General features: G+C 43.8%; 5 protein-coding genes across 8 annotated transcripts; 2 read left to right on the top strand and 3 right to left on the bottom strand.

Annotated features, from left to right (window-relative positions):
* Positions 1–6152: 6152 nt before the first annotated feature.
* On the bottom strand, positions 6153–29794 carry MTHFS (methenyltetrahydrofolate synthetase; the record flags this gene model as incomplete). Its single annotated transcript, XM_082489040.1, has 3 exons — positions 6153–7071; positions 25959–26223; positions 29654–29794. The coding sequence occupies 3 exons, from the start codon at positions 29792–29794 to the stop codon at positions 6848–6850; spliced, it is 630 nt and encodes a 209-aa protein (XP_082345166.1). The 3' UTR covers positions 6153–6847.
* Positions 29795–32804: 3010 nt separating this feature from the next.
* On the bottom strand, positions 32805–34905 carry BCL2A1 (BCL2 related protein A1; the record flags this gene model as incomplete). The annotated part of the gene is made up of 2 exons (XM_082488866.1): positions 32805–33005; positions 34486–34905. 2 exons carry the CDS (start codon positions 34903–34905, stop codon positions 32901–32903), a joined length of 525 nt encoding a protein of 174 aa, XP_082344992.1. The 3' UTR covers positions 32805–32900.
* A 27444-nt stretch (positions 34906–62349) lies between these two features.
* On the top strand, positions 62350–100856 carry ZFAND6 (zinc finger AN1-type containing 6). Of its 4 annotated transcripts, XM_082489053.1 has the most exons (7): positions 62350–62418; positions 65333–65425; positions 88198–88367; positions 89661–89772; positions 91938–92038; positions 99144–99257; positions 99874–100856. In XM_082489053.1, the coding sequence occupies exons 3-7, from the start codon at positions 88217–88219 to the stop codon at positions 100020–100022; spliced, it is 627 nt and encodes a 208-aa protein (XP_082345179.1). In that variant the 5' UTR covers positions 62350–62418; positions 65333–65425; positions 88198–88216; the 3' UTR covers positions 100023–100856. The 4 variants fall into 4 exon arrangements, with proteins under 4 accessions (XP_082345179.1, XP_082345180.1, XP_082345182.1 ...); XM_082489054.1 differs by lacking the exon at positions 65333–65425 and having other exon boundaries at positions 62359–62418; XM_082489056.1 differs by lacking the exons at positions 62350–62418; positions 65333–65425 and adding an exon at positions 65440–65723.
* A 3608-nt stretch (positions 100857–104464) lies between these two features.
* On the top strand, positions 104465–121270 carry FAH (fumarylacetoacetate hydrolase; the record flags this gene model as incomplete). The annotated part of the gene is made up of 14 exons (XM_082489005.1): positions 104465–104545; positions 107006–107116; positions 107745–107866; positions 108829–108878; positions 110359–110449; positions 110988–111085; positions 111341–111393; positions 112794–112893; positions 113591–113721; positions 114491–114566; positions 115158–115204; positions 116184–116285; positions 117316–117433; positions 121191–121270. The coding sequence occupies 14 exons, from the start codon at positions 104465–104467 to the stop codon at positions 121268–121270; spliced, it is 1260 nt and encodes a 419-aa protein (XP_082345131.1).
* A 10795-nt stretch (positions 121271–132065) lies between these two features.
* Positions 132066–132245, bottom strand: CTXND1 (cortexin domain containing 1; the record flags this gene model as incomplete). The annotated part of the gene is made up of 1 exon (XM_082489039.1): positions 132066–132245. One exon carries the CDS (start codon positions 132243–132245, stop codon positions 132066–132068), a length of 180 nt encoding a protein of 59 aa, XP_082345165.1.
* Positions 132246–143336: the final 11091 nt, after the last annotated feature.

The following is a 143336-nucleotide window of genomic DNA, read 5'->3' as shown; positions in this document are numbered from 1 at the left end:
TTTACGCCAGCAGAGAGTTTTTGACTGATGGTCCTGCGCGTATCAAATCTCAGCTCTGCCGTGGCGGAGACCCGAGTAACAACATCCACAGCAACGCGCTGCCTCGCACCTCCTCAACATCTTTATTAATGACGTACAGCCCAGCCCTTGCTGCTCGCTGGCGCTTACCGCCAGATTTATGGCTAACTTCCCGGGCCTTTCCCACCACTCTTCGTTTATTATAACAACAGCGTTCATACGTGAGCGTTCCGTGTCAGGGAGACAGCAGCGCGTCTGGTAGCGTTACAGCAGACGAAGTCTATTAAAGCCCTACCGGTTCAGGCAGCCAAAAATCTCAGGGAGGCGACCCTCTCCCAGCTAACAAGCTGCAAAGTTGCTTTTTTAGCCCTTGTAAAGTGGAAGTTGCATTTTTTTTAGCCTTTGCAAAGTGTTTATCGCAGGTGGTCAGAGAGCAGTTTGGAACTGGCCGCCGGCTCCTGCGCGGTGGCCCCGGGAGGGTGGCTGCAAAACGCTCTCTTCTGCTGAAGTCTGAGCTGAGCCCTTTCGCCTCCCACCAAGTCGCCGCAATTCAGCTTGGGGAGGGTAATCTCTTTTTCCCTTTTTCCAGCATGCTTTGATTGAATCTAAACCTCCCTGAATTCCCACCTCAGCTCCTGCCTCCTGTTAAAATCCAACTGCTTTCTTTTGAGATTTTTTTTTTTTTACTCTTGCCCTAAACTGTGTTAAAGGGCTGGCGGGCTCCAAGAGGGATGTCCCCAGTGGACTTCAGACCATCCCCACAACAGAAATGATGTGAAAACCTCAAGATTGAAGGGCAAAGTCCGGCCGCTGGCTTTCAAAGCCTCTGCACAGCCTGATCCGACTACAAACCTTAAAGAGAGAAAATGGAGCAGCTTTCTTCTCTCTTGGCATCCCTGCCTGATTTACCACACAGAGCCGCACGAGCCTCAGGGGCTTCCTGGAGAAGAGATTCCCACTGCTCTCCAAAAGGGCTGGAGGGAGTGAGCTGCTCTCCGGGGCCAGAGGTGGGGAAACAAAGTCCTCACAGCTGCTAAGGGTTGGCAGCCTTGTTCTTCACCATCAGTGCACCTGAAGCACGGGTTTGCAATCAGCTAGCGTCACTTGAAGGTAATTTGCTCTGTCAGCTAAGACTTTTGGACTGCTTCCCTTGACCAGCATGGTCAGAGATGGTACCTGCCTCCCCTACCCTTGTTATACCCCGTGGTATAAGATACTCCAGCCAAAGTGGAGACCATCTCATCCCTGCCTTGTCCCACCTGGGTCAGTCTCAGGCGGTCCCTACCTCCCCTCCGACTTACCCTGGGCGTGCAGGACGGCAGCGATAGGAAACGGCCCAGGGAATCTCGCTCACGGGCCAGGCAACAATAGCAAAGGCCCTTCATAGTTTATCTGTAATTACATTTTCCGGCTGTATCCAGAATGAAAAAGTCAGATACGTTTTCATATGGTCTAATAACAATCACCCTACGAACCTAAACTATTTAATAGTAATTTATCCTTTCCAGTGATTTTTTTAGCCATTCTAATAGAATTTATTAGTGAATTTTTATTAAAATTGACAAGGTGATAACAAAAGGCTATAGAAAAGTATTCGGCTTTATTATAGTCTATAGTACTTTTCCATAAAGGTTAATATGGACTCACCACTCCTAATAATTAAGCGGCAATACTTCTGCTGAGACTATTCAGACCTTATAGTTCTGCCCTTTTAAGAACAGTCCTTCATTTTGCATTTATGTTCTACTCCACTCTTCTTCCGTGGTTTTCCCCATCAATAAGCTACATTTGCAGAAATTTAGGGACATCTTCTCTTTCCTCCCCAAGTACTACTGGATACGCTATAGTACAATACGAAATAAAATCTACTGATCAAGACAATTCTAAAGCTGTCAACATATTTTGTTCCCTAACTATATATCCAAATCATCTCAAAAGTATTGTAGTCTTCTCTTGGAGCTGATAAGCCATTTAATGTATTATTCTGGTGACAGACAAGCTGGGATTTGCTACAAGCATTTTTATGATTCGATAGTTTTCAGAGAGACTAGAAAACTAAGCAGCAGATTTACGCTATAACAAAATAAAAGCAGAGATCTCATCTGCTTGATGAATGACTAAAGCAGCTTTCATCTGCGGATTTCCAGCTAGTTTGCCTGAAGGTGGAGAACGTATTGTTTAGGACTTGCTAAGGGTACCCTCAGGCTATAACCAAAAGCCACGTGTTGAAGACTGTGCACACGCAGGGGGTAGAGAGACTGTTCACTCTGCGGCAGTTTCCATCTAAGCAAGACATGTAAATGCAATCCATTTGAAAGAAAAAGGAAAACGAGAAATGCTATGCGCCTGTGTACAGGCTAACAAGCACGCACGCCCCAGCAGCCGTGCCTGGCTGGCTGCTTTGCTCAGCCGGTTGGCCCTTTGGTCAGGGCGCCACAGCAGATGGGGGCTTTTTCAGAAAGAAATAAACGCAAGGACGACGGCATAGAATTTGGCGCGGGCAGGCAGATATAGTATTACTGGCTGCCCTATTCCTTAGCAAACTGATATTAGATAACGCCTCCCTCTCTGCCAAGCAGTGAGTCAGTTGTTGAGATGAGGGGATTGCTTTGGCCTCTTGACTTCCATTCTCCACGTCTGACCAGGGGTCGGGCCAGCTGTCTTCCAGCAAAGGCCAACTCCAGGGGCCAACTCTGCTCACAAATGCTCAAGCCATGTTCGACGTGGGAGGGCCCGCAAGTCAGGTTTCACCCATGCATTCGAAAAGGACACGACCGCTGATAGCATTGGTACCCGTCTCTTGGCACCAAGGGCCGCGTTCAGCCCACCCGCCACTGAGGGTTAACCGGCTTGTTTTGAGGTAATATGCCATAGGTGGTGTGAGAGTGATGGAAAGAAAATTCACGCCGTCCCAGCACCTTCTTGTTCTGCCTCTCCATCGCCTCTAATCTTTCATCCCCCTCCGCCAGGACTTCAGCTGTACTCATCAAAAAGCCCGCAAAAGTCAGTTCCCCTCCCCACGAAGCAAACGGCTGCAAGGACATGAGGCACCGTCAGATCTGAGCCCGTGGACTACGTGCACCGTCTTCCGAGGCCACCGAGAATGCTGGAGAAAACCAGTGATTGCATTTTCTAGGCACGGACATTTTGGTGCTTTCCATACGATTTTTAAACCATGACTAATGGCAACTTCCAAAGATTTGTCCTATATTTGAACCTTGTTCACAGTCTTCCACTTGCTTAGCTGTGAACATGATTTTAACAAAGCCATTTCAACCTCTTAGTTAATTTGTTTCCGAGGCCTTTCTCTTTCAGATTGTGTAATTAAACTAAAAGAGCCTGGAAAAGCCCCTTACAGTAAATAATTTACAAGTTCCTCCCTGGGGACATTTTTTAATTATAACTCCACTGGTCAGATCTTACTGAATACTCCGAGATAGCATTCCCTGCTGAGATCCTGAAATATAATTAACTTATTCCTTCGGTAATGGTATTTTTCCTCAGCCTATCCATTTCTTATGCAGGGCAGGCAGATTTGTTTATAAACAAAGTAGAGATTGATAGACTCTTTGTCATGAGAATAGCAATAATGGCATTCGCTGCAACAGACGGGGGCACGTCCAGTTGAGGAAAGATGATAGTGTTTTGAAGCAATTTTTATAAATCCTACCCTGACAACCCAGTATGGAGAGAGATACAAGAGAGCAACCAGACAGCCCCGATTCCTCTCCTTCTTGGCAGCCTGCCTTGCTCCCCAAGTGCCATTTTATGCATAGCAAACGTAAATAATTCTGACGCACCTACCAACCCCCTAACCTTTGTGCTTCAGAAACACTGCTATATACCATCAAACTGACAGTGATTTCATGTTATGTGGCAAAAAGAAAAACCCTGAGCGACAGCAGCAAGGTTGGGGATGTCAAATGGAAGCTGTCACATTTATTTAGCCCCGTGATTCTCAAGACAATCTACATAAATATTGCTTTCCTATCCCCACCAGGCAAATGTTAAGAGCCCTCTGCATCCGGCAGGGTCCCGCGCCTCCCCCAGCCTGGCCGATGAGCCTGTGCTCCGCTCCTCCTGACCCAGGAGGGGCTGGCAAGAAACAAAACGCCAGCTCCTCTTGTTCCCAATGATACAGTCCATTAAATAGTTTCCTCATCCTTTCCCGCTGCAGTTGTAGCCAAAAGGGCAGTTTGGAGCGAAAGCGGGAGGGAATGGCTCCACCATGTATTGAAATGTGATCTGCGAGATACGAAGTTCGGGGGCACGTGTTGCCTCAAGCCCCGAAAGCCTCCAAAGCTCGCTTGCTTTTCCTATACCAATTAGTTCCAGCAACTCCAGTGAGCCCACAAGGACCAAGCTTGGTGCGTATTGGCGGCTTTGCTGGAAGCGGCTTTTTGGCTTTTGCTCAAAAAAATAGTATTCAGCTTTAAAACCAAACATCATGGCTTTCCCTCAGCTTGAATGTAGCAGCAAGAGGTCATTAGCCTCTGATTATGTTCTGTTACACTGACATGGCCTCTTAATTTTGTGCCTAAAGTAGAACTGGAGCAACACTCCTGCAGTCACGCTAACCAAAGACATGTAAAGATGTCTCAGGATCCCAGGCAAAGCACCATGGTTAAGCCTCGAGGCAGGACACCGCTAGAAGCTCCCACTGGTTTTGGTGGGGCGGAGGCAGGTAGCGTGTTGAACGGGGCTGGACTTAATATATGCATTTAAAACATCTGTCAGATTTGGGATCCAGGTTTCCACTGTGAAAAATACTGGCTTCAGCGCAGCTTTGTTGATGTCCGTGGCAGGCCGTGCCATACGGCAGAGCGCTGAGCCTAACGTGACTGGCGAACTCAAAGAGCCTCACAGACAAACCTAGAAATAGGTCTGCCACACGCAAAGCCTGCCCCATCTTTTTTGTTGTTGTTGTTGTCGCTCTCCATATGTCAACAGAAGTTCAGAAATGAAGAATGGATTACAATACTGTCAGGACAGGTCCAATTTTCTCATCACGTTTATTCCCCAACAGTCGTGAATGGTAAGAACCCGTCTCCCTCCTGTAAGGCAGGACAGCTGGCAGCACAGCAGAGCTCAGGGGAGCTGCAGGATGCTCCGCCACATGCAGCAGCACCGATACGGTCATCTCAACTTCTGCTTGCACAACCCTGTGTGAGACGCAAACACATCTTACTCTGCATCTTTCATTTGGTGGCATGAAAGAGTTTGATAAAGAATTGATGGAAGGCCAAGTCTGATCACCATCATTTTACGGAATCATGGAATCATGGAATCATTTAGGTTGGAAAAGACCTTTAAGATCATCAAGTCCAACCGATTACTAACTAGCCCATATTGCAAACTGCTACCAGCTGTCTTGCTCAGGTTGCAACTTTTCTGTACACTCTGGCGGGAAGCCCAGCCGGCCAATACTGAAGGTACCTTCACCCCAGCCAGGTGGACCTTTGCTAACATAGGGTGGAGAAGCACCTCGGAGCACAGGCCAGAGACTTGAGTTGCTGATCTTATGTTCGCCCCAGAGCAAGAGGGTTAAATTAATTACTGTATTGGCAAAATAGAAATAAAACCGAATACAAGCATTTTAAGATGAAAAGGTTCATATGTACTGCAGGCATGGTTTCGTTCACAAAACCAGTTTTCGCTGAGGAAGCCTTAAGCTGCTCCGCAGCTGGTCCTTGAGAATTCCTGGAATTTTAAATGATGACACAGAGTAGCTTGGTGAAAATAAATGCAATCATTTATTGATTGATGGAGAAGTTAAACATGTAGGAAAAGTGAAGTTGCGTTCAAGAAGGAACACAGAATTTTGACAATTTGCTTGATCGTGATTGGAAATATTGTGTCCTATTACTATGAGGACAGTGTGCCGAGGAAAATTCACTATCTTCTTCCTGATTTCCAGGATGGTCTGGAGAACTGGAGAGCAAACAGCCTTCCACCCAAAAACTTACTCCATCCATAAAACCTGTTCTCTGTTATTCTTAGCATCTCTTTATTGTTTAACACACGGTATCCGTACTTCACACAATATTTGGGACATTATGAATGGCCCATGTACAAAATTATAGAACTTAAAGTAATTTTTAATAATATTTTACAAAAAAAAAAAGAGCTGTTTTTCTCCAGATGGAGAAATCATTGACCGCATTTTAGACTACATTACAATCTTGTATTCAGATAAAGGAAAGAACCGTATACCAAAGCTATGGACATGAACCTTTTTTTACTAACAGATACTCCTTTTATTTTAATACAACTTCAAGGAGCTATGTAAAGAGTAAAATTATTGTATACACTAAAATCAATCAATTATACACTAAAATCAATTTTCCAATAACCATTTTTTGCCCAGTTTACTGTAGGACTTATCTGGCATTTTCTTGTTTTGCTCATGGATGCACATAATATTTAAGTACTAAGAACTTTTACCATAACAAGTATCTAATTCCAGAATGGATCAAGAACTGCATTAGCAGACAGTTCACTGGAATAATAAAACTGTTAAGTATCAAGTAGCTCATTCCTCAAAAGTATGATGATAAGAAATGGTCCTTACTGTTATAAACAGTCACACATTCTTGTTTCTATTGATTCTAGAATAAGAATTCAAATCAGACATTTGCTAATTAGAAGCAAATCAATGCAATCCTCACCACTATCACCACATTTACACTGTTTTGGTTTTTTTTTTGTTCAAAGACAAATACTGTATTTTATTGCTCCCAAAGTCATATATGACTATTAAAAAGTCATGATTGATGGATCCGATGTCTTTGGTTGGTCACTCTGAAGGTGGGTTCGTATCAGGATACTTTCAGCAGCCTTCATAAAGAATTTCATCTACTTGGACATCGTTTTCTGCCACAGGCACTGATTCACAAATCTGTTCCCTAAAAGCCAAGGCAATCGTGTAAGGCTTTCCACTGGGATGTTTCATACATCTTTCAAGATAGGTATCATAATATCCTTTCCCTCTTCCCAGTCTGTTGCCTTTTTTGTCAAACCCAAGGCCTGGCATGAAGATAAGGTCAAGACCCCCTGTAGAGAAATGAAATAAACATTAGTGGATGCACCATGTATTTCCTGATGGCTTGACTACATCCATAGAACTTCAGACATTTGCAAAAATGCAAGCTTTGTGTTTTGCAAAATGCTTCTCTCTCTTTGATCAGATGAAAAAATACTTTGAATACTAAACCTGTAAATTTACATTTTCATCTTAACAATTGCATACTAGATCAGCCACAAAATAATTAGACCTTGAAAAGCTAGAAGGAAAAAGACCTACCTTATAACAAATTTATTTTATCATTTTAACCCCACACTTCCAAATACTAATGATTATGACTCTAAATCCAGGCAGAGATTGAACTCAGGGAAATGAAATGCAGGAGGAATCAGAAAATCAAATGAACTTCAACATCAGACACAAAAATAGAAAAGGAAAAAAGAATGTGCGTACGAGAAAGAGAGCATCTTCTTGACACAACTGTAAGATGTCATGAACCTTCATTCAACCTCCCAAAACCAAAGAGCCTTGAACACAATATATTCTGAAAGTGGGTATTTGCCCTCTTCTATCAAGATCGAGATTTGAAGGCTTGTCTTTTCATGATGTTGGGTTCCTCTTCTCCCAAAGGACTTTCCTCCTGGGCCTCCAGCAATTTTCACTGCTGTTCCAGCAGCACACACAGGCATTCTGCTTGCCTTCCCTTCTGCAGGGATGTATGGGCTCTCCAAGACTCTTCTGAGATTGCACTTGATTGGAACTCAAAAATCAGTTAAAAAACTGACACAAGCTGCATAAGCTGCTGATGGACAAAACAGACCTGACCTGCGGGTGAAACCCTGATAAAAGGCCCCACCAACCACCTCCTGTGGTGGAGGGCAAGGTCAGCTGAGCTCTTTCTCTTGCTTTGTTCATACTCTGTGAACGGATGTGGAATGGCACCATGCCAGGTAGCCAGCTACAATTTACACTCGGCTGCCCACTTGTTTCGGGGGTTGATTCACGTCGCTGCCAGGTAGGCAAAGGAAACCGGCTGCCACGCTGAGCGACCGCCAGGCACGGAGGCAGCCAGTGTGCAGATTCCCATTACTTATGCAAGGCTTGTTCGTTTAGTGTGAGAAGTCTTGCAAGGACATCCTCTAAACAAATGAGCTTGGCTGGCCTGGAACTGACCGCTGAACCCAGGAACATCCCACTTACTCGTTTCACAATGCAAAGAAAGTCTTTCATTACTTGCTGCTGCAGCAGAGAGACACTTAAGGAGAGAAGGGCAGGAAGGGTAGTGGAAAGCCAGAGCAGACTAAAACACAGCTGACACGAGTCTGGAAAGAAAGCAAATGCTGCGTCTCAGTCCACTGCTTCTTCCTTCTTACAGGAGCGGTACTTAGCCTTGAACAGCATTTCTACAACTAGCTTCTGCTCCTTCACCAGGGCTCGCTACATGTAGCTGGGGAAGGATGCCCAACGTTCAAGGAGATGTGTGTGAGCAGGTACTGGAAGAGCCAGAGCTAAGCAGTTTTTTTCAGTTTCTAGGGAATCTGAGATCACGTATCAACTCCAAACTCAATTTGGAAGAGCACATTAAAAGTTCACATAAGACCAACTCATTTGCACACACTTCCCAGGCTCCCGGAGATTTCCTTCCACTGTTCGTCGTTCAGAAAAGAGTCACTGATGTGAACACCCATCCATCATGACCTGATGGCTTAATTAGAACATAGATATAAGATATGCAAGGCAACACAGTGTGAGACGCTTAGAGAAGATCAGTCTTGCAAATCTGGCACCACACAGTTAAAAACCGTGTTTTTTTCAAAGAGGTCAGAGGAGTAAGAGGAGGGAATTAGCCAAAGGGCAGACCACAGAACATTACCAATCGAAATAAAAGGGAGTCTGAGTGTTTTACCACACTGCAGTCAACTTTTGACTCATAGGACAGAAAAATGGCAAATGGCAAAGAAAGAGGAAAAGAGGCACGAGGGCAGAAGTATGGTCTCACTTGAAACAAGATGCCCTTTTTATGGTATCGCTATGTACATCATGTTGGACATACCATGCCACATCTCCTCAGCCTGTAAGTAAAAACACATATTTGCCAATTGTCCAGCCTATGGACTAGGACCTAGAAACTGGCTGATCTTCTCCCCGTTAGCACGCTCAGTAAAGGATTCTGCAGGTCAAATCCTCCCCAAGTTACTCTTGTGCTCACTACTTACCCTGTCCATGATTTGCCTCACATCAGCTTTGCACAGCTATTCAGGTGGCCCAGAAACTGATATGTACCAAACACTATTGATGCGCAGAAAGAAACACACTCTGCCTTACAGTTTTTTAAGCTGTTTTAACTTTGTGTGGCAAAAAGCAGGACACATTTGCAGCCGCTACTGTTGGTAGGTAAGAATGCACACAAGGGGCAAACCTGCAGAGTAAAAAGGTGCCATTTCTCTTTACATCTGTATTACAGGCAGGAAGAAGACAAGTCAGGGGAAGCACTAAGGAAAGAGGGAATTGGCAGGAACACTGCAGGGAAGAAAGATATTTTCTATGTAGTTTAACTGATAGCACAGGGCACACTCGAGTGAATTGAGATGTATTAAAGCACTGTGTTTTATTCTGGGTACTCTAGAGAAACAGGGTCTGTTTTAATGAGTCAGCTCCTCTATAATCATGGATTTTTTTATGCTGAATAACTCAAACAAGCTTGTGCAAATCTCAATATGAAAAATGATGCTGTAAATACTGTAACAGTTACCCTTTATATTTTTCTTCCACTGGAGCACTGTGATACTGAATGCTTTTGCTCTGACTCACAACACTGATATCAATGCAGCTCACACCACACAAGATTTAAGTAAAATGCCAAGCGAGACTTTCAGTAGAAAAAATGACAGAGCTACCCTGCAAGGAGCCCGAGGGCAGTTCAAACAGCATTAGCCCCTAATCCTACCCCAGGAGCTAGAATGAACGGCAGAGAGCTGCATGGAGAAAACTCTTCCCCACCGCATAACTTGGGGAGCAACAAAACCTCTTGTGGTGCCTGCGGCAGCGTGGGGGGAAGAACTGTCAGAGGATGAGAGGTGACACACAGATGAGACCAAGATTGTAGACACAGATGAGACCAAGATTGCAGACACATAAGATTACTATCAGCAGTGAGCATACATCAACAGGATGGCAGCTGAGTGTAAGAACATCTTACCCCTCTCGGCATGAGGCCCTCATGCTCCCAGGCCCTTCTAGCCCTGCAGGACCACTGGTTGCCACTCAGGATGCCCTGCAGGCTTGCTCCTTTCTCACACCCTACTCCCCTCGCTCCCACAGACCACTATGTGAAATGGCATCCTTGTCCCTGAGAAGACAGAGCAAGTACTTGGGTATCAAACACCACATCAGTTTTTAGTGTCTCATAAAACACACACTAAGAGAGGTCTCACATTCACCACCTACTTCTATCCCTCTCCTTGTAATGTCCACTGTCCCCCGTGTGTCTGTAGTTGTTAACTGGTGGTTCTTGGATCCCAGAGGGACCTGTGACTACATGCCAGGAGCCCAGGAAAGCACACCCACAGTCAAGAGGCGTTTGCTATAGGTAATCTGTGCTTCTCCTGGAATACTTGCATGTGGTTTGCAAATTCCTAAAGGCTGAAAACGCTGTCCCAAGCAAGAATGTATGTAGCCTCTACGTAGAGAATATCAATACTTCTGAGCTCTTGTGGCCACAGCTCCTTCAACTGTGTAGCACCGTGTGTGAAATAATATACCCTGACTTATTTATCAATGTGGGCATACAGCCATGCTGACACGGCCACACAGGTTTCATTTATATTGCTAAATACAGCAGGGACAGAAAACAAATTGATTTACAGGATCACAGGTGGTCAATACTGTTTAATTGTCAGCACACTGCCTGGCACTACCAGTCCAAGTGACACCCATGCCCGCTCCAGGGGACAGGATTCCCATGGGCAGGAAAGACAGAAGAGTACAGGTCTGTCTCCTTCCACCCTCCGCAGTTTTCCTACACCAACAAAACTGGTTTTGCTCCTCCAGACACACACAGAGGCTTTCCTGCCACTTGTCAGAATATGCAACGCAAATCCTCAGACTGATGCTACAGAAATACTGCTCTGATGGTTTGCCATGAGGCCTCGTATTATTAAAGACACTACGGGCTGGGGAAAAGATAAAAAAACCAGTATTGCCTTCGGGCCACAGAGGCACCACATGAGACCAAAAAAAAAAAAAAGACAAAGCAAATTCTGTGTAGTGTGGAAAGGACTAGTCTGTGCCACTTAGCCCTGTGCTATTTAGCAGTATAGATACAGTCATAGCTTCAGAACCTGCCATGTGGGTGTACAGGCACACCCGATTTGCACTGACTTGCATACATCTATGTAGACATACCTTATGTCACAGAGAAGTGAAATGACTTGCCCAAGGACTCAGGAAACGCGTGGCAAAATTACATGCAAAAGGCAGGTGTGCAAGCTGTACGTCCCCTGACTTAACCAGCAGACCAAAACGTTAGCATCCCCTCTCTGGTGTTTTAAATAGGAATACACGGTTTCGCTTCCTCTAGGCAGCTGCGATGAATCTCCTCAGTTCGGCAATGCATTTCTCATTACCCTTCATGATGATATCAGGTTTGATTTGTTCCCCAGGGAAGGATTTTCTCCTTGCACCTCATTACCTCTCTTCTCCTTAATCTGATGTTCCTATTTGAAATGCCAGCCGGCATTTTCAGAAGTGTTCTTGACAATGGTTAATTATAGAAGAGTCCATCAAACAGCACAGATACAGGTCATGTAAAGACTGCTGGGGACTTGTTCTGCCCTCAGAAGGAGCAGTCAGCATGACCCCTCTCCTCCCAGGCTTGAAGAGGCTCCACCAGCCCACTGCCACCCGCCGTGTGGGGTCATTCATCTCCCCCTGCACATTCCGAACGGAACACAAAACCAAAATACTCCGTCATCGCTCGCCACCACTTGCTTTGTGGACACAGTAAAGTGCCTGGGACCCATCAAAGAGGGAGCCAGGACTCTTTTGATCCTCACCTCCAAAGCACTTACAAGAGGATGAGGCAGAGGCCGAGCTGCAGCACCTCCTGTGTCCCTGTACAGAATGGCAATGTGCTCATAAAAATCATGCTCGCAGCACGGATGCCTTCTGAGCTCGAGCCTGCAAGAGGTCGACAGCAATCAGCTCTGTGTGCTACCACTGCTGCTCCTCACAGCAGTTTGAGTTTCTCCCTGAAGCACAGAAGTTCATGCGTCGTTTATGCTGTCCCCACAAGGATGGTTTGATCCTCCCAGCCTGGTACCTTGGGCAGGAACGCGCTCTTCAACGGTTGGGTTTTCTCCCTGCACAGCTCGCTCTGCGGCGGTGGTCAGGGACTCCCCTTGCTCTCCTTAAATGTAAATTCTTACATGAGGTGCAAGCCAGAGCAACTAGGACAAGAACAGCTTTCTGTTTAAAGGAAAGGAGTGTTTATGGTGTTATGCACGCCATAAACACTGCCAGATCAGTGTAGGCACAACCTCTGTGGAGCTGACAAATATCTGAAAGCGGTTCATTTACAGGGAATGAAAGCCTACTTTGGTCCTTTTCTGATCTAGCAAGGACCACAATGGAGACAAGAAATAAACCATTTGGCAGTAAAACCTTACTTTTCAGAACGAAAAGGGTGCAGTAACCATCTGCTGCCTCTGTATCTGCTACTGTGGCACAGAAGAAAAATGGAACTTATGTCATTAGATCCTAACATTGAAAGTACCAGTCTTGGTAACATGCAGGGTATGGGCCAATGAGTTGGAATAACTCAAAAATTTCTAATTAATGACAGAGTTGTAACTGTAACTTTAATTACTGTCAGCATCAGCATAGCTAGGCCTCTTGGGTAGGCGTTAGCTTCTCAACGTATACTCTATAGGGCACAGATCATCATCTTCTTGTCTCTACACAGCACCTAACACTGTGGTCTGGGTTAATCACCAGACCTCAGAGAAAACAACTCCACAGAAGTAAATATTTCAATTATGCTGGAGCAAAACAAATCCCTTCCCCTTTATAACAAGTATTAAGCCTTCTCCGTAGAATGCCCTGGGTGCCCCTCGCACCGCTACTGAGGTTGCTATTTCCTTCCAGAGAAAAGTTTTCTGCCCTTTGGAAAAAACCTGCCCTTGGTTTCAGGGGCAGCATTTCTGCTATTACACACTGGCCTTGGTATAAGGTCAAAAAGGGAAATGCCAGATCTCTTCACTACAGGCCTAATGCAGACCCTGTGCGGATCCTGGAAGGGATGGGGTTGCTCCCAGAGCAAACCAGCTTGTTATCCCAACTAAGCTCCAGAGAAACCAGATACTGTTATATCCCAAAGCAAACGAGCAAAGAGACAAAAACATTACCTTTTGCTGCAACTGATAAGCATTTGAAAAAAAGTCATTCAAAACAATGATGCTGACTTCTTCCAGTAGCACAGTGGATTGCAGACATAAATAGTTATGTTCTTAACTTTGCCCCAGCCGGTCTGCTAAAATGTAAATACAATCCCTTAAACAGAAAGGGAACTCTGATCTGCTAATTCCTATTTGCTCACATGATCCAGCCTTTGCAAATCAGTATCAGAAACTCAGCATGAATCCTCATCTCCTCGGAAACCTAAGTTACAACACAAAGGATCAGATCCTCAGTTACTGTAAATCAGCATTGTCCTACCAATCCCATCTGCACCAGCCTTGGGAACTACGGGAAAAATACCCCGAGTTACTGACACGAGTTCAAGAAAAATCAATTATTTTCTCTTGTAGGTATTTGTTGTTGGTTGTTCATAAACAGTTCTCTAGCACTTACTCTGTATCCTTGTGATCCCAAACAGCTACCTACCAGGACTAAAAGTTGTGTTCCATATTAGACTGAAAAAACAGCTCATTTTAAACCGCAGTCAGTAGCTTTTCCTCCAGGTGTTTCCCCTGTGCGAAAACCTTTAATTGTGCAGTACCACAGCACTTCAGCAGGACTCACTGTTTTCTACCTATTCACAGACATCTGTTGCTTTAGAAGGAAAGCCAGAGAGATGCTCACTTCTTGCCGAGCACGCACTAGCCAGGCACAGGAATCAAAAATCAAAGTATCACAGCCAAATCCTACAGGCTCCATCCATGGTGTCCTGCTCACGGTGAGGCCCTCAAGGCTAATGCTCACCTCATCAAGGGAGAAATGCTTTAAACACCAGGGGCAATCACTTGCTTTATTTTCCTTCCTATTTGTGTATGGGAATTGCAGGCACTGGGAACCTTTTGTGTCCTTTTGTCTTCTAAAAAACTTTTTACCCACATCCACGCACACCTACAACCCCCCAATCTACCTTTTTCATACATACAGATGCCAAACAGACTATCTCCTCTGCAATCCACACCCCCAGGTAATTGGCCCACTAGCATGACTGAGACAGCTTCTGTTATTACTTCAATAAAATATTTTGCAGAAAATAGAACCATCAGCAGAATCTACAAACAAGCACGGAGCAACTCAGCGTTTATCTGTCTACTCATCCATGTCAGTGCTTTGTGTCAGCATGAAACATTGGTCTCCACAGTTCACACTTGCCCTTCTGAACTACAGCATAATAAAATATTTACACTTCTCCCTGAGAAGCTACATGATAGCCATCAGTCATACAGGTTTAAAACAATGGATTGGCAGCAGCTCTCTCGTTATTAAACCTGCAAAACACACTAATAAAGCTGTTTGATCAGCTCCTGTGCCACTAAGCTGCCATCAACCAAACGCCCTCCTATTTTGAATTCCTTTAAAAAAAATCTTATCAATTTAGTACCAATGCATTTGAAAGGTAAAGCGCACCACACAGCATCAGCTGTAGTACATCAGCCCTGCACAAGCCTATCCTGCTCTGCAAATAAATATCCTTTCATGTGTCATCAGGGAAGCTACTGTATAAGGCTAAGACTTGCGTTCAAATTCTACCTGGTTTCACAACGTGGGAAGACTGTGCGAGGCTATAACCATCACACTGACTTCCCCCGAGGTTTAACTCGCAGTTATAGCTGAGCTCTAGTGTCTCATTTTCAGAATTTGCTAAATGTCTAACTAAAAGAAAATCTGAACTTTTCTATTTCACTATTATTCATCAAGTCTGCGTAAGCCCCGTAAATAAACCATAACCACTTAATGCCACCTACAAAAATGTCTGGTTTTGCAAATTCAGAGTAAAGGAAATAATTGCTTAGAAATGCTTTAGCTATCAGTCTGTGAAAAATTACTTATCTAGTCCTGATATTCAGATATGCGAGCAGAGTTAGAACAGCTTGATTGGGAAAATATGGGCAATGAAAAATGTTTGGTTCAAAGGCAGCTGGGTTCTCCTGTGATTTTAAAGCACCAAAATACCCTGAAACAAGACGTACCAAAGAGCAATTCCAAAGAGAGGACAAACGGCATTAGAGCCACTTTACAGCACATCAACGCATCTTGTTAAATCAGGAAATGCTGACTGCAAATCTGCTCCTTTGGGGAAACTCACAAGGCACTGGTGCTTGAACTGTTTATATTGGGACTGTCATAACACTGCTGCAGCCTAAAATACAGGGATCTTTGTGTATCTTTAGGTGTTTTTACGCAAAATTCTTTAAGATCTTATCAGCTATGCTTCCCACAGTGTTTACCTGAGCATTTATTTAAATACTTCCACTCGATACATGTGCATGCGCACGACTTCATTTCTTCACCCTTGCTCCTCTTTTGCATGCTGCTGTCTGGGTATTTTTAAATCAAAATATGACAGAAGTGAATCATTTGGGGATTTTTTCAATACATCACGCATCACTATCAATATTTCCAACGCCCTTTGACTCACTCAGCAGATAGCCGGTGGTAAAATGCACAGAAGTGCTGGTGAAACATCAACAGTTAAGACATCAACTTCTTTGTCAGTGCATAAACCTGACTCCCGTAAGGAGTTACACCACTTGATGGGAACATTAGGCATGCTGACAGGCAGGGTTTATCGAACATGTAGAGTCAGCTGGTTTGGAGGTGATGGCACCCTCACTGTTGGTGTCAAACGTGTTACCATCACAACAGCTGAGAAACCCTGCTTCTTCCATCACCAGATTTTCTTTTATCTTTTTAAGCTTGCATAGCTTAAAAAACCCAACTGTCTCTGGAATCCTCCACCTCCCTCACTCCAGCCCCTGATTTTTTGGAGACATTAGGCTGGAGCACTTTTCTCCTGTGTGTGAGACTACAATGCCTGGATGAGATTTTAATTATAGGAAAACAGCCTAAATGACACCAATGCTCCACAGTAAATCTATGGAATACTGACACCTGCCGGCAAAGGGCTTCATGTCACTCCTGGACTGGAATTTGCCCTCTGTCCACACCCCAAAAGCTGATTCCCATCTCACAGGCACAGCAGCCAGCTCAAGCAGGAACTGAGTGCAGTTATGATGCCAAACATGAAGACCAAGAGCTATCCTTACACTGCAAAGAGCAGCATGACTCTCCTGCTCCCTGAGAGCCAGTGGCTCTCAGCCAGATCTAAGGAATTTTCCACTGTACAGGGGAAATGACACTGTATTTTGAATCTCAGCAAAGACAGTGGGGATTAACCATGCCAGGAAGCCAAATTTTTTTGTAGCTGGAAAAGTGCTGACCTGATTTAATAGCCCGCTAAGCTGGCAGAAGACCAATCCTAGGAAAATGAAAGAAAAAAAAAGTAGTAATTTTATATCAGATTCATGAGCTGAATCTGCTCGGCAGCGAGTACTGGAGGTGGCACCGGGGGTTGCGAGGACGAGGGGAACACAGAGCTGGAAGCAAGAAAAAGGCAGCAGGACTGCCCCTTCTGGCACCAGCCAGCTGCTGGCAGGGCTCAGCTCTCTCACCAAACCCCATCTTCAGTCCGCGTTACCGTGGAACGGGCAGCAGGAAAAAGTTCCCTCTCCTGTTCTCCAGACTGTCCAGCTTACGTGCACCAAGGCACTGAGATGAGCTTGGTGCTGGCTCTTACTTCCCAAAAATGAAAATAAAGCGAGACAAAAAAGTTTGTTTGGATGAATTACCGCAGCCAGCGATACTTGTGTGTTTGCATTTCCCCCGTACGAGTTTGCTGTACAGACTCAGGCCACACTCCAGAAATGAACCTAACCTCTTATTTGCTTTTGAGAGACTCCTGTCTCTAGGAAACAGTATGAAGAAAATGACAATGCTACTGTTCACCCACAGTGTAGCAAAATTAGCCCTCTTTGAAACAAAACACTTGAGAGTCACTTGCAGTGAATTTCAAGCCCTTGCCTATGTTGCTTTCACTTCTCTTTAAACTTTAATTGATTAGAGCAGAAGTAATCTTTTTAGTTGTTTTGCTGAGCGCAAGGAGAATGTTTTCTGCAAGAAGGCAAACATGGATGTGACACCTAAGATGATTACAAGGAAAAGCACTCTTTTAAAGCCTTAATGAACTTTATGAAAGCAAAAGGCTGTAGTGTTCCAGAGCGCTCAACCCTCCAGGTTCACTGCAGGATGCCCTGGCACAGGCGGTATTAAAATTAAACCCCACAGTGTTCACGGTTTAGTCTGCACCAAGGAAATTCAGGACATAAGGACACCAAAGGGCATTACAAAGCGATGCCACATAAACACATCGACTTTTGCATTTCAGAGCACATTTTCAAAAGCCTTTCAAAGAAAAAGACTCCTTGTAATCATGCCATACCCGTTTCTGAACAGAAGCACGGGGAGATGCTCAGCTAAAAGTTGGGTGCTGATTGTTATTAAGCTGTTTCAGAGAGCTGTGGAAGCTGGTGCAGACATCAAGGGGAAGGCCAGACACCAGCTGCAGGGGAGAGCAATCCCAGCGCTGGGGATGGAGTTCCACATCTTTCAACTGAAGGCTGGGATGCAGAAAAACTCTGAGGGAAACAGTTGCTATCACAGCTGGGTCCAACACCTGAAATGCTTTATTTCCAAGCAAGTATTTTCCTAGCTCTACCTGTTACAGAACATGCTACACAGGATAATGTAAAGTTATCTTATGTCTCTTTAATACTGGAACAGGTATTTTTGTAATGACACATCATTGTGGGATACCTGTGTGGAATCCAGTAAAAAAGATCTGCTCAGTGAAAAGCAGTTTTATGGTATATACAGAAAAATAATAAGCTCTACAGTGCCATCACATATATTTCATAGTATGTCTTTACCTGGGCATAAAATGTTCTCTCAGGCATCTTTTCTCCAAAATAACATCAGAGAGATTGCAAAGGTTGAAAGAGCAATGGCTAAAACTCTTAGAGGTCTAGAAAAGCTTCTATATGAGAATAAGAAAATGGACAAAGTCTCATAGAAAAAAACCACAATTGAAATAATACAGGTTTAACCAAACAATGAATAATAAAAAGAAAGTAAATCAAACATCCTTATTTACTTCTCATCATAGAAGAATGAGGTATCACTTGAACTGAAAGCAGCAAATTTAAAATGAATACAAGGAACATAATATTTCACATAGCGTAGGAACATAATATAATATTAACATAATAAGGAACACAGTATTTCACATTACAACTAACCAACCAGTACAACTCACAGCTGTCAAAAGGCAGCAGAGCTAAGGGCTTAACACAAATAAAATTAGATGCTTAGAGGAACACTTTGAATGCCCACAGGTATAGAAAAACCAGAACCTGTTTGTAAGGGGATATGCCAGGGACTGCAGCTGCAGAGGTAGGAAGACATTTCACTTATTGCCACATAGCTACAAGTTGTGAGATTTCCTGACTCTTGTAAAACACATGATGCTGGACTGTCCGTCCAGCACTCTGCTCCTGCACTGGGTGAGGGGAAGCATCCTCCCTCCACAAGAAGACTCATCACCAGAATGTTAATGCCTCACTTGCGCTGAATTTGTTCTCCTTATGCATATCAAAATACTATGGCTCATTGTCTCCAAGCAGAAGTTCATTCCAAACTTTAAATCATTTCATTAAAAAATAAATTGCATTAAGAGCTAAGCCTTGATTTTCAATTTTTTTTTTCGTGCCATGCTCTCAGGTTTTCTTTTTTATGACCAGTGTAAAAAGATTTTAAATTATAATCTATCCCTTGACATATATTGTACTGTAAGTTTTAATCAAGTCTCCCAGAGGAAAAGAAAATCTAATACTACCCTCAATCACTTTGCAATCTTGTTTGGGATATTTTTTGTTGGTTTTTTTTTTTTTTCCTAAGCAGTAATATTTAACATCTCAGCTTTTCATATACCCATATTTCATTTGTTCCAGATACATTCCAATCTGCATATATCTCATTTAAGTATTCACAGTTACCCCTGAGCATTATTTACTACACGTCTTTTTTCAGAATGATTAGCATCATTTTGTATGTTCCCATTATGCCTTCATGTACAGCTATACAACATCTAATGGAGCTGAAGTAGCATATTAGACCTTCCCTGTGCTTCAAGACATAGCATTTTCTCCTCACACCATTTTTTATTTCTAAACTCTAATGTGCCTCGTATTTCAAAATCCTCCCTTTGGGGGGGGGCGGGGAGGAGGGGGGCTGTCCAACCCATTATCTTTTTTTTACATCCCATTTTATTTCGCAGCTGTAAGTTGAACCTATTCTTCTTAAGACTGTATTGCCACCACTTCAGTCACACTTCTAAAGAATGTGCTAAAATTTGGAATATCTAAGAATACTGATGGCATCCCAAGGCCATCAGTCCTGGCAGCAAATGCAGCCTTTTTTTGAATGTATGAATAAATAGCAGGAGTTTAGAGACAGGTGAAAAAGAGTTTCTGCAAACTAAAATGTTTCTGCAGGGCAGATCCCAACGGCAAAGTTTAAAATAGGGCAAATAATCACTCAGGAAGAATTTCAAACTACTTGAAGTTGTGTGGAACTGTAGCCTTGAGGTAGCCAGCATCTTCCTTGCAAGAGGGTCCCACTTCCCGGCATTATTAGCCGTCGTAAACCAAATACAATCCACGCAGGTAAGCTGTCTCTGTCTGTTTCCACTACCAACGTGTTATTGTAATTTACGCAACAGCAAGTCTCAAAGTGTTCTGGAAGTTATTAAGGGCAGAACGATACAACTACCCAAACCTCAAAAGCCAACATCCAAAGGGTTACATGAAAATGAAGCAGAAAGAAGTTGCTGCTAGACGTATGTTAGTATCGCCTCACTTTGTTTGAAAGTGGGATCTTTCCTTATTATTAATAATAAATACACTGTCATTTAAAGCACAGATTATCTAATTAACATTTCACTAATTATCTTGAAGGTACAACACCAATATTGTGATCAGTAGGCAAGTTTCCAGTACTGAAAATGCCAGAAGTCTCCAAACTAAATTACAAAATACAAGTCCAGTTCTTAATACCTTCATTTCTGGGAGCAAGAACATGTTCTGCTTTAGCAGAGTAGTAGCAGACTATTCAGCATTCCCCATTACATATAAGATGCTGTATTTTCAAGTGCTGCCATTTTTCATCCTGGGTATTTACGCCAAACTGAGGCGGGGAGTTATGTTTCTTTTTGTTTCAGGCAAAACGGTTCGCTGGTTTCTAAGACCAAAGCCAGCAAAAAACATTGATGGGGAAGGCTCTGTTGCTCCACGCTTCGAGGCAAGAACTTGAAACCTTGCTTGAAGTACCCACTGTGTCAACAATGTGGCTTTAGCCTTGTTCAAATCCATTTGAGATGGGCTTATACAATGTTGTAAATGTTTGAAAACCTGCCGCTTGCACAGGCTTAGGAAAGACATGTCAGGGCAAACGCTGGGACTCTCTGAAGATGCCACCCTCTCCGTACCACTGCTGGAGTTACAGCGGCATGGGTGGCCCCACAACTCTCTCTAGGAGCCAGTGCCAGTTTCCAGGGGACGTTCCCTTCATCCTGGCTGCTCGTTCCCACCCCACAGACCTTGTGCTGATACAGCCACACAGTAAACTGGATCTGCTCATCTGGGTTAAAAAAAAAAAAAACAAACAGCAAAAACAGGGTGGAGGAGAGGAGGAAAATACCCTTCATCCAGAGCAGCAGGCTGATCCAGCCTGGAGAGGCAGGAATATGCTGAAAACATGAGGAGCGAAAACTCCTTAAGCCAGTATTGCTGCAAAGACAGAGCACACGGAGCTGCAGGCTCAGCTCCTCCTGCCAGCCCCAACCGCAAGGACTCCGAAGGACTTTCATTTCTGTGGCTGCTCCTAGTCCCACTGACTGGGGCAAGACTGGGAACTGAAACATGGAAGGAAATGAGGACTGAAGTTTCGCTAAGATTTTTTTTGGCATGCCACCCGTTTACACAATCCCTCATCACCAGCTTCCTACCAGCCCTTCAGTTGCATCAGTCCAGATCTGTCTGGTGGCCCTGTTTGAGAGAAGAAGAGCCTTTTATTGGCACTGAGTTACTTCTAACCAAGACTGGTTTCCCAGTAATGTGGCTGCAGGGGCATCTGTGGTGGCACAGGAGAGGAGGGGTAGGGACCAAGAGGAGGACAGAGGGCAGTAGCTTATTTAATCAGGCACTGTCCAGAAGAAACAATCACAAAACTATGTATTTTGTACTGTTTAGTACAGAAAGTACTATTTAACGGATTTTTTCTAACCCAATGAAAAACAGAAAGATGTCAGCCCAGTGGGGAAGGAAATGAGTAAATTGGGACGGGGAATCTTGTGTGTCTGGAAGAGGACAAGTGAAAGAAGACAAAGCACATGATCTCCTCCTCCCTTTTGGCAGGGGCAAGCTATTTCTGTTGGCCCAGCTGCCCCTGAAATGACAGGCTAGGGCTGAGAGCAGAAGGAAACGGGCAATATGGTGAGAAAGGCCAGAGGACACTTGGAGAGGGAGATTCACATAGGCTGGGCAAAGAGCGGAAGGATGGAAAGGCGTATTATGGTGGCAGAGAAATTAAAGCTTGGAAAGGGGGTCTAGCCCAAGGATGAGACAAGTCTGGGAAATCATTTTGGAGGGAAAAGAGAAGAAACCATAATGTTTGGAAAAGCAAACAAAAGAGTCAGTGTTCACTGGTGGCAGCTCCTCTGCACAACCCGGGCTGGAACCAGGATCCTGAGCCTCTGCTGCCTCTCCATCAGCAAATACCAGTTAATATCTTCAAGTCACTGAACCCTGTAGTGATGAAGAGCCCATACAGAAAAGAAGACTCCACATTAAAGTTTGAATAATGCAGAGTAAAAAAGGCCTGCAGCTCTAACCTGAAAAACAGGGAGAAAACAAATGACTGAGCGCATACTCGTCAGCGGCATTCATTAAGACCAAGCAGTGTTCATCTTTTGCATCTTTCAAAGAGCCCCGATCACTGCATCTGGGTTCATCTTTGAACGAACCCAGATCCAATAGGCAAGGACTATGTAATAACGTACTTAAAGACCAAGGCAGAATTTACACAGATAAATAGGCCGAAGTAAGTTTGTACGCATAAACCCATTTCTTGCATTTCTTAGGAGAGTTCCTCACAATCCATTAGAGTAAGCAGATTCAGAGCCATCATTTCTAATAACTCTTCATTTTTTTGGCCAAAGAAAAATATCTAGGCCAAAACCCCTCTCACCATCACCCAGGTGAATGTTTTAAAAGCTGTCTATAATTTATTGTACACCTTCAACTACTAGTCAGTAGTTCAGTTCAGTGATGAACATTTAAGCATAACATTTCCTCAGGTCCAAGACTTCCAGCTGAGATTCCTCAGTCCAAAGTTGGCCACCTGCCTCCCTCCAAAGAAGCCACCTCCAAGAATTTTACCATATGGAGGTACTCAACCCAGTCAATTTTTTTTTGAGTCCCAGTAAGAATAATCTCTTTTTCGGAGGAATAACTTATCTTTTCACCCATAGTTCTCAGAGCAGGTTTAAGTAATAATAAATAACATTATAAATGAGGAAACCCATGTCCAGCCCGCTGAATCACACCGCCTCCCTAAACCACATTGAAATTAGAGCTGCTGGTGAAGTGTCGTTTAAATTTCTGTAGGAGTCATGATAAAAAGCAAACAGGGAGCATGGTTTTATCTGATTTACTCCTTCCGAAGTTGTGCAAGGTATCCACACTCCTGTAAACAATTACTGCAACCCACCTGAACTTTCACCAAAATATTACCTTGGGCAAAACCTGATACCAGTGCACCTTTATACTTCTGATGGGCAAGGATACAAATGGGAATTGGTACCTATTAAGAAAATGTACCATTGGCTTGCTCCAAGAGTTGTTTATACCTTTCAGTCATGCACCTACATACACCCCTACTCCAAACAAAATATCTGAATATTCTTCCACCTTTCTTCTTTCTGTTGCTCTGTCCATTTAGCCTAAAGAAATCAACTTTTCAAACGACAATTACTGTCACCCATGCATGGTCGAGAAGACGACAGACTTTCTCCTACCAAAACGGCAGTGATCTTTGTTTATGCCAACAAGGTGTAATGTGGTATACTGCCACGATCAAAATGGGTAAACCCCGATCCAACAGAAAAAGGACTGCCTCCAAAAGGAGAGGTCCCCGTCTATTCAAGTAGCTTGTGAGTGCCACCAAAGACTTGGAAACTCTATGCAAAAATTATACCTAGTCCTATATTTGAGCTATTCCTCACAATAACCATGCCTGAACTTTTAAGGACAGTGTGAATTTAAGCTTTTTGTCATGCAAAATGAATACACTCAGAAGTGACATAACTTATTTATGTACCTGCAGGGTATTTCTTGGAAATTACATAGCAACTTATGCCAGCAATGGGAACATTACTAATATAACACCATGTTATCTCCTTATAACAATGTAAATGCCTCAGATCACCACAGTATTTGATAACATCACAGAGATAAATGTTTCATCCATGCATAATTCCAACAATGGAGGATGGATGTAGTAGCGAGGCAATTTGCATTCCTGCAAATGTACCAAAGTTCAAAAAACACAGTAGCTGAAACAGAAAATAGAGCAAAAGGAATGTAAAGACACACTGAGATGCAGTGTGTGTTTCCGTGGGGACAAATTGGGAGGGGGTCTGATTATACAATAGTGAAAAAAAACCCTAAACTTATTCTCTAATCTACAAAAACTGTCCAAGGATAAAGGACCAAGGTCCCACTTCCAATCCAAACCAAATTAATTCCAAGTTACTGAGTACAAACAGACTAAAACCAAGCTTCAGGCTGAACAGGTCTGACATGGACATAGAGCAATTGTTACAACTGGCAGTTGTAGCTCTCTTGGCCTCTCTCTGTAGACTGCTGTAGCTCTCTGGGCATTGATCACTGCTCATAACCATACCCTGGTGCAGAGGACAAAACAACAGCTCCAGAATTAGCCAGGTACCAAAGGCTTCTTCTGCCTTCCCCCATCTTCACTGCCTGGCACCTGGACCATCCCCAACCGACACATCCCAGTGCACTCCACACCAGGTAGTCCTTGCTCCCATCATACCTAAAATTGTGTGTTTACTGTGATCTCTGTGACAGACTTCTTAAATTCAATTAACAGCAGCTCATCAGTAGCACAAAAGCTTGTCCCGAGTGCCTGAACTGAGCTCAGTGACAGAACCCTGGACATTTTAAGGGTTACCTTCAAAAGCCCATAAATCCCACCAATATACACTTAACTTTTGTGACAAAAATTAGGAAGACAAGTAACAGTGAGAAATATTAAATGTAAAGAAGATGTTTGTATGAAGCAGTGAAATCCCTTGCTACGTAAAATGTGGACACAGAAAGGATTCTGAATTAGGAGAGAAGTAAAGATCGAAAATAAAAGAGAAACAAATATAGTGAAGTGTTCTGGGAAAGTACATTGGCATCCCAAAGCAAATACAAACCCAGGTTCAACCAAACGGAGACTTATTTATGTTCCTTTATCAAGCATTAAAAAGCTGTTAAGTCTGTGAGGTGTGGAAGCTGTCTGCATGGTGAATTTCCACCTAGAGAAAATTTTCCCAGACTGAGGTTTCAAGCATGAGTTCAACATGAGTTTTCCATTAATAACATTAAATATTTCTGCAGATGTTTCAGGAAGATATTAGTGTGTTTACAAAAAGAATGCAAATAATGAATGCAGACAGAAAAATAAGTTTGTTTACAAGTTTGTAGAAGTTGGGGAATTTTAGGTTAAGAAAGAGAGAGGTTATTTTGGGACCAAAACACACTTGCTATATATAAATGAACTTTTAACTTTTCAACCCTATGAAGAATACAGTGTCTGAGACAGCAATATAAGATCAAAACTAAACTGTGAGAGCATACTGATGGAAAAGACTTTGCAGTATTTATCCAGGCCTATGAGAAAGTCCTTTTATTTTCAGTCTAAGGTCTCAGACTGGAGAGCTGTTCTGCATGGGCAGACTCCATATCAGCACTGTGATTCATCCATGCAATACAATTTGCAGGATCAAAGATTTCAGAAAATTCTCATGTCAGCCTACACGCATCACCTGAAAAGTTCCCTACCTTTCAGGCAGCACAAACTGAAGTTCTCAGAGTGCATCCTAAAACTGTGAATCCCCCCTGACTTTCAATGGCAGCCTAAGCCACTCCCAGCAAGCCACTGCCTCCTTCACGAGCCTCTGTGTTATGCCTGCTGAGGCTGCACTGAGGATGTCCACGAATGGGACCAAGAAGCTGATTTACCTGGAGGGCTGAGTTTCCTTCAGCTGGATCAAGCTGTGCAGTCTTGTTCCTGCCCTGCTGGCATATCACAGGGGTGCCACAGGGTAGAGAAAAACAGGCAAGAGAAAGGAGCATCTGCTTACATCAACTTAAGCACCTCTACAACATATAAAACCAAAGTGTAACATTTCATTTCACTCTTGCCATGAGATTATTTCCTACCGACCTCCAGGCTACAACTGCTCAACAACCCCACAACGTAGGAAGAAAATACTCACCACCAGCAAGAGCCTCCTCTCTTGCACTGTCATCATCACTAGGCTGAAGAATATTCCAGGATGTCAAAGTCAGTGAAGAAATGTCTTCAGCTGATGATAACTTCAGCATGTCCATGTGATTGCTGTCAGGCTTGTAACGTGGGATGAAACACTCTTTGCCTTGCTTAAAAATGTCCTTAATGATTTCTTCCGTCTGGATTTCATCTGGCATGCTCAGAAAGATTGCAATTCTTTTGGATTCTTGGTACTTGGGATGGCGAATCACCTACAGGGGAAATTGATGTAATCAGTTGATAAAAAGCTTACAAAAAGATCGACTTACTTTATTTTAATTAAACACACAGCTGGAGCAAAATATCCATTGAACAGGGTAGAGATACAAACTACCACGTATCATAACAGAGAATAAACTGACTTTGTTTCCTACTCCAACACTTCTACCGTCAGCAAAATCAAAACAGGCAAATTTTTGCACCCAGTGAACAAAACATTGTAACACAGGTTTGGGCCAGCAAAAAATAATTTTGGAGACAATCTCCTGATCCTTCAAATATTTCTGCCATATAGTGCAGACATCCTCAAATGCCCAAAATCACTGGAGAAAGATACTGCAGGTCAGAACTGCAAGACATGAGGTTTTTGCATTCCTTTTCTTCCACCCTTCCGACATGCTGCATCTCTCACCTGGGCCTAGGTAGAACGAGAAGCGCATCAATGATAATAACTCAAAAGAAAATTACCATCAGAGCAGCTGACTGCAGAGCACAGTCTTCCAAGACCAAGTCCCTCTTTCTTTTTTTCAACCTGAAACGCCTTCCCTACAGCAAGTTTAGATATATGACTTCAAACATCACCAGCTTCTAATAGGTGATCTTATTACTGCATATTTTCCAGAGCTTGAAGGAAAGATGGCCTTGCCATTCTTGAGGTTCTCTGAGCTGGGCTTATAAAAGACTGAATATAGGAAGGAAAATAAAAAATGCTTATATGGTGAAAAAGTGTTAGCAGATTCATACCTTATTATGTCTTTGCCCCATTCCAGATTGAATTCCACATTAAAAATTGAGAGGAGGTTTTTAAAAGCTTGTCTTCTCGTTCTCTAGCACCTTGCATATTTTGTTACTTACGTCTGGACAAAACAAATACCGATGTGTTCCTTCTCATTTAAATGTGATTTATTCTTATTCTATACACTTGCAAAAATCTGTCAAAAATATCAGACAATTGAGAAACTGTGCTTATCTACGGAACAGAGAGCACAAAATCCTCTGCTCTGTGTTTGCATAACTGCAGGGTAACTTGCTCTTCTGAACTGTAGCCTTTGCCCTGGCCCTCTTTTGACAGATAAATGCCCCCATGCCAATTTAGATATGTTTCTCACTCTGCTTTTTTTTCGTTACAGCAATTAAAAGCCCAGGTGAAGTATTCAGAAGATGGATATATTTTTGTAAGGGGGAAAAAAAAAAAAGAAACTGCCTGGACCAAATTATGGTAATGGATTGCTTGGCCATAGAAATGTCTTAACAATTCAAAACCATATTTTAGTTCCTTTTGTAATTTGCCCAACCTTACACATGGATTTTTCCAACTAAGTGATTAAACTCTCAGAACAACAGAATTTCCATGGCAGCCTTTGTTTGAAAGAACAGACTATTTAGTCAAATTGCAGACTCCAGACAATGCCTATGATTCATGTTGTTGAGGGCCTCCAGAGCTGAACCTTCTCATGGGCTTGGAGAAGAGAGAAACCCAGACAGAAAACTCTCCTCTTTCAAATGGGTGCTGTGTGCTGTGGGCACCACACTGGTCCAGGCTGCTCCGATGTGTCGACTAACACATTGATTATGCTGTATAGAAAGAAATGAGGTTGAAGATGTAAAACCACATGCCAGCAGGAAGACAGAGTTTCAGATGTTTTCAGAACTGTGACTATGAAGTTGCTATGACTCGGAGCAGTTTCTGAGAAGAGTGAAAAAATTTCCACGCTTAAATATTATCTGTCCTTTGTTCACCAGCTGATGACTGTTTTTGCAGAATCAGAGCATGCAAACAGCATGACTTTAATCGTGAACATAAACTTTAAAAAAGAATAATCATCCAGAAGCTAATTAAAGACTAGTGGCTAGGTCAGCCTGTGAAGCTATTTCACTTTGAATTTAAAGATCCTTTTGAGATAAGATTTTACGACTAAAAATATTGTTCAGGTGTTATAAAATAACCTACTCACTTTTATTAGCTGCAAGCACTGATATATGTTATACAGCTACATTTTCAGCCTTATATTGTTCCAAATATATTCTCAGCATTTTCAAAGATTTCGTCATGTCTGCTGTATTACCCTCTTGTATGGAAGTGGACTCTGGTTTCTGCCACTTGTGCAATGCCACTCTGTCTCAAGAAAGCTCAGGATTTTCAATTGTGTCAGATTATGAAAATGGCAAGATAACATCACTTTATATGTCACGTTTCCTGATGCCTTCTTTTAAGCAAAACAAAAGCTGTATTGTTTAATGTACTCTCAGGAGCAGAAATGAGTGCTCTGGTGCTGAGTTTATCAGCAGCAGTTACACAAAGGCTGAAGGCTCCTAAAAATTTGGTACCACATGGGCTATGCGCTTATAAAGTTGGCAGAGGACTCCGCATTTTTTGAGAGGATGCACGCCAGTATTCTCTAAAAATTGAGAGATTTAAGTCTACGATGTGTGATTATTAAAATGTGTTATCATGATAGTAGGACACTATGTGTATTTTTTTTTAAAAAGCATTCCCAGTGTAAAGAAGGTTACGTGAGTTCCAGTTAAGCTTCCTATGACCTAAAGTTTTTGTGCTGCCACGTCCCACTCATGAAGCGGCTACATGTTAAGTGAAGTCTGTAACACAATTTGAGATTCTCTGGCAGGAAAATAACAATATAAATGTAGATCATCTAGAAGTACCCGCTGGTGCTGGGGAAAAAAAAAAAAAAAAGGAGGGCTGTGCTCTGCTACATGCAGTGACTGCAAAATAAAATTTTATTGTGTTTATTAAAATGATAAAGTACATCTATATAAAAGCTTTGTAATCCAAACCAAACAGGACATTTCAAAAGTACACGCCGATACCATGCTGTGCGAGGACACCAGTTGGGTAAACCCTGCTTGGTAGCTTTTAAAGCAAAAAAATTACATGAGAAATAAAACTGCGTGGAAGAAACACCACTGAAAGAGCCAGAAGGCAAACGACAGCCAGTTAAACACGAGGCCAAATCCAGACAGTGGCTACATTTTTCTACGTTTTGCCAGGAGCAGGCCATAAAGCCAGCCCCGTGTGAAACACCTGAGACGGGCACCCACCAGGCGCCCGGGCGAAACCCGGCTGTGAGGGGCTTCTGACAGAGTTTGTCCCCGGTTTCACTGCCCCCCCCCCCCCCCCCCCCCCCCGCGCCTTTAACATAACGACGGCCGGCGCCGCTCCCCGGTATTAATTAGGAGCGATGAAGGGCGGGGGGGAAGGCAGCGGCCGAGGCGGAGCTCACCCCCCCCACCAGCCCGGTAAGGCCCTGTCACCCTGAATCACCGTTTCAGCCCACAGCGGGGCCTGGAAAGCCCCCGGCGGGCTTCCCCGCGCAGGGCCCGGATGCTGGGCCCTCCTCCCGCGCCTGCTCTTCCCGGAACCCTCCGGGGCCGCGGCCCGCACTCGCCGCGGCCCGCACCCACCTCGCCGCTCAGCAGGCGGGACTGGCGGTGCTTCTCCGCCGCGTCCAGCGCCCGCAGCCGCTGCCGCAGCTCCCCTCGCAGCGCCCGCTTAGCGGCCCGCAGCGCCGCCGCCATCTCGCCGCCCTCCCCCGGCTGCTCCATGCACCGAGTGAGCCCGGGCCGCGGCGCCGGCCTGGCCCCCGCGGCGCTGCCGAGCAGGGCTCCCGGGGCGGCCGGGGGTCAGCCGGCCGCAGGGTCGCTGCTCCGAGGCCTGGACGGCCGCCATCTGCGCTCGGCTGCGGCCACCGCCGCCCCTGAGGGTGCTGCAGGGCCAGCCTGGGCCCTGCCGACCCCCTGGCGAGGCCCATCTCTTATTTTTTTTTTTTTTGTCTGGCGCAGATCGCGAAGAACTTCCCCTCTCCTGATTTTGGTGTAGAAAGGGAAATTACATCTTGGTGGGATATATTAGCACCGTCTACCAAACAGTTTCGTATCCCTGCGGCACCCGCCGGTGGGCCCGGGCGGCGAGGGGCTGCGGTGAAGGAAAGGCCGCGGGCGCTGTGGCGCATCGGCCTGGCAGCCTGCGGGGAAGGTGCGCTCGCCTGCTGAGCTGTGTCCGAAGGGAGACGCTGGAGGGTTTTCGTCACACTTAAATGATCCACCTTTTAAGTGCAGAAAGGGACATTTCTGCAGGAGAACGGTGGTTTTCATAAATCTGCTCTACGTGGCACTTGGCATCTCAATTTAGCTGCTGTGCGCATGGTTGAAGTCATCTGCTGTCCCACTCTGCAGCTCTTTAACGTCATCTCTAGAAACAGCGCTGAGTTCTCCTGTGTGTCCCCTGACAGCTGTTAAGGATCGCTTGAGCAGCGATGTCCCAGGGCCTGGGACACTGCTCAGTGTCATGTGTAGATAACTTCATGACAGCTAACAAAGCCTATCTACACTATTTTATAAGACTTAGCTCATAACCCTGTTGTTTTCAGACATTTTATTATGTTTAGAATCCGGATGGTATATCTAATCACTGCTTTTCTTGCTCTGAAATGCAGAGCAAATGGAGGTTTTGTCCTGGTGAAGGTAATCTGGAGCCCACTGGACCATTAGTGATCCAGCCTTCTTTTGTTTAAACCCAGGCCTCACCATGAAGGCAAGTTCAAAAATTACTGTGTCACCTAGATTTTGAAAAGGCTAGGTTAACCTTTTATAGTTAATTAAAATTTTGTACTCCCCAGTATAAAACGGGTTACTAGATGAGTGTAAAAGGAAGTGAATGTGGTATTAATAGACTGGTGTTAGCCACTACAGTATGCGCTTGCAATAGTGCACAAAAAGGAACTGAGTAAGAGTTGCTGTTCTTATCATGAAGGCTTAGACTGCAAATAAATATATGTCAAAATGTGTTTTAAAATGTCATTTCTGACAGGAACTTCCTTAAGTGTTCTAGAGGCGGGCATTTTCCTTGCCCTCAGGATGCTGCCATCTTTTCTTCAACAGCAACAAAGTTTATCTCAAAAGTCCTGCTATACATGCTAAATAATCTTTCTTTTTTTCATTGGGGAGGGGGAGAGGGAGAGGGAGCAATACATGTTCTAGCAAACGTTAACATCTCTTTGTGTTCTGTAGTTTAAGCCACCAAATTAGACCATAGAATCACAGAACAGCCCAGGTTGGAAGGGACCTTGAAAGACCTTCTGGTCCAACATTTCATGGGAAAGGGAGCCTAGACGAAACTATATAGCACCCTGCCAAATGGCATCTTGAAAACCTTCAGTGATGGGGAGGTTGTTCCAGTAAATGATTGTTCTTAGTGTAAAAAAATTCTTATATTGAGATGAAAGATGGAGAACCCATTATCAGAAGGACGAAAGATGGAGATCCCATTACCAGAAGGAGGCTCCTTCCTTCTCCCGGTATCATAAAGTCTTGATTAGAGGATTTGTCTCAGAGAATAATGCTGTTGTGAGCCACAGGCAACTGCTGCCTCAGTTTGATTCACCTCCCAATACGTCTACAAAAGAAGAACAGCGTTTAGACCCAGCCTTAGTTCCCTAATGTAGGAGAGTCACTACAGCTAAAGAAAACCCTTCTAGAATGAATTCTTGGAGAACTACTGTGTAACCTTTGAAAGCAAATGGAATTTGAGTTAAAACAACAGTTGCCTCAGACTTATAAAAGCGTGGAAGTCTGTTAGGTCCTACATGTGAATTTGCTGAGTTTTGCGGTGTATCCCAAAACACTAATTACTGTCATCAGAGCTGATCCAGTTCATTTATTTTGCCGAAAGCTGTCTGTTTCTTCTACAAGCTACTAGGTAATACTTAAGAAGTACTACAGAAAATTCAAGTATTGACATCCATGGACTTCAGGTCAAACCCACGTACTACTGGGATTCTCCAGTAGCCTTGTGACAGCTTTTCTAAGAGTTATCTTACTCAGGTACACCTTTTCCCATCCTCCAATTTCTTTGAAAGAAGCAAGATCAATCATAATACTTCAAAATACATATTTTAATGTATTCTACAAAAATATTAGTGTATTTACACAAATTTCTCATTTAAAAAATATTTTGACTTGCCTGTTTTAAAACGTCTAGTTCAAAAAAAGTTCAGCCAGATGACATTACACAAATTTGAAAGAACATTCAGTGTAGATATGAGCAATAAAAAAATACAACAAAGAAACACATACCATTGCATTAACAGTAAGTGAGTGCACATTTTTAAGTTGCTAGCTTCCACAAATTGTTCTTCCCATAAAAATTGCTTAGTCTGTGTCAGTAACTTGTACCCACATTTACACTGGAATTTGCATTTCCTTTTTCTTCACAGAATCCCCCTCCCCTTTTGCTTATACAAAGGTTGCAATAAAATGCATTACAGTAGTATTTCATTTACAAAACAAATGACATTAAAACTTGCTTCTTAACCCATTGGATTGTATTTCAGTAAAACAATGTCCTTTCATGGAGGTGCAACAGAGATTCCAAGAGCTGTTTGGATGTGGAGAATGATCTCTCTCTCGAAGCAGTCCTGCCTGGAAAGGGTGATGAATTGCTGCATGACGCTGTGTCGATTCCTCTTTGGAGGGATCTCATTTTCAGGTTTGGCAATTAGGATAGCATTGTATTTAGTCAAAATAAATACAAATAAATTAAAAACAAATTATGGATGAAAATTATTTTCTCGTTGATATTGCTTGGAGGAGAGCTTAGCAATGAAGCTTGTGGCAATATCTAGATTATACGTGAATGGCAGGTCCATTTATTTCAGTAGTACTCTCTGAACAAGGTAAAAACAGCCATGAACATGGCTGTAATTTTGGAGAAAGATAGTAGTGATCTTCTTTCAAACTTTGTTAGGAAACCATTTTCCTGTGGAAAAGAACATGCACAATTAGGGACAGCTTAAAAATAAACTGTGTAGGAAAAACATGCCACTCTGCTAGCATCAGATTAAGAGGGTGCTACAGCATTGCGCGTAGAGGGGCAGGTTTTCAGAGCTCTACCTCCAAAAGATGAATAGGCCTTTAAAAACAGTAGCTGAAAATAGCTGCACCTTGCTGAATGTTTGTTTTATCTCCAAGTCAAGCCTCTGCCCTCCTTGTGTAAATAGAAAATGAATGTGAACTGTATCATCTGAGCCCACATCTTCCTTGAAGATACAAGTACTATGTTTCTGATGTAGTAATATAAATATCTTCCTTTAAGCCTCCTTATTCTACTATGATGAGCCACGTATTATGACAGAATGTTGCCAGGAGTTGATACTTCTCTTAAATAAAATTGGCTGTATTTGAAAGAGATGGAGAGAGAAGCCTTTACAATAAATCTGATGCATCAAGGGTCCATGAGTCACTGTCACCTTTTGTTACTGCTACCAGACAGAGAAGGAGCAAAACAAGCAAAAGAGAAAAAGGGAGAAGCAAGACACTAGAAAACAAGTGAGGAAAAAAAAAAGTAATAGCAAATAGGGAATATAAGAGAATTGGGACAAGAGTGGGGTGGAAAGAGTAACATTTGCATATAGGTAAAGGAAAAAAGTACCAAGGAAATAACTGGCTCTGATGTCATTGCTTCTCAGCTTCCCCTAACAGCAAAAGAAAAAAGTATTGGCAGGATGAAACTCTGCAAAGCAAAAGGGACTTCCCCTCCACTGGCAGTAAGGTAATTCAGCAGCTTGGCAAAATAATCCACGTATTGACAAATGCTTTTCTCAGCATTGACCATTGATATATGGAAGCTGTAGGATTATCTCAGTCCAAATGAACAAAAAAGATTTAATCCCAATTGCACTTACTTGTAAATTTGTTTAAGTAAAACTGATTTGGGGGATTAAATAATGACTTTGTTGAAATCCACAGCAAAGGTACTGACTTCAGCTGTGAGGATCACACCTGTGTATTCTTCTCTTACCTTGAACTTCAGTACGTTTGGACCAACTCTTCTGTGCACTAACTTTAGGATGTCACTTATTTTTAGATTTAATAATGGGAAAGTTGATGGCATGCACAGTTTAACCTGCTTTGAGCAGGAGGCTGGGCCAAATGATTTCCTAAGGTCCCTCTCAACTTCAGTTATTGTATGATCCAATGATTCATGATAACTCTAGGGTTTCGACTGTTACAGGTACAGCAAGTCCCTTTTTAAAAAGAAAGTTGTCTTTTAGCGTTGTTCTATTTAAAGCAGAAGCAAAGCTTTCACTGTAAGTCTCAAGGAGACATTCCAGACATCAAATATTAAACCACCAAATAAAACCCTGAATAAAATGTTTTTGACAGTATCTGTAACAATAGTTTCCCTTAATTAAACAAAATCTCCTAATCTAGACTTTGGTGGAAAACGAGAAACTTACCCAGCCACCGTTTGCATCTATCCATTCGGCTTTGTTGTTTATTATGTACTCTGTGATGAAATAAGAAATCTGCTCCTTCTCCTCTCCAGTCAGCTGAACCCCATGCTCTTGAAGCTTCTTAGTGAGAAGACCTCCAAATGTAAAGATGGTCATAATTCGTCCCCAGTTAGTATTTCCATCAGCAAATTTTTCTTCCATGACACCATTGAAAATTCTCTTGGCAACAGCTACAGAGGTAATATCAATCTTGTCCAGGAACGGTCTGAGAGCCTCCTCAGTTTGATCTTGCAGCGAAGATGCAATGTTTCGCAAGACGTGAGCAACCCTGGTTTGGGCTGGTCCGAGATGTGATTCCTGAAGCACATATTGCAGATAATCTTGAGCTAAGTAATAAACGTAATAAAACTCAGCAGTTTCCATTTAGAACGTAACGCGGAGAGCAGTGCACCACTCTTAATCAGGGTCAGTAATGAGCAGCCACAGGATGTGCACACAGCTTTGTATCGTCTGGTTTTGATGGAATTTTTTTGCTTTTACCACAGAAGTTCCTGTAGAAACCTAGTGACTTAATGATTGTGTGGGTTGTGGAATATGTCACAGCGGAAATGAAAGAAAAAGTGTCTGCTCAAGGGGAGAAACATGTCGTCTTGAGTGATTTGTTATTTCTCTGAATAGTATGATTCCACAACTAAAATTACCAGCTTTTACCGTATTCTTCAGCAGTATCAATTGGCATTTCCTAGGGACTTTTTCTATGTAGAGCAAGCAAAGGTTTGGCATTTGGCTTACCAACTGCTGAGAATGGTGCATGCTAGCAAAGATTAGGCATTCGGCTTGAAAAAACATGCCTAAAAGGTGTATGCTAGAGGAGCATGCAGCCACCCCCATCTTCCCCCACCCCAATCTCTTCATTGCCGGGGTTAAGGCTGCAATCCGTATTGCAGGTTTATGGGTTGTTTCTGGTTCGCAACTTTTTGAAGGAAGTGGTAGACATTTCCAACAGGATGGAAGAATGGATAAACTTTCTTCGACACTCAGGGAGCTTTTCATATCTGCAAAAAGTGGGAACACAACAGTGGTACAAGTACAGATGGAAAAAGGGGAAAGCCAGCTTTATAGCATTATCCACTGTTCCAAATTTTCCCACACTCTCTCTGTGCATGCTCTTCAAGGTCCTTCTTTGAAGATTTGAATGAGTAGCTTCAAAGATTTCTTTCCCCCATGGGGACTTCTGCTGTAAAAGACATTATTAGTATAAAAGACAATGCTAATGCAGTCAGCATGTCAGAACACAGGATGGAAGCTATGGGGCCGAGCTAGTGATGTGTGATACCATCTGAATCTTTCATGACAGGTAACAAAGAACTATCATGATACCTACAACAACTGTTCTTAGGCTCAAATTTTTGGTCAAGCAGTTATTTTTTGGGAGAAGGGGCAGGAGAGTCTTGCCCACTCATTCCTTACAAACCTCTTCTGACGCAACCTGATCTTGCTAAAGGGTCAGGATGTGTCTGTAGAGAACGTCACCCCATTGCAAAGGCTTCAGAGCAGCAAGCAATTTGATGTTTGGAGACCCCTCTCTTTCTCCATCCCCCTTCCTTCATCCCTCTGCTTCTGACCCACCTCTCATTCACACCCCTTCCTTCTCTGAAAGCAAAAGGCATTCCCGGCCCCACACACCAACCGCTCTTCTTTGCTCCAGGGGTGGCAGTGAGCCTGTTTCTAGTCCTGGGCGTTCCCTGAAGGTCAGATTTATGGAAGATGAGCGAGGCTGTAAGCCTGGTGGCTGGCACAGGGCTCGAGTCTCAGACGGCAGGATAGCGCTGGCACCTAATTGTACTGGAGCAAAGCATATCTGGACTGTGACACAGCTCTGGTGTCAGTATGTTGCTAACCCTAGCTAGCCTCCCCAAAATGTGTGTGCTGGTGCTCTGACATCACAGTTTTGCAGAAAACCATTGAGTAGATCAGGGTAGTTTCCAGTACCTTCTCAGTTTTTTTCATCTGTATGTGGTGAGTCTGGCTAAGAATGACACAGTAGTCCTCCATGCACGGCGGGGTTCAAAACCTCAAGCTATCACCAGCATAGCAGAGACATCAATCACTTCGCTGATTCAGGAAAACATTTCCCTTGCTTTCTTTTGTAAGCAAAGGAGGAGGTGGCTTGGTGCTGCGTTCCTCTTTGGGAGAGGACGGGTTTAGGAGGGCAGTGTGAGCTGGAAAAGCTCTCATGGTAGATGTTACTCCCTGGGGAAGGATGCGATGGTAGGACTGGGAATGGGCTGGGGATGGGAAGCTAGCTCTCCCCTCCTCCATACACACGCACGTTCTTACCAAAGCTCATTTTGAAAGTTCAGAGGTGTCCTCTATCCAATACCTGCAGCTGCTGCTTTGGCAGAGAAAGCCGTTAGGCTGGCTTTGCCTTTGTTATGTTCAGTGATTTCAGCAAACTGCCAACATTTTATGAGGAATGCAAATGAAAAAAAAAAAAAAAAAAGGAGGCTGCAACAGTCCTTGACTCTTCCCAACTCAGCTAAATCTGGGCAGAAATTTCTGGGGCAGAGGGAAGGCGTTGCCCTACCCAGACAGCTTCCCTCCCGTCAAATGCTTGCTGCAAACGGGGCTGAGAGGGGGACTCGAGGAAAAATCACAAGAATCCTTTTTCTATATAGCACAGTCTGCAGTTATAGATCACTCCTGACTCTCTTAATAATTGATTAATGAAAAGCTTTTTGTATTCTTTGTGAATATATGCGATAGTTGAATATGAGAACAGTGAGCAATACTTAAGGAGACAAGTTTTGTTTTCTTCACCAGCAACAGAGGCAGAGCAGGGGCAGAAGCAGATATTTCTTCATTAGTGGAGTGTTTAGGAATCTGAGGAGGGTGATGAAATAAGGCTACGAATATGCCTCCATTATTGAAAGAAAATCAATGTTAATACCTTGGCAATTTTGGTGCAAATGCTGCCACTTACAGTCTTTCGATCTGCTAAAGGGCTGCAAGGCGAAGCTGGCCGCTGGGCTCCCAGGAGGGGGTGGCAGCTCTGAGCAGACATCTCCGGCAGCAAGCTGTGACACTGGTGACTGCAGCCCAGGAAGCGGCTGCTGAAGCTGCCCCAGGTCTATCGACTTCAATGTTAGACACATTTGCTTTTCAATAGCATGCAGCGGAGGGTGCAATTCCAAGTGTTGGATGTTTAGTAGCAATGACAATTTATGTGTCTGTACACATGAAAAGTCAGACCAGAGTGCATAGCCCGGTCTTCCCAAGCTCTAATGCTCAACTCTGAGCACTGGAAGAAATCAGCTTTGGGATCTCTTGCCTGTATCGTGCCACTCTAACGCTCTGATTCTCATTTTCTACATTAGGCACAGCCTCCCTTTCTCCTACCAGACTTTATTCACATTTTGTAGTTGTCAGTGAATACCTTTAACTTAATGAATGTCTACTTTTCTTCCTACCTGCTCTGTGTCCCCAGTGCTGCATAGACTGCATTCTCAGAGTGTATTGCGTCTTTCTTCTGTTCCTCTTTGCTGTATATACTTTGGCTTTTATAAATTATTAGTGTTAATAAATAAAAGGTTTGAAACAGAAACCAGCTTGACATGGAAGCTCAAATGCAAACCCTCCCCTCACTACCTGGCATAGCAAGGGGCTTCAAGTACTTTAATTTAAATCTGTGCTCTGTGGATTTGACTCCACATCCTACCCTAACCTCAGAAAGGCTTATTTTCCAGAACAGATGGGAACTGAGTTGACAGATCCTCATAAAATTGACTTGTGGGAGACGATGTTATCTCATTGTGTTCGAGACACAACTAAGCCAAAATGACAAAAGCTTCGTTGTGCTATTTGTGCTGCATCTGCCTTGCCAGAGTTGTTCCAGTTCCAGGTGAATGTGGGAACCATGAGCTCTTCTAAGGCAGCTGAGCTTTGTCTGGAGGAACAGTGTGAAGCCTTGAGAAAATTCCTACAGGTTTTTTTTTTTTTCTGGTTTTCTTCCCTTTCTGATGTCCAAACCAGGACGACTTTTGTGCGGTATTGGATTTCGTTGCAAAAGAACGGCTCAGTTCCCCTGTAGCTTTCCAGCTGTCCTGCACAGCCCTGATATAAGACTTCAGGAGGCTTTGGTGACTTTTATTTACCCTCTATTTTCCTATAAATTGGAATATGCAAGCTGGCTTTTCCGTGAGCTGAAACGGAGGGTTGGTTTTGCAGGCAGAGGCAGGTTAGCCCAGTGGAGTGCTGCCACCTAGTCGCAGCCGTCCTGGCTGCAGGAGAGGAGGGAGCCGGGCCAGGAGAACCCCCCACACACACCTCCCTGCATCTCGAATACACGTTCAAATCTTCTGTGCTTTGAGAGTCTAGATGCAGGAAAAAAACAAACAAACAAACAAACAACAACAAAAAAAAACCCAACCTCAAACAGAATAGCATTGGGACTTATCCCCGGTAATGATCTAAATTAATAAATGATACTGTGTTTTCTGAAGAATTCTGTCAGCTGGGAAGCACCGAAGTCGCCAGTCCGAAGCTTGAAGTCTTGGGAGCAGCTCATTCTTCAGCCCATCTCCTAGTGTTTCTAGGATGGAGACAGAATAGGAAATATCTGTAGTGAGATCCTGGATCTCAAATTCTGTGGCAATTGAATGAGAGGCTTAGAGCCAGTTTACATTGTCTGTGTCTCAGGAGATGCCGATGTAGCACAAAAGACGAGCTCTAGGAAGGGTAGGAGGATGTCGCTGTTTTTTTTTCATCTCCTGGGCCAACTGGGAGATTCTGGGCCAATTGGAAAGCCAAAGTGTTCCCCAACGTAAACTAAAGCAGGTAGCTACTCCAGCTTACTGTTGAGCTGTGGTGCAGTCCAGAATGACTGAGGGCTGAGCAGTTATGGCATAAGGTCTCTCCTGCCCCCAAAATAGCTCACAGGAAAGGCTGGGAGGATGGATCATATGAAGATGCACATTGTGGCTCTCCATTGCTCAAGCATGAGAAGAATTCTCTGAGAGGCCATTTCGCTCCCCTTATGACTCCTCTATAGCACTCCAGAGACATAAGGGAGCTATAGGAAGGCCTCGGTTTGGCTGTGTTACTCAGGGTTCAGCTGCTGCCTCGTCACTTCCTCTGGTAACTCATCTCAGCTCAGAACTTGGCTTCTTCTGGATCCCAGCTTCTGTCATCATCGTGAGTCAGGTAGGCAGCCAAACACGCTGCTCCACTATGCATGTGCCATGTGTCATCATATGCATGTGTGTAGACACATGTTCTACATTCTCATAAGCCTTTCCAAATGTTTATCTAGGATTAGGAGAATTTGAACAAATAGTCATAGTTGTCAGCAGCGAACCACAGAAATGTCAGGCTCCCTGAGCTTCCCAGAGAAGGGAGCATGAACGAGTAAAGTCTTGGTGGAAGCTTAGTGAGATCTTAGTGAGACTGTCTGCCAGAGCCAGCTTCATTGCTCTAAATAGTTGCTCCCCGAAGGAAAAAAAAAAGGTCTGCTTGTGAGTATTCATGAAATAAGAAGACAAGAGCTCGTGCGTCAATATGGTAACCAAAACTTTGCGTGTCCCTCGCACCCACCAGTCAAGGGTGATCTTGACTTCTGGTTGATTCTGCTGTGGCAGGTGCAACGTGAACATGTGCAGAGTCCATTTGTGTGTTGATCTGCAGCTTTGGTTCAGAACAATGTCTTCCAAAGACATAACGCTATCAGGACAGACGGGCATTCAACATCAGCTGCACCAGTGCTTTAAAGCTACTTTAAACGATGGTGACATTCGAAATGTGGTGAGACAGCATTTCACTAACGTATCCGAGCCTTACTTAGCATACAGAGTCCCACTGGATGAGGTTTTCAAAATACAAACAAGATTTAGGTCAAGAGTTTCCACTGAGCGTGAATAGGATATAGGTGCCCAGTTCCTTTAGGTGCCCTCGAAAAAAATTGCAGCTATTTAATAAGGCTACTAACAGTTTGGAGTTAGGCAAGCTTTTAAATTCTTTGCTGTTTGGTTTTCCAAGGGAACCTTATGCATCTCACGTTTATAAAATAAATTGCTTTAAAATTCAAGCTCACTTCACCAAGTGCAGTTTACCTGGATGCCTCGGAGGGCTGCAGTCCTCTACATCAGCCCTCCCAGGAGCGCGCTTGCTTCTCGCTTCTCCCTCCTTTAAATCAGGCCTGCATCTGCTCCTCTGCTTCTCCCTCCTTTAAATCAAGCCTGCATCTGCTCCTGTTACTACTAGAAACCCTTGCACTGGGTCAAGTGTTAGTGATTTGTAGATTAAATATCTTGCCTTTAGAAGAGAATGTATTCTTTTAATAAATCATTTTACCCCCCGTTTATGATATCCCCTCTGTTGATGACCCTATAAAAGAAGGTTGTAGCAACACTAGTATTTCTACTATAAATCACTCTTCATGGAGGTTCATAACTTATCTTTAGTCCGTTTTATATGCAGGGTTCCCATCCGGGGGCACATTTGTTTTTATTTCCCTTTCAAATGTTTTGAATTATTTTAAGTCTTAAAAATGGACAAAAATAAAATTTTACAGCCTACAGATATTTTCCTCTTTTATAATCAATCCAGAACTTTGACTAGAAATTATGTTTACGGAAATTAACATGTAACGTGATTTCAGTATTAAAACACATTCCTGAACCCTAATTCAGTAATTTTGCTACAATTTTATTACCTCCTCAAATGTGCATTTGCACGAACGTGTTGTGGTGCGAGTGCCTACTGTTTACCGCCTTTTTTAAAAACAAAACAAAACAAAATGCCCCTCATCTAACGGGCAAGGAAGACACAGACTACATTGCAGTTTGGTAGGACTTCTCTGAAGTCTGAGAGCCGTTGGTATGAAACTCATTCCATCCACCTATGGCCTAAGAAACTGGACTGCATATGGTAGAGTAAAATTTCCCGCATAAGCCAACTGCAAGGAAGAACTAGAGAACCTAATATCCCAAACAACCCTTCCGGAGGGTTTTTTAATGCAAACTGCATTTCTCATTCTTCTGATTTGCACCATTCCAGCAGACACTCTGCTGTTGGCACTGTGCAGTATTTTGAAACCCACAATGATTATGTGTAAATTGCTGCAAATTATAGCAAGAAATTAGCTGTAACTCCCATGGTATATTTTTATCCTTATGTTTATTATGATTTTCTGATCCTCCAAAAAAGCATGCTGAGATGGCATTTCTGTGCTCCTAGGAGAAGGCTGTGAGCAGAAATAGCTAACTAATCTGTCTCCCCAGGTATTTATACCACATTCATTGCTGTGCTGTCTGAGCATGTAATACTATCCCCTCAATCTTTTTAAGTGAAATGCCGTCCCATTAAGTAAGTGTGGAGGAAGCTGATGCTACCATGACTAGTTATCCAAACCTGCTGCCATTCTTTAACCGCAGCGGAAAGAAACTTGCTTTTGAGCTCATTTTTTTATCATATAACTTTACAGTGCTCTGTGCTTTGAATTACATTTGCCCGTCACTTCATTTGCCAGGGCTGTGTGTAGGGCTTCATCCCCGCTTCATCCAGGGAATTAAGCCTGCACGGACACTGTAAGCGTGCTAGTAATGATGCTAATACCGGTGCCTGCTCCGGCCCTAAAATGCTCTGTCTTTCAGAAAGCAGAGTTCATTTAGACCCTTTCAAACAATCGTAGAATAGTTTGGGTTGGAAGGGACCTCAGTGCAAAGCTTACTTGTTTGTGCTGATGGTGATAGGCAATAAAGCAACGCCTAAATGCCCCCATCGGGAGGAGGGACTGCCTCGTGCTGAGTGTTTCCCCCACGGCAGCCGGAGGAGTTTCCCGCCGCAGGTCACTGAGTGTGGGGAGAAGCTCTGAGCCCACCCAAAGCCCACAGCCTTCACGAAACAGCAGGAGCGGGACCGTGATTGTCTTTCGTTAGGCAACAGCGAGGATGATTGCGTTTAATGCGTGAGGCGTTTTAATGGCTATGGGTAGCAACAGCAAGCAAACCCCGTACCAGCAGCTGGGTGTATGTCATTTTGAGTTTTCACAATAAAACCCCAGAATACCCATTCATCCTTAGCAGACTTGCCTTTGTATCAGTTTGGGACTAGATTCTTGGCATGCCAGGGAATTATGCATCATAATGACTTAATCAAGGGCTTTCACAGTGTATTCTAGAGCCGAGAAACCTTTTTAAACCCAAATGCAGATGGAAGCTCAGACACAGCAGCGAGTGCTTTGCTCATGAAGTCAGAGGAGCTCGGCACAGACCGAGCCCCGGCGCCTCAGCAAAGCTCTATTGATTTTGGTAACTTCATCTGTTCAGGGATGTGAATCTATCTACAGGGAGCTAAATGAAACCTAAAGTTATCGATTTTCAAGAGAAAAGAACTTTAGTTAAAGATCTCTTACGTTTTCGTAATTATTCCTGATTTTGAAACACGACATCACAGCAGACTAATGATACTAAGGAGCGGCAGTAAATAAGACAGCCACTTTCCCATGATTTAATGCAGCAAGACCGGAGAGAATGGGATTGACTGAGTTTGACAAGGTTTTTATTTGCTCTTTGTGCTGGATAACTGTTAATCACTCAATGAGAAACGCGTTTCCAATGTCCAGAGCTCAAGCAACGTAAATAACAGCAACATCCTTGTTTCTCCTTTGCCCTTAATCTCCTGTTGGAGGCTTGACAATAAGCAGCCATTCCCAATCTATTTTGCAACTCAGAACCCAGATCCAACAAGCCCCCATCAAATGTAATTAGTTTGCTTTACATCCCTCCTTTATATTCCTGAGCTAATAAATGACCGCTGCAGTTCCGGAGGGAGTTCATTTTTTTTCTGGCTGCCTACGGGGGATTGAGAGTTGTTGTCTCACTTGAGCGCAACTCAGTTGTTGGCTGCACATATTGGCGGAGGCCAGCGCTCTCTACAAAAGGTGGCAAGCCGCAAAACCTAGGGTCGTTATATTCGGTATAAAAGTTGGTGTTCCTGTGGCCTGGCAGACCCCTCCAACTCTCTGAGTTTTGGTTTCCCCACCTGTGGGATGAGCTTCTCCAAAAGATTTGCTGATTCAGCAAATACAACTTTTTTTTTTTTACTTACACCACAGCTTTCCTACATGACCTCGAGAAAACTCTTTGTGACTCAGCTCCCCACTTCTAAACCAGAGGAAATTGGAGAATTACATTCAGGTGTGTGTCTTTTGCCCTATATTTAGCAGCCTTCCCCAGAAGGCATGTCAGGGGTGGCTGGTGTGTGTGCCTCAGCTGGTCTGGGCCATGCTGGGGTGGCTTAGCCCTGGCTATTGATGACAACAAGTGTGTGGCCACAAGCCAAACCGAGCTGAAGCAGGTAAGAGCTGACTCAGTGGTGCATCACTCCAGTCATTTGCCATCTATGTGTGAGTCAGAGCCCTAATATTTGTTTTCTTCCATCCTTTGTTGGAAGCCAGTGGAGCCGTTTCTTTGTGCAGCAGCTGCTGTGCTGGGACCTTGATCTCAGCCAGGCCTAGGTGCTAGTTTTTATGTGTACTCTAATGTAGCATCTTATAGAGTGGGATGCTGGTTTTGGCATTTATATGTGTGTGTATACCTCTTGGATCCCGCTTTTCTCCCATGTGACGCTGTGGATAGCGGATAGATCTGCCTCAGAGATGCCAAAGATATAGAACTCATCATTCTTTAGACATATGTTTTGGTTAAGTCACCGAAGACTGAGTGCTTGTGAGGCAATCTGAAGGAGAGTTCTATCAAGTTCATCATTTCAAATCACTTTTCTCTCACAGTAAGGCTTGCTAGCTGTAAAATTATGCTATTAAACTGTGTTACCACACTCTGAGGCAGTTTGTTTTCTTGTGTGTTGATCTTTGATCCAAGGTACTTGCTCCTGAAAACGTTTTTCCTTTTTAACCACTTGGATATAAGCTACTTTTGTGTAGTCTGGAAATTGGTGTATAGCAACATTGCTTTTGTAGTGTGTCCTTCGTTATTTGCTAATCGCTTTTTCTGGATAGTCAATTTGTAAGTGGGTTCCTAATCAGTCATGGTCAGATCCTTTAGTGCTTAGTGTACTAAATTAATTTGTTGTGTAGCTCTCCAAAATAGTTTAAAATGATAGAGTTCATAAAAGGGTAAAAATCCCAGTTTAAAATAAAGAAATACTTTTGTCAGTAGGTAATGTTTATCAAATGGAAAGTTGGAAATAATTGTAATAGCAATAAACTACACTTACAGTTAATTGACCTGTAACTTAATAGAAACTGATCTCCCATAGAAGGTAAAAGCACAACACACTCGCACGCTGTAGTCAGGTTTTCTGTTCGTGCTGTCCAGCTGGATAGCCAACAAAGAAAATAACTGGGGTTTTATTGTATTAATTCCTTGCCAAACAAGGCTCTCTGTTAACCATGGCCTCTTGTGAAATCAGGAGTCCTTTTAGGTGCAGCGGGGATCTCTAGCTATTGTGTCTCTTTGAGAAACTCATGTTTTCATCCCAAAACAGCCAATTCCCGTGCAATCCAATCCTCTTTCTTCCATTCTGCAGAAGTAAAGCCCTGTCCTGCAGCCTCACGTGCCCACATGTAAGTCTTACTGATGGCCCATCCTCCTGGGTGGAGGGAGGTAGTGCGCAGCTGCGGGAGCCAACCTGTAAAGTTGCCATCTCTGTTCTAAAGCGTTATCAGCACTTCTGCCATCTTCTGAGGAAGCAGGGCTGGGTAACAAAGTGTGGTCCAGAAGCTCACATTCTGGAGTAGGGTTCAGTTTCAGCAAACACTGTCTGATTCCTGGTGATGCTAACAAGATAGGGGTGCCGAGACAAACACTTACAACCCCAATAATACACTGAAAGTGGTGTTCTGCTGTGAAAAGTGGCTCAGTAAAAATGTCACTTCCAAGCTGCAGGATTATCGGGTCTCACTGAGTCTAGACAACTTGTGCTCAGTGTACAAGCAAAAATACGATATTTATTTCTTAGCCGCCAGCTATAAAATGGCGTTATGCTCTAGGTCAGTTGCCCTAAAGCCCACGTAGTCATTTCCCCAGGTGGGTGCTGCAGTCATGGCTTGGTAGTGTTTTACCTCTGCTTTATATTTACACTAGCCAGGTTGCAACTGGATGAGAATAAGGTCAAAATAAGTTTCTTCCTCTGATAAATGTGTGGCCGTTTGAATCGGATCATCTAGTCTGCTGTCTTTGATAACACAAACCATAGAATTTCAATTAGTACCTTCTTGTGTGCAGCTCATAACTCCGAGCTAGACAGGCTGTGCTAGCTAGACAAATCCCCCACAGCTTTATCCTTTCATTCCTTTTAATGGTTTTGCAGAGATCTAACAATCCAGAACGGGCGCTCTGATTCACACATGCTGATGACTTGCCTTGCAACCAACTGTTGTGGTTCCTCCTCCCAGAAGTCATTCCCTCCCACCTCTCCCCCACCTGCAAAGACAGCGGGACTATTCATCAGGCAGAATCTGGACTGCCGCAACCCAGAGCTCAGTGGATCAAGGTGGACAAACACCAATTTCAATTGTCCTTAATACCCTGGGTCTCAGTTTGGAGCCGTGTAGTAGCTGTGATGTGAGAGCTGAGCCATCCTTACGGCAGAGGCAAATCTCTCTTGCTGCCTTGCTGTAAATCAATCCCACTTGTCCATCAGAGCCTTCAGTAGATGACTCTTGCATGTGACTGGAGCTATCTGAATGGTGGTGCAGTAATGTTGTAAACCGTCTTTCTACCCTAAGGTACCTGTTTGATATTCAGTGAAAGCTTGTTCTGTACCACTGGTATGTTTTGCAGCAAGTTCTGTGGTTGAACATCCAAAATGATAGGTAAGCAGTTCACCATTAAAGCTAAATACCTTCATTGGTGGTGTCTTACTGCCTGTGTTCCTACATGTCCCTTGAGTTAGGATATAGTGACAAGCTATTCTGTACTCTCTGACCTGACACAAACTAATGTTGGTGTCTCTAGTTCCCATCCCCGCTTTATTGAAGTTGGAGATTTTGGTACCTTCTGACATATTTAAATTGGGAAGAATGCTGAGTCAGCACAGGCTGTCTCTTGTTATCGTGGGTAAATGATTGCATCAGTCAGTGTTGACTCCTAAGGAATTTGTAGAAATTTATTTCCAGAGAGCGGTTGAGTTATCAGCCTACAAAGGACTGATCAATAGCAATTGGTTTCAGCTATTACACTGCTTTTAATTTGGTACACTGTCCTTTTGTCATGCAACATCACAGGGTTTCTTCTTGGCTTGAGGAACCTGAAGAAAGGGAATATTGACTTTTGAGTGATTAAAATCTGGGAGGACTTACCTTCAGTTTGTCTATAGCATCTCTGTATAGACAGAACAAACTATTGAAGTTAAAAAGATTATTAAGGCAATACTGTGCAGGGAACTGTTAGTGCAGAGATTTAGCCATGTATGTCTGGCCATATTAATGGGAATCCTACTGCTAAATCCCTGTGCACCCTGCTAAATAATTTGCCTAATGATTTTGGTTAAGCACAGAAGAACAAGTACCATCTGAAACTGTTTGATGTACGAGGGTTGATGCATGGGAGCCAGAGAGAAAACACAGCACTGCAATGTGAATACATTGGTTTCCAGTACTGTAAGTGAGAGGAGGAGATAAGATAAAAATGTTAAGATAAAGATGTCGTGGGACATCGGTACTCGCTGTAATGGATCCATGTACCATGAATCCAGCTTTTATCCTGCTGCTAGGAATCCAGGAGTCCAGCTGGGCAGTTCTTGACTGATTTGGGCTCCTGGCTTCAAACATGACACTCAACTGTAGGGTCTCGGTAATCTTTAATTTGCAAAGAATTTGGAGTTGGGTCCAATCTGGACACAAACCACTAATTCTATAGTGAATTTTTCCTACATCTTCCCTATAAGCAAGGCTTCAGCTTTGGTGTGTGCTGGTTTGGTACTTCCCATCTGCCTTTAACAATAATTTTTAAAGTTGTCTTCACTTGCAGTACAGTTCCATTCATATAATGATAGGTTATATAGGCAACATGATATGGACAGTCTGTCAGGAACTATCTGCTATTTCAGATAATTACTAAGTCCTTCCGTAATTACATATAGCAACACAGTGAATAAATTAAAAAAAAAAAAAAAAAAAAGACATAATAGAAGAATTTCTTGCCTTCCCCATATTCAACTCTGATCTTCCTACCCTTCAAGTATACGTGGCAGAGCCAGCCCCAAAGCAGAAGTTAGAGCAGACTGTGGGAATGCACTGATGATGCATCTCTCAAGTCCAGTAGAACGCTACGTATCCTCCTACCGCATTTAGGGGAGATTCACTGTCTGTTAAATAGTGTGGTATTATCTGCATTACAACTCAGACACCAGCAAAGCGCCTACGCATCCCTGGCTGAAGGCTGCCTGTCATGCACCTTCCCACGCGTATCATGTGTTTGGGCTGTAGTGAGTAAAGCTGTGTATGCTCAAGTTCTCCTGAGCCAAAGGGAGCTGGGCTTCACAAGTCACTGGGCTGCTTAGGAAATATTTTAGAGAAACTTGTGTGCCGCTAGAAATGTGGTTTTCGCTGCTCGAGTCCCAATCTTGTCTGTGAGCTCAGTTGGAAATAGCGTGCCAAGTGTGATGACAGGGAACCTAATGCTGGTGGAAGTGCCATCACTCACAAGTGATGAAACGACCCAAAAATACTTCGGGGCATATTTTTACAAGCAGCAGCATATCAGCTCTTATATCCTTATCAAATTCCAAATCAAGTAATTAGCTTGCAATTTCCAATGGCAATATTATTGTTTGCTTCATTACCCACTGCGCTAGCTAACACTGTTTGTGCAGGATGGTCACTGTTTCTCCAGCTCAGCAGCAGTTACGCTTTAGCAATGAGCAAAAAGACCCATTATCAGCCTCCACAGCACCTTGGTTCTCTTCAGGATGAATGGTGCAATATAAATGTAGAGGATTATTAAAAAACCCATTGCAAACGCTTCTAGCATATTAGCCATAATAATAGTCTGACTGTTTTATTTGGCAATAACCCAAACCTTTGGTCAGGATAGAGTACCTGGTGCATGTACTCGCAGACTGACCAACTGGCTCGTAAAATAGCAGGATGGCAAAATTATCAGGAAAAACAATGATGTGTTTTTATGTGGCTGTAAGTTATGGATGCGTAATAAAAGGGGGACATGAAGTTCTTGAGCCAGTAAGCATAAAGGTGAGGGGTTTATGGCAGCTGTAAGTTCTGAAGTGTGTGTTTAAAAGCGGGTGATCTTTAGCTGCCCAGCCTGATTTCTGTGTACCAGACTAATGGCAATAAATGCGAACTAGATAATTTAGGAATTGGGAACTGTAGCAAGGCAATGCTTTCTCTGAGATCCTTGAGCAAAGGAAGATGACGCAAAATGCTTCTAATAAAAAGTAAAAATGTAAGGGCACAAATGAGGCACTGGCCTGAATTCACTCCACATGTAGTTTATTTGAAGTCTGAGGGGTTATCAAGAAAGAAGTTCACTTCTTATATTTAAACAACGTAGCCACAATAATACAATTATGTAGTTTCTATGAGATCTAGTTTCTAATCTAGTGCTTATTACCAGCTCTGCAGCCATTCTACAAAGGAGGGCTCCAAGGGGGGAGGGAGGCATGGCACAGTGCAGGCACTGACAAAAGCAGATACATTGTATCAATTGGCACCTCTAAATAATATATAAATTAATGTTGATAATACTTATCGGTATTAACCAAATAATTTCTTGAACAAATGGTCTCCAGGGCTCTGTGCAACTGATTGAATTGTAAAACTTCATTTTTTCAATCAAACATTTGGTTAAGCATGAAAAAACTCCCTGGAAGGGTTTACTGAATAGCTCTCTCGTGCTGTCAGAGATTGCTAACGAGTTTGGGTGTTGGTACGCTGTGTGTGCTCAAGGCTGGCAGAACTTCTACAAAAGAGAGGGTTTGTACTGAGCTCCAAACTCAGCTCGGTTCTGGAGCAGGGCGTCTTAGACTTAAGCACAAGGATTTTTAAGAAGCATCTCCATAAAGATATAGTGAGTTCTTCACCCTCTGTGTTGCTGGTTCAGAGTTAGGCATGGGAGAGGGGCTAGGTGGTCCTCGGGCACCTTGCCAGCTACTCGGGGTGAGTCGGTGAGCTTGCCCGCTGAGCCAGTCTCAACTCCCAAACCTCCCTCAGTTCCTCCTCATTTGTTCCTGAAAGAAAGCCTGGAGAGAAGCAGATCAGAAACTGATCCCGATATCTACATATGGCACAACTAATTAAGAGATGCATTAGGCAGACACCTCACCCGCTAAGCGTTAGAGCACCTCTGTGCTGTGGATGCTTCTTTTCTGTTTCTACAGTGGGGCTCAGACCTTCTCCTCCTGTGAACTACGGGGTTTCTTCCTTCACAAATAGTGTCACCAGGGAAGAAAGTGTGGCTCAACATGAGTAAATGTGACAGCAGCCGGGCCTATAGTTAACTCTAATCTGCTCTGAAGTGAGAACCGAAGTAGGCCTAACCCTGCTGGATGAGTCAGTGGCGGAATCAGGAGGAGAATGAGAATGCCTTATTACCAGCCCTGCGATATAAACACATGCCTTCCCTCGCTGTCTGCCCAACCGTTCATTAACACAGCGGTAGCAGTTAGATTCAGTTTATTTTTTTTCCTCAGGATCAACTTTCACCTATTTTCGAGTTAGGCAGGAAACCTTCCGCCCCTCTCTCTCTTCGCCAGCTTGCTCTGCCCCCGTCAAACGCCGGCGGTGGGAGGCTCCTCATGCGCGCCAACGTGAAACGGCAATTGCTGGCAAGTGCAAAACGCTCGGCTGCCCCTAACCTGTCACCTGGGTACGGCTCCTATGGTTGCTTTTCATTCTTCGTGGGATGCTGCAGCCCCACATGAACATCTACAAGCTGCGAGTCAGGCCTCCAAGAAAAGTCACGCGTGACTTAAAATCACAAGGATGATCAAAACCAATGAAATGCATATTTTCAATTTGCCTTAGGGTTTTCTAAGGTTGTGAGGCACACCCGTTTCAGGTCTTCAAGCTATTTTTTGCAGCCACTAATGCTAGAAATTCAGGGCATTCATTTTTCATGAGTTACACATAATTTCTTGTTTTCAGAAAAACAGGGAATATTGTAAGACCTAATGGCCAGAATTGGCAACACTGGTGCTGTCACCGAATGTACTCAGTGCAACTAAATGCGTGAATTTTTTTCCTTTTCCATCTAGAATGAGGGTTTTGCTTTTCACATCAGCACAATGACTTAGCGTTTGGATACATAAAACTACTTGAGAAAGTATAGATTGTTTTTGCTGAGACTTCTTAAAATTGTATTAATGGGTTGGTGTTGGATTAAAGTCACGGTAGGGTGGACTGTCCCCTATGGCTGACTGTGCCACTGGTTTGGCAAGGGCTTGGCATATTCATTTCATCTCCTCACCTTTACAGAACTTGGTGCAGTTTTAGACTGAATATATTTCTGAATTTTCTTCTTCCCAGCCTTCTCTCCTTTTTTTCTTTTCTCAATGTAAATTTTGAGCCTTACAGCAAGATGCTGAAACAGCTGAACTTGGCGTAGCCCATCACCCAAACCTCCAGACTAAACACCTCGCTGGCAGCCGTGCCCCTCGGATAAATGGGGTTCTGCAAAATGACAGTGCAGGTTGTCTGGGCAGGGGACAGGCCCCGTCCCAGAGTAAGTAATGAATTCCCCGGGGGCTTCTGGCTGTCACAAACGTCACCACCTTCTGCTTCCTGTGCTAGATGCAATTCCTGGAGCTTGTGTTCTCGGATACAAAGAGCGCGCTAATAGTACCTGCCAAAACACACGGTCCTTCCGTTGGAAAAAAAAAAAAGGATGAGAAAACAAAGTACATATGATAGATGTTAGTCACGTTGCTTATTGCACTGTTGGCACAATCTCCACCTGGGGCTCCTATACTCACATCCAGGATTTGGGGATGAGTCAGACATGCTGCATATGTACTTATGGATGATCTGAGCATACGCAGAACATAATGGGAATTTCATGATGTCCCAACTTGCTTTTGCTTCCCTTTCTGCAACAAGATGTCTGTAAATCCTAGACAGAGTCCTTTTTCTCTGGGACAAGGTTGCTGGATGGAAATACATAGCATGCCTACAGGGAACTGTGTGTATGGGAACACTGGTTAGTTTGCTAGAATTCAATAGACTAATGATGCTAAATCTTACATTACTGCTGGCCATGTGGCCTTGGCGGTGATCTGAAATCTGTCAATTCTGGAGTCACGTTAGCACTCAATCTCTGTTAAACAAAGAGTTTTCAGCCTCCACACTTGTAAAATAAAGCTGGTTTCCTGTGATTCGCCAGCATATCAAACAGTGAAGACAAACAAGAACACACTGAACCTGTATTTTGAAAACCAAAAGTCTGTAAGTTGGGGGGACCCGAAAATTTATTTCTGAGCAGCTTGTGTCAGCAACTTTTTAATTTTCTTTTAATAGCTATGTCTGTGCTTGTGTGATTTGGCTTCCTACACCTCCTGTAATAAAACTATCAATGTTATTTTGTTTATATTAAGTTTTTTGTTTTATTTCTCCTTCTAGTTCCTGAGTCGCTAACAAAAGGGATAATGTTATGTGCAAGGCAATTATTCAGGCATTACAAGATTAAAACATGGAATATATTTCCCTGGGAAATAAAGTTTTCAGACAGTCTTTTCCCCATATGGAAAAGGGATGAAAGCTTCAACACTGCCTGTTCTGATTCTCTGCTTCTAGCAAAAGAAAGGTAGTTGGTTTTGGTTTCATTTTTTTTTTTCTCTTTCTTGAGAGCAGAAAGATTGTCCTTCCAGTTTCGGATCCGTATTTTTAACAAAAAAGCCACTGAGCTAAAGTACCATGTTGAAGGGAGAATGTTTGTTAGCCCTCAGTGGTAGTGTCTCACTTCCATCAGGGTGTTTTACTGCAGGCAAAACACAACAACATAGCAATGAATAAAATATTAAATGCTGCTGAGGCTTTTATAAGGACATTTTTATAGTTCTACCAGGTGCAGTGGCATTCTTTTAATTACCTGGACATGACAGAGTGCTGCGAAGCTGAAGTGTTGATTCTCTGGTATACATAAGGCAATAAAGGTAACAGCCAGGGAAGGGAATTCAACTGCAGGTGGAAGATTCTTGTCTGTGCACAGAAATGGTCAGCGTTGCTGTTCTGGTCTGTCCATAGTTATTACACACTACTAATGGGTGGAGATCATTTTAAAGGGTATAAAACCCACTCATAAAAAAATTCAGTCTTCCCAAATGCTGGCACTCTCCAGTGTTTCCCATGGTGCCGTAATCAATTTAACATACACAACGCTGTGTGGGCTGACGTACCAGGCCATCTGCTAATGCTCACCCCTGGCTTCTTCCATCTTTGTCACTATGGACTTAGACTCTTCACCACCAAGGACCCCTATGCTGGTGCAGCCCTTGCACATCTCGTAACTACTCTGCTTTGCTAAACAAGCAAAGCTTATGCAGCATTGTGCTTTGTCACCCCATCGTTTGCCAGACCTGCCTCATTAGAAAGAAGAATCAGTCCTGACTTCACTGAAATATTTTCTACAAGTGGTGTCAATGAGAAATCAAACAACATTTTTTTGCAACTAATCAGTTTGCCCACTGAGCATTAAAAGTGCAAATAGGTGCCCCTACACTAAACCTGCTCCCCATACGCTGGTTAGGGAAACGCTTCCTTATCAAGAGGCAGAGCCTGAGCATCTGCCATGCCTCCAGCTCCCACTGGCTCTACGGACAACTGAACTCATCCTGTTCTTATCTGCTTTTTGCAGGCCCTCTCCCTTCTTCAGGACTTGATATAATCCTATCTAATGAGTACTCTTTGACACTCAACAAGTCACAACGCAAGGTATTAGAAGGTAGGGAAGTATTATCTAACACTGTGGCAGAGAGAAATTATGCATCTTGCCCAAGACCACACAGAAAATCTGTTGTAGCACTGGAGAAAAAAGTCCTGGAGAAGAAGCAAGCTTTTTGTGTTAGATATGGATGAATACGTAGGTCTTCAATGTTTATGATTTTCTCAGCTTTACTTTCGCTGATTTACTCGAGACTTAATATTGATTTTGAACTACACTGGGATGTTTTGTTAGTAGATAACCTTCTGGTTTATGGTTTGTATTTCTCCCAATTCCTCTCTTCCAAAAGCAAGGGCTCTGGCAGATCAGCTCCTGCACATTTCACAGTAGTGTTGTAGATCAGTGCTCCTCCAAGTATTTTCTGCTGGAGGTTATTGATACCAGCATAAAACTAGTACAAAAGGTTGTGTGTCTATACCACAGTTCATGTTAGCACCAACACGTGTCCACCGCTGCTTTGAGCTGGGCCAGCCGAGTTCTACACTAGGTTACCATCCCTTTCTCTTACCCCCTCCATGAAGGTGGAAACTTCCGTGGAGAAGAAAGACGGAGACAGAGGGGGATGATGAAACCTCATCTTTCTGCAGCTAAGCCCACCGAGTGCTTATCTGCCAGAGCTGTTACTAGAGGCTGTGATCGCTGCTGTGTAGGTAGACACACTGGGCAAAGTCTTCACGAGCTGGCTTGATTACCAGTAGTATTCTAGTTGTTAAAACCAGCGTTTGGCACAGCTAGCGGCTCTAATATTTACCCAGTTATTCCGGTTGGTTTTGCAGTCCACGTGGCTCAATGGCTACTCTGGTAGCAGCGCCTGAGCTTTGATTTCAGGTGGTTGGAGTATATCTGTATTACATAACAGCCACATCAATGCCTGTCATGTAGACATAACTTAATGTTGACATATTCAACTATATAATTACATATATGCCAGCAAATTAACAGCACTCTATTAAGCACTACTCTTTGCGAAAGCTAGTGAGCTTGGTGTGGTGTGTGTAAATATTATTTTGTACCAGTAAGGACAAGAAAATAGGTAAGATGAATATTCCCAAGCAGACTCTAGAGAATGCTACATAAGACAGCAAGGCACAGTGTAAAGTAGATTTTATAAAGCAGTATTTATGAAGAACTTGAATTAAACACCCCAACTTTTTCATGACTAAAGTGCACAAGAACCCATCATATCTTCACACATGGGATGCTATATTCTAGGAGGTGTGGCTTTCAGAAATATTAGAGTTTTGCTAAGCACGAAAAAAAAAATAATCAACCATAGTCTGGAGCGCTGTACTGTGGTGGTGGTGGTGCTGTCTTTCTGCAAAACTTGTTTATTGTGACAACTGATAATCGGCAATTTGCCTAAGGAGGGAAAATTTTGCAAGCCTGTAAGATGTCAGAATATTGTCAAATGGCCATTTTGAAGATTGAAGACTGAGGGAGCGTAAATGGATTATCATGAATTCTAGAGATGTTTAAACAAAAAGATAAAATCACCCCCTCCAAGAAGGGTAACCAGGAGCAGAGAGATTGGGAGAAGATGCTTCTTTCTAATGTCATGGTTTTCCTCTTTCTTCTAGGAGAGGAGACGTAGAAAAAGAAGAAAGAAGCAGAGAGGAGAAAGCCAGGAGGGAGGTGTGGTTTATTGCTCTGATGTCATAATCTCCTAGTTTATCAACTATGTCATAATGCCACTACTCAGTAGTAAGTACATAGGGCAGCAGAAGAGAGGAGTGTGAAGAGCAGAGAGGGAGAAAGATGAAGGGGGGAAAGCCTCATGGGGAAAAAAGGAGGAATCGGAGACCTCTGAAGTTCTAAGTCAGCTGATGTGCATTAAGAAATGGCTAAGCCATTTACAGCAGAATCAAAAATGGGCCTGTGAGCGTCATGTTAAGACAAACCTCTCTTCAAGCATAGGCCTGTCAACGATCCAAATCCTCAAGCTTGTTCTTCATGTACTTCTGCTCAGGAAGGCCATTGGCCATTTACTGTTTTTAACTCTGGTAAGTTGCTGCAATGTGTTTTAAATATGTCCTGTACAGAGCACAAGACGTTAAAAGATAGTACAGGGAATTAGGCACCAGACTTTCTTCAGATTAAATTAAATTAAACAGTATGTGAGCTGGACCAGATATGGCTTTATAAAATGTACCAAGGATAGGGTGGGAATGAGGATGGGCAGGCCTCTGCTGTTCCCTCATTCTCTGTGTCCTTGTGGTCCTCACATAGGCTACAGCTGCATCGGAGCTGCTCAGGTGTGATGGTACGCAAGGGATTTCCATCTGTTACAAGAGAACAGGAACATGATACCTTTCTTTTTCTCTGTCCCTTCCTCCTCCCTACGTAGAGAGTGCAGGGAGTGGGGTCTGTAACCTGTGTTCACTAGCAATTCCTGGGAAACTGGCAGCACAGAGGGGAGAGATGGATAGACTCCGTCCCTCCTGGTGCCATACAACAAAAGAAAACCAGTAAGGCTGCGTCATATTTCTGCCTAGGAAGACTTAAGGACTTCTGTGATTGCTTTAGGATCCTTGAATGACAGGTACTACCCAAAAGCAGCCACAGCTATCAGTCTTCCAATAGGCTTTTTCCTAAGGTAGAATACCAGGACAGCAGTTATCCCATCTCAGCTTGATGTCCCCTGCCAAAGTTTATGAGAGAGCTCAAAGCTGATCGTGACAAAATACTCGGATATTATGGGACAAAAATATGTGCTCTAGGTATATTAAAAGCCTCAGCTCCAAATTTCCTAAAGAAAGCATACAAAATGTCAAATGCATTATGAACATCTGTGAAGCTATAGAAACGTCCTGGTTTATTACTTTCTCCAGTAAAACATTTTATTGTTTTTAAATCCACCAAAATCTGATGACATTTTGACAGAGAAGATTAATTGTCTCACTTAAGGAAACACTGATCGGATCTGCTTTGCTGTAAAACTTTTTATTGGCTGCAAATTTCAAGTCATTCCAGTATCCAAGACTGCTTTAGAAAAAGACTTCAGGCATTATAATTTTACAAGAAGTGAATAACTGCTTGGAGATTTTTGCAACGCAAATGGCTTACTTCTAAGCAATCAAAGCGCCATTTTAGCTTCTCTAATGAGGTAGTTCCCTCAAGGAGCTGGAGAATACTGACACCAGATATTCCCTTTGTTGGTGCAGCCGATTTCTCTGGCATTGACAAATAGCCCATCTGAAATAGCAAGGTCAGATGGACGGTAACAGAACAAACAAGAGCATCAAACCCGTAGTAGTCCAGTGCTCTCGGCATTCCTAAGCAGGCAGGTAGACAGATGAACAGACATTTTTGTCATTTGGAACATTTGTATCTAGATCCTTGACAGACGCTCCGAGCACGCTGTTTGCTTTCGAGACACCAGGATGTGCCCAGGCACCAAGATTATTTACACAGAACAGCCCTATAAATCCAAAATCCAGCAACATGGTAGGAGCTCAGAGCTCTGCTACGTGCAGCGGAGGCAACAGAAAGTTGCAGAAGCAAAAATTGGCTCAGAGCAGCCTCAGGGATGCACTAAATTCTGCTGGCTTTTAAAGGCCTCGGAAGGAGTGCTGCTATGAAGGGATCGCTGAACAGCGCTGCGCTGGTGATGGGATCTTTGCTCCGCTTAAACTGCGAGAATCAGATAGGGCCAGCTTTCTTGTGTGCTCAGACTTTTCAGTGGCCGAAGGAATATTGCTGTCCTGTTGGAGCATCTCTGGTCCCTTTATACTCACAATTTAGCACTTGGTCACCAGAGCAGTTGGTAGCCTCTGGGCTTTCAGTACAGTGACCTGTTTGTGCAAGGGTTTATGCAAGCATGGTGTATGGATACCTTAATATTTCAGAATTCAGGACTCCAGATTTTAGTTCTAAATAGTAATTAATAATAAAACCCTGTTTCAACAGTAGGGTGAAAGGCAAGCATATACAGAGGCGGACGTGTTAAGACACTACTGTTACGGGTAGGATCGAGGAGCACAGAGGGGCTCTCAGTGGGACTGAAGTTCACTGAGTTAATGACTAGACACACATAGCATGAACCACTCCTTCCCTGAAAGACTTTACTATCAACATAGAGCAGATGCAGGACAAGAAAAAGCACAGAGGTACAAAATAATTTCTTGCCTAAAGTTACTCATTGGCTGACAATGGCACGCTGTCCTCCTGAATACCAGGCCATGCTCAATGAACTGTTTAAAGTGGATATTAAAAGCTTAAGTAGGGAGTTGTTAAGGCTTTAAAAGGCCCCAGCCCAAATTTCTAAACAAAGCTATCTAGAAGGAAGCTCCCAGATTTGTAACTATGTGGCAAAACAGTCTGCCTCATTTTGAAAGATGCTGAGCAGCCCGGTAGCTCTGACTAGAACCAAACTGGAGCTCTGCTCTGTGGAGGACCTCCATCCTACGCTGCTCCCTGCTCAAGAAAGACACTGAGCAGCTAGTTTGCTCTCAGGTCCCTTTTGCAGCTCCAAGAATATCCACGAGCTGCTGACTCGGAAGCGGGTGCCATGAGTCTGGGCAGGGCAGCACCGACCTGCCTCCACTGGCCACTCGGATGCTTTCAGGCATTGTCCCACATGCTCCGCCTGGCATCCCGCGTGCCTGTCTTTACAGTATTGATCCATTTGTTCTCAACCTTTATGTCTGCTTTTACCTGTTGTCCTTGGTGATCACTCAGCTTTCCCCAGATCTCCTTCTCTTCTCCCACCCCTTGAGAGGCAGAAAAACATGTATTTTCAGGGATGGACTCATCTCTCTGACTGGGAAACCAGTATAGAGAAAGTAAAAGCAGAGTATTGAGCTTTTTGTACATTATGAAGCTTTTTTTATTTATTCTGACCATTTTCATAGCATGCTTGATGAGTAAGACTCCAGAATGCCATATATAAATTCAAGAAATGGGATTTCAATTGTGCATTTTTTTGATAAGAAATAGTCCCTGGGTTGTTTTGGAAAATGAATGCTGAAAGCTGGGAATCCTAATGGTAATCAGTGTTTTTTTCATTTCCATATGTGCATCTTTCTTGCGAACTATGTAGCATCGGCACAGTAAATATACTTTATGTAATTTAAAAGTAAAATGCGGCATGAAACATGCTGTTAGTTCTTGATGATAACATCATATAAACAGAAGCATGAGGGAATCTGAAAAGATACTGGGCCAATTTCTGCTCTTGGCTAAAATCCTACAATCCCCTTGAAGTCAGTGGTGTTCTGGGCAAGCAGAATTTGGACTCTAATTCTACAGATCTCTGAATGTGGGCATTGCAATAGAGAGCTGGCATTGCTACTCCTGAAAGGCCACTGCCAAATGACTGCTGGGCACAATTTCCAGTAGGCCTGGGTAACTGAAACTCCAGCTCATCCTCTTAGGATAAGACGTAGAACAGAGGTCAAAGTGGCTGTGGAAAAAAATCCAGTGAGATTCAGAATCAAATAAAATCAAAATTAAGACTCAGTTCTTCAAGAAAGTCTTGTGCTTATTTCTTTTGGATTTTTATATGCTGCCTCTCGGGAAGGAGGGTCTGATTCTGCTCTCATTAAAGCCTACAGTGAAAATCTCAGCAGTCTCAGGGGCTGCATGCTGGGCCTCAAACAACTAGATTAGAAGAACTGAAATGATGTTAGCACTAAACACCTGATCCAAAGCCCACTGAAGTGAAGAAGAGACTTTCTATTTACCAGCTCTGAAGAGAAATCTACCTCAAAATGAATACATTACTAAGATTCCTCAAGTGATTTCTAAAGCTTTACCAAAAGAAATAACAAGCTACTCTAGCAGAAGCAAACATAAAAGGAACCAAATAAAAAGGTCCTCTGTGCTATCAGATAGATTAAATGGATTTGGGAGAAGCGAGCAAAATTTAGAAGAAACTCCTTTCAGAATATTTCTGCCAATGTTTTCTAAAGAGGTATATGAATAGATGGCCTTTAAAGACACGAAAATAAGTTGTGCTTAGCATCAAGGTGATGGGTGCCTTAAAATATGACAGGCAGATCTAAATAATGCAGGTTAAGGAGATTAAACACTGTTTCAGTGTTTATAAATGAGGGAGTAATGTTCACTGGTGGTTCCATTTTGCCATACATCACCAAATAACCGGCACAGCTGGGCAACCTTTCACCTCCCTCCCGGGTGTTTCAGCTTGTACCAGGATCCCCTACTTAATCGTCTGAAGCTTCTTTTTGACTGCTCTGTTGAAGCAAAATCAGGCCTGGTAGAACAAAATTTCTCCATGAAGATAAACATCCCATTGCATATCAAGCTCCACATGCTTCTGGTGGTCCTATGTCCTGCTGAATATTTGTGTACTCTTAAAAATCAAAACTATTCCTATCAATTTAAGGTGGATGAATAGCCTCTTAACTCATCTGCAGTGGCCTACAGAAAACAGGCTTCTTTTCATCTGCTGGCTCAGGGTGCCTTTTGACTTCCCATCTTCTTTCGCTGATTTCTGACCCTTTCAGAGTCAAGGATGCCCTTCTCTTCCTTATCCTACTTGAGTTCAGCAAGGTTTTTTAGCCTACCAGTCTTGAGGTCCTCAAATGATAAAATTGAACACTATTTCTTCAATATTATGTCATACATTTACAGTGGATTAAGATGTACATTCAATTTTTAACTGCATCCTTTATTCTACCCCAAGAATAAGCCTGGCCATCGTGTTTATGAATTTTCTCCCTCAGAGACAGTTTGACTGCTGGCCCTTTTTCTGCAAATTACATAAAACTTTGTGTTCCCCATTTCCCAGTTGTTTGCCTCTTTTGAGTTGTGACAGCTTCTGACCATACCAAATATGTCGATTCTGAATGCTTCAAGCAATCTACTAACTCCAGCATTATTGTAACTGACTTTTCTCATTTTGGCACATCAGAAAACTGACAAGCTTCATAAGCAACTTGAGCAAGATCACATCTGAACATTCTGCTGCCCCCCCTTTGACATTTGATGCCATAACTTAACATTTGTTCCACCATGTGTTGCTGGTCAATAACTCCTGGCAGGAGGTGTCCGTCTTGCTTGCTGTTTGCATTTCCCTTTTTATTCCTGCTGCTGTACTGCCAGCTGTTGTGCTGGTTGCTCGCAACTGCAAAAGAATCAGTTGGCCTTTTTCTAAACAGACACTGTGAATGTTCCACCCTGCTATTCTGCATCTATATTTCTAATGATGAGATGGAACCTGGCACAAAGAAAGCAGTCCGAGATGAACCAAAGGGAATTTAAGGTTTTAAAAAATCATACATAAAAAAAGATGATCATGGAGAGGCTTGGAGCAATGTGATCATCACTCCCCACAGCTCCTTATGATTACTGCCAAGACCATGAAAGCGCTCCAAATAACGTTGTGGGGAATGCTGTGATACCCACATGCAATGCAGGTCATCTTCTGTTCATGCAACCTGGCATTTGGAAGACTTATTGCATCAGCGAAGACAGCCAAGAGTGAATAATCTCTACCAAAATAGCTGTAAAGCTATGTTAGCACTTCCATGCTGGTTGCACCAGCATTTTCTGGTGTTGATCCAAGCTCAGATACTCAAAACAAAAAAGAATTAGGGGCCTTCTTCCCATTAAGTGCTTTTGCCAGGTTTGTGGATCTACCTATCGGCTCCCAACATTGGCAATAGTGAGCTCGTACCAATGGAAGATCTGTGCTTGGACTTTATCTTTGCTGAAATCTTCATGTGGTCTTTTGCGATGCCTTCCTTAGGATAGTCTTGAGTTCCTCTCCTCAAAAAAAGACAAAAAAATTTTAAATCTGTTCCTGTTCCCCAAGGAAATGGGAACATCTTTTACCCGTCCTCAGCTTCTCTGGCTTCCCTTCAGCTTCACAACTGCTCACTTTTTTTTTTTTTCCCATTCTCCAAAACTCTTCACAAACTCAGCTCACCTCCTGGCAGCTCCTACAGTCTTGGGCTGCTCCTCTCCGCTATCCACAGATAAAATTCCTCTTTTATTTGGCTTGTTTCATCTCTCTGGCATCCAGTCCTCCCTTCCTGTCTGCTTCCAGCCACCAAGTCGCTCATCATCCTTAAATCTCACCTTTAAAACCTTCCTTCATGGTATGGTTTGCAGCTGCTTGTGACATTAGGTGAGACTGTATAGGGGGCGCGAGGTGAAAACGTTCAGTATAAAAACCATCTGTGGTGTATTGCCTCAGAGCCCCACAATGAGAAAGAAAAAAAAAAAAAAAAAAAACCAAAACCGAAAACAGAAACAAGTCATGTGATGTATTGTAGATAACAAGAGATTCAAGATCCACGGCTGCCTTTGTACAGGGGATGTAAAGCCGGTGACCAGCAAGATGATGAACAGCCCTCCACAGAGCCGCCCTGAGCCCACCCGAGGAAACCCGCTCTGACAGGAAACCTTCATTGCTTCACGGGTTTAAAAAACCCACCCCCCCCCACCCCGCACCCCCCCGCCCGGGCAAAAGGGAAGGCAGCAGGCAGCTACACAGGATTTTTACAGCAAAATTAATTTATTTGGGGAGGGAGAAGTGTGGACGACGACGTGCCGAGAGGCCGCGCGGGTGTGAGGGGGGCCATCTCCTCACGGGCTGACCCCCAACGGCCACCGCAGGCCCCGGCCCCCAGCCTGAGGGGTGCAGCCCCCGTCCCCAGGCGCCGGCCGAGCCCCTCGCCCGCCTGCTCAACCTGCCCCATGATGACAGCTGCTGCCTGTTCGCCCCCCCCCGGGCGCTGCCCCGCTCCCACCCCTCCGTTCGCCTCAGGTCACTCGTGAGCTGGGGGGAGAAACACGGGACAGGCCGCTGTCCCTTTAAAGAGCATATTGTGGTTCACGTCGCCGCCGTCCCCTTGTAATAATTAGTCGCGGGCCGTAGCACCGCCTCCTCCACCTCCTGGCGGCCGCCCTCCCCCGGCTCCGCCAATCAGCGCCCGCCCGCGTCACTCTGAGGGCAACGAAACACGGAGAAAGGGAAAAAAAAGTTTGGTGAGGAGCGAACGGGGCCAGGCGGGGCCGGGCGGGCGGCGGCGGGACGCGGCGGGCCCGGAGGCAGGTGAGGGCAGCGCGGCTGGGCCGGGGGGCGGCGGGTTGGCGGACGGACGGGCTGAGGGGCCGGCGACCCCTCTCCGCCGCGGGGCAGGTGGGGCGGCGGCCGCCCGCTCGCCCCTGGGGAAGCGGCGGGGGCGCTGAGGGGAGGGTTCCCCCATCCTCCCCCGCCGATTCCCCGCAGACCCCCGCTCCCGGCGGGCCCGGGGCTGCGGGGCGGCGGTGGAGCCGGGCTGGGCCCAGGGCCCCGGGGCTCTTTTTCTGCCTTTTTTGGTCGTTCCTTCCTCCTTCCCCCTCGTTCCCCTTCCTCCCCCCGCGCCGGGCAGCTCCCCGCTGCGTGCGCAGGAGCCATCCCAGGGCAGAGGTGTTTGTACTCGTGTCCTTGGGTGGAAGGGGAGAGGCAGCCTGCCGGTCCGCGGCGCGCCGCCAGCCCTGCGCCCGCCCCCCCTCCCCCCCGCCGCCCTTCCCGTCTCTCTCCCTCCCCGGCCCCGGAGTTATTTTAGTTTGGCTGGGAGAGGCGGGGGGCAGAGCCGGCGGGGTCGGCCTCCCCGGCCGGCGGGGTCGGCCAGCTGCTGTGGGGATCGGACTTGAACTTGGGGGAGGCGGGGGGGGGGGAGAGGCCTTCCCCCCCTCGCCCGGGCCGGGGCTGGCGGTGGCTGCCGCCCGTCAGTAATGGGTGTCGGCTCCTCGGGTAAGTTCAGTGCAGCCGTTTGGGTTGTTTTGGGGACAGGACCGTTCAGGAAGCAGCGTGCCGTTTGTGTTGTGGCACCCTCCCAATGAATCCAGGGGCTTAAGCCTACACAGTCGGTCATCCCGTTGGGTTTTATTCTATGGAAAGTTCTTTTTGTTGTTGCTCTGGTGTTCACTGAGGAACCCTGCGAAATTTAACCAAACTTACCTCCTTCTAGGCTGGGCAAAAAGCCTGGAGTGATAGATAAGGGGTGCGAACGTCCACTCTTGTTTCCACAGGATGTTAGAACAGGGGAATCTTAAAAAATAAAAAGCACTAATTATCTTACGCCAACAACAATGGCAACAACAACGAAATACAGAAGCTTCCACCCAATGTGCTGATGTAATGTGGGGGCATTCGGCAAAACCGGCGGTAGTTACTTCTTCCCCTGTGTGGACTAACTTAAAGTGCACCGTTGTGTTCTGAAGTCCATTCCCTGGATGTTTGTCCAGACTTGTCCTATAATAGATGTCATTGCATAAGAGTTACAGGGAGTAAAGAGCTTGCCGAGTTTCTTTCATTCTTCTGAGGATCTGTGCTCACATCTTAACTGTGCCAAACTGTCTGTGTACACTGAGGACAGAAGGGTGCAGCTTGGTAAGCTGCCCTATGAACTTGGGGGGGGGGGGGGGAATAAAGAAGAAACTATTCTCTTCCTCCTGCTTCCAAGAAAATGATTTTGTTTGTCTGATGTCATCTGAAATAGTTTCTTTCACAGAGTCTGAACTGTGGATGACGGTAATGCAACAATTGAGGAAGCAAATATGTAAATTCTTTCCTTAGTCTCTTTCCTGTCTCTCCTTTAACTTGTATATGTTTGTGCCTGATTGGGTTATCTAGTGCTGAGGTACCTACACTTGTTCTTTATATTAATTATCACCTAATCTATAGCAAGGGGACTGGCTCTTCTCAGATCTGTCATATATTTGTTCAGGCCAAAATAACAGTGTGTTTTGGGAGGATTTTTGTCCCGTATGATACTGAATATCAAAGTCTATGACATACCAGTGGCATAATTCCTTGGGTTTACTACTTTCCAGATAGTTTCTTCAGTGGTGAAAAACCTCTTCTCTATCTCCTGTATGTATTTTGTAGGATACCTCTTAAAATATTTTTTGTTTTACAAAACTATGAATCATGTTAAAATAATAACAGGACTAAAATAAATTTGCTTCTCGACTAATCATGAATTTATGGCAAAAATGAACAGTGTTGTATGTTACATAATATATTTCTAAGTGTGATCTAAGAATGTAAGTTTACATTTCAACTTCTTGTTACTTTATAGTCTCAGATGGCACATTCAAAACCTTATACAAATAGCTTGAAAGAGATAGTGGCAAGTTATCAGAAGGAGAGTAGGATTAACACAAACTACTGAAAAGTTGCCATGGTTACAGATAAAGGTAATCCCTGTTTCTTTGAAAGTGTGTCCTTTTGTAACAGCTATATTAATCAGTCTGATTTCTGAGAAAATTGTAAGTATACAAACTTCTGGCTCCATTTTCTTGGCAGCTAATAGCTATGCAGCTATTTTATTTATTTATTTATTTTGAATACCTAATGGGCTATGACTTGGATTCAAGATACTCGATTTAAGTTGGAAAGAATATTACAGATTATGTATAAATGTACTTGGAGCATGCCAAATTCAATACAAACTATTATTTTTATTTTTTTTTTCACCCAAGAGATATCTGATGTCAAGGAAAAGTCTTTCTAAGTGTCTGGATCCTTTCTCAAGGACTCTGAAGTGAGTGATGTGGCCATCTATCACTGGGGTCCTCGGTGGTACAGCTGTACAAGATATAATTCCATGTCTTGGTTTTAAAAACAAAACCCCAAATAAAAAACAACAACAACAAAAAAACCCCAAACCAACATAGCAACTGCTGAGAGTGATTGAGGCCTGTTAAGGATGTGCAGCTTTATAGGCCAGGAGATAAGCGGGAAGAGGCGATTCGCTTAATGGCTTATTCCCTACATAGAAGGAAGCAATGGGAATTTAACATATGGATGAACTTAGTAAGTTCTCTGTGTAGCTAAGCTTTGGATGGTTTGAGATAGCTGCTAAAACTTCCAGGGGAGTGTGTTTGTCTGGTGCATCTGTACTGCTGTCCAGACAGCTAGCCAGTCCGCTCTGATCAAGACCCAGTATTTATCACATGCACCTTTTTGTTGTTTCCAGATTTGATTATTGCAGTGCAGCAGCACATCTTGGATTGAAAGCAGCAAGATAAATTTCAAAGTTCTTCAAGATTACTGAACTCTCATCAGTCTGGTATGTTGCTCTCTTTAGACTCCTGGAATAGCAAGTTGAATTCTTTGTGTGCGAGGGCCTCCGTAGTTCTTCCTAAGGATACTGAAGTTTCTAGGACCTTGGCTTTTCATCAGCAACTTCATTCTTGGGAAGCAATACACTACTGAGAACTATGCAACTATGTGTTGCTGGGGTTGTGTAGAAGATTGTTTTTGGTAGTGGTGTTCGTAGCAGGACAATGAACCTGCACTCCGGAACCTTCAGTCAACATACACTCTGAACTTGTTTTCATCTCGCCTATCCTGCCTGGAAATTCCAGGTACTTTTACAGACTCTTAAAACTAAAGTCAGGCTGGAAAGGAGCTATTGCTAGTTAACTTTCTAGAAACTACACACGAATGTATTGAAGAATGTATAAGAATACAAAAAGCAATGTTTCTTTTCATTGCACAGGGAATTTTTTTTTCGCCTGTCCTTACGTAGACATGGCTCTCATGAAGTTGATGTTGTTTAGGATTGATTAAAAAACGATTACTAATGTCTCAAAATCATTTCTCGAATGTCAAAGTTCTGAAGCTCCTATACTAATGTACTTCTTATATTGTTGTATTTGCAAGAATATCTTTCACAGAAAGGTTGAGAACTGTTGTATTTGAACAGGATTGCGGCATCTGAGGGTGAGAAAGGAATGGGAAGCTAAATATTACTTTTAAAGCTGTCTCTAATAATACAAAAGCTAAAAGACAGAGCTATAATTGTTTAAAAATAATAAATAAAAAATTCGGCACATGCTGTAGTGCTGACATAATTGACAACCAGAGGGTAAAGTCCTTTCCTACAATACAAGTTCAGTATGTGTACGCAGCAGTTCAGTTGCTTTGCTACTTATTAACGTGTACAGAATTCAGGAGGTATACTGTATTCAAGACTGTGAAAAACAGGTGCAAAATTGTGAAGAAAGCTCTTGTGATTCACACTGATCTGTTGGGAACTGGGCAGTGAGTAACCATCTCTTCATCTAATCCCCGAACAGCCATCACATGTAGCTTTTGATCGCTACTATTCTGGTCTCTGTTTGAACTGGTGACTTAAAGATGAAAGGCTCTGGTCTTGATCTCTTGAGCTGTCAAGTCCTCCAAACTTGCTGTCTTCTGTGTGTGTAAGATTGCAGAACAAATGGGCTTTTAGCTGTTCCATGATTACAATAGTCAAATGAGAGTCAGGTGCTTTCTCTTGTTACTGTCCTCGGTGCAAAGTTCAGTGGCAGCAAACTGAATCTTTTTTACACTGCTGTCAAAGCTTCCCTGTTTAATGTACTTGCACTGCAATCTGCTATTTTTGTTTTGCATTCCTACAGTTATTGTAAGAGTAGCAAAGGCATAACTTGAGCCTGGACCTTAAAATAGTGCCTCTGTGTTTTCTGCAAAATGTGTGTGCATACACAGGGAAAATAGGTGGCTTATGTGCACAAACTGAGCTTATAAATTAGGCTTTTTAATGTTTAGTTTTACTAGGTCTCCTTCAGCATGGGATCATAACTTGAATAGCAATTTTCTGTGTCTGGATTTCCAACATCTAGGTACAGATGTGTTTACCCATGATTTCTAGTCCAGTCAGGTGGGGTCAACTGTGAATCTAACTTCAATACCCCACTTCATAGATTTTTATTATTTTTTTTTTTTATCTTATGTGAGGATAGCAAATTATTCTTGGGGCATTCTTAGTAAGATATTTTTGTGTTCTGTGGGCTCTTTTAGTGTGTGGTTTGTTTTTTGTTGTTTTTTGTTGTTCTGTTTTTTAATGAGATGAGGTAAGCAGATCTGGGAGGTCACAGTGCTGAATGGAGGAGAATCTGCTTTGCCATTGCCCTTATGTTCTGGGTAAGCCATGTTCTTGCTTATCAGAAGCTGACCAAACTTCTGCCAGATCAGTGACTCTGAGGCAGATGGAAGGGTCTGATCAGCACCAGAGCTGGGCTAAGGGAGTGGGCCGGACTGCATGGCTGGGAGGGGAAAGGAGGGGAGAAGAAGGGATGAAACTTCTCCCTTGTAGTGATAAGGAGCTGCTTGCTGCCTGCGTAACAGAAGTATAGCTCAAGTGTGGGATGTTTGATGATAAAAATTATTTTTCCATCACTGTTGGAGTTGCGAGGTGGCTAAATTTCTGTGGGGTTTTCATGTCCTCTTCCAGTACTAGGCACTTTGGTAAGAGTTGTGACTTCTGCTGTTGTTTTATGGGCCTAAAGTTAATGAGTTAATGTGCCCTAAATTGAAGCTTTCCAAGGCTGGTTACTGAGATACTTAGAAGACGCTTCACTGGTATGTTTTATTTGCATGAACTATGTTCTTCGTTTTGATTGCTTAGATAACTTTTGGTCAAAAAAAGTGTCATGTTAGTGTGGCCTCACAGTTACCCTCAGGGGACTTGATTAACTTCTAGCAGTACTGATGCTTGCAGGGCACTGAATTAAGGTGCAGGGGTTAAGGTCTAGTTCTTTCTGCTTATATTTTAGGTTCTGTAGGGGAAGTTATGTAAATCTTGTTAATTCCGTTCTTGTAGTGTTTCATACTTATTAACTTACAGCTGTACAAATTGCTGCTTTTCAGTCCTATTTGGATTTGTGGTGTGATAGATTGCTCTGAAATAAAGGTAGCAGAAAATGTGCTATTTGACTGTTTTAGAGGAATTAAATGTCCTTAAGGTGGTTTTTATGCTCTTCTGGTGTATGTATCACAGCGCAAGGGAGTACTTAGCTGTTAATATTTTCCTGAGGTTGGGTGGTATTTGCAGTAAAGCAGTATGTTAAACTGTTTTGGATTTGATTAACCTGCATTAGGAAAGTTAAAACAGATACCCATTTTGTGCTACAGGCGGTAGGTGAAGCAGGGGAGGGCAGGCTGCTCCAGTGCTGGATGGGGGAAAGGTGGTAAGAGCCAGAAACACGGAGGAGTTGTTCTTTTTTTATTTTTTTTTCCCCTGTACAAAACCAGCCCAAAAGTGCTTATGCTGACAAGTGCTCTATCTTCCTCTAGCTTAATATTTTTAATTATTTTACACTAAACGTGTGAAAATGTTGTATATAAGGCAGCCTTGCTAACCAGGTAAGTTTCATTTAGCTGTGATGGTACCTGGTGGGTGCAGGAGGGACGCGGGCCGTGTTCTGGCTCTGTTGCGCGTTCGGAACGGGGCAAGGTTTTTCTCAAACAAGGTGTTGTATCTGCAGTTGTGAAGTATTTATTAAGCTTTGTTGTGTTTGTTGCTCTTCTTGTGCGTTCCAGGCTTTTCACTCGGTAGACGGGTAGGGAACCGCATCAGTCTTTACACTGGGGGAAAAAGAAACACTTTTAATCTCAACGGCAGGTTTTTGCCTGGTGTGAAGGAAGCTGGGCTGTGAGAAACGCCGTTGATTGTCAGAACGTGAACGGCGTCTTGCAAATGCGTTCAGTCGAGCGAAGCCTGAATAAGCAGGAAAAGTTTCTGGCAGAAGCCATGGTACCCTGCGAGATGGAGCCGGTCGCCTTCTACGGAGCTCCTCTCCTGCTGACTCATGCTTGACACGGGCGGAGGAGCCTCGGGGACGGGCAGCCCAGCGGCTTTTGAGCCGGGGTTACCGATTTATAGAGCCTGCCCGGCTTCCCCGGGCGACTCCGGCCGCTCTTCAGGAGTGGATGGGCTCACAGCCCACGCACCGTACCCTGCGAGTAGCGCCAGCGGCCCTTGTGTAGCTGCGGCGGGGGAAGCGTTCCCAGCGCGCCCGGCGCTCCCCTCCGCCCGCCCGGCTCCGGAACCCTGCGCTGACCGGGCTGGCCCCCCCCCCCGCCCCGCCTCCCCCGGCAGCGGTGCTCGGGGGCTGGGCGGGGGGGTGTGGGTGGCCGCCCGCCCGCTGGGGCTGTCGCTGGAGCTCCCTCGGGGCGCCGCGTCGCCGGGGGTGGTAGTTTGTCACAGCCGGGAGCGGGGTCCTGTCCCTTTAAGAACCAGCTTGCCCAGGGTGTTCTAACCTGCTCAGCCTAACCTGCTAGCAAGGAAAAGTTCTTTAAATAATGGATACGCCGCTCCGCCAATCGGGGAGCGGAGCCTGGCTGGCGGGGCGGGGCTTCTTGGCCTCAGCCAATAGGGAGGGGGGAGGCGGGGCTCCGCGTCCATGCTAGGTTGCGCCGAAGTACAGCTTCAAGTGAAGTTAATCTGGGGTGAAGCAAACAGCAAATTGTGGAGATTTTGTTGGTAGGAATTTTCCGGTTCTAATCGCGTCGTGTGGCGTTGTTTCTCCCTCTGGGGCAGTGGAGTTCATGTGCGTGGGGCTTTTTCTTCATTGTTTCGTTTTCTAATGGTGGCAGAATATTAACATTTATGCAGGGAAGCAGAACAAAAGGGCTCTTTAGACAGGAAATAAGGTGTTGAGGGGCTCAAACTTGACCGAGTTTCTTTTGTCATCTGTTGGCTTGCACCAGGGTGTTTTTTCGCGTGGAAGGATCGAGTCGTTCCACCTTATCTTAAGGAGAAACGTTAATTCTAAAATAGCGAGGATAATGCTGCTGGTTTGGAGTTACACAATGTTACAGGAAGAGAGCTCGATTTTAACTCTAACTTCTCTGATGCTGATGAGATTTGAGCTAACGAATTATGACAGCTGCTGTGGGATTATTCAGTGATAGCATTTGCTCTAAGTCATTTGTCTTAAATTGCCTTTTGTTGTATCACTGAAGACTGCTGTGCTGTTGTCTGTATATTTGTTCTTGACGAGATGAATGTCTCACAGGTCTTTAGCATTTAGAACAAAGATATGTAAAAATTATGTAAAGCATTACCATTTTTCTCTTCTTTTTTAATTAGTTTTGCAGAGTATCTGGGTCTGTCAGAGCTCTGATTACAAACATAGGCAGGAAAATTATGTGTTATTGCCCTGTGGTGCAGCCTACTACCCTTCTAGCCAAAAAAAAAAAAGGTGGGGGGAGGAGATTTTTTTTCTTTGGAATTGGTCAGAATCTCTTTTGAATCCTCTATTGCCTGAGCATAGCAGGTGTTTTCTTTGAGGGAAGATTATTTCCAGTTTCTGTACCAGCTTTATCATATGGTATTTTTAGCGACACTTTCTGCATCTGAAAGGTCTTCAGGAACAGGAAAAGTCTGATTTGCCATGGGTGGCATGGGATAGGGTGACAGGGAGGAGAGCAGGAAGTGTTGAGTCAGGAAGCAGGGGGTTTCTAATGAGAATGAAGACTTTTAATTGTCATCCTTTCTGTATCTTTGACAAGTATGTTAGATGAGGCACGTACAGAACAATGCTTTCAGAGTGGTGAATATATTTTCTTCTCTAAATATTTCCTGTTTTTCATAAAAACACTTGTGTCTATATACAGCTGCTCCTGGGAATCAGAAAGATATACTTGTGGCCCTAATACTTGTTGAATCTAGGGAGTTTGATGGGTTTTCCATGATTAGTCAAGATGATAGAAGAATGGATGTGAAAATTGAGCAACAATCTTCCAAATGACAGTGGAAAGCAATTGCTTAGGCCTTTACTTAATGTAAACAAGTGTGATTATTAAAGTATACCTCATTCTTTCAGTTTTACATTGAGCCATTTTGTTTTCTCCCAAAATGCTGGGTATGGATTACTTTTATGTATGTCAGCGTCTTGACACACTGGCATCTTGCCATGCTCCAGTGGCTTATAGGTCTGAATTACTAATTCACTCTTGCTATCTGTTTGTAGCATTTTTTTAAATGTTCTAGATTGTATTTAAACCCTGGAAATACTACTTTAAAATGAGCAGCGACTGTATATGGTCTTTTAGCTGAGAGGTGGGCCAGATCTCATGTGTTGGGGGAGATACTTAGACTGGGATATGTAAGTGTTTAAATACCTGGATTTTGATTCATTTCTTGACTTACAAGTGATGTTAGGCCTAGACTGAGTGGCTAGATCAGATGCCTCAGGTTAGGGCAAGAAGAATAGTATAGTTTGCTATAATTTCTATAAACTTACAAGTATGTGTATTAGACTTGCTTAAACAAAAGGAAGCAAACTTAAATATTTGTGTACTATTCAATACTATGTTTAGCCAGTAGCTGGTTTTGCTTATAACAGTAAAAAAGCTGAATACATGAGGCAACATGGTTCATATTGCTTGATGAGTAAGTAGCCACTCTTCTTGGGTCCCTTCTGCCCCCCAATTTAGTTAGGAAAGATGTGTTATCTGGGACCAATTTTCCTGGTTTATTCAACACAGAAGTGAAATGTTCAACTCTCTCACCACATGTATACAATTCTAATGCAGGCTGTTTGTAGAAAGCAAATCTGCCCTAAAGGATAAACATACCACTTTGCTGGCACAGCTGTACAACTTCTGTATTCAGGCTACAGCAAATGTTTCTTGCCTGCATTCAAAGCCGTCGCTGGCAGGACCCATGTTGTCCCTGCACGACGATTGGTTGTTCCAGCACTTCTTGTTCATAAAACCTTCTCCTGCACATGCTCCATCTGCAGATCTTAAACACTGTGAATGTGTTGTGTGCTGTGGGATTTATGTGTCTGCTTCTTGTGCCAGGATGGAAGATACATCTCTGATATGAATAAGAGATTCTTAAGAGTGATTGTAAACCTGCATACAAAATGCAGGACCGAATTTTATGTCCCCTGTTTACAGGGCAAAGGGGATCTGTGCTCTCTGGTCCACTGACTGCTGGTGGTACTTCCCAGTGTCGTGAAGTGGGTGGCCCACCATGTGCTGGGATGGCAGCCCTGTGCTCTGGTTCTGTTTAATACTACTTGGAGAAGGCTGCGTGCCTCCTGTGGGATGATCTCTGTAAAACATACCCGGAGCCTTAGGGAGGGCATCCTACAAACAGCGACGTGGGCTTCAGATCCCTGTTTGTTGAGTGCCCTCTACTATGCACAGGGGCCTCCTGCTGCTCCTCCAGCAGAGTGGGTCGTGTGAGCACTGGAGGCAAAGCCAACTAGGCTAGCTTAAATTGTTTTAAATTAGTGGCTCGAGCCAACCCAACTGGCTCTTTTCCCCTTCTCTTCCTCCCCCTATTTCCCGAGTGGTTTAGTGATCATTTCTGCTAATTGCTGTGTGGCAAGGCAGAAGGGAGTGGGGGAGAAGAATAATGTCACCTTGGAGAGTTTCACCTGCATCCAAAAAGGGACATCTGCCTGTAGTTTGAGACGTGGGGTTAGGCCTGTTAACTAGTTTGCTTGCAGTTTCTAGGAAAACGTGGTGAAGGGGTGAGCTCGGGACCTGTTGATTATTGCAGCTGTGCAGTTGCAGGGGTGGTTGGTACTGGAGGGACAGCCCTCTCCTGCAGATACAGGGGCTCCTCACGGAGATAGTTGGCCTCCTGTGGTGTGGAGCTCAGTCTGGGTGGGGCAGATGATCTGGCCAGTGATGTTTATGCTGTAATAAGGTTTTGTGAAAATAAGCAGTTAATTACACATGACCTACAAAGGAATAAAAAATAGCTTGGATCTGTTCTTGCTTCAAAATCCATTTAAGAGAGGCATGAAACGTTTGGGATTTTTAAACCTGCTTATTTTTTTTTTTTTACCTTTAGAAATATTAGGAACATTAAGTCCTTCTTCCCTGTTCTTGTTGGATGTCTCAGATGTGTCATAAGCTTCTCAGCCCTTAATTGAAGGGGTGGGGTGATGTATTTTTAACAGATCCCTTCTTCCAACTGTGTTTATAGGGCTTTTGAGCTAAATGGAGATTAGCAAAAACAAAGCTTTGACAGTGTAAAAATCACATCTCCTTGATCAAGTTGTGTCGTCTTGATCATTCTCCAGTTGTTGACAGAAACTGAATTGTTTTTATTTGTAAAATAACTTTTTTGGCTATTAAATTATGCATTAAGAGATAAACCGAGTTAAATCCTAACTCGATCCATCTTCTGCTCCATTTAGATCAACTGAAGACAATCATTTGAGTATTACTTAGACAAATGAACTATTGCATTTGAGTATTTCCTAAAAATAGCTCCATCTTAAGCAGCAGTTCTATTAAATGCACAGCTCTTCCTTTAACTGAATGGTTCAGCAATCTTGCAGAAGCCGAAACTGTCTCCATGCTGAAGACCACCCCTGCTCAGCCATTCTGGCCTGTCAGGATGTATTTGTATCACAGGACTCTAACCTTCAGGATATGGTATTTGTCAGTCTGAAACACAATAATAATCCTGTATCTGGAGAACTAAACTGTAAACAGTGTGGCTGACTTGGCAGGCCCTGGCAACCACCTGAACAGTTTAACTAGCCCAGGGTTTAAGACAACACTCCACTGGTGTGTCCTGTGATTCATGATGCTAATGCATTTTTATCTCTGTGAAGGATTAGGGAAACAAATATAAACTTAATAAGCAAATTGGAATGGGAGCTTAATAGCAGTAATTTTGAGGACAGAGGTGAGGTGCTTTCAGCTTGTTTAAATGTTTTGCATTGGATGTGATTTTTTTAATTTTTTTTTTTTTTTTAACAAGGACTGAAGTTTTCACCATTAGCTTGAACAAGGCAGGAGGCTAGACAGTTCTTGTGTGTGTGCCGTTGAATAAAATTGGGCTGATGAAAGCAGAATATTGCCTGGGGAAGGCAGGTATTTTCCACTTAAGGTTTTAAGTTATATTTGGAGGTGAGAGGCAAGAGAGAACGACCAATTCTGCAGGCAAAAATGTAGAATTTCTGTACCTAAATTGGGCATATCCATGCTTTTTTATACAAAAGACTGTCTTTGAGTTAGTTTGTCAGAACAAAGCATTTAATGAGTTGTTGATCATGCTGGTTTTGAGGATAGGGTGGCAGGGGAGATATGAGACTGCAAAGAAGGATAAAATTGTTTCTCTACTACCCGCTGTATGAATTTAAAATATTTTTCTAAAATCTTATATAGAATCAAGGCCTTAATGTAACATTATCGTGAAGCAGAATGTTGTCTGTGCAACAGAATGACCTTGCATTGGAATCTGCACTATTATCAAGGCAGGGGCAAAAGAAGTGGCTGTGTTTTGAGTGTTAAACTGAAACGTTTGGAGATTGTTCTTCCTGCCTGGCTCCTCCAGAATCAGGAAGCTTATAGGGTAGCTTTTCTTGCTGATAAAGGAGAGTTTTCGGAGTGAACTTCACCAGACTTCTGATGTTGGGATTATGCTGTCTAAATATCATGCTAGTATGACGTACTGGTGGATATTGGTGTTAAGTCCTTGAATAAAGTGATTTTGTAGGTATTAGTTAGAATTAGTTATCAAACAAACGTTACTGGCCTGGTGAAAAGTAACTAGAAAAGTAGTTATTGTAGTGTTTTATGATATCAAACCCACTTGATTACTAACCTGCAAAAAAGGAGGAAAAAAAAATAGTTGTGGCAATATGGAAGGACTTACCTGAAACTGTGGGGTTTCTTTTTTTTTTTTTTTTTAGGGAAGAGTCTTCAGAATTGCTCAATAGGGTTGTTTTGAATATCAGTGTATTTTCACGAGGTTTGTTTGAAGTATCCTGGGAGAGGAGGAAGGCAGCATTAGTAACGATAGGTCAGGGTAAGTGTATTATTAGTTACATAACAAACAAGTTGTCAGCTGAGTGTGACAAACCATGCAGGGGCTGAGACTAGTTTTGGGATCAAGGATTATTTGATTTGTTGTGGACTGGCCTGTCAGTTGTGTATGAATTTTTTGCCTTCCTAATAAGTCTAGTCAAACTTGGCTTAGTGCTTTGATTGCATTTTAAAATTCCTGTGCATAGCAATGCAGTAGTTGACTGGGTTTAAATTTTTTTTTTTGTAAAAACAACAACAAAAAATATCTAATTTAACTCTCTGGTCGCTTAGTTGATTGTGTTCTTTCCTGCATTTGCTTTTCTCTAACTTGGTGTTTTTTAAACTTTTGACTGTTAACTGCGGTCTCTCTTACTGCAAGAATTAGCTTGTTATTCTGCAAAGTCATAATGTGACTGTGACCTGTGGTCTTAAGTTTATACCTAGTCATTCTCTATATAAATAAATCCCTGATTAGTTGCCACCTAGTTATCCTTCTATTGTCTGCCTCAGATCCCCCACTGCACAATCAGAATGCTTGAAATATCAAGTCTGCTCTGTTGAGGAATACCTCTGTCCTTGCTGCAGCTCTGACACCTTAATTTCTCAGACTGTCAAGACCTGAGATGAAGCGTTTATTGAAACTTCTTTGTATGGCCTGATAGCTCCATTTGGTGAATTTACAGGGGGTGGCATATGCAGTGTAAAATGCACGTTGCAGTGGTGCTGGGTTTACTTAAGCAGTGCCAAGTTAGTTGTTAAAATGGGACAGTCTTCTCCTGAAACCCAGGGTTATGGGCTAAAATCAATGATTTTTAATGTAAGGGATACAAATACTCTTCAACAGTGGTGTGGGGTTTTTTTTGTCTTCACAAAAGGAGTGTGAGACAGAAGAGATTTCTGGGAGACAGTGTTAGGGCATTGGCCTTTTGTTTTTCAAACCATAGCAAGGACATAGTACTTGCGGAATTAGCCTAGCGTAATGCAGCAGCTGAAGCTGTGGTGCCTGTGAATGCATCTTTAGGCCAAGCTGAAGGGCACTGGTCTTGTAGATCTCCCTCTTGTTTCTGACCTTATACCATTTTAAAAGGGAATATATTGTGCTCTTTTTCCATTGTTTCCTGGTAGTAGCCCCATTGGCTGGTGTTTGTGAATGGAACGGAATTAGCATTGTGATAGAAAGCCACACCTTGCTGACAGTTGAGGTTCAATATCTTGTGAGCAGATTTTGTTGCTTCTTCGTCCGTTCTAAAGTGTGATACAGGCTTTAATGTGCCAAGCACAATAATTGAAAAGAGATCTGGCTTGCATTTTTTATGTTTGTCTACTTCTCCTTTATATCATGAATATTCTTTTCTCTAGAAAGTGCTGTTACTCTGTCATGTGTCGATCTGTATTATGGCAAGAGGATAAAAAGAAGTCAGATGCACTTAAAGAGTTATTGTTCAAAATGCTTCTAAAAATGCCAGTTTCTGTTTGTGTGGCTTGAGGAAAAAAGGGGAATCCCATGGCACTAAACAGCTTGACCCTTTTGGATACAAGTCCCTCCCTTAATGCCATTTATGGCTGTATTTTTCTATGTAGAATTGTAGAAAGAACTCTGTACAAAGGTACCATCGTAATAAATGGGGAGATGGTGGCATTCAGCCATGCTATTTTTAGGCTATTGTGCTCTTGACTTGCTGATCTAAGTGTTCTGGACAGTAAGTGGGGGAGACATTGTACTAGAAATGCATGCTCGCATGGCTGAATCTGGTCTGAAAACAGAATGAACAGCACACTTGGTTATCAGAAAGGCAGGTTGCAGAGTTGTACCTGGAGTATTAGGTAAAAAGGATGCCCTGGTGATTAAAGCACAATGTTTGCAATGCAGACTTATACTCGAAAGCTGTCAGCTCTGGCTTTCTTGTCAGTTGAGAAACTGAAATATGTGCAGTCTGTTCTGTATGGGCTTAGGAAAGAAATATAAAAAAACGCTATTTTCTGTTCCATGATGGCAGTGGGAAGAATGCCAGTTGTCCTCAATCAAGTTTCTTCCAATAGATTTTAAGCTTTTCCTAAACAGTGTAACGACCTCTCCATCTGAGCAAGTGGTGTAGTTTTGGAGACCTTCAGAAAGGAGGGTGTTTTACATTGTGCAAATTTCTGATCATTCCTTGGCCACTTATCTATTAGTCTGACACTATTGCGGATAGTTAAGGCTGACACAAGGCAACTCATACTTAATTTGCACCATGACCTCTTGGTGATGTGGGCAGCTTGCATTGTTCCTTGGCATACACTGTGACTGCGGCTATAGCTTAGAGTTCAGTTCCAATACTAAGTGGGTAGTTCCACTTTCTTGTTGCAGAGCATGGTTAGCCTTGACTGTTTTCCCATAGAGCTGTACACTGTGCCATAAACCAGGTACAGAACCAATCCAGATTTTGAAGAATGAAGTCTTCAAAGTAGATCAGTTCCTGGCCCAGCAACACTATGGCTGAAGTATCTAAAGCCCCAAATTACATGTATTGTGAAATAATTGCGTTGGTTGCATATAAATATATATTGGATGCATGTATATTTGTTTCACTTGGACGTTTACAGTGCCTGAAACGCTGCAAGGTGTAAGGTGACAGTGAAGAGGGAACTAAGGGAAGATGCAAAACTTTATATTGTGACCAGTGAGTTGGTGTGTTCGTATCTTCAGTGAAAGTTGACAGTATAGTAAGTGATGGGTAAGTATCAGTTGCCCATGGTGGCTGCTGATCAGCTGTGTAATATTTTCCTATGCTTTGTGCAGGGTGATAGATTATAATATTTAGACATCCAGTAACTTGTTTGGGAGCATGTAAGCTGTCTTCCCCAGTGATTGAAATAATAACTAAGGAAAAAAAAAAAGAAACAACAAACCAAACAAAACCCCCTAGGGTTGAAACAAAGTAGCACCTTTGAGTCCCTTGGCTAAATTTAAGTGCATTGCAAAAGATGAGGAATGCAGCTTTGCCACAGGGAACATCATACTTATACCTCTTCTCCCAAAAACTTGTCCTCAAATACCCTCTTTGTTTGGTCAGGCTTTAGCTTTAGGTTGAGCTCCCCATCAGACCACAGTAAGGGTATTGTATAATTTTGAACACTTAAATTAGACATAGTGCATAATTCTAAATAGAGCAACACATCATGCACGATAATCACAATGTTCTTGGAAGTTAAGTTGAATTCAAGATGCCCTAGCCAGAAATGATGATGATGATGGTTTTATTTATTAACAGCTGGGAACACCTGATAATAGAGCAGGACCTCCCTTAGCATTAGGCCCACGTAGAACTGTAGCATTATAAGCCAATTAAAATGCTACATAGGGCTGTTTACAAAAACAAATTATGTGTTTTGTGCTTACTGTCAGTTCTCAGCAACAGGTGTTTTGTTAACAAGAAGCTGTCTATTTTGGGAACTCGTGTTAAAGCGGCTTTTATCTCTTCTGGGTTTGATATGCTTAAAATAAGTGAAACTTATGCTGTATTGAGAGAAGATTACTTATTCATTGAAGCTCAAAAGAAGCGATTACTGAATCTATATCAATTCTTCCAGTAATTATATGGGTAATCTTGTAAGTGTTTGAATCCTTCTTACAGATTATTTTTCATCAGTTTGTAAAGCCAAACCTGTTTTAAAATGTAGCATCAAAGATAGTTTATGGAGTTGCCCTCCTGCATCCCTTAAACATTGGTCTGGTATCTTAAGGGAATGTAGAGAATTTTGGAATCTCCTGATTCCAATTTTACACAACCTCCGATTTCTGAAATGGCTGACTTCAATATATGATGCCAAAGAAAGCAGAATGTAGCCTTGTCTTGTCTGTTTCAGAGTAGCTTTCTTATCTTTTATAGAGCATTTTAAAAGAAGGCATTTCTTATCTGACAGATTTCAAGTAAGGTCTAAATTTATTTATAGGGCTATTCTATAAATAGAATATTTATAGAATATTTATTCTATAAATAATATATAAATATTCTATTTATAGAAATATGGAGAGCAACTTGAGGATTCCTACAGTCTTTGGCTTAGGCACATTAATGCCAAAGTACAGCTATGGGATACCACAACCTCTAGACGAAAGAAAAGGGCTCCTCAAGTAGTATCTGCAACGAGTGCAGCTCGACACCGGTTCAGCTACACATGAGGGAAACTGTGGTTTGTGCGAGTTGACGTAGCTGACTGCTGACAAGTAATTACTGAGGTGGTTTGATTTTTCTAATGGGTGTAACTCCTGAATCTTTATTCCTCTTGAGCAGAAACGCCAGAGCAAGCACTACCTAAAAGTATGCTCTTTTATTAGCAGTTGCATGTACTATCACAAGTGTAACTTCATGTATGGTTTCTGTGGCAGCATTGTCATAGAGACAGCCATCTTCCAAAACTGGACCTGCTGAGCCTGCCTGCCTCTAGCCTTAAATCTTGGGTGATCTGGGTAGGCTAAACTGAGTAAGTACAACCTCACGTTTTTGGAGAAAAATGCTTCAGTCTCTTCTCTGGCTTGTGTACGGACATGCAGTGCTTTGGGTAGGACAGTATGCCCAGTGGGGTGGCTGGCGAGTGTCCTGTCTGCATTCCTCAGATATGCATCTTGTGCTTCTCTCACCATGACTCTTCCAGAGATACCAATAAAAAAAACAGCTTCCAGAAACACGTGACGTGCTCTTTTCTCATCTACGCTTTTCTTGGTCTGTAATTCACTCAGAAATTGTCTTTACTTTGTACAGAACAGCTATAGTTACTATGTTGCTGTCACTGCTTTTAATGTTTAACTAGTTATCTTTATTGAAGGTCCCTGTTGTGTCTTGCTGTAAACAAGCACATCCAGCTCCAAGGGTTATTTGCTTTTTATTTTTTTCCTCTTGAACCAAGAAATGACTTTTGTGGTGTGTGGGGGTTTTGTTTTGGGGTTTGTTTTTTTGTTGTTTTTTTTTTTGTTTGTTTTTTGTTTTTTTTTTCCACTTGCATTCGGGTTGACCTCTCCAAAAGGGCAGCTTTGTCAGCTTAGATTTTCTGATAGTCATCACTGAAGGAGATGGAAACTTAGAACATGCTAGTGGTGGTCTGTCTGAAAGCATCTACGTACTTCCCTGGGCTGGAGCTTCCTGGATTAACTGGGATTGCCGATGAATGTATTGTGCTACTGGGGAATAAGAAGTGAATAAGAGGTTACTAAGTTTTCTAAGTCAGAGAAAAAAATATGATGTTTCTTTGAATTTCAGAAAATATTGGGTACTGTCATATACAAGAGCTTAATTGTAGTGGTGCTGCAGTGCTAGTCTTGAACTACTAAGAAGTCCAAATGTACATGCTTAAATGTACTAAAAATGGTAATCCTTGGTGTTTTGAGTTGTATCTTGCTGCTTTAGGCTCAAGTTGAAATATATGATAAATAGGAGGAAAATTCTTGAAGGCTGTATAAAAAGTACTGCATTTTGTAGTGTGATGCGAGCATTTTAAGTGCTGCAGCAATTACCAGATGTTCCAGCATGAAGTAGTGGTCATTCCCCCAAAAACCTCACCAACATGTAGTTAAAGCTGGTAGCTCTGTGTAGCAGCTTTCTGGAATTCCAACACTTTCATGAAACTCCTTTTGTGTGTACTCTGCCTCTTTGAAATACCATGTAAACAAAATGTGATTCCTCCTACTAGTTGATAAAATGTACCTGTTAACATTGCTTGTTATTTTTTTAGGATTAATCAGTAGACTAGTGAACTTCATGGAATTGCCCCTTATTTGGTAAAGTGACTGTACTAAAAAGATTGGAAATTAAATAAGAAAAACTCGTTTATGCTTCCGGTTTTTGTTTGTAGACTTTAAGTGGTCACTGGAAGTAATTTGATGCATTTGCATGAGGTGAATGAGAGTTTCTGAGGTACCCTGCTTTACAGAAGTTAATCTTTGATTCTAGTAATCCGTACTTTGCAAAGGTTGAGCGTGGCCACAAGTAGCAATTACAGTTTCAAAGTAACATCTATTAATAGTGCATGCAGACAAGCATAGAAAGCTGAATCCTTATTATCAGTGATCTTCTTGATACCAGTATAGAATCTGTGCGTCTTTGTTCTTGCCTAGTAAGAGTGAAGAGGTTGTAGTGAAATGTTCTCTTGTTCCTCATGTAACCTTGAGTACAAGAGCAGACAGCTGTAGTTAGCAATGCACACTAGAGGCTTTGTCTATACCAAGTGTTCCTGGGTTGTATAATGATGTAACATTGGTAGTATGATATTCTGGCTCAGATTAGTTGTGAAAGTTGCTGATGTTCCTGCCCTTCCTAAGACCTCAACTCTCTCTTTTCTGTCCATCTGCCACTTCTGAGATTGCACTTTCTCTCATGCTTGGGGCTCTTTTTTTCCCCCTCAGTGTGATTCTTTCGCAGTCTTCCTCCCATCTTAAATCTGGGATTTACACTCTACAGGGAATGTAGCTTTCTTGGGGGTCCAAATTTTATTTATATTTTAATTCAAGGATTTAAACTTGAATTAGGAGTGAAGACAATACTTTTGTAATACTTTCCATCTTTTTGTGAAGTTTCTGCTAGCAGTGCTAGCAGAAATGTAAGTGCTTCATTTTAGCCTAAAATAAGTCTACGCATGAAATAAAAATAAAAAGCTGTTCAACAGGAATAGACTGGAACATAAGTAGATATTGGACGACTTGTCAAGTGAGTTGAGAGAACATCTTATGTAAGTCTTTGGTCACTAGCTTGGATATTTTGTTGTTGATATTAAGTCATTATATAAATTCTGCTTCAGTAGTTCAAATTGCAACTTAAAACTAGTTGTGAGCAGGAAGAAAACTGGAGGCCTACTGCAATGAATTGGAAGCTTTTAAAATGCATGGATTCTCTTGGTGCTGAGAAAGTTGGATAACTCCTGTGTTTTGAAAAATGCAGCAGCTGTGTGTTCTGCTGCTACAGGAACAAAGAGGTCACTGCCCTTACAGATCTGCTTGCAGTTGGTCCTTAACCATATTCACTTTTTTTAACTCAAAGCATTCTGATGAAACTGGGTCAGAGTGTAACTACACATGTAGCTATGCTGGCAAATCTGAACCAGCTGTAGTGTTTTAGCCAGGGTGAGCTGTAGATGGAATGACATGTCTGACTGTAACCAGCAAGCTGGGCTGAACTGTGATGGCTGAGGCCCCTATTCAAATCTGCCAGTTCTTCTTGGCTCCATAGCAAGTTGCTGGGACGTGGTAATGCCTTAAAGCAGCTACAAATGACTGCTCAGTGAATGTAAATTGGGGCCTTTTGGGAGAGAGCAACAGAGTAAAAGAGAACAGGACCATTCTGTAACTTGCTGCTAATTTGTGAGTTTAGTGCTTTATACCCTGAGTAGTGTCCTGCTTCCAGCAGGACACCTCAGCAGCTGCGTCTCTGCAAATTCTGCTGTGAAGCGTTATCCTCGAGCACAGCCAGTGCTCTGGTAACTTCTGCAGCAAGATTCAACAGAGCTCTGCTTTTAGGCCTTTATTTGCCATTTGTTTTGATAAGCCTATAGTGGAATGCATTTCCTATTGTTTTTTGTACCAACACGCCTTTTCATGCATGTGATACAAGTGGTATCAGATATCCATACCAGTACATGCTTTAAAATGAAATGTATTTTTGACAGTGCAACTTCATATCTTGTTTTTATTTGTGCCTGGGGTGAAGCATTATATGTTCAAGCAGCACAAATCACCACTTTTGATGTCTTCTGGCTTCATTAGCACAAAGGGAAAATGACCATTAGTACTGGTGCTACTTAAATCATCGCTGAACTGCTTCATTATAAAGGTGATTATGATGGAGGAGGGAATATTTTAATCAGTGTTAAAAATTGGATTCATCCTTTGAGGTGAGTGTCAGCTGAAATCTGTCAACGCGTTGATCTTTGACAGTGAAGAGAGTCGGTTACACTAAATGCTCTGCTTTCTCTTTGAGAAGCATTTTCAAAACTGGCATCAGTATCATTCAAACTGCCTGGTTTGGTGCTGCAGCTGAAGCAGAATGCTGTTTGGGTGGTCTCTTCTGCTTCAGTGTTAGCATTTGGGAGGGATCCTTCTCATACAAGTCATGAATTTTTAGGAGTGTTTGCAGAGCACAGGACTGTACTTCAGCTGGGGTAGTGGATGTGAGGATCTGTTCACTTTCCCTACCGCAACTTGAAGTATGACGACAACTAGAATTCAAGAGACCCTTTTCTTTGGGGAGGACAGATGAAGAGAAGGCTGGCTTCTGTGCGGGACTCTTTTTTTTCTTTTTGAGAGTGGGGGGGAAAAAGAGATTATGCCTAAACCCTGTGTGTTTAATTCTGCTAAATGCTGCTTTCTCTGATCTTACTGATTAACGTTTGAAGCCTATAAAGCTAGGGTATCAGTTATTTGAAACTAGGAGCATATAAACATTTTAATTAAAATGAAAAGAAGGAGGGGAAAAAAGACCAGTCTCATGGTGCCTGCTCTGTGGAGAAGGGATATACACATGTATTTTCTTACTTGCTTTGCAGAGTATTGGAAGAGGTGGCTCTTTTCCCGTGGAACCTGCTGTCCAAAAGACTTACCCTGCTTTGGTGTTTCCACACCTTCAGCTCTATATACATTTTCTAATCAAGCATGGCCTTTATACGATTTATTGTGGTTGTTGCTCGGTACAGAGAATAACTTACTCTGAGGATGTGCACTGGTGAGGGGGGAATGGTAGGACCTGTAGCAGCAGTAAGCAGGCCTTGTAGATGCACAAAGTTGCGTGTGACAGGAGTAACAGGAATGGGTTTCCTACACCAAATTTGTAGGAAAAGAAGGACTTAGTCTGCAGAGCTGTGTGCTGCCATGCTTCTAGCAACCATAAATATTTTTAAATTGAGAAGAAGGTTATAAAAGGTAATTTCATCTTAAGCTTGGCAATTTTTATGTAATAAAAAAGAGGCCATTTGTTCCATAAGGTTCAACAAAGTAGTTGTTCTGGGGTTGTGTTCGGGGGTTGTTTAAGGCTCTTGCCCTTCCCTCTACTATGCTTCCTTCTCATTAGCGCTTGTACAACTGGTTATACAACTATACTGTCAGGCAAGGCAGGGGACGTGCTTAAAATATTGTAAAGAATTTGGTTGTTTTCTTTCTTTAAGATGAATCAATTTTGCATTCAGGGTAAGAGGATGACCCTATGAACACGTTGCAAGCACAGCTCAGGGGGAACAGGCAGAGCCCAGAGGTCTTTCCAGCAGCTGTACAAGCTCCACATTTGTTTTGTGACACCTCAAACCAAGTGGATCATACCTGTAGCTGATTGATCCCAGGACCTTGCTATCACTTCAGCTGTGAAGTTGCTTCAAGTTTTGTGCTGAAGCCAAGCTAGGAGACCAACTTGAAACTACAGATCGGGTCTGTTTTACCCTAGGCTTGATGCTCAGCAAGGACTAGCTGCCCCTGAAAAGGGTTGTCTTATTTTTAGCCTTGTCCCTTTCTTTGCACTGCATGTCAGTTCTCTAGAGTTGATCTTCTGTCAGCAAGTTCTTCAGGCCATCAGAATAAATATTCCTGGTTTTCCCCATCAGACGGAGGAGCTGATGTGAGTCAAGGAAGGGGTGGGGCCACGCAGCGGGGGCCCGGGCTGTGGGAGCAGGCTCACCCCTTTCACAGCACTTCCAAGGGTGCAATTTCAGTGACAGCCCACCATTACTGCCTTATGGGATGATTGGGCTCAGCGATACTACAGATCTTCCTGTGTGAGGAATTATGGACAGTTTTGAAACAAAAATCATCTGAAGCTGAGCCAAGCACTGGGGTGAGGGGAGGTCTTCCCTCCCCCAAAACATCTGTTCAATGATCTCTTGCTGTTCATATTTGCTGAGATGGGGAGAGTTGGGCTGCTCTGCTTGTGGCTGTTTGGCTCCTGCTGTGCCCGAGTGGCAAGGAAGAAAAGTCCCTGAGGCACAGTGCTGTGTCATCTTGGCCTTTGCCCTCACGCAGTAGTAGATGCGTACAAGAGAGGCATGTCTGAAGGACGGTGGCAGGATCCGCCAGTACTTAGATCTCTTATATTTTCAATGCCTGATTTTGGCTGGTAGTTCTCCTAATGCTTTAAGCCTGCTCCGCTGCTGAAACAAGCGGTTCCACACGTGTCTGCAGCTAGACCCTCTCGTGCCCAAACAGCACACATGAGAAACACAAGCTCGGAAACCAGCCTGTTAAAACTAATTGGCAAAAGATGGAGTGGTTTGTTTTCTAAGTTTGATTGCTTCCTTGATTCATTTCGGTGATGTGAGAGGGAGGGAGCAGCATGGGAGAGGTAGTGAGAAGCTGGGGAGCAAAAGCTCATTATACTGATTTGGCATGCTGTGGCTTTAGGGTTCCGATAGATCAGTTCAACCATCTCAGCAGCTTACAGTCTGCTAAAACGTGTGTTGTCCCTCCTGGTCACGTGTCATCCCTTGCATCTGTTCCAGAGTTCTCCCCCCTGTGTGTTGTGCTTTTTTCTTTTCAGTCTTTGTGTATGGACTGATTGAGCTCACCAAACTGTTAGAAAACTTTCTATGGTGGTGACGGTCCTTCCTCCCCCCTCTCCCTGCTCAAGAACTTTTTGGGTTGGTGAGGGTCCAGCTGAGCACTGGACCTGGTTTGGGGGAGTGTATGTTTGCCCCTTCTGAATGCAACAAGCTATGGTATCGGCTCAACTTTTCTCTCATTTGACTTAATAACATTGCATCAGTTTGATCCTATCTCTTCTCTATTTTGTTTCCCAAATATTAGTAACCAATGAAGGATCTTCCGCTTCCTGTGGCTTTTATTAAAACTCTTAAGAAGAATCCCTGGCACTTCCCCTTGGAGATTTAAGTGTTCTGGAGCCTCATGCCAGTGGCTTGTGCTTTGGCTGGTGGCAGGATCCACTGGTTAATGAACTCGGAAACTGGCTTAGCTGGAACTCAGTCTGGCTTTTCTTGTTTTTCTTCTGGGCATCTTTGTGCACCTTTCACAATTTGTTTATCGGATTGGAGCAGACTTATTTTGTTCATGTCCATGTTAGAAATTGTTATGCTGTGGTTGCGTTAGCACCCCGTCCCTTCAGCGACGGTTGTGTTGGGGAATAAGAAAATAGCAGTAGTCGGTGCTGTTACTGAGCCCCTGCATGCTGCTTGAAGCTAACTGTTGAACAGAAAGGTAATCGTGGTAAATTTTGAAAGTTAGTGTGGTAGGGTTCTTCTAATGTGTTGCTGTCTAAAATTGAAAGGATTAATGCTTGTATTGTGACATTGAGTTCTCTATTAGCCCTTGAAATATTCTATCCAAAGTGTTTTTTTAATTAGTCTTTCCATCTTAAATATTCTGTGCCAAAAGTGACTTGCGTAAGGTTTCATCTTTAAATTGGTTTGAGTTACCAAAGCACAGAAAACTTGTGTTCATTTACATTCTCCTGAAATGGCTTTGCTGAATGTTGGGCCCAGCATAAGAATTGAATTCCCACATGCGCTATTTGCAGCTTCATTCTAAAGGGCTGTCTGGAGAAAGGCAGGAATGAAAGTGCTCTTTCAGCTACAAGTACAGTACTTCAGCAAAATCAAATTTAGCTGTCGTTTGAGGTCAATGGGGGCTTTGTATGTCGCAAGCAAATTCTTCTTTATTGGGGTGGGGGAGTGCAGTCAAACAGCTGAAATAAGCTTAATTGCAGGTTGAAGCTGAATAAGATACTATCAGATTATTTTTTTTTTTTGTCTTCCTGCCTGTACATCTTCCTTTTCTTATATCTTGAATTCTTTCTCATCCTTAGAGTACCTTGCTGCTGTGAGCAGAAGACTTGACTGTTGTTTCTGTGTTGCTGTTAGCTTTGCAACCCAGAGGTTTGCTTTTGAGGTATCAATTTCATATGCTTTGGGGAAATAAAAACAAAATGCAATGGATGTGGGAGTGAGAGGAGATGAGGACATTTATCTAAAAACAAAATAATGGGAAAACTGTTTGTATTTGGCTTTGAATGCATCTTATGTAAAAGCAAATCGTTTTACCCTGCTGTACTTCTTACTGTGGTTTAATCTAGTTTTATAACTTGGTTAGTTTTTATAATTGGTGAAGTATTCAAATATCTTGAAAACCCTTCCCCTCTGGATTTTTTTCTTTGCTTTTGAAATACATACTGTTGTTACTTGAAAGATTGATTTTTATTTTTTTTTTTTCAGTAATATTGTTTATCTTTTGGTTTGACCTGCAAGAATTGAAATTATCTGTGCTTCAGCCTAATTTATAATTGGGAAGTATAAAATGGTAGACCTAAATTGATCTTCGGTGAAATAATTGATACTTTGAGATACTTAGTTTCTTAATGAGAAGTGTTTGTTTTTTTTTCTTTCAAAACAGATACAAAAAAGCACCAAAATATATTTTTGGAGCGGGGCAAAAAATGGAAAATTAATTTTCTTGCTAAGTGACAGATGTCAGTAACTGATTTAAAGTTAAACCACTTGAGAATAGTTAGGAGTGTCTGAACACCCTTGAAAATGGCCATTTGTTGTAATTTTCTTGCCTTAAGAAGGCTTTCAAATCTTTACAAGCCAGGGACAAAAAATACAAATGATGGAGTTTATGAAAACTAGATTTAAGGATGTTATATGAGTTGCCTTGAAATTTATCTCTTATTTCTCATTTTTAGTGTATTTTCACACAAAATTAATATATAGGAGGCGTGGGTACCTAGTCTATATCTGTAACTGAAAGGGTGATTTTCTTTTTGCGTATTAAAAAAAAAAAATCATAATATGGGTTTTGTGGTAAGTAGTTGTGTTGTCCACTAATGACGTGGTGACAAAACGGTAACTTGTGAATTCATGTGACTGTTGTTAATTATAATTATTATGCAGTAAGTAAGCATGTGTTGCCATGCTTGTCTTTCATTTTATAGTTCTCATTCACAGTATCAGGTGTTCAAGTTTCAAGACGAGTTCAGCATAGGTGTTCTCCTCCCTTACCTCCCCTTAACTTACTGCTAGAACCAATAATACTTCCAATATTTTCTAGAATCACTTTTCTCTATGGGCTATATATTGACTGTAAAGTGGTGGGAGTGGGTCTGTATGTATGGATCATGCAAAGCATACATATGACTGTATTTATTGGTCGGACTATAGACTTTTTAGGAAAGGGCATCGAGTTACCTGCAAGGTGTCTTTTCTAGAAGATCTTTTTTGCCGAGCTATAGGAAACATTAGCTTTTCAAGTGTCAGCTGTAAAAGCAGAGTTTCTCAGGCCCGTAAATACTGGGTTCTGTGTGTCAATTTCAGGTTCATAGAAGAAGGGAAAATGGCTCAAGAAACTAACCGTAGCCAAGTGCCTATGCTTTGTTCCACTGGTTGCGGATTTTATGGGAATCCTCGTACAAATGGCATGTGTTCAGTGTGCTACAAAGAACATCTTCAACGGCAGAACAGTAATGGTAGAATTAGCCCTCCTGGTAAGTAATGCTAACATACGTCTGTTCGAACAGCTCAAAATGACACAGTAGACAGCAGCTTGCTTCCTGATCATGTCTAAATACTAAAAGTATAGGAGCATTAGCGCAAACCATTTTATTTAAGTTTCTTACTTTACAGAGTGAACTTGGATGAAATGCTTGTAATATAATCGTGCCGTGATTAATCCGCTCAGAAGTAGACTTTTGTGAATACCTTTTATATTAATCTGAGTATTTCCAATTTCAAGATACAAAAATACAGAAAAATACTATACCAGCATATTTTTCCTGAAATTACTGACAGTAGAGATAACAGCTTGGGGAATGTTTGTGAAAAGCATTAAAACACAGATGTTTAGTTTCTACAGCCTGATGCTGAAGGATTAACCTTTAGATGCTTTTTAAGAATAGTTTCTCCTAACTTCAGATAGAGATACTTTTTATTCTCTTTGGCCCAGTGCCCTGTGTACTATGGTCTTTCCTACAAAGCAGGTTTCCCATTGAAATAAGTGCTGCCTTTATACATTCACGCTCCAGAAAAAGCTAGAGGGCTCTTCCCCCTTTAAATTAATGGCAATGCCATGAGAAAGAGGAACCCTTTCTCTGCTCTGTTCGCCCTGACATTTTTAACTTCATGTTCTGCTGAGGGAAGGAGGGTTAGGGAATGCTTGCCTGGAGCTTCTAAAATGCCTCTTCTGGCTTGGCTGGATACTGACAGCAAGGAATCTCGTGGCACACTCTTGAAAACTTCCCTCTTTGACTTAATATTAAACTTGCCTTTAAAAATGGAAGCAATAACTTCCATTGAAAACTGGGGATCTAGGTTCTACATCTTCAAAATGGATCCTAAGTTGGTATTAACGATGCTACACTACTGTTTCTCACAGGTCCATCTTGGTGTTTTAAAAAACAAACAAACAAACAAAAAAAACAAAACAAAACAAAAAAAAAACCCAAACCAACAAAACCCCACAAGTTTATCATGTCAGAATACTGCAGTTTATGCTGAGAAAGCTGTTTGTAGATGTTTTAATTAGCAGAAAATAGGAACTATTAAAGCTCCAGCTTCAAAAACTTTGTGCTCTGTAACTTCTGGGGGCCTGGGGCTGGAACATGATCAAAATATGGCCAAACATAATTACTTTTTGTAAAGTTATGTTTCATTATGACATAGGCTGAGATTCAATTACTTTCCTGGCTGGTGTCATGAGGGTCGAAGAATAATTGCATTGTATAACTTTTGTAATCCCAGGAAGTAGTGTAACACATTTTACATTACTGTCTTCCTTCCAGCAACTTCTGTCAGTAGTATAACTGAGTCCTTACCGGTTCAGTGCACAGAAGGCAGCGCCCAGGAAACTCAGTCAACTTTAGATTCTACATCGACTCCATCTATGCAGCCAAGGTAAGCAGTTTCTGTCTGTTATTCTGTGTTTTTATGTAAAAAATCTGTATCAAGATGATTAAATGTAGTGTACTGATGCTGCATAATTAAACGCTAGGACCTGGATTAGGAAAACATGTAAGATTTAACTGCTAACTTAAAGCATGGGATCTCACAGTAAATAGTAGCTAATCTGTTAGCTGCATCTTGCATTCAAATGCAAATTTGTCTTTAGAATTTGGCCTCAAATAGGAGCATTGCCAGCTTCATGCTGTTCTACTGAGATTTGTCTGGCTAGTCTTCTGACTCCACAACATGCAGTTGGTTGTACGCTTACCAAAGGAGAGCTCTTTCCATCTTAGAAATTTGAGGTTTTTGTGAAATGGCAGAAAGCTGTTGACTGGAGCTCTCATAAATAAATGTATGATAATGTGTTAACAAACTAGTTGCTTCGCAAAAAGCAGAGCATACTAGAACAGGGGAGAGATATTTGGGCTTCAGTACAAGTTGTGCTACTGAACTGATATCTTATTAAACAAGCAATTTCCAACTGGATTATTCAAGGAGACATAAAGTCCTCTTGTAAATCACTCAGACTTACTAAGTGCTCTCCATTTGTAAAAGCTAAATATTTGTTTATATTTAGTGTCTGCATTTCAGTTTAGAATGCCACAACCAACAGTGACTTAAGTGCTTTGGAAATTTTTTCAGTGAAAATGTTAGTCTGTTATACTGTAGAAGTTAACTTGCAGTAGTATTCATTCTGACTTTCCTTTAAAAATCAGAATGTAGTAAAACACAGCCTGAGGGTGACTTCATCAGTTATTGTTGGCTGATTCTGTTCAGACTGTTTTCTCTGCTCCTTAGCTTTTTATAGGAGGTGTTATCTCAATGCTTGGATCCTGCATATGAACTGAGAGATAGGTGCCATGCTTGATGCTGTATTTGGTCTTTCCATTCTGGCATTTCTAATTGGGGTAGAAAATAGATATCTTACCCTGATACAACTCTTCTGGAATGTGTTGGGGGGGGAAGAGAAATCATGCAGGTCAATGCAGAGAGGTGAACCAATTACAGTGCCTTTGGTTTGTTTTCTCACGCAATCTTTATAATACTGTGAAAGAGAAAACAAAGTATCTCTCTGATCACTAGCTTGATTACTGGTTACAGGAGAAATGAATGGATGGTTGCTCTTAGATTTGCACTTCAAAAAATCAGTGTCACTTGTACTGTTTTTCCAAAATAAAAGCAGGGTTTCAACTTCAGTCTCTGGTAATACCTCAGCTGTGATTGATACTCTGAGGAAATGTCTACTAAATTGACAATGCCCTTTTGTAGGTCTGTGGTTCAAGACCTAATTGCAATTCTTATTGCAACTCCAATCCCCTGGTTGTGTCATGGACTACTAGTAGGGCTTTGCTCGTTCATGAGCTGCTGGATAATACAATTTCATCGCTTTGGAGTGAATCCCTAAGTGGAATGGGAGGAAAAAAAAAAAACCTGGACAAGTGGGGTGGTGCGGCCTCTCGCTTGGGACTTCAGCTCTGACTTGTTCCATTGTAGAGCTGCTGGGTGAGCAGTTTGGCTGCAAGTGACTGCTAGTATCAAATCTCTCTCCCATAACTGTCCAGCGTATTCATCTGTGAGTTTTCAGCCATGCTGTGATTTTTTGTCGGTATGGCTGACAGGGTTGGGAAGTTTGGCCAGCTACACTTTGCACTGTGAAAATCTAAGGGGTTCTGTGTACAGCTGCAGATGCTTCCGTACTGGAAACATTGACATGCTGCAATTTTCTTGTTCGTATCACTAGAAAAAAAGTAGCTCGTCTACAATTATCTTGCTGACTTATACTGCAAAATCCTTGTATATTGAATGTTGCATTGTTGCTTCTGTGTGGAAGGATGGTAGGCCAAACTACCCCAAAATATTTTTTTCCTTTTGATAGTTGAACTGGTTTATTGCATTCGATATGATTGCAAAAATGTTTAACTTTTTCATCAATTCAGATTGTACAGGATCCTTAGACACAGTGGTGGTTTTAAATGGCTACAGAAAAAACTTCAGAGTGAAATGTTTTGGCATGTTTTTTCATCGATATGTACTCTAAGGTATTTCTTTCAGAAATGCTCTATAGAATATGGATGTGCCTCATAAAAAATCATAACTTCTTTTTTTTTGCCCTTCAGCCCTGTGTCAAGTCAGTCACTTTTAACAGAATCTGTAGCATCATCCCAACCGGATAGTACAGCTGTGGACAAAACAGTACCTGAGACAGAAGATTTGCAAGGTTGGTGCCTAGTTTTTGGAGACAGACCTTATGAATAACACTTTTAAAACTTTGACTATTTGTAATATGCTCCTGTTCAAGTGATGGCTCATTCTCAAACACAAATATTTTGTGAAATCAGAAGGCAAAATAAGGATAAACTTTCTGTTCTTAAAGGGCAAGTCTTAAACTGAAAACTTGTGTTTAACTGGCAATTTCTGTATCTGCTGGAACAAGTGTGTTAATTTGGTTTGGAAATGCATATCGTAAATCAGTCTACTGTTCTGTCTTTATGCCACAGCTATTACATGTAAGTAGAATTTTGAGTATCTGCTACTTCTCAGAGTAGTCGTTTGCAATAAATATTGCAGAAGTTTTATGAGCATATTTGTGATATAGGGTGTTAAGACATAGCTATTCTAGGTACAGTGTTAGTATCTTGTATAAATGCGAAACACCTATAAAAGAACCTTTCACCTATGAACTGTAGTGGTGTAATATTTTGACTCAATGAAATTCACTTTATCAAATGTAAAATTACCAAACCACAAACTCAGGTTTCTTGAAGGAAAATGGCTGAATGGGTGATTTTTAACTATACTGGCCTGAAATACTTATTGCTGGTACAATGTAAAGGTGTGTTTTCTCTTTGATTTTTTTTTTTCTATGTGCAGGCTTGTAGAGCTTAAACCTAAAGAGTTTTTAATAGTATTTCTTAGGAAAATGTGAAAAATGTCAGATAGTATACAAAATTTGCTTGAACTTGTAATCTGTAGGCATTATTAAAGGTATTTAAAGGTAAGTCAGTGAGCATTCTGCCTTTACATCTGCTGACACAGCTAAGGCTTTAGTGGGTAGGCTTAAGTTTCTGTAGACTAGTCTAAACATAAGTGTTTAGGTTTTCCACCGATAAAACATGTAATTCCACTTAAAGATGCTAAATATAAGTTCTTTCAATGTACGTCTGGTACCAAAGTTCTGCTTTTCCAATACTTTTCTAAACCTGAGCTCTCCGTTTTTGTAGCGTGGAATAGAAGAGTCATTATTCAGCTACTGCACTGAGTAAGGCCACCTCCTCAGTCACACAAACAGTAGCTGTAAAACTCAGAGGAAAGGTTTTAATGCTAATGCCATTTTGTTCTAGCCTTTGACATGTCAATTATTAGAAACATGTTTACTCTTAAAAAGATATATTCTAGACATATGTTCTAATACCTGCTACTTAGTTTGTTTTCTGGAGCTGAGAGCTCTTGATGCCTAAGTTTTGACAATGCACATAAGGTGTGCTCTTAATACTGATCAATGATGTCTGGCCTTACCCAGCTTGAGAGAAGAGCAAGTGCTGAAAAGGCTTGCGCTTTTTAATTTCTATATATTTGCACAGCAGAGGTGGGTTTGCAAGCTAGATTTTCAGTTGATATACCTCTGCATAATTACAGATACAGCTCTCCTTTCATCCCTTGCTGGGAACCTCAGAAGTAGAACACCTCAGTCAGGCACACAAATATTGCAGTGCGGGTTTACACTGATATGGATGTGGCATGTATCAGAGAATATAAAGGCAAATTCTGTAAGCTGATCTTCCTACTGCCCTGTCTTTTTTTTTCCTCCCCCCTCTTGTTAGTCTCATGATTCTTCATCTTCCATCCAGTGCCTGAATTAGTCTCTCTGTTTACATATGTGTCTTACTTGCTGGCTTAGCTGTAAGTTGAAACTCTAGGTTTACAGCATATACTGTCTTTTCACTGAGAGGTGAGGGCAGTGCTTTATTTGAAAGTAATCTTTGATGCTTGGGCTGTGAGGTTACTTAAGCCTGTGAAAAGACTTTTCCCAGCAACTTTTCAGAGGAATGTCGCTCTTGCCAATTTGGATAAATTTATGCTCCTTCTATTTCTCCACCTCTAGAGCTAATTCTCCCTGTGAGAAGATAGGTTTCTCAGTAGAAGCTTTGATTTCAGGGGCATATTCGCGTTTTACAGTATGTATTTCAAGGATCAAGCTATATCAGGTGTTCAGAGTACTCAGCTGTGTCCTATGTCCTTTTCTTTGTACCATAGTGATTTCTAAACTGAGAACACCACCACCATGTAATTGCAGTTCTAAATTACAATCCCTATTTATAACTCGCTGTGGCAGGGTCAGCCTCATTTTCTGAAGAGTTGCTTCTGTGCTATCCCTTAACTGAAAATCATAGGAAATGTAGTGTTTCTAGTTTTAAAAAATTTTGCTTTGAAAGTGTAATTTTATAAAGAAAGCAGCATATAATGGATGCTAAGTGGATTTCATTGAATTGTTGTCACAATTGTGCATCCTAGAGTTTTTTGGCTTGGTTGTTTTTCCACATATCATTCAGAATTGGAATTTTAGGCTGATGACAAGAATGTAATACAAATGTGTGCATCAAAGTTATTTAGTATCGTCTGGCTTTGTAGCATTTAAAGAAGAACAAAAAGTCACAGAACTGTGGGAGTTGGTTGCAGACTGAAGAGCTTATAATGCCACTTCTGTTGATGTAGGGGAGGAAAGAAGAAATTATGTCTGCTTTGATCATTTGTTCAGTATTTATTGTGATAAAAATATTGCTTTGTTGGAATGTATGTTCTGGAGCAAATTGTTTTATGATACTTGTTTAATAAGTTAGTCTATTGTAGTTGTATGTAGTCAAGGTCCCCTTAACTCACCATTCAGCAATTTACTAAGCTACAATAACAATGAATGAAAGAGTGGGTGAATAGTTAGGCTTTCTTAGATTACTGTTAGGATTTTTTTAAAGCAGACAGATAGATGGGACTTGAGCTGTGTGCACACAGTCCTTCCTATTTGCAGACAAGCTAAAACTGCAAAGGGATAAAAATCTCAAAGAGCAGTTCAGATTTGTTTGTCTTCACTGGATTCGTGCATTGCAGAATAGAGAGAAAAACTATAGAATGTGTTGGTAAATCTAGTTTTTACATTTAGTGATTGTGTGCTAATGCTTGTAAGTATGGAACACTGCAAAAAGTCCAGATGCTAGATAGGGGCTAATAGAAATTTTGGGTTTTTTTAGTTTAATGTTCTTAAATATCATGAACATACTGTTAAAGATGACCTAAAATGAAACTCGCTAAGGTACAATCCAGCTTCTCTAGCAGCTTTCTTCTATTCTGAGCATCTCTCCAAATCATTTCAGATTGCCTCACGGACTGTTGTACCTCTCACTCAACATTACAGCCCTGTTAGGATTAGCCAGTCAGGATTCCTGATTTGTTACCCAGGGGATTAACAGGGCAGCCTCCTGGCAAGCCTGCAAGCGGGTAAAGAGGTGCGTCACTTCTCTAGCATTAATGACTTTAAAACCATCCAGGTTTAAGATTCACGCTTTATATTTCAGGGAGGTTTTTAAAGGTAAATGAAACTTGTCATGGAAGGCAGGAGCACTCCACCACATATGTTACGGAGCTCTTACAACTCAAGAACACAGGGCTGAAACTGTAAATCATGTTAACGGGTGAGCTTTTAGCTGCTTTGAGCCTGAAAAATTCAGAGAACTGAAACAGCGGCTCTGATTTTCAAACTCATTGCTAAATGGGAGAGGTCCGTATACTAGCGTTGCAAAATGCAATCAGTTGTGTAAGATGGTGTGGTTAGTATTTTATCAAAATACTAAGATTTAGCTAACTTAACTGGCCAAAAGGTGCACGGCTGTTCTTTTCAAGGAATTCACCTGGTTTTGCACTCATCTAGGACTTCTGTGAGGTAAAACGAGTTTAAAAATTCAGTCATTGCTGACTAAGTTAGAAAAATTAAAACAATTCAGTTGCTGCAGAAATTTACACGGAGGTAACCTGGACCTATAGCAAATGCTGTTGAACTAATGGTATCAACTTCAGTGTACCTTGCCAGGGCTAGTTCAGTAGGCAGAACTAGAAAGGAATTGATGGATACTTCAGACTGTTGTGACAGTACTGGGGACTCAGAGGTAGAGTATGATTATGATACAAGAATAGAAAATAATATGGGATATCCTGATTTACTGGATGAATGCTCCAGGGAGAGAGGAAGTATTCACAAGAAAAGATTTAAAACTAAATTCTGTAGGTAAGTGGGCTTTTATTTAATTTGCCTCTTCCTAACACTGAAACAGTTTATTTTAAGCTGATTACTACAGTTTAGTGTTAAAATGTTAGGAAGTAGAGATCTTCTGCTTAGGATGAACTTCACATTTCATTCCTCTGGAGGAGTGGGTATGGTAGTGTGGTCAGATGCACTTAAGAGGTGAAGGTAGCTGTTGATACTCTTCCTGTGGGAATGAGGAACCTTTGAGAAGCTCTGCCTGGTAATACAGGGTGATAAACATATAATGTCCAGAGTAGGGAGAGAGAAGAGACCAGACAAGGTGTCAGGAGTCTTGCAGTAAATGTACAGAGTTCTGTGTTGTGCCTACAGTAATGCAAGGACTGGAGTGTACTTTATCTCATGGGGCTCTTTGGTCAGCGTACACTGGTGTTCAGGCAGGGTTGGCAGAAGCAAAAGCAGTAGCAAAAGCTGCTGCCTTTAGGAGGAAATCCAGACTCTGCTTGTTTTGATCAGCTAAGAACATGGTCTGTAAAATAGGGGACTTCTAGCAGCCAGCCCAACTTGTCAGCTCCAGAAATATGAGTGTGTATTCATGCTTTATTCTTTTTTGGTTAGTTGGCAGCTTGTACTGGTGCTGCCAGTGTTTCTGTTCTCCAGCTAAAGGCAGGGCTGGGGGAAGGGAGGGGATCGGTTTAAGCAAAGCAGGCAGCAGCATCCTGGAATCCAGACACAGTACAGGACCTGGAAGCGGCTGCAGCACATTTCCTCTGAGTTCCAAGGATGGGTGGTGTTGAGTTTTACCTGGCTTTTTTCTATTGTGTTCATCGCAGCTGGCTTACAGACTGAGCACTCAACACTGGCACGCTGTCATCTAAGAGTGGCTCAGTGGTTGGGGTATTCACCATTATCGCAGAGGATTTTGAGTCAAATCTCTGGCTTCTGTGCAAAAGCAAATTGAGACCTAAAATTTATGGTTACTACAGTAGATACAGTGACTCGTGGCAGAAGTAGAAGGATCTTCCCACTCAGTTCTACAGTGAGCAGCAGCCCTTAAATATTTTCAAACCTTTTTAATGTGAGCACCATACGTACAGAGAAAATGTAAGTATGTATGTATTGGACAGCCTTGTTAGGCAGGGAACAGTGCCTTTTTTTTTTTTTCTAAATTTGGCTGATAGTTACAGAGGCTTTTAGTAAAACTTACGTTGAGGTAACTGGATTTTGCTACAATAGGAAATGCAAACTTGGGAGTTTTAGCTGCTAAACACTAACTCATGGCATGAAGCTTTCTTAATGAATTAATAAACACTGCAATGTCTGTTCTGTATAACACTGCAATAGTTCATTTGAGTAAGTCTTATCACTTTTGATATTTATCTCACATCTCTTAATACTTACTACTTTTGATTATCTTGCAAAGTTTGAATATTATCTGTCTGCTCAGAAATGTGCCCTGTGACAGCCATTTAAAGCTATTGAACCTTTTTGTTTTGCAAACTATCAATTATTATAAATTTCAGGACAAAGAAAAGCTCTGCTTCTAACATAGATGGTGATTTTTAAATGATTTAGTAATCCATGTATAACAGTCTGTCTTTGCTAGATTAACCTTTGGAATACTGTCCACTTGGGCAATGTATTTGGTAGTCAGGTATTTTGCTACCCATTGATGTTGCTTGGTACAGTGTACAATGTTTTGATACCATCACAAAAGTGGAAAGTGCCCTTTCCTTTAAAAAAAAAAAAAAAAAAAAACCAAAAACAAACACCCCCCCCCCCCCAAAAAAAACAAACAAACAAACAAAAAAAGCCATACACCCACCCACCCTCCAAAATGCATCAAACTAGCAGCAAAGGAAAATCCCCCAACCAGAATTGTCATGTAGAATAGCAGTTGGCTGGAGCAGAACTAGCACAGAACTGCATCTGAGAGTCTCCACCTAACAAAAGTCCAGCTGCAGAGAGATGCCTGCAGCTTTTTCCCTGACAAATGTCTGGGCTTGCTGTTGTATTCCTTTCTTTACAGTGTTGGTACTAGCTCTGCTTCCACTGACACTCCTCCCAGCTGGAGTTTGCTTTCCTTCTTTGCCTCTTTGCTGTAAATACTCCTAGTTTCTGTATACCTGACTCACTGGAGACTTGTCCTGCTGTGATCTAGCAATGGCTGGTAGGCAGAGATTGGCTTTTAGCCCTTCGTGAAATGAAGTTGGGTTTCTTTTTGGTTTCTATTTCTGTTTTGCAATGTAAGGAATGTGCAAATACTTGAGGAAAACCAGCCAATTTCTATTTTTACCTGGGTCAGGCAAATAGTACCACTACTTGTTTATGTTCTCCCACACAACCTGTAACCTGTCTTTCAGATGTGAGAGAATATTAAAGTAGGCTGAAAGTTGTCCTAGCAAAAGTGTCTTTAAAATGAGGTGTTTACCTGCTTCCTTCTGGGTTTCAGGATAGTGTACTCCCTCCTGGTAAGTCTGTGTATCTTGACCTAATGATGTCTCGCCCCAGGTAGTGAGTAGCCCCTATGTATGCGTTTTCCAGGTAAGCAAGAGCAGTGGCATCACCATTGTAGAGATTGTTCTGAAACACTGCATTTTGTGTGGCCTCAGTACTGCAGCCTTCAGCAAAAATAATGTTGATTCAGTATTTGAAAGGGAGTGTTTTACTCGGCTGATCCTAATAAATACAATGCTTCTTACAAGCAAATTTTAGGAACTGGACTAGTAACACTGGGCCAGAAAGACTTGGTGTTGGATTCTCTTCCCAAATCTGACAGCACTGAATCTTACTCTTAAACCTCATTTTTAATTATTCTGTTTCTTTATGGTGTTTTTGTATTGTGAACTTCATACGAGCATTCAGTGAATTCTCTAATTAAATTAGATTTGAAGGTCCAGAAGGAGGGAGTTCCAGTACCACTACTGAGAGTCCATTACACTTCAGACACAGAAGATGCTAACCCCAAAACCTAAATTTACAACATGGGCTTTAGATTATCGTATGACGTAGAGAGAGAAAGAGAGACTGGTATTTTTTTTTCCATTGTTCTTATTAACTTTTTTAACGTTAGCTTCAGTGTCAGAGAATGCAGAGCCTACACCTGAAGAGCAAGACAAGTCGCTTGACAAACCAAAACAGAAAAAGAATCGTTGTTTCATGTGCAGGAAGAAGGTTGGACTTACTGGTAAGACATTCTGATTTCACTTTTCTTAGAGAGACTTGTTTAGGCTTTGGACCTTTGAAAGGTTCTTTTCTTAAGGGGAAAAACGGGGCATGGTCATATTGATGTTGTTGATTTGAAATAAAACTTGGCCAAAGGTGCTTTCAGCTTGACTCTTGCTAGATTTAGTCATTCATGTATTGTTTTGTTTTTCAGCTCCTGTCTTTAAGTGAAATTCATAATTCCAAGTGCTTCCCTTTGGAAGTCTGCTTAGCTGAGGAACTGGATGATAGTTTGCTGCTGTCACTAACCAGCTTTGCAGTGGTTCAGTGAAAGGGCCTAAGACAACTTGAGTTCTGCGGGGTGAACATTCATAAACACAGAAAAAGAGCAGGAGATCCCTAGGAATGTGTTTTGTGCTAGTGTAGCATGTAGAAGGAAGGAACAGTCGACTCAAATCTTACTGTAATTGCTTAAAAAATGTTATTTGTGATTCTTATGCTTTCTGCAGCAGAGGCTCTTTGGCTGATTGACACTGGTGACTGAGATTTATTGCTAGTGAGTGAACACCTTCAGGATTTAAACCAAACCAGTATAATTAAGAATGTTGAAATGTCTAAGCTAGTATTTTTGTTCACAGGGTTTGAGTGTCGGTGTGGAAACGTCTACTGTGGTATGCACCGTTATTCAGATGTACACAGTTGCTCTTACAATTACAAAGCTGATGCTGCTGAGAAAATCAGAAAAGAGAATCCTGTAGTTGTTGGGGAAAAGATCCAGAAGATCTGAACTGCTGCTTCTGCTGGAATACAGAATCCTCTGACCATCTGCAGATTAAATTGACTTGAGCTTTTTTTCCTTAGTCATCAGGAATGTAGAGCAGTGTATCTTGCCTAGACCTTTTAATCATGCATGTCATCAGATGAATAGATTTTTTTTTTTTGGTTTTGTTTTTTTTTTTTTGTTTTGAAAATGACTCTGAACATTTATTTTAATTGCAGTTTTCTGTGGCTGAAGACTTAAGTAAACTTTACAAGTATTATCCTTTAAGATCATTCTAATTTTAGTTGAGTGCAGAGGGCTTTTATAACAATTGTGGAGAAAATATTGGAGGGCTGTGCTTTTCCAGGATAAAACATGCATGCGTTAACTTTGCAGTTTATTTTCTTGTTGTATATAGCTTTTCTCTGCAGCACAATTTCCTTTTTTTGATAATGCCTTGTATGGCACAACTAGTTATCAGTAACTGAATGTATTTTAATCATTATGGCTGCTTCTGTTTTTTTTTTTCCCATTAACGAGAGGTTATACATGTTCGCATATTAGCTTGTTTGCACCCTCTACCTATTTATGTATGAATCATTTGTAATGAGAGTGTGTGCTGAGATTGTCTGCGTGTGTTTTTTTTTTAATTGTTTTTTGTTTTTGTGTGTGTGCGGGGAAGGCTGTATGCACTTCATTGACTGCAGGTTTCATTGGGATTACATCCATCAGTCTGTCTGTACACAAATATGAAGAATGATCTGAAGTATCTGTGCTGTATTTATGTTTATCCACGTCTTAACTTTGATTAAATAAAATTTAAAAAATCGGAGCCCCTGTGGCTGTCACTGGCATCTGTAATTTGGATTTCTCTTGCTTTATTTTCATGGGGACCTTCCATTGGTGGTTCCTTTACTCACAGTGTATTGATCCACATGAGACCATCTGTATCCCAGTGCCAGTTAAGTTCTGATTTTTTTGTTTTTACTTTTTTACCTATAACTTATGATTTCCAGAAGCTTCCTATGTGTTCATTGCTATGTTCTGCCCAGGGAGTTCTCCATGCTTCCAGCGCAGCGTGTCACTCATGGGAAGGAGTTGGGGTCATTTGTGACAATGTATTTAAGTTGGGGGCAGACATACAGGTAAAACGGATGTGGCCAGTGAGCAGGCTGTGGATTCATGCATGGGATTCTGGTTCTAGGAAGTATAGCTGTGGGGTTTGTCATCCAGTGTCTGCCGGACAGCACTACAGAGACTTCCTTGAAGTTAGGTGAGAGAATGGTTCTGGAGACAGTTTCTCCTGTGAGATGTCCTTACTCTGAGGTTTGAAATCCGTAGACGTCAGTGTTGAATGCAGCCACAATTCCCCCTGCCACGTGCTCCTTAGCAGATCTACAGGCTTGTAAGTGATCCCCATTTGGGGGTAGGAGGAATTGTTCTTTTTTTGTCTTGTGAGAGTACTCAGTAATTTTTTTTTTTTTTTTTTTTTTTTCCAATTAAGACTGCCGGTCTTGTCAGATCAGAATCTGTGCATCAACTATTCAACCACCCTGGTCATCCATGTAACTTAAAGGTTGAGTATCTTAGGTAGTACCATGGTAACTTCAGCCGGTGCTGCTTATCACCAAAATTAACAGTACACTAAAGCAGAACTAATTCCTCTCCAGATGGTACAGATCTGCAGTTGAAATTTCACTTGGTGACTTGCTGCTGCTTTCAAGCATTTGTGAAATAAATGAGATTGCGTGGCTTCATTTAAAACATTAAATTTTTAATCAAAGCTGGCTACATCCTTTAAAATTCTGAATGCTCTTTAAAAGCTATGGCTGGCAATTAGTAGATGAAGCACTACATTTAGCATATAAACATTATGCAGCAGAAGGAGCTTTCTCTGACAGATAGCTATAGAAAGTAATCTGCAAGACCCAATAATAAATGAAGTCTCTTGTGCTTGCAAAAATGGCTGAACCACAATCTATAAAGCACATAGTAAAAGAGGGAATAAATAACTTTCCAGGAAGTTTTGGTAATGCTCTGCCTTTTTATGGGTCAAAGATCCTGTGGTTCCTCAGAGCATTTGCTAAACTTCCTCTTACACAGCACAGAGCACGGGAAGAGCAGCAGCATCTTCTCTTTTGTGGGGGTTTCTCAGTTTGCTTTCCTCTCTGCTGCTACTTCCCTATTCTCTAATCCTTCCCTTCTCAGTTTGACTCCTCCCTCTTCCCTATTTCTGGTCTCTCTCTTCCTTTTCCTAAAAGTGTCCTTTTCACTCCCCTACACACCCTCCTCTCCAGTCTGCCTTTCCTCTGCCACTCGTGCTTCTGGGCTAAGCAGAGAGGAGACTCCAGATTTCACGATACGGGGTGGGGGGAAACCAATCCTGTTTGTGTGTTCTGGTATCTGAGAGACTGCAAGAAAAAGTACAAGAGAAACGACTGCCTTTGGAGCGCACAATACTGCCTTTACCACTGTCCCTTCTGAAGCAGCAACTCTTCTGGCCCTCGATTGCACGGTAGGAACCGTGACCGCGAGAGGAAACCTGCCTGGCAGTGCCCGCGGTGGGGCAGGTCAGCACCAGGAAATTCTCTTTCCACGCCAATCCTTCTCAAAGCAATCTAATAAAGCTCCTCTGGCCCGGCTCGCGCAGAGCTCTGTGTTAAGAATATTGAAATTTTGAGTCCTATTACATAAAACCTGCATTTAGACTGGAAATCCACCTTTCCTTGATACTTGAGAATTGTGCGTCATCTGTGTTTGCTTTGGCAGCGGCTCTGCGTTATCGTGGTGGTTGATCTGCTTCTCGGCCTGGGTAACTAGCAAAGCTTTATATTTTGTGTCATCAGCTTGAGGTTAGCAGATGAACGTTTTAATTAATACCAGCACATTTGCAGCACTACACACCACTTGTAAATCTGTCTTCTCAAGATGCACAGTGTGTATTTGAAACATGCTTTCAAGATGGTTTTGTTTCATTTTTGGAATAAGCAAAACTTATTCTACCCCAGTCCTAGAACCTTGGCATAAAACATCTTTGCTGTTTTAAAAACATCACCAACGGTCAGTGGAATGGAGTTGTACCTTAAGTCCAGGAACTTTACAGGAAATTTTACAGAAGTTTGTGCTAGGCGTTGTACTATTTAAATAAGACCCCCTTTGGAGCAGCACCACGTGAGCTCGCGTCTCCGCTAGTGAAGGGCTGTCACAGATGGGCTGTCATCAATGGTGGTGTGTCAGCTTACACTGAATATCTGGCTCTACAGCTTGCTGCCTTTCTTCTAATGAGTCTTCTCTGCCAAAATCAAAACAAAGTGCTGTGCAGCAAACCAGTTCTTTGGCTTGGCAGTCACAAGCATCTGACCGTTTTTATTGCGAAGGGGTGGGCTTTGCTATTTAGTTCTACTTTCAAGGCTATTCCCTTACTGCTTTCTACTTTTCCTGACTAGGGATGGATTTTCTCCTGCAGGTGGGAGAAAGCTGGGGCTGGGAGCAGAAAGACCAGCCCCCACCCCCCCTGCTCTTCAGGGCTGGTTGCATGTATACATGTCACTCTCTACAGCGACCTGGAAGGAGGTTGTAGAGGGGTGGGGGTTGGTCTCTTCTCTGAAGTAACAAGTGACAGGACAAGAGGAAATGGCCTCAAGTTGCACCAGAGAAGGTTTAGATTGGATATTAGGAAAAATTTCTTCACCGAAAGGGTTGTCAGGCGTTGGAGCAGGCTGCCCAGGGAAGTGGTAGAGTCACCATCCCTGGAGGTGTTTAAAAGACAGGTAGGTGTGGTGCTGAGGGACATGGTTTAGTGGTGGACTTGGCAGTGCTAGGTTAATGGTTGGACTTGATCTTGAAGGTCTTTTCCAACCAAAACGAGTCTATGAGTATATATCTCTGTTTTTAAGTTCCTGAAACTATTTGGAAAAAAGGGAAGGACTCACTGAGGTGCAACATGGCAAAACTAAAAAGCACACAAAGTGGCAGTTTTGGGTGTGAGTTGTGCCACTACGCAAGGGCTGCTGAGCTCCTGGTGGAAGAACTGCTCAGTGTGGGCACCATCATTTCGCCGTCGCCCTGGCATGTAAGCGACCCCTCAGAAGGTGAATGAGCGGAGTTACATCTGATCTTGGAGCTGTCTGCTGGGATCCCTCACCCGCAGCCATTTACCTGTTCAAAGGAGGTCCCAGTTCCATAGGAGGCTTTATCCAGCAGGAAGAGCCTGTTTCTCCACCGGTCCCTGCCTCGCTGGGAACAGTTAACAGCTGCTGACTCATGCGAACCTCTGGCACTAATTAACCGCTGCAGAGGGGTGGGATGGAGACGGGACCGTGATTGGTTCAGGGCTGAGGATGGAGGGTGGGATTTGGTGCTTCTGTGCTCCGGGTTATAACATCTGGAGAGGATCTTCCTCCTAGGAAGGTGTGCAGCAGCCCAGGAGGTGGGGGTCGTCTGTTAGCAGGGGCTGCTCGGTGGTCAGCATGTCTTTCATCCAGGTAGACAAGGACTCAGATTTTCCTCTCCAAAATCTCCCCTATGGGGTTTTCTCCACTAAGGAGGAGGTGAGTAACAACAACCTTTGTCCTTGGAGTGTTGTAATTGTCCTGAGGCTGTGAATAAGAGCAGAAATTCCCGGCAACCTGGGATAAAGGAAAACTTTCCAGCCTGAGACACTTGTACGGGCTCCTGACCTGACAGCAAAGCCGGAGCTGCCGCATTGTCTTTTTTTCTTGATGTGGTTATTTTGATGACAGCTTCTTCGAAATTGCATAAAAGAAATGAGAAGCGTTAACGCTTATGAGAAGTACTTCGGCTAATACATAGAGTGGGTTTTGTGTGTTTTCAACTGTTTTTGTGAAATCATTAAATCTGCATTTGATCCTTTCTAAGTAGAAGCACGGAACAGTTTGCACTGACTTTTTTTTTTATTATTTTAACTCAGTCCCTCATTTTCTTTGTGACTGAGTGTAATCACACCGTCACCCTTAAGAAGCCACATTAAATATTAATTTTAATCCGCTGTTAATTCTGTAGCGCCCAGTCCCTTTGGCACAACATGAACTGACATAAGGGGAAAAATGAAGTCTGAGCTGGAAACACCGTATTTGCAACGAGTGTTGTCTTCTGGTCTGTTAAGAGCCTGCTCGTGGTCAGTGTTTTTGGTGACCAGGGCACAACATGTGTGTTTCGTTTGTGTCTTCGCAGCGGTCCCGTCTTTGCAGGCGTACATTTATGCAGTGATGCATTAAACGTGTAGCAGTGTGTTAACTTTTAAAGCTGTGCCCGAAGGCCACAGGCTGAGCCAGCTTCGGGCTTTATATTTTACCATCGCATAAGAAAACACGGTTCAGCCTTTCTTCCAAGGAGGCAGCTCCCAGTTCCCATTTTCATGAGAACTGAGCCCACCTGGGCTGAACCTCACACCTCCAAGTGTCTGACGGGACGGAGCCCTGGAGATGTGTCCTCCTGGAGAAAGGGAAACGAGCCAAGAGCCGCATCTCGGAAAGAAAAAGTGAAGGATTTCTTTATCATTGCTCAAGGAAACTTCACGATTATCTCCCGGTTTCTGCTGTCTCGGCTTATCCATGCAGGCTTAAAAAAAAAAGAATTTAAACCGAAAGATTGTGTTTTCTGATGTGGTATTTTCCAAAGATAAAACCAAGATGGTTCACTTAATCTCTTCCTAGATGTGTGTGTTGTTATCTAGCAAGTTTGGATTATTTTTCTGCCTCTCCAGTAACAGTTCTCTGAAGAAAACATCTTCACCCAAACCCTGTGAAAAGACAGGCGAGGACTTATGGAAATTATTTAGGAAAATAATGTTCTAAAAGTAGCCCAATGTTGTAATGGTTTCAAGCTAAAGCAGTTGATGTCATTCCTGACTATCCCAGTTACAAATTAACCTGACATGACCTTTAGGGTTTTTTTTCTGCAGGAATGTTTGCTGAATAAATACTTATTATTACATTTGGAATCTTGTTTAGAAATTAAAAGTTAAAAAATAGGTTTAATAGCATGGATTTTCACAGGTGGTCATTCCCTTTTGGTAAGCTAGTTTTCGTAACGACTGTAACTAGTTTGTCTTTAATTGCCTAAAGACAGGAATAATTTAAATTTCTCTTTGAGCGCTGCAGCATTTTTATAACCCCCCGTCCAGCTGCGGCCGAGCTGCAGTGGGATCGTCCGTGCTGCTCCCCCGCCGTCGCCGCCGGCTCCGCACGCGCTTGGCGCCGGCCCTGCGAGAGCTACGGTGGATGAACAGGGCCTTTGTGTCCTCGGTTGCATCTGTCCGGCAAACGCAGCCGCCATCTCCCTCCCGTGCGGGAATCTGTCCCTGTAGCGAGGATCTAGACCGGGGTTTGCACGCGTGTCATGGGCTCCTTGCACGGCGTGAGGATGGGCTGCGTAGGGCAGCCTCATTCGATGTCGTACAGAAATAAGGTGGCTGAGCAAGATGTGCTACGTTGCCGATACTGTCAGCGGAGTCAAGAGCACACTTCGTCTTCTGGGGAGGAACTGTGGTGCGGAGATGCCCGTTTCTCAGCTTACATGGTTATAGGAGTGAGATCAGTCCTGCCCATAGTGTGTCTGTGCTTCACTTCCCCACCTATAGAAAGAGGAATAGCATTCGCAGTATATTTCAGATTATTCAGGACTAATTCTGCAATGCTTGTCGTCAATGAGGGGTGGGCAAATACTTCTGGGGGAAAGGGAGGAGGGAAAGGAATCTCTGCTTGTTGTCCTATCTTTCCCCCAAAAGATGGGGATGAGGAGAAGGCTCTCTCCCAGCCCTCAAGGTCTACAGGGAGTCTGCGATGATGCTCTGCCTCTAGGTCTTAACGTTTTTCAGCGTCCAGTCTCATCGAGTGGCTTTTAGTGGTCAATTGCTGTGATATCAGACCCTTGTCCCTGATGGATTAAACTCTCTGCGGTCACTGTCTTCCCCCATGCCCTCTTCGGAAGATTTGTGGGTACACGCATAACCTCTTCTTCTCTTCCCCCCTCCTCTCGCTGCTTTGCAGCCCAGGCACAGGCTCGGGGTAGCGATTGGGGACCAGATTTTGGATCTCAGCGTCATTAAACATCTGTTCAATGGACCAGCTCTTGCCAAACATCAGCATGTCTTCGACCAGGTATTTATCAGAGGCTGTTGTTCTAATTTCCACGCACATTTTAGAAATATTCCATGAGCGATTTTAACAATTGGTGGTGAGATAACAAACATGAACTGGAAATGTGTGGTCAGGCGGGCTCTGCGTGCAGGGAAAACTCATCGCCCCTGCAACAGCAAGGACAGCAGGGCCATCGGGGTTCAAAGGACAATTTCGCTGAAAGTTTCGTCAGACTTTGGCAATGCAGAGGTCTGACACAAAGGCAAAACACTACTTCAATCCCGCTTGTGCCTTCAGCACTTCATGGCAAGGAATTGGATGGGATTTTAATGATAAGGGAGTTGCGTTAAGGGTACGGGTAAATATAAATGGTGTCTGGTTGGGGTATCAAAGCTGCTGAGGTCTGAAGTAGTGTGTCAGGACGGGCACGATGCGAACACGCAGCAGGTCCTGCTTCAGAGGACCTGTGGTGGGAGGACGGGGGCGCAGGTGGTTATGGACAGGGAGGACGGGCAACCTGGGCAGCCACCGCCACGTAACCCGTCCCGTCAGCCCCGGGGTGGACGTGCAGGACGTCTTCCATGCACGCGAAGGTTAAGCAAAACGTGGTGTTTTATCCGCCGCCCCTCCTCTCTGTGCGGCCTGTCAGCCTACCCTGAACGCCTTCATGGGGCTGGGCCGGGCGGCGTGGACGGAGGCGAGGGCTTTTCTCCAGAAGCTGCTGTCAGCCGGCGAGCCAGCCCTGAGGGACAACACGGAGCTGCGGAGGAGGTGAGGCGGCAGTGGGGAGTCGCGGTGGGGCGCGGGGGCCTTTCAGCGGCGTGTGGTACCGCCGGGAGCGCCCGCTGATCCCAGGCACCAAAACCTGAGGTCTGAAGGTGGCCATCTGCCACCTCCATGGGGTTGGAGCATACTGAGGGCTTCCCTCTCTGAATTACATCCCCTCCGCCGCGGCCTTCCATGGAGAGGTGGCTGCGCGGGTCTCTGCTCCACCTCTCCCACCTCCCCCAGCACGGCCCGGCCTGTCCCGCCTGGAGCCTCTTCTGCTGCGGGGAGACCCCTCCAATCGCTCCTCAGAAACCCCCTCGTTTGGCTAAAACCGGACCCATTGTCGCAAATCGGCTTCCGATGCGGGGGCAGCGTGCCGGTGTGGGAGTGGGAGGGGAGGGCTGTGCTCCGCTCTGTGCTGCGCTGACGGGAAAACCTGTGCGTCCATTAATCACACACCTTCTTGCTTGTCCGGAGCAATGCTTTAAACGCCGCCCCGGCAGCGAGCAGGAGCTGTTCCCCCCTGTCTTGCCGGGGGCATTCCCTGTGCAGGAGAGGGGCTGAACCGCTGCTGGACACAGGGACCTTCCCTGAGCAGCCCCAGCGGCTCAAACCGGACACCCCAAGAGCTGTGTCCGTTAAAAATCATCCTCTCCGCACCGCAGAGGCGGCGGTGACGTGCTCAGCTGTGTGCATGGGGTGTTTCTCCGTGTCCCTTGGGAAACCAGCCGGCTCCCTCCCTGATGGAGGCTCCTTTTGGTCAGAACCACCCCAGTAACAGCACCTCGTGCAGTCATCTAAGTTTTTCTGGCAGTTTGGGTTGGTTTTTTTTTGCTGCAAGGCTTTGCAAAAATAAATTAAGGAAGGAGCTAGGAGGGCGAGTCAGCCTCTTACGTGCTGATAAACCACTTAGGGGTGAGACCTGCAAGTTTTCCCAGAGCTGAAGTCGTGGTTTTTCATTTCAGAGCGTTTGTTCCTCAGGCTTCTGCGACGATGCACCTCCCGGCCCACATCGGTGAGTCTCCCGCAGCTGAGGGCCGCTCAGCGCTGCCCTTCCCTCCCGCCTGCCAAAGCTGCTTTATTTCCAGCTCGCTCAGACAGACAGATCACAGCTGTGACAGGGAATGGGTTTTGCGGGAGCCAGAAGTAGATTATTGTACATAATGAAAGGTAGGTGCTGTCTGTGGCACAAGAATAAAAGCCTGGGGGAGCTCCATAGCAGCCAGAAAATTCCTGGATGCGTTTTTCACTAAATTGGGGTTGTCTGGTGCCATATAACTCTTGTCACCAGGTTGGCATCACCAAAGGCCTTTGTGACTAGAGCCAGGGAAGAAACACTTGTTCAGTTTCCAACATTTCCCCCATTTGCTATCAGAAAATAATTCAGCTCTTCCAAAGTTTTGCGAGGCGGATGCTCCGGCATAGCCTCATAAACACACCTGAGTCTCCTCTCCGACTATTACTCTGCATCCCAAATCTTACCTCCACTCCCACGAGGCCATGGACTGCTTTGGAGTGAGTATATCCACATAGATATATAAACATTCTCCTGTTTTTAACAGAAATTTATCTTTGGACCCAAACCAACTTGATCAAAATCACTCATGGGATGTGACCTTCACAGGAGCGGGAACATGAACTTGCCCATTTTCCGGCCAAGCTCTGTTCCCGCTGGGCTTCTGGCTCCCGTGGGGCAGAGCCCTGGTTTGGGACAAAGTCTAGCCTGACTCAGAGGAACCGTGATGAGTTCCCATAGATGTGCTACTGTCATGCAAATAGTTTCAGATCGAATATGTCCTGTCAAAACGTTGCTGGCTCCTGGCACTCAGGAGTGCTGTGAGTGAGAGTGCTCAGCTACAAGTTATTTAGATTTCTACTACACTTGTGTTCAGCTCTGTCCTGTGCATGATTCGTGCTTGTCCTGAGAGCAGACACTCGCTGTATCCTCTGCTGAGGCTGCAAGATAACTTTCCCAGCTTGCAAAACAACTTAACATAATGTAAATGCCTCTTCCCAAGCTGAGTATTTTTCCCCCCAACCCTCTGATTTCCCAGTAAGCGGAGAGGCGGGGAGCTGTTTGCCAGGGATGGCAGCAGAGGGCAGCAGATGCCCTGAGTATGAGCCGATTCCCTCCACCTGGGTACCACCGGCGAGACAGAGAGCAGTGGGACCTGGATCGCCTCTGGAAAGATGCTGCTGCTTCACCTCCTTGCGCTTCCCCCCCCCTCTTCTTTACTGGAGGCTTCAAAAAAAAAAAAAAAACCCACCAACCCAGTTTTGTATGCAAAATTTATAGCTGAACTCTTAATCACCACTTTTACTAAATACATCTCCGTGCTAATAACATTAAATGTTGCTACATGCCTCTGCCTGATGCTCTTGCTGTCTCCTTTCCTGCTCTTTTCATTGCCAGCCATGTAGGATGTGCTTTAGCCCCAGCAGATGAGGGACTTTCCTACCATTGTTCCTTATTTTATGGGCTTCTTTCCACGCAGGAGATTACACTGACTTCTATTCTTCACGCCAACATGCCACAAACGTTGGGATCATGTTTAGGGGAAAGGAGAACGCTTTGATGCCTAACTGGTGGGTAGTTAATTTTTTTCTCTGGAGCAGCATTATTTTGCATGCTTATCTACATGTATATATAAGTTTTAAAGATCCAAGTAGTCTTTCAGCAAGACACCGATTTGAGTTCATAGCGGATGAGAATCTGTACTGTCAAGAGTTTGATAACAGAACCGAAAACCACATTTCCCCAGCCTTAGCCGAGCCTGCGCTGCATTTCGTTGCAGCAGCCGCACTGATTGCAATGCAGCCCTCTGGTTCAAAGACAGATTTACCTAAAAAATCATGTTTTGCTTAGTGACAAGGAAGCAGGGTTTAAGCTCCATGGAATTAAGTGGAGCAGTGGCACAGAAGTGCGTTAACACAGCCACGTGGCTTTGGATTATAGTTTGTTCACATCTTCATCTCAGAGCAAGTAAGGTGCAAATGTCCGTGCTCATCTATGCAGAGCTCTCGCCTCGTGCCTCGCACCCCTGTGGTGCTTTCACCCCAGAAGGTGGCTCTGGATGGTGATGGTTACACAGCTAACACATGCTCTGGGATGCTCTTTCACAAGGCTGCACTTACCCGTTGGTTATCACGGCCGGGCATCGTCCGTTGTGGTGTCTGGGACACCCATCCGGAGACCTGTGGGGCAAATGAGACCTGATAATGGTGAGTCCATGGTGAGCTTTTAATGTGGCTTCTTAGTGTTTTTTTTTTATTTTATTTTTAATTTTTCCTGCAAGAGGAAGGGTCTGGGATGCCTTTTCTAAAGTCCAGTCTGGGCTCAGGGCAAGAGAAAGCCCCAAGTCAAGTCCATCTTGCATTTGCAAGCCAGGCAGAACCAGCCACTCTGTTTCTTCTGGCTGTTAATTTTGTTTCCCTACTTGCCTTCCTGTCATAAAATACTCTTTCTTCTGCCCACAGATAAACCTCCAGTGTTTGGTGCTTGTAAGCGTCTGGATATCGAGTTAGAAATGGTAAGACGGGGCTTTTATTCCATTAAATTAGAAACAGGAAAGAAAAGGTAGGTTTAGCTTCTTCTAAAATGAATGGCTTGTAAGGTCCATTCCCACGTTTCCCTCTAAGCAGTCTGTGCAGCAGGCAATAAAGATTTCTAGGGGGGAAACCTTCCCTTCTGCCCAGCTGCAGAGCTCATTCAGCGGTTGGCTAATACAGCTTTCAGGCTGGAAAGAACTCGTCTGGCCAAATCTGAGCACCAGTGCAGCAGGCTGGAAGCAGGCAGGCGTAATTCTTTTTATCAGGTATCCCAGCCTGTTATCTGGTTAGCCGTTAGCTCTGCACTGTGGCCAGGATCTTTTAATGGATGCTGGGGATTTTGGAAGTACAGACTGACTGAGCCTTGAGTCTAGAGCAGAGGAAGCCGTGAGTTCTTGGCAGTGTAATTCAAACTCCTCGTCCTTCTGGCTGGAAAGATGAAACCTGTGCTGTGGCTGTTTTAACAAAACATCTTTGGAAGGTGCATCTTCTTGTAGCTTAGTGTGATCCAGAAGGGAGAGGTTTATAGGATTGTTCATTATGATTTATATGTTGTATATAATTTTATATGATTTATTTCCCATCTCTTCCCTTTAAAAAAAAAAGTGGAAGAGGTCTAATATTAAGGGAAATGGTACTAAAAATGAAATGAAAGCCTTTAATGCTGTATGCTTTGCAGAACAATGCTATATATAAAGTGGGAGGCAGTCCCATAAAGTGGGGTACACAAAGTGCCACCATACTGTGCTTTACAGCCTGAATTTTACCACTGGCTGCTGTGAGAGCGGATTTAGACTGATGAAGGCTTTGGAACAAAAAACTTCCATATTGTTTGTGGAAAGAGACAACTGAGATTCCCTGTAGATTTCTCTGCCGCGTGCTCAGGCTGTACGTTTTCTAGGGGAGCAAGCACAGGCATCCAGTTCATGACCTGTTTTACTTAGTGGGCACATTTCTCCACCTGCCTCCCCTTCCCCGCCGTCCTGATGGGCTCCAGCCACATTCAGCATCCCCTCGGATGACTTTAAACTTTTTCCTGTTCACTGCCTGCAGCAAACAGAGTCACTTAAGTGGGCAAACCTGTTCTGTATCCGGATTGAAATTAGGAGGGACCATTTTTGCTTCTGCATTTTGACAACATCATCCCCTTGTTTAACGACTGTCTCTTAGCAACACAGTGCTCTTAAGTGCTTCAAGCCTGCCAGCTTCATGGAGGGGAAGAAAAGAGGGAGTAGGCCATGGGTTTTGCCTAGTTGTGTATGGAAAATGATGCAAAACCCATCCTGTCCCGCCTCTGTTGCTTGTGCGTGTAAACCTCTGTGCAATAAGGATTTTTAGCTTCAAAAAATTCTTTAATCAACAGTTTGCTTTTCAATTTCAGGCATTCTTTGTGGGTCCTGGAAACAAGTATGGAGAGCCAATTCCTATCAGCAGAGCCCAGGAACACATCTTTGGGATGGTCCTTATGAATGACTGGAGCGGTAATCAGTGCTGCGGGAGTCTGCCTGGAGAGGGGGTCACAGCATCACGGGAAACCTTAGATAGGGATAAATTATATATTTTGATAGTAGAATAGTGATCGTTGAAACCTCTGGGTACAGCTGAAAGGGATAAAAGTGAAATACTGTCTGCATTTCTTGGGCTCTGTCTCAATCCGTCTTCAATCAATCAGTAGAACCAGAAATTGCTGCCTAATGAAGATTTATTTACTTATGAAAGAGCTAATATCAGTCTAGTTTCTTCTGGGCAGGGATGGAGCAGACCTGAGGATGGTGATTCCAACAGAGGATCGATTTCAGTGTCAGGAGTAGGAAAAGCATTTGGCAATCACAAATCCCTCAGTCTCTGCATAGATTTAACTCATTGGAATTGGCCCTATGACTGGCACGGACCATTAGCTGGGTATAAAAGCATTAACTAAACTGGGGATAAAAATACTGGTTACATGAGGATGGCCTGGCTTGTTTTAATTATTGCTGACTTTTCTTCCTAATCTAGCTGGTCTAAGAAAACTGGTTTGAGGGTCTGAAAGGGATGGATTTAAATGAGGATGTGGGCACAATGGCTGGAAAAGGGTGGTGATAGCATTTCCAATCCGTGTTACTCTTTCACAGGTGTGATGGCTGCGCAGATCCTAGGATATGTTTAACAGCATTGCTTTGAATTTTTTCTTCCTAGCCCGTGACATCCAGAAATGGGAATACGTTCCTCTGGGTCCCTTCCTGAGCAAGAGCTTTGGCACAACCATCTCTCCTTGGGTTGTTACCATGGAAGCTCTCATGCCATTCGTGTTGCCAAACCCTGTCCAGGTTAGCAAGAGAAAGGGTTGAAATAAAGGAAAAGCAGCGCTAGACAAATCTCAGCAGAACTGGCAGGTCCCATCAGTAGAAATCACTGAGCTGTATCACTGCCAAGAACTTTCTACAAAGAGTTTACAAGTGTGATCCTGCTTCCAAATGTATGAAGGCACCCTGAATTCAAATGCTCATTGCTGACACTGGCGCTGGCACATTGTGCCCTGAGCTGTAATCCTGCCTGCTTGAGCAGGGCAGAAAAATCATCTCCTTCAAAACACCTGGAAAACAAACTAAGCAGAGAGCTTCTGCTTAGTGTTTGGTAGCCCTTGGCATCCAGCAAACAGTGGAGAGAGAGTGGACTCAAGCCAAAACACTTTGTTCAAGCATTTCCAGTGGCCTGCATTATGTAGAGGTTTAGTTAAAATTGAAAAAGATAATAAAGATTCTTGCGCAGAACTCACCATCTTCTCTGTGCCTGCACAGAGAAAAGGTGTGCTAGCGCTCTATTCGTTTTAGATAAACATCCACGCTGTAATGATGGAGAGGGCCTTTGGAGCCTACGTGCAGAAGAAGGAATTGGATTATATGGATATCACGTCTGTTCAGAAAGATCTTTAAAAGTGTGTGCATAAGAGCAAGCAAAGCAATAATCTGAGCAGTAACAACAGTGAAGTAAATGGGGTGTGCAGCACAGGCCGGTTAAACAAAAAGTCACTGGGATGGCTCGTGGAATTTTTCCTTTCTGTTTGTTTAGACTGTGGTGCCTTTTATATGCTTTTAGGATCCCAAGCCGCTGCCCTACCTTCAGGATAAAGAACCCTACACTTTCGACATCAAGCTCTTTGTTGCTATTAAAGGTACGGCAATGCTGAGCGGGTTATAAAGCTGAAATTGCCAACTAAGGGATGCAGAACCACCACGTAGTTCAGACAGCTTTGCTCTTGGCCCTGCGGTTCTCTTTTTCCATCTTTGCCCAGATTGCCTCTGTCAGAGAAAGAGGCAAAGCTCTTCATGTCCCCCGTTGGCCGTGCAGCAATGTGTCACGGAGGGAATGCCTCCCAGAGGATCAGCTTACGATGAGGAGCTCTGCCTGCATGGGCAGGGGTAAGCGGGGCATGGAAAGAGCAGATATACGTGAGATTCGGATGTTAACTTGGCTCAGACCTGCAGCTCATGGCCCTGCTGACGGGTAGGTCCAGGTGTTGGTTCCTTAGTAGGGCAGAGAGTAGGAAATGGGCACCTCAATACTACCCCAGTGCCATCCACCCGCTTGTTTTCTTTGAAATGCTGGCCGCCTTATCGGGATAGAAAACGTTATTCCTTGTTTCCTGCTAGGGATTACAATGATAAAAGAAGTCTCCATCCATCTGTAAAATCTAAAGACTCCAACATCATTCATCTAACACAAGCAAATTGCTTCCCTGCTTCTTATTTTTTATCTTCCGCAGGAGAAGGAATGAGCGTGCCAACGACTATATGCAGATCCAATTTCAAGGTAAGACTCCAGCATCTTTTATTTGTTTGAAATCTTGCTGATGCCATCACCTCCAGCCTTAGGCGATTTCAAATGCTGACTTTTGCATTAGCTGAAGATGAGGCCGCCTGCGTGCGTGTGTGCGTGCGTGCGTAGGGGACAGAGGGAGAAGAGCGGAGGGTGGTGATAGTTCACCCCTGTCGAGATGGAAACACCTGAATGCTCGAGCACCGAAGAAGGGGGCAGCTCTTTCCGCTGCTTGATTTAGGCTGCTCGGAGCATCCTAAGTGGTGTGCTCATTTGGCAGGGAGCGGTGAGAGCGGAGGGAATTGCCTCTTGCTGTGCCGAGGTGCAGTACAGCTTTGCAATTCCCGCTGGGAATTTAGCTGCAGACTCGCTGCTGCAACACGGCTCCGAGCCCGGGACTGCCCCGGCCCCTCCGTGGGCAGCGTGGTGGCTCTGCCTCGGCAGGCTCATTGGAGCCGGGAGGTGTATGTACCAGCTGCAGGATTTCTCAATCAATTTTGTATTCACATTTGGAGCTTTGCATAGTAATTACCTTAATCAGTAAATCAGTAGTCAGCAGATTAGTAAGAAGGAGATTTTTCTATAAACTCATTAAAATACCGGACTTAATCATGGATCCTGGGTCAGCAGTGCTGGCCTTAAAGAGGAAGAAGAAGATGAGAAATTACATCCAGCTGAAAGAAGAGAGATTTTAAAGGACTAAATTGCATGTTAAATTATGTGTTTTATATGTACATAGCAGCTCCTGGTCACCATTTAGAAAGGCATCAGCCAGGCCACCGTAACTACTGGGAATGCAGCTGTGGAGGTCGCTTTTAGGCTGCTGAAGGTTCCTGATTAAATAAGGAAACTTTTCTTTGGGGATATGCTTACCAGCATCATCTCGAGAATGCAATACTGCCTGTGTAGGCTAATGGCATGCCAGAGAGGTTTGTCCTTCATTGCTTTAGCCTCCTCTTCCTCCTTCCTCCAGCACATGTACTGGACCATGAAACAGCAGCTGGCTCATCATTCAATCAACGGCTGCAACCTCAGACCTGGAGATCTGCTGGCCTCTGGCACAATCAGTGGACCCGTAAGTGTTTAAATAACGAGAGTCACTGAGAGTTGGTCAGCAAGCCAAAACCAGCCGAGTGGGGCTCTGGGTCTAAGCCCTGTTTGATTTGAGCAGCCATGAAAATATCTGCAGTTCTTTCCTGGGCAGGCACTTTGGGCTAATGCTTTGGTAGCCCCAAAATTGCACTGAGAAGCGGTGGGTTTTTTGTTGTTACTGTTTTAGGTTTGTTTTGTTGTTTTTTTTTTTTTTTTTTTTTTTTAATTTCTCTTGTGTTCCCTTCCCTAAGAACTATATGAATACAGATGCAAACTAATTTCTGTGCACAAGCATCCACACAGCCCGTTTATACTGTATGAAACGCAGCTTTTTTTTTACTACTGAGTAGAATGTAAAAGGTGCATGGGTATAACTTTTAGTTTCTCTAATCCTACATATTTGGAGGTAACTTCACAAGCTATTATTCTGCTCCTACTGCCACGTGCACAGTTGTTGTAATACATGGGTAAGGTACGGGCACTTTCTAAAACATCAGGTATAAATCCTGTTCTGAAAGACAGCTTCAGGGTAAGTCGTTTCCAAGTTGAAATACCTATACTTCCATTTTGAGCCTTTCCGAAGTGCTTTGTGTTTCCTCTAAACTATTGTGCTGCAGACTGACATTAAAGACTTACAAACATTTGCCAGCTTTGCTCTTCTGAAGAACAAAATGTAAATAAAACTCTGGAACGTGACTACGTAAAAGCACTGGATTTGTAGAAGTGCCCTCAATTTGTTTCCATTCTTTCTGTAGCAGACCCAAACTGCTTTTACAGGGTTTAGGACTATGTTAAACATGCCAGATAATGGCTGGAAGCATGGCTGCGTACAGCAAACAAGCAATTAAAATGCAAAGGCAGGAAAATAAGCCAATGTATCAATGAATTCAATAAACAGCAAAACTCTGTTCCATAGAGTTAACCTACTTGTGCGTGTACTTCCAGCAGCAAGTAGCTTAACAGCAGGACAGATACTAAAAAGTTGTTTATTTGTTTATGAACGCTTGCTGCAGGAGCCGGAGAGCTTCGGCTCCATGCTGGAGCTGTCCTGGAACGGAACAAAAGAAATCCCTCTTGGCAGCGGACAGTCTCGTAAATTCCTGCAGGACGGAGATGAAATCATTTTGACAGGTAATGGCTGAACAACAGCTCTCACGCTGCACTGAGGCTGTTTCCATAGATCGATCCCAGTCGTGCGAGCGCCTGGCGGGGAGATGGGCTGTTCTGCACATACCTGCCATGCAAGCACGGGCGCTTCCATCCTACCTGTCAGGAGGCAAAAGCGGGCGGATAGAAATTTCCCCACAATAAATGCTTTCTGGATTAGATTATTTGCTTTGCTAAGGAGTTGATGGTCTTGCTTTGCCCGTGCGTGAGTGCTAAGGGGACGATGGGGCAGGTTTGCCTCTAGGGGCAAAAATATCCTGGGGCTCGGAGCAGTTGATGTGTTGTTGCCACCACAGTCCAAGTTTGCATGTGGAGCAGAGCTTGGCAAATGCTGAAAAAAGTTATTTTTACAAATAATCTTTCATTTATAACACGGGCATATTCAATGACATGTGTTGCAAATTAAATATGTGGGAAACAGCATGAAGCCTGCCAGAGCAGCTGACCAGCTCCCCTCTGAAAAGGGCTGTGCTTGTGAGCTGTTCATGCTGGGCCATAGTTTGAATCATCATCTTGAGAAACTAAGGATTTTATGAATTGAAATCTACCGTGGTGTTTTGTGATCTAAATCCCGCTCCTACTTCTTTTTAATCCAAAGCCCAGTGCAAAACAAATCTATTTTTTGCTTTCCTCTCATCTTGTCAGCCCCTTTACAGCTTTGAGGTGGCATATATTTGGCAAAAACAGCCAGGAGAAACTTTTGATTCAAACCTACGTATGTCTTTGCTGCGTCACCCACTGAATTTTTAGAGAATATCTTGTGGGATGTCGTGCATCATCAGATGAGACCCAGCCAGTGCCACGCCTGGCTCTGAGCGACTCCATCACACTGATGTGACCAGAGAGTCTACACAGAGAACAAAATGGCTCAAGCGATGAGAAAACACTTAGAAATGTGAAATGTGACGTAGGGCAGAGACAATGTGAGTGACTAATGCCTATGCAGCAACCTGAAGGACATGACAAAGTGATGCTAGTGTGTCCGCATAACTATGCCTGCTTAATCCCACCAGAACTTTTAGGATTTTTGCCAACATAGTCTAAAATGTCTCATTTTTTTCAGAAAGCCTTTTAACAAAACTCAAGAACTTTCCGGTGATGCAAAAAAAAAAAAAAAAAAATAGATGGATGCATTCCTGTCTCCCAGTGATGGCTCTATAAGCGGTTTTGGTAGTACTGCAGCCACAGCCCCGGTGCCTTCTGTCTGCAGCATATGCGATAGCTTTGAAAATCGTGTTTCTGTGAGGTGCTGCCAGTTTTGCAGAGGAAGATGCTGAGAAAACTGGAGATTGAGATGTACTGGAGAGAGCTGTAGGTGATGAAACCAAGGAGTCCCCAATACCTTTGACATCCTCCAGCCTCCCAGCAACCCAGCAACTACTCGTGCTGCAATGCGTCGGCATCTGACGCTGCTCTCCATAGGCTCATTCAGTGCAGAGAGACACTCCTCCAGCAATTCAGAGTATCACACTGGCCTCCAGAGTTGCAGCTCTTCCTCCTGTAACTATGCCAGGAGCCCTAAATTAGGGTACAGTTAGGTATTATGAATATCCCTTTGGAGTTAGAGGCTGACATCCGCATTGGCAACGAGCACCTTGCAGTTTGAGAGCTGCTGGCACAAGGCGGCCAGCTAAGGGACAGATGGCACTAGACCACGACCCATGTTCTTCATACCCAGAACAAGTTGCCCTCAAATAAATGTTTTAAATCCTGAATGTCTTTTACCTTTAAGGATGGCACAACGGTGTTTTTGTTAACCTGGATGAAGGCACCATTGCCCCAGTGGGACAGTTTCATTTTAATTGGTCCGCTGGGCTATTTTACACTAGCAACAGTTTGTGGTTGTAGTGATGAGGGCATTGCACCATTCATGAGCACCAGGTGCTGCTGGGGCTGTCTGCTGGGACAGTTTGGGACCTGCTCCTATTTAATGATGTACGGCAGACCCAGAGCCTTAGGGCACCCTTGAGGCAGGACGACTGCTGCTGCATCCTCTCCCAAGGCACTGCCATTAGCTCTTGCCAAGCGCCCAACCTATAATTTCTAGTCTCCCATTTCAACTTTGTGTTCTCGTTCCCCTTGTGGGAGCTATTTCAGAGCCCTAACACATAAAAGGAGAGAAATATTTTTTTTTTTTTTTCTGAAGAAGTGCATGTCGGGGAGGGAGCATTGCACAGGAGGGTTTGCTGATGGTGTGCTGCAGCCGGCGGCAAAACCCTCTCTGTAGCTCCTCGGCACTCTGCTCCGGCTGACGCCGCTGGCAGCGCAGAGCTCCCTTTGTTAAACATGCTGCTCCTTGCTACTGCTCTAAATCGTAGTTGACAGTGGGGATAACTAAACTGGACTGAAATAATAAGCTGGCACTCAAAGGAAAGCTGGCAGTGAAGCTTAATGAGACACATGGAAACTGCGCTGAGCCTTAAAGTAAGTGTCTCGCTCAAGTATCGCTTACGAAGGAGGATTACGCGGCAGGTACCAGGGTGGTGTCTGTGGGCAGGCTGTTACACAAGCACTTACAGACACCGCTGTCCTTGGAAAAACTTCACTTCAGCCTGGTGGTGAGGGCTGCGCTGTGGGTTGGAGCTGGCGGGGTCTGTCCTCGTGCTGCAATAACTTCGGCTGCTCTGCAGCCTGAGCCCACCCGCCCTCCTCTTCCTCGGAGGAGGTTTCCACTGGTCTGTGTTAAGGGTGGGAATTAGGGTTAAGGTCTGTTCTGTTCAGCTCCCTCTTGGCTTCTTGAAGGCAGCTGGTTTTCATCCCATGCAGGGAAGACAACATATGTCATTATTTTCAGAAAATCCATCTCCAGCTCTGAAATCAGTCCTTAAAATACAGCACATGCCACTTGCGTCCTTCCTTTGATCAGCTGTTGTAGTGGAGAGCTACAGTAGGTCTCCTCAGCTGTTTGTTCCCAGAATGGTCTTCCCAGATGGGCCAGAAGCCCCTGGCTGCGTCCCCTTCCCTCCTTCGTCTGCAGCTTTGCTAAGGGCTGCTCTTCCTGGAGCAGCTCGGCTGGCCCGTGGCAGCAAGAGGTGCTGCGGGGTCCCCGTCCTAAAGTCATGTCTCCCATCACGCCGGAGTAAGGAGGGATTGAATCATCCTGTAGCTGGAGATGTTGTCACAGGCCGGTAACTTCAGCAGCAGTCAGCAGACCTTCAACGCCTGTTTATATAACAGAGGTTAAATGCATATTTTGAGTCAGATGCTGAGTTTCTCATGGAACTAAACTACTCGATTTTAGCGAGCGAAAGAGATTTTGTGAGGGTAGGTCCTGCTGTTTGAGGGGGGTTAGTGATCATCTTTCTGGATATAAACATCCCGGTGTCTGAAGAGCAGTCCTAATGCTGCAGAGAGAATCCAGATTTACTTTATTAATTGCAAGGCTGGGCTAGGCAGCGAATCAGCTTGCCAGTTAGATTGATGCTGCTGCAGGTTAGATTTGAAAACAGAAATGTTGCACATCTTGTTTGCTCTTTGATCATATTCACTGAACTTGCATATTGCTGTGTTTAACGTTTTGTGCTTCTTTTTTCTTTGGTTTTTTTTTTGTTGTGTGCCTGTGCTCCTTGAACCCTTCCAGGTGTTCTTTTTTTTTACCCCTCATCGCATTTCTGAAATGCTTCCACTTGTTTTTGGTCTCTTTATCCCTTTATTCACTTTTATTGCTGGTAAAATCCTGCTGTCCTTACAGAACAAGCTGTCTGTTGTTTTCTGGCCCTAGGTTACTGCCAGGGCAACGGCTTCCGCGTGGGATTTGGCCAGTGCTCGGGAAAAATCCTTCCAGCGTTGTCAGATCCATGAGGACTGGAGTAAGGGGACATCCAAGGAGGACAATCTCTCCCCCCACCTCTAACAGTCATGTTGCTTTATTCAGATTTACTATTTTTATATAAGTGATTGGAATCTTATTATTTTTAATTATGAATAAATATCTTAAAGATGAATATGGCTCTCTGGTCTGATAAGCAAAGGATTTCAACGCTAGCATAAAATTCTCGGAGTAAGAATAAGATGACTGAAATGGAAAGTGACATTCTTAACTCTTCTACTATATTAATAGTTTTTTCATAATTACAAAAAGAAGCTTCCAAGTAAACAAATATTCAGAGTATTAGGTTGATGATAACAGCTGAGATTGCATGCTGACTTCCTTTTTTCACAGTGCTAATATGGTGGAGGCAAAATCCTGAAGGTGAGTTGCATTTGGATGCTAAAAACTTGTAGACCATCTCGAGTAAAAAAGAGTTACATGACTATGCCCTAAACTAATTTGTAAAAAGCAATTTGCAAATGCGATAATCAATACAACTGAAAACAATGGGAAAGTAAAGCAAAAAAGTACTAGACAAACTAACAACCTTTTAAAATAGGGAAAACAGAAATTGTACTGTAAAAAAAAAAAAAAAATAATCACAACAAACAACTAACAATGCTAAACAAGGCTCAAATGTAAACTCCTGCATTGTAGAAAGAAAATCTGTGCAGGCTTTGGAGTTCAGCCCGTACACTGCAGCACCGATGAGTTCCTGGGAAGACACCCCGGCACGTGGCAGCCTACGGCTGCTGCCCTCCCCTTGCCCCGGGAGCGGGCGGGCTGTCCCCGCTCCTCCTGCCCTCACGCAGCCAGGGGCAGCTCTCCGTGTCCCAGGACATGGATTGATGCCGGCCCTGAGCTGGGAGTCTGTGTTGGGGCAGCCCTCAACAGAGAGCATGGAGACACCTCTTGCTCCTTGCCTTGGCTTTACAGAAGGGAATTCCCCATTTCTCTCGCCCTGTGCACCAGCTTCCCTGGGGTCAAGGAAGGAGGGTGACCTTCATGGCTGGAGCGATCCCCAGGAGCTCACCAGCGGCAGTCACACCTTGTCACCTAACAGGGGCTGTGGTAAGAGGACACCGAGGATTCAGACCCCCTTCCTGCACTCCCGAAAAGCATCTCTTGCCATGGCATCCCCTTGCAGCAGGCAGTAAACAAAGCCACATGCCACTTTTCTCAAGTGTAAAGGGCATCTGCCGTCTCCCGCTGGTCTACAAATCAATTTAACTCTATGGCCAAGTGCCAAACCACATCAATTAGAGGATATTACTGACTGAAGGAGCTCAGGAGACCGGATAATGAACTCTGGTACAGTGCGAGGGGAACTTGTTAAATATTTGCTTGGTCCTCAAAGTGAAGAGCCTAATGAGGCTCCCGGCTTCGTGCAGCAACAGCGGGATGAGGGTGGGCTGCTGCTTTCCCACGGCTGCCCCCTTGCTCCTCCCAAGCTCTGCCAGGTAGTTTTGGTGGTGTGGGCCATGCTGGTGTTTGATGTCATCCTGGGGAGCACCCAGTGCTCATTGGGAATGGGAACCTTTGGCCGCGCAGGACAGAAAAATGAATCTGAAATTAAGATGAATGGAAAAATGTGGCAGTGCAGATAAATCACTGCTAATGGGGCATGTTCACCGAAACGGGCTCTCTTCCAGTGTGCAATAATAATAGTCCATTTAAAGAATGATACTTGGAGGACCATCCACAAATCAATTCAAATTTTTAGCGTAAGACATTCCACTATCACCAGGAGGGATGACCTGGCCAGGAAAACAGTGGCTCAGTGTTTATCAAGGAAAAGCTATTTCCCCTTCAGGTCCTTGTGGAAACTCAGAGTTGAACTAATAGGCAGATATTTATTTAATGTACTCTGACTCAGTTGTCAATTTATAGGATGCTTTGTTCTCTCTTTTGACCTCAAATGACAACCACAAGTTGACACCTTCCTTCTTGGATTTAGAAATAACTCGTGCGGTTCCTCTGAGCACAGCCTGGCTTTACTCCTGGCAGCGGCAGGAAGACACAGAAAGCATTTATCCAGTGGGGAAATTTCCCAGAAGCAACATCCACGTCGCACCTTGCTATATTTTATGTATTGGAAATGCAGTGTCTGTGGAGAGGGGTGCACCCACAGAGAGACACGAGCTGATGGAGATGTCGGGGCAGTGCGTCATTAATCACGGGGTTTGACTTGATGCAAGACATTTTGCAGCCAGGAAGGACCACAGTGTCAATGCTTTCTGGGTGCAGGAACAGTTATTAGAAACTGTTAAATCCACAGTGCTCTTCCCTAGCTTAGTGCAGGGCAAAGGAGAGTCCTGTACCCAGACAACGAGTTCCTCTCCCAAAGAGCCAACCTGAATCTGCAATTGCTGCTGACAAGCGGAAATTGGGCTCCTTGCTTGGACAGGCTGGAAGGTCAGTGGTGCTGACAGTGCTGCAAACCAGACCCTGGCAGGATGGAGGCACCCAGCCACAAATCCCCGCAAGGTGGGTCCTGACCCCGAGCCAGGCTACCACCTGCAGCCCCAGCCCCAAGGGATGAGGGTGGCTTTGCATCTTCTGCGGTCACGCTTTCCATCCCAGTACTACAACCCCCAGCGTCTGGCCAAGCACCCCTGCATGATGCTGGGGATGGGTGGGAGGTGGTAAGGTCCCCCCTGTGACCCCACAGGTGACAGAGCAGAGCTTCTTTAGCCTGGGGAAGTGGAGAAGTCCCAGGTTCCCAGAAGGTGGGGATTTTCTGGAAAGGAGACCAGATACAGCTCTGAGAGCAGGTTTCAGAGGTGAGCTGGAGAAAGTCCAAAACCGCGCTCAGGACAGAGCTCAGAGACATCTGCCGCCTGCTGCATGGATGGGGGCCAAAAAGCCACAAGATGCTAAAAAAGGAGAGAAACTTTTTTTTTTTTTATGCCCAAGGCCACTTTCTTTTCACCTTCAGGAGAAGGCAGTGGGCTTCGTTCGGGTGGGCGCTGAGGAGAAGGGGGGGCCCGTAGCTGGGCACGGCAAGTCCGGAGCCACCAGCCCCACTGATCCTCACCCTGCCAGGGTACCCTGTGCCGAGGGGCAAACGAAGGGTAGATCTATACTGCAACACGGAGTGCCGTCCTAAACCAGCATTGCTTGTGCCTAGGACGAGCAGCGCTATAGCCACAGCGGCACACGCTGGCTGGGAGGTGGTGGTGGGGGAGCAGCAGCCTCTACGCAAGTTTTGGGAAAGACCCAGGTGCTCTGGGCACCTCCCACTCGCTCCACCTCCACTGGGGCAGCTGGGACCACTTATCACCCTTAGCCCTTAAAGTGAAGCTCATGGGGCTCTCTCCTGGTTTTGGGGGAATGTGTCTGCAGAGTAGGGATGAAGCTGAATGGGAGTGAAAAGATGAGGCTCTTGGAGCAGTAGGGCGCTTCAATTTGGGTGCTCTCAGTTCAGCACGCAGACCTGGTGCTTGGAAAAGTTTATTTTTGAAATGCCATTTCAATTGGTTTTGCCCTCTCTGCAGAGAGCTTCCCCTCTACTTCTGCTGCAATTAGGTTTGAGCATGGCTCTCTCTGCTTCTAGAGGTTATTAATTTTAATTTGATTTAAATCTGTTTTCCTTAGTTTGCTTATATCCTGCCTTCCAGCAAAAATGAAAGGAAAAGAAAAAAGTATCGAGCCCAGAGCTCCTTCTCCTCCGCCCTGTCGTAGCAGCAGGTTTGCCACCTGAGTGTAGGAGAAGAAATTTCTCCTTGGATCTTCAGAAGCCTGGAGGAGAAACAAACCTTTCTGCTGTGTCAGCCACCTGGGTGGCCTCATTCAGAATCACACAATGTTGTGTGGGAAGAGAACTCCTGCTTTCCTGACCAGAGGAAAGGGAAACTCGCATCTAAATGGGAACTATGGCTTTTATGCTTGCCTGGAGCATCCTTCTCGCTGGCCGGGACTTTTACACTCAACGGAGGTCGGCACTTCCCGGTAGCGACCCGTGATGGAGCGCAGCGATCCTGGGCGTGAGTAATGCTGAGATGTCAGATGAAAGGGGCACGGGGGGTGCTTCGGTGTCGTACTGCCTTATCATGGGGTGGCCGTATGTCCGATGAACCATACTGCCCACCAACGTTTTATCTGGTTTCGTTATTTTGCTGGTAAGAAAACTAAGGGCAGCCTCTGTTTGATACTGTTGGAGATGCATTTTCTTATAGATCAAAGCATCGTCTGGTTGGTGTGTAATGAAAAAGCTGGGTATAATTTATAATAGCACTGTTGGTATAATTAAGTGTCAAAAGAAAAGCATGGAATAAAACCTTAAAACATATTTCAGGATTTAAGGGAAACAATAGATTTTCTGTGTGAAATGGTGGCATTCTTCACCAAAAATAGTTTTCTGTGGAGATTCTAATTAGAAATGAATGTGATATCACAGAAAAAATTAGTTTTGATGAAAATGTTCAGGTCAGCAATATTCATAATTCCTTCAATAACCAGGCAGTAATAACTCAAAGTAAAATGCTCTTTCAGTAGCTGTTCAGGGTCAAGGTAGTGACTTTGTTAAGAGGGACAGAGCTGGTAGGTGAGATTCACATTGGTTTTGGCTTTAAGCAGTAAGGCAGGAGGCCATTTCTCAGGCTTGATTGCTGCTTCTGTTCAGGATGCCCACACAGTTGCTGCTCAGTGAGAAAGAAAGAGATCATTTCTGGAATTTTAAAATTGATTGGAGGCTTTGGCAGTACGTGAGGGACATGCGAAGCACCGGCACCATGCTGCCCCATCCAAATCTGCTGTGAGCTGTTCCTTCTTCTCATGTACCCTTATTCCCAAGAACGTCTTCACCTCAATGCTCTCTCTGTTGCACGCACTCTTGGCTTTCCATGAAGTTCTAATTACACATCTGTGTTTTCTAATTTTTACTACATTTGCTCCATATTATCTAATTGGCAGCTGTAACAGAGCTGGGGTAGGCACGGTTAATGTATGAGGAGGAGCAGAAGGCCCTGGTGGGAGCTGAGCACCCATTGGGTCAGCTTGTAGGATCGACACCTTTGTCAATGAATATTAGGGGACCGGTTGGGAGCTGCAAGCGTGGGGAGGGTTCCTTGTCCCCCTTCTTGCTGTGTGCTGGGTCCAGGGGCTCAGGACCTGCAGAGCGATGGATGTCCTGGAGCTACCGTGTCCCTGGACCCTGCTCCGGGGGCGGCCCTGGGCTTTGCCCAGGGGCTGGAGGGCTGCCCAGCTCTGCTGCTCGCTTGCCCCTACCAGGCACTTCATTTCCTCTGCAGAAGCAATACGGCTGCTGCTTGAGAAATCCAATTAATCTTAAATATAAAATAGGTTTTGAAAAACTTTGCTTTCCTTACAGCTTCAGCACACCTAATGCAATTTTAATACATTTTTGATTGATTTCTGATTTCCCTTCGGGAGCTGCCTGGCCAAACCCTGGTACAAAACATGCAGTGGTGTAACTAAGAAGTGTATCATTTGACATTTCCTAATGCCATTGTGGATTGAATCGAACCCTGAGAATAAATGCAACCACAAATCTTAAACTGTGTATTGCTTTAAAAATGTACGTGTGAGCAGTGCTTTCCTCCTGGTTAGCAAGAGGGAGGAGTGGCCAAAGGGTATTAACCATTTTTAACTAAAATAGATTTTAAAAAATATGAAGTGCAAATACAAAAGAATGTTGACTGAAAGCAAGAATTTCCATCGTTGCATTAAGACCTGGTTAAACTTGGGGATTTAACCTCCTTTACTTAAATCAAGTCACCTGAGATGTAAAACCATGAGACAGCTAAAACCAAGCGGTTTGAAGCCTGGCGAATTTGGGTTGACCAGGTCAGAGACAGAGAGGATAAGGAAGGGGGGAAGGTGGATTTAAATTTCCCATCCTGCATTTAGCAGCATCTTCACACCGGGGCAGCGCAGCCGGAGCCATTGCAGAGGTGCTGCTGTGCCGACGGCTGGTGCAGACCCTGTGCCACCATGGACTGGGACTGAGCTGGGGGGGAGAGGAGCAGGGGAGCTGGTGCGTGGGTGTCGCTCTGTGCGTCGCCATGTTGACCTTAAGGATGCAAAACTGCAGAGGGGGCTGCTCCTTTGGCTGGCGCCTTGCCCCAGCAGTAATGCCCAGTCCACACGCAGGTCACGGTGTCACTGCTGCCCTCGGGGCTCTCCAGGTGGAGATGCTCGAGGCTTTGTAAGCTCAGTTATCACTAAGCACTAATGGGGGATGCGGGAAAGCTGCAGGCAGCACGGGGGACCAGCATCAGTCTGGCTGCATGGAAGTTTAATTCAGGGCTGTCTTGAAAAGTCACTGCCTTCATCTCTCATACGCTCACTCCGCTGGAACAGCGGTTTCCAAAGTGAACCAGTTAAATACCCCGGGGTCCGCTGTCCTCACCACCCTCCCTGTGTGTGCCTTGGAGATTGCTGGAGTCTGAGCACAGCGTATTCCCCATCCGAGTCCTGAGCTGAGTTGACTTCTGAGCTGTAGTAACACGGGCTGAAGTTACCCACCGAGACCCGCAACGACCTAGCGAGCTGGGGGCGCCCTTGGGGGGCAGGGGCTGCAGCAGCGCCGCCTGTGCAGTTCCCCGGCTAGTGTCAGCCCCTGTCTCTTTCAGAGGAACCTTTACGCTCACAGTTCTCCAGGGTGTCTACCCAAATTCAGCCACTGCTGCCTTCGGTTCAGGTCTGCGCTTATACTAGCCGTAGCAGCTGCTCTGAAAACAGCACAAAGACTCCAACCTCTGCTTCTGACCGGGATGTGGTTAGTAATCCATCAGTGGGGTTTTGTCGTGGAGGCAAACTGGGCTGTGGGCACAAAGGTGTGCCTGCCAGAGGACTCGCTGCAGGGAGAAGCAGATGTAAAGCGCCCAGCTTCGGGCAACGGAGTCCTCTTACAGGATGAAAGAATTAGCGATTTGTCTCTTGGTCTTTTTCAAAGGAGGAGTTCCCTGGGCGCTTTTTACTCGGCATATCCCATACGCTGTGGCTTCTTCAAAGATGTCCCACAGATGCTCCACACTCTTCATTTTCAGTTGCTAGCGGGAGGGATTCCAGTCTCTGTGGCCCTATTTCTTTCGGTATGCAGTTCGTTACCGATAACGGATGGCTGAAATACAGCATGCTGCAGCGGTCCCCCGCTGAACTGCAGCTCTGCTCAGCTCAGTGCTCTTCCTGACCGAGGGAATAACCTGCAATAGCCACTTTGGAGGGGCTGACCTCCCAGCAGAGCCACAGGAACACTTGGAGCTCCATCAGCTCTGTCTGGAGCTCCTGAGAGTCTGCGGTGGTGTGGCTGTACAGGGAGCAGTTCTCTGCTCCCGCCTTCCAAGGAGGGCTGTCAGGAATGTACATCTTTCTTGAAAAATCACATTGTTGTGTTGTGGGTGGTTTTTAAGAGGTCCTGGCAACTAGCAGTGAAGGAGAAGAGAGACAACAAGAAGACTTTCCGTGTTGAAGCTGTTTATTGCGTTAGATAAATATACGTTTGCAACGAGTTTGAATTATTTCCTCTGAGTGCAATTGCTGGTAGTATGGCATAATGATTTAAAAAAAAAAAAAAAAAAAAAAAGAGCAGAGGCACTTGTTGCATGCAGCTGAAATGACTACCAAGCCCAGCAATGCAGCCCCCGCTAAAACAGACCCGCCGCCAGCGCAACTTTGCCGCCAGTGCTCGTGGGGTTGGCACCGTGCGGGCGCCGCAATGACCCGCCTCGGGAGGGCAGGTCCTGCCTCTGAATGCAAGGAGGATAAGATTCCTGCTTTTGGCACGATGTTTAGTATTGCTTTTGGTTAGAGTCATGAGGTGGTGTGAATGTAACCAGTGGGGGAAGGCAGAAATCGGAATGCATTTAGACTATATAAAAACAATCACGTTGACTTTTACGCAGTCATGTGGGAAAACTGGACGTGAATATGTAGATGCTTATGGAGATCTTCTTTTGTCAACAGGATGGACTTGGCAGGCTATGCTAGGAAGATAAGTACCTTTTTATTAGAAAATAGAGCTACCCATAGGGATCTTTCCTTCAGCATCTTCAGGAAAATCCATAAAATGGTTTGTACAGCTGGACAAACAGAGGAAAAAGAAGCAGCAATCATTCTTGCAAAGCAAACTTGTTAGTTTGCTTCCCCGCCATTCGTAACCCGTTGTCCTCACGCAGGCTTTGCCCCTGCAAGGGCTGTGCATTGCTGTCCCTGCCCTGCCAAGGACACAGGGGCATGACTGACCCTGGTCTCTGCGTAGCCAGGCAGCCTGCTCGGAGGCTTCAACTTAAGCACGTGCGTAAGTCCTCAGCTGAACAGGGGCTTATCAGTGACACATGACAAAGCCAGAGAGTTCTGCACGCAGAAAAACATTGACTGGAGCATTGGCATTGGGAGAAGTGATGACAAGCTCTGGTCTTGCTCTGCATCAGCTGTGAACACAGCCAGGTGACTGGCAAACTGAAAGCGTCTCTAGCCTGGAACTAGATTTATTTTGGTGGTTTTTTTTTTTTTTTTTTTTTATTTTTTTATTCTGTAAGTAGCTCCACTAATATCAAGGTGGGATATGAGACTTGCTGACAAAAAACGGGTTCTAAACTTTACCCTAGGGAACAGGAGCAATCTCCTTCGAGCTAGGGCATCCATTCCTATTGTACAGATGGACACACTTATGCGCAAGAGAGACCAATGCTCAAAGTGTGGTGAATGTTAACCTTCATGCTTGAAAAAGTCCTGTGATTAACTGGTTGGCAGAAACTGAGGCTAAATACCAGCCTGAGGAGCGATCTGTGGTGGGTAATTGAAGCAGTGGAGGTCTCTTGGTTGAGAACAGCAGGATTAAAGCCAAGCCTCAAACCTCCTGAACGGGATCTCCTACAACAGAGATTAGCAAAAACTGTGCAGTGCAAAAGATCCATGCAAAAATCTCCGTGTGCTTCATAGCCTGCTATTTTGGGAACTCTGTAATTAGTGCTGAGCGCCTTACATCCAGACTGTCCTCAGAAATCAGTGGAATATGTAACAAAGCCAGGTGCCATTTGGTGTGACTCAAAATGCTACAATCTTTATGAGGTCTGGACAAGTCCTCTGCCCGGAGAGAACTTCCCTCACTGTATGCTGAGATTCAGATCTTCCCCATTAGTTGCACAAGGAAGAATTGTAAGTCAGTACCTTGTTTCTGTATGCCTGTCCAAGGCTCTCCAAGTGCTTTCTGGTATTATGCAACAGACAGAACAACGTGAGACGAATTAATATTGTTGTACCCATTTCACCGATGAGTAGACTGAGGCACATAAAGAAGTGACTTGTGTGATCGTCAAACGAATCTGTCGGAGCTGAGAATAGTAACCTACAAAATCTACAACCCGATTCCCTGTCCCAGCCTTTGGATCCACCTCTCTCACCCACTGTGCTTTGCCTTAGGGCAAGAACCTAGAGGTCGGGTAAGGTGGTAAGGAAGAGGAGAAAGTGAAATGCCCTTCTTGCAGATTTGTGCTTCCTGGTCCTGTCTGCTCATGATGCTTGTTGTGGTTGCAGTACCGACTTCATATTGCTTCAGCAACTCCTTACAACCCCTTAAGCCAAACATGTCACTAAAAAAGGCAGCTGTGAGCAAAGCTTAGGATTTGGGGGATAGAGGACATCAGACTCCCTCGATCCCCACTCTTCAAAATGTAAATAATATGTTTCTAAATCTTCCCTCTTCACTTGTGCCTTCTTGCATAATGGCTGTCTTAATGAACTGAGAGAAGGAAATGTACAGCTATTCACCTTACAAATTTGTGGAAAACCTCTTCTTTTAAAGGTGCTGAATTTCTCTGAGGTAGAATGTATATTATTGTATGATACTGTAACTGTTATGCTGAGGAGTCTGTCTGAGTGACAAAGCTGGGAGCAACGTCTCCTTCCTTATTGTCTTTGCCATTCTATTTGTGTGTCGCCCCACTGAAGTGCACCTGAAACAGAAGATGGATGAAGTTGCACGTGGAATCGCTCTTTGAAAATCACAGCAAGCTCTATGTAGTTGAAACCAGCAGTGTCCAGGCTCTCCTCCATGGACTTCTGGTGACTACCAAGCTCATTGTAAGTGGTCTGACACATCTGGCTAATCCATGGACCTGTGGGAGATGGTAAAATACCTAGTGTTTGCATGAGTAGGACAGAGCGAAGCGGTGCTACAGGTCAGCAGTAGTCCATGGCCCTCTTGGGAACTGTAGTCTGAGCGCTTCTGTATCCCGATCGCTGGAAATATGCCTGCAGTGGGGTAGGGAGTGTATGTGCAGAACCAAGTGAACCGAGAATAAATCTGCCCCTATAGCCCTATCTCACCACAGGCGCTTCAGCGCTTCTACTTAGTGACGCCCTGGGGTACAAAATTATAAAATCTGAGCTTTCTTCGAAACACAGATATAGTGACTGAGGAAGATATTTGAAGCAATCTATTTCCAGGAAAGACAAAATGTTCTTGTTGCTTTTCCAAATTCTGATGGTTACCCTGGATTTGTGGGAGACGGCGAGGGGAGGACAAACTGTGCGAGACCAAGAGTTATATTAGGAAAAGTCTGGAGAGTCTTGTGCTACTTGAGTTACGATGATAACTGTTTCCAGTAAAATAAGGGTCGCTGCATAGTATTAAACTGTGCTGCCAGAATGGCTTGCTGATATCCTGATCTGTTGAACGAGAACCATTTACACTATGTGCTCTTGGAGATATTGCCCTTGCCCTGCATATCGGAAAATGGCTGTTTGTGCGTTGGCCTTCCCGGTAGGAAAAGGCCTCCTGGATCGCAGCATTTTATGGCTCTGTCGAGTGAAGTCCTCTCAGTCATCTAGATGCTGCTCCTCCCATGTAGACGTAGGGATGGCACTGTAAGGGTCCATGATGACTTTTGCACAGCGAATAATCATCACAATCAAGAAGAGGCAGAGGAAGACGATACATGCTAAGGTCAGTCCCTTGTCCACATCAACGTACACAGGCTCTGGGGTTGGTCCCTCCATTGTTTATGCCGCTCTTCATCTGGGCTTATATTTACTCCTAACATCATCAACCACCTGCAAAAGAAACGCAGTGTCAGAGACAAGTGATTGCTGCTCCTGAGGATGGGGGAACTCTGGGGTAGAACCAGAAAATCTCTGTGATATATTCTTGTAGGGAAATAAACCTGCTGGAAATGTCATAGCTCGGGTAACTGTGAGAGCTGTGAGCAGGAGGAACCTCATCTCCGCCTTAATTTAGCCCATGAACACTTCTTGCTAAAATATTAGACAATAAAAAGGGACGTTAACAAAGAAAAGAGAAGCAGTGGCGAATGAACACCATCCACTTGAAATATCATCTCTTAAAAGAGGTACAGACACTGTTCTTGTCTCAGCATTTCCCAATCACAAAAATATTTCCTCTCCTCTGCTAGTGTGAGAGAGCAGACAAATGGCAGAGCAGACTGTTTCTATCCCAATTTTCCTCTCTGTCCAAACATTCCCTGTCTCTCACTGGCACAAAGCAAAGTGAAAATTATGCATACTTATTTTCCATAACATTTCATCTCTGGTACTCGTAGGTTCTCCAGGCAATAGAAGATTTTCAGGAGGAATATAATTTTTAAATGGGTGTTTTATCACCCAGAGAGGTGCAGGGGATTATGTGATTAGTACGAGGATTATTTTATTTGATGCAGATGTCTGCATAGCTGAAGGTCTCTTCTGACCTCATCATCTGAATCCATAACCAAAATGGCTTCAGCAGAGATTGTCTCCCCTCTGCCTCTGTAAGTTTGCCTCTGGGTAGTTCATTAGCTGCTATCACCAAATTGCTTTATATGATGATGCTGAAGGAGAGGAACTGACCTGACTCAGGGAATTGAGTCGCTGCCCAGGGATGGGCGAAACTTTTCCTGACATCTGCCTTGGGTTAAGGTGGGAAGTAGAAGTGTTGAGGGTTGCTATTGCAAAAAAGCAGGAATACGCAATGCCTCTTTAAAACAACAACAACAAATGTCATTCACATCAAATGCAAAAATCAATCTGAGAACCGATCCCTGCTTCGTTTGGAGATGAGAGATGGGGAAGAGAAGAGATTGAGCCATCAGGAGAACTGAGTGAAACTTGAGTATCAAATGGTCAAGTTACTCTCTATAACTACATTTGTGCAGAGAGGAAATCCCAAGTACAGGTTTTATCTACGCAGCCAAGCTTGCCCAGTTACATTTCCAGTGAGCTGATGCTGCTGGCAGGGCTATTTCAGTAGCGGCTCACATCTGGCTGGAGCATCGCGTTCTTTGTTCTCGCAGCATCATGTTGTGGCAGCTGCGAGTGGGTGGCCCAGTGACTCCAGAACTCTTATGCTCTGAGAATTTTTCTCAGGGTGAACTGAGATTCTTTTAATTTAAAAGTTCACAGTTCCTCCTCTGTCTCATAATATACTCCTTTTCAAGTTGTTTTCCAATTTCACCACCTCTTAGATCTTCCAAGGCAAGTACAAATCAGCTGGGCCTTCTAGTCTATTTTAAGCACAAGGACAGCAGATTTTTATTTTTTTTTTTAGTTTCCTGAAAGCACAGAAATTACTGCAACAGCCGGTCCTGCAGCAGGGAGATGAAAGAGAAGCTGATGATACAAAGTAAATGAAATCAAGCAGACATCATGTGTATTTACCAGTCAGATTCTTAGGACAGACCAGCAAGTTTGGGCTCACGAAGAAATCTCTGAGGAGTGGGTCAGACTTGTAATGCTCACCTGGCCTGATCAGAGGTCTCTTATTCCCTGAAGACTCTGTTACCACTCTATTTCACCAACCAAGACATCTTCCATTACAGTTTATACCTTCATTTGGTGAAGAAGAGTCAAGACTCTGTCATCAAGGCTGAGTATTACGTGTGGATACTTATTTTTTTTGTGGAGCAGCAGAAGAAAAATGTTATCAAAACTACTAATGTAGCCCGTCTTTCCCAAAGTACTCTTGTGAAGGTGCAAAAAGGATGGATTTGATTCCCCCCCCCCCCCCGACATTCTGGCTATTGTATCATGTGGTGTTATTTCACACTAAGTTACCTCCTGCAGAATATCAGAACCACCTGGTAATTTCCATCAGTGCTGAACTTTGATGGAAAAACTGCATTTTCAATCAAATGTACTTTTTTCTAAGAGATGAATCCTTTACACAGAAAATGATCTGAGCGAGCTTTCAGGTGGAGATTCATCCCATGGAGGTTTTTCTCTTCAAACTAGCATCACGCAATCTCACAGGAGTTCAAGTGCTGCAGCCTTCTGCTTGCCTCTGCCCGCAAGGCTCTGGATGGACAATGTTTCCTACGAAGCACCAGAGCTATCGTGCAGCCCCCTCTCCCACTGGAAGAGAAGAGTGTGTTATGGAAAGGGTATGGCAGGCAGAAAGCTTTACCTGGAGAGCAGAGTGAAAGTGCACAGCAACTGAGCTGTAGGTCACACAGGAATTTGAATCCAGTGGTTTCAGGTTTAGGTGGTTGTGTTCTGCCAAAAAGTCAGCGTTTTCTGTGGGAACATAAATATCTTTTTCCAAAAAGCTGTATTCTTGATTTTTACATAAATCACACGTCTTCCCTCCTCCTGCTCTCCCCATAAACTCAATAACATTTCTATGCTGTGGCCACTATCCTGCATTAAGCCATTAGTGATGGAGAATGTATTTCTTGGGCCCGCCGTTCTGAGTTGCTCTCCTCGCTCACAGCTTGGCCGTTCTCCTGGTTCTGTCCATGCACCAGCACCGTCAGAGGGGGAAACCTCCTCTGCGGATCCAGCTTGGCGGAGCAGCACCACCATAGTGCTCATGCTCATCCGAGTCACGTGGTGGATTAGGTGTCAGAAGGCATTTGGCGGTGTTCTACACTGTTAGTTATTGCAATTGCAGGTCAGCAGGCTTGGCGATGCGGAGATGGCTACTGGCACTGAACAGATCTAGGTGCTGGAACAGGGTTGCGTCTGAGGCTGTTGCTTCCAGACTAATTTATTGTTGCTGGATCACACCGCTGTTCTAGATCAGCATCTGGGCACCAGCCAGATATGGTCCCCAGATGTGAAAGGGCTTGTTTGCACGTGTTCACCAGGGCTGGTTCCTCCTGAGAAAGCCCAGCTCCCTGGTTTTATCATGGACGTGCTGCTTAATTATGATTTCCTAAAAACCCTTCAGCGCTGCTGCGGGCAGGGATCTGCCTGTGGATGCACCGGCGCAGAGGAAGGGAACAAGCCTGTTCCAGGTCAATACCCAACATGCCTCGTGTCTCCCAGTACGGACAGCCGCGGCTGCTGCATGGCCATGATGTGCCTGCCTACATGAGGGAGGGTACAGCAGCTATGTGCCCCTCCTGGCTGTCTGCCGGGTACTTGTGGTCTTCCATCTCCATAATAGCCAAACAACTTGTTCTGCTTCTTTTCCAGTTCCTTGGGCTCAACCTCCCCTTTCATTTCCTTGGCGCCCAGCAGTACAGCCGGGCTTGGAGGGGGCATGGAAATGTCCTACAGGTTGAAGCAGAGTTGGTCCAGGCTGGAGGAGGCTCTGCCTGCACATCCTAACGTGTGTCTCAGCCGTAGGGGGGTGTGCTGTGTACGTTAGCAGAATGGTTTTGCAGGTCCCAATCTGCCTTGTGAAATCCATCAGTACTACCGAAACCAGCTCTCGCTCCGGCTGCGGACTGGTTGGCTGGATGCTTGGCTCTTATTTACCAGCACAGCTGATGCTGACAGCATATGTGTGTAGGGGTGGTGGGGGGGAAAAAAGCATTAGCAGAAACAATTATAAAGGTTCACACTTGAATGATCAAGTTTTCTCTGAATAGCTGAATTGTAGAAAATTACTTTTTTTCCCCCAGCTTGTCAGCACCCAGCTGTAGAATGATATTTTTTTAATTTCTTCAGATTTACCGAAAACATAATTCGGTTTAAACAAAGCCAACAGATGAAGAAGGGCAATCCGTGGTTCAGATTACTAAGCAGTCTCATGTAAATCCCCGGGTGCTTCAATACAACCTCTCCCCCTCTAACGGCTCTGAGAATAGACGGGCGCTGCAGGCAGCCTCTTGGAGAGGGCTGTGGGACTCTCTGCTTCCCTGCATCTGGACAGGACCATCGAGAATTGCCCAGAAATGCTGGTGGCTTGAAACCAGCCCAAAGCCTTTGCAGAAGCTCGGTGTAGTATTTCATTCTGTGGGTGCAATTTGGGAGCCTGGTGGTCAGGCAGCGGCAAGTAGTAATAGTAATGGCATTTAAGAAATTGCTGTCTCCACAGCCGCAGCATCCCAGGGATGGAGATGGAGCTGTGCTGGAGTGTGGTGGGCAGTGGCATTCAGGACCGAAAGTGACAAGAAAGAGCCAAGTGTGCTTGGCTCCCTGTGGATTGCAAAGGACCAGGACCAGGCAGCAGTTGTATCTCTTGAGGGGGTTGGCATCATCTAGTTTCATGCCTTGGTCCCCCTGGGTCTGTTCTTGTCGGACCATTCCTGCAGTCAGGAAACGCTGCAGCCTGGCAGTCATGTGCAACAGCCGTGAGGGACCATGGCCTGGGGACAAAGACCTTGGGTACCTCGATGCAGAATCCGTCCTGAGCATTTGGTCTTTGCTCTGCTGCTTGGTTTGTGTTTCCCAGGGCTGTTTTCATGAGGGATTGCCACAAAAGAGAGGCTATATTCCTTATTTTATGACTTCATGTACACAAGCAGACAGAGATGCTTCGGCATCCCCTTTAGTGTAGCAGCTCTGTTACAGACTGTATAATGCTTGTGCTCATCAGTGTGGCTGAACTTCGCAATCATTCTTACCTATGCAAGATGCCTTAAAGTACATGGATGTTTTTTTTTTCCCCAAACGTGACAATCTTAGCACTGTTACTTTAAATATAAGGCAATAATGTACCAGATATATTGCAGAAAGCTAGTCTAAACAATACCAGTTCCTGTGCTGATTAATCACGTTTCCACTCATCTCATCCCATATGACATATTCCAAAATATTTTTTTTTTTTTTTTTTCTTCTGTACTCCTTTCCCAAAGCAATAGATGTGCAGGAAGGGGAGGGATGGGAAACTATGCAACGTCATATACGTAAGCAGATCCCTACCTTCCAGACCTGGGTAGGAAGCCTGTCACATCCTGGCGTAGCAGCATTGTGGAGTTAAAATCCTGACCGTAGTCATATTTTTAAAGTTTTGTTAGTCAGCGTGGCTTTAACGGCGTTCAGGCTCCACTCAGGTTCATGTCCACCCAGACCTGGAAGCAGTTCTCTTCACCGGTGTGTTCTGGAAAAAAAAAAAAAAAAAAAAAAAAAAAATCCACCGTTACTCATCATGTGGGATGTGGGCGTTACGGATTCGTTAAGCAGTTGGGAATCGCTCCAGTGACAGCCTGAGGCAATCGGATACAGTCATATGCAAGATGGATTTATTTGTCAGACATTCCCTGGAAGAACGTTTATGATACAAAGAGCAACGTTGAAGCCCAAACTCATCATATCCTTATTTCTTCTTAAACAAGAAAACAAACAATTTTGAATTTGTAGTGAAAAACCAACCAGTTCTGTACTGATACTGTTCAGGAGTCTGCATCTTTAGTTAGTTTTTGGAAAATTTTAACCTTCTTTTTAAAAAAAGGCCAGAATTGAAGTGAAACATTTCAGTTGCTTAAACAAAACTATTTGATTGATCTGAACTCGTATACCAGGACTTAAAAACTATTAATTACTTGCATTTTTTTCAGTGTGATTTGGGATGATATTCTTTCTTACGTGCACGCAAAATAATTTCAACCAGACAAACTCTCAAAACTTGCTGGATGACAAACCCATTTCCCCACTCACTTTTGTTAACTCTCCAAGTCTCCTAAGGCCCAGAGTTCAGACCACATTTGTGGAGAGCTCCCAAATTTCTGCCCCGCCACAGCCAGACAAGAGGTAAGAAAAACTTGTTTCTCTTCTTGGGGAAACTTGATGGCTGATGGATTTCCATGCGTGCACCCCTAATTAGGCCAGACAATGAGGGGCTGGACGCGGCACTCAAACATGTGATATGGGTACGGGTAGCGGACAGCCCCGACTCCTGCTCAGCACCACCACTCACCAACGCACAGAACAATTGCTTTTATTCACTGCTGTATGGGCATCAGGACTCTGCCATGGACCATACGCACCATGTTAAGGTCTCTGTGAGCATGGACCAAAATGACAGCAGCTGTGCCAGGGAACTTAGCGTTTAAGTGTGAAGAAAACACAATATTTGGCTTGGTAAGCACGTGGTGAGACCGGTAATCGCTGGGGACCCAACGCCAATGACCCAACAGCTTGAGTGCCAGCAGGACAGTGAGGTTTACTTTGCAGACAATCTCTGCAGGGCTCTTCTCCCATCTTTGAAGGGGATTTGGGTGCTGACCAAGTGACAGATGCTGGAACAAGGGCCAAAGGGAAGTGTGGATTGGCCTTTTGGTAATGGAGATAGATGGTGGGAAGAGGCTGTTGTGGCCCCTGAAAGGGGAGGTGGCTCACATGTCTCTGGGGGAAGCGCTGAAGGAAGGAGCAGGAACTGATGTCTGCAATACTATTTGGAGCAGTGGTAGGGTGAGACATTTGTCAAAGCTGGAGGAGAGGAGGTTGTACTAATTAAAGCTCTGAGCTGGTAAGAGTCTGCCTGACTGCTTTCAGGATGCCTGCAGGGACGGTTACTCTGAGATTTTGGTACGGAAAGGAGTTTTAAGATGTAGGATGTGAAGGCTGGAGAGAAGATCAAGGCAAAGACTCCCCCAAATCCCGGGTGAGGGGACTGAGCAGGACCGAGTGTCGCTCGGGTGAGGGAGTGGAGGTGAATGGCCAGGAAGGAAGGTGAAGTGCTGCTTCAGGAACGTGTTTTGAGTGTCAAATGAACTCACCTTCAATTTGAAGTTCAAATCTATAAAAGAGGAGTCCGGACACTTAATCATACTCTAATATTCTTAACAATCTAGTTTTGATTTAAAAACTCACTGCCTCTGAGCACAGAGTCAAATGCTGTAGATAAATATAGACAGATGAGCTTCTTTCTCTATCTGGAGAGCAATAATATGACCACTACCTTCAGTTAAAAATTAATTGTCCTTTTATACTTACAGTTCGTTCAGCAGAAAATCAATACTTTACTTCAGTAACTATGAGCATGATTTCTCCTATGTACCTGTAGCACATAGGCAGGTTTAATCCTTGTTTTTAACCCACTGTTCGTTTGTTTGGTTGTTTTTTTTTTTTTTTTCTTGCTTTAAATATTGACTTCAAATCTTTATGCTCAGTTTAGTTCATGCAAACTCATTTATTCAATCTAGCCCGCTCAGTTATGGTCAAGAGACAAATAATCTTCCCTCAACACACTTGCTTTTAGCCAGTCATAAATTACAGGATGTCAGTATTCCCTCTGAAGGCTAAAGACATCGTTTATGGGTTCCCAAAAAGTTGAAAATAAATGAACACATAAATCAATCTGGGCAAAGGGATAAAAATTGCTGTTGCACGAATGTTTCCTTCTTACATAACCCCACGGCAAAAGTAACATTAATCTTCATTGAGAAAAAGATGCAACATCCACCTAAAATAACTGTGGGCTGCTTATAATTTGAGAGAACCCTAAATCAAATAATCATTTCTCACTCACTTGAGGAGCATGTGGTATTACTTGTTAACAACAGGAAAAAAAAAAAAAAAAGAGACGGTTGTGCTTGGGAGCAAGTCGCTATTGCGTGAACTGATGGACAGTTGGGTTCTGGAGAGAAAAGCGCCTCCAGTCTCCCGAAGTTCAACTTGCATGGATAATCCTTGATTAAACTTTGCTGAAGTGAGAGCCTGAGAACATCCAGGAACATTTTTTCAGAGGCTGGAAATGGTCGTTCAGAGGTAAAAAAGTGGGGTAGAATCTGTGATGGACCTTAGGAGCTGCTGGCACAGCACGGTGGTGGGAAGTGCTAGGACTTGAGCAGCATGTACTCGCTAAACGAGGACAGGTAATCCAGGACTGGGGCTGTAATGCTCTCTTTGTATTGGCTGCTTTATAGTCCACAGGGGAGCAAGAGAAGGACATCCAGTGCTGCCTCAGACCCCAGTTCAGGGGTTTTGCTACGTCTCCCTACGCCTCAGCTGGCCAGGCGCTGAGCAACATGTGGGCTAATAGCCCACCCCTGGGAAAAGGAGAGCCGTGTCTCCTGTGCACCCTGCGGGGCTGTTTCTTTGGTTCCCTATTTGTGTTTCTGCTGTGGGTGTGAGCGCTGCAGTGAGTTTCCAACGTGGTTCAACCCATCCTCCTTGCGGTTCTCGCTTCCACCCGGGGGGCTGTTGGGAACACTGATTCATCAGGTCCTGAAATCCTTTAACAGATGATGCCAGGAAAATGCAAAGCCATACCTGTGATGTGTAAAGCTTAGATGGGCTTGAAAAGGAAAGTCTGTCCGCAGCAGGATCATCCTCCGTTCCATACGTATTTTGATCAGGAGTCTGAAGCTGCTTTTCTTATCGCTCCGTGCTATGATGCACAGCGTGTGCATCCCCCTTCGTCGCGTGAGTGGGGAAACGTGAAGGAGACTCAGAGAAACAAATGGATTTGGCTTTTAAGCCAAGGCTCGTAAGGTCTGAATAGATATGATACGAGCTCATTTTAATGGAGTATCTGCTGTTTAAATCCTATGAAAGGAGACAAACATGCCTGTTGGTCCTGTCAGTTATTTTATAAATTAAACTGTGGCTGTTAGACAGGACAGTCATAAGCATGGCTATGTGCAAATCTTTCACTGCAGCAAAGCTAACAGGGAGGAAGAAAGAAAAACGTATTTTTTTCCACTCCTGCTCTGAAGATCTTTTTGGTTTGTTTTTTTTTTTTTTGTGGTGTTTTGTTTGTTTTGTTTTTTTCTTTTTACAAAAGCAAAAGGTGCGCTTTGAGGTAGAACAGAACTTTTTACACTAATATCTACCCTGTGATGGCAATCTCCAGTATTCTCTAACTTGCAGAATACTTCTCAGAGAGACATCTTTGCTGCTTTCATCTTGAAAAGCTACATATGCCAGGATCAGACTGAGGCTGTATCAATGTTTTGAAGTTTGAGGAGAAGTGTTGTTGATGAACACTTAACAAAACAACTGGGTCACATCTGTAGAACTGCCACAGACCTTGGCATGAAGAAATCACGTAGACCTACTTAATTTCTGAATTGCTTATCTAAAGTGAAAAGTTAAATTCTCACTAATGAAGGAAACTTCTAGTCAGGCAGGTATTAATTTAATAAGTCAGAGGCAAACCAGCAACAACAACAAAAAGTTACAGGTAGCTTTGCTATAGTAGAAGATGTTTTGTGTATGCGAGTACTCATCAGTCCATACTGATAACTAATTCATAAGCTTTTTTAACACAGACTTTTCTCAGATACTTCAGAAATTTGTGGGGAGAGGGATTTGCTCAAATAAACATAAGCAAAAAATAAAGCCCAAAGGCCAGAGCGTGATGCGGTTCAAAACGAAATGACACAAGTTTTGCACTGGGCGCCTATGAAAGACCCTGCTGGTGTCTGCTGCTTTTCAGAATGGGTTTAGCCCCCAGCGGGCAGTAAGGATGAGTAAGGATGGCAGATTGGAGCTTGTGCTCATGCACGTAATTTACTGTGCTGTTCTCTGTCTCTTTGCGGTGACCTAGAGGCGCGATGCCAGCTGAGCTACATCGTATCTTACGCTGAAAACATTTTGCAAAGGAGCCTTAAAGACTGAATGAGCAAGCCATGGGATGCAGATGTGCTCCTGTGTAGAAATACGGATTTGACTGCAATCAGGACGTGACGTTATACGCTGTTCAGCAGCTGCTGCCAGGTCCCTGGGCAGTTATGGACCTACAGAAGGAACAGCCCTAAAGCCCAGAAACCTTGTTGGGTAAGGATGAAAAATCCTTAGAAAACATTGGCAAAACCAACCCTACTTCAACAGGTTTCTCTCCTGCGTGTTTTTTTTTTTTTTTTTTTTTTAAAAAACAACAACAACAACAAAACCCCCCAAAACCAAACCACAATTGAAGATCTGAACTGGGAATTTAGGGGCCCCAGGTGATCTGAAATGAGTCTGGGTCAGGGTTTTTTCAGGGAACAGTGGTTTCTACTATGAGAGACATCCAGAGAAGCTCGCTGCTCCCCACCCTCTCCAGCTGGAAAGCCAGAATTGTTGCAGCATGTGAGCTAATTTTGGTTATAATTTGCCAACAGGAGAAGTAGAAATATCATTACTAGTTTCCCCCTGTTTTCTTTTCTCAAGAGAACAGTTTTTCTCCAGCTACTATAAGAACTGGGAGAATGAAAATTGGCCCGTTTTCAGAGCTGCTGGGTGCCTGGAGCACCATCTGGAATCAGTGCGACCAGCCAAACCATTCAACATCACAGAAAATCTTCCTGTTTTCAGACACCCCACCCCTCTTTCTGTACAGTCCTGCACATGGATATTGCACAAAAGCTGCTTTCTGATGAGGATCCAGTTGGCATCCAGATAAACTATATTTTCAACTGTCTCCCGGAGGGGATGGATTGCGTTTTCCTTCGGAGAGAGGCCAGATGATTTTTATTACAAATGAACCAAAACCTTGAGGCAGGACATGCATTACGCTTCCATGACAGCACTGGCGGGAGTGAAGGATCCTGATAAGAATTTAAGGATAATTGAACTCCAGTCTCCAGCTCTGCAGGTAGATAACAAATATAGCAGCCTCTGAATTCCGCGTGTCGCCGAGCGAGGCTGGGTGAGAGGATAAATGGCCCATCGCTCAGAGGAGCGAGGACCGGTCAGGATCCTGAGTGTAAGCCCCAGCTGCCCATCGTCTCTGTCTCTTGTCCTTCACAGGACATGGGGGGGCTATATCTGTATGAGTAAATCAAATGTGTCCAGGACGTTTTTTGGCATGGAGGCTTGCTGGGAAATAGCAGCCCATACTCTTAAACTTGCTTGGCCTCTGTGACAGGTCATTACACTGTAATGTGCGTATATAGAGGGATGAAAAAAATAGACTTGCAAACTTCGAATATCTGTTAGTTGCAGAATATATTTGATTAAACCCAAACTGTATTTTACACCCGTCCACCTGGCACTTCTCAA

This window comes from Vanellus vanellus (assembly GCF_965231255.1).
Source record: "Vanellus vanellus genome assembly, chromosome: 11".
NCBI lineage: Eukaryota > Metazoa > Chordata > Aves > Charadriiformes > Charadriidae > Vanellus > Vanellus vanellus.
This window is presented reverse-complemented; position numbering and strand designations above follow the sequence as displayed.

Excerpts from the sequence above, each read along its gene's own strand:
- ZFAND6 (XM_082489053.1), top strand. The coding sequence starts at position 88,217 with ATGGCTCAAGAAACTAACCGTAGCCAAGTGCCTATGCTTTGTTCCACT. Across the intron at positions 89,773-91,937 it reads ACTCCATCTATGCAGCCAAG|CCCTGTGTCAAGTCAGTCAC; the intron begins GTAAGCAGTTTC and ends TTTGCCCTTCAG. Across the intron at positions 99,258-99,873 it reads GAAGAAGGTTGGACTTACTG|GGTTTGAGTGTCGGTGTGGA; the intron begins GTAAGACATTCT and ends TTTTGTTCACAG.